The following is a 131,372-nucleotide window of genomic DNA, read 5'->3' as shown; positions in this document are numbered from 1 at the left end:
ATCTGCAATTAATATGCCACGGGAACACAGAGCAAATGCACTAATAGCACATAATTGGACCTAAACTACACCCTCAGCATGGCCGTGAGACTGAGCTCCGCTGTTTATGCTGCTTTTCAAATTAGCAAAGACGAGCAAATTAACATCCGTTTCCCCTTCACCCTGCTCCGAGGGGAGCTGAGGGGGAGACTCGGGGAGGGGGGATGCTTGGCAGGCACCCTAGTTGGAGCCTGTCCAGAGCCGGGCACCAGGCTGGCCTTTGGAGCTGTGGGCAAGATGAGGGTGTTGAAGGAGTGAAGAATCCAGAGCTTTCCACAAGTCCTGACACTGGGGCTTTGGCTGACCACCCCCCCACTAGGATGGCAGAGAGTCTGGTGACTAGGGCATGACTCACATGCAAGTGGCAACTATTTTGGGCCTGGGGCAGGATGGGTTCGGCTTTGGAAACTTGAGGCCCGGTGCTGGGATCTCTCGTCCTTATTCCTGAGGTGGCGGTCAAGTCCGGGGGCAGGTGGCAACCCTCCTCAGAAGGGCAGATACAAGCTCCTCCGCCCTCTCCGCACGCAGGCCTGACGGCCTTGTGTCTCCTCGGCCCCAGGGACGGCTTTCTGGAGCCTCCTCTGCCCGTGCTTGTCTCCTTCAGCTGCAAGGTGCCCTGCTCGGGCCTGTTGGCAGCCAGCCGGAGCTTCTGTCCTAACACGTAGCATCCCCGGCCCAGCTGGTGCCCCGCAGAGCCTCCACCTTCTCCACCCCCCACCATGCGTCTGGGGCTCCCCGTCCTCATCCTTGGCCGCCCCATCTGCTTCTTTCTTCTTTGCAGCTCCCAGGTCTTGCCCCCGGGACACAGGAATGGACTGAGCCTGTGGCCTGCGGTTCAGGTAGTCTTCCCTTGCCCGTCTATGCGGGCTCCTAGCTGGGCCTGTGCAGCTGGGGGTCCAGGGTGGGAGCAGGATTAGCAGACTCCCCAGCTGGCCCCCTCCCCTCCCCTCCAGGCCGCTAGGGTGCCCCTGCCCCCCAGGGCCTGGGCGGAGGGCGAGGGAGGCCCTTCTCACTCCAGCGCCTTCCTGAAATTTGCTTGCCTGCCTTTCCCAGGCTGTGCCAGGCCTCCTGCCTGCCTCCTGCTGAGCCAGCCACGGCAGGGCTCATTGAGAATTCTTGGGTCCTCTGTGCGGTTGGTCCATGGGTTGGTGTCGGGGAGACTGTCTGCCTCTGACAGTCGGCTTCCCCATTTGCATCCCCTAAATCAATGCCTTCAGATGCTGGAAGGCCAGCGCAGCAACTGAGGCCCGCAGGGGAGAGGAGAAAGGGCTTCCTGCTGCCCCTTGAGGCCCAGGGGTAACTGGAAACAAGAGGCCCCAGGGAGGGCACAAAGGGGCGGGAGCAGAAGTCCCTCCCTAGGCCTCCCCTGGTCCTTCCTGCCTGCTGAATAGAGAAGGGGGCAGCACCAGCCCTGTGGCTTGCTGTGATATTCTGGGCCCTGAAGATGCCTAGGGCTCTGACCCAGGGCCAGTCCTGACCATCCATCCACCATACCAGGAGCTCCCAGAGCTGGAAGAGGTATTGGACAGGACGGAGATCAGCCAAGCAGTTCTCCCGTCTGGATGCCCCTCTGACTTTTCCTGGTCTTGCAGAAACTTTCACCATCAGAGCAGTTTCTGGGAGCTAGTGATGCTGTGGGTAAGAGCTTCAGCTTTAGGGCCAGACGGATCTAGGTTTGAATCCTGGCTCTACCACTGAGCTTTGTGACCTTGGGGCAAATTACTTTATCTTTCTCAGCCCCAGCGTCCTCCTCTGTAAAAGCAGGATAATCATGGTATTCATTGCGCGTGATTGCTGCTAGCATTGAAATCAGATAATGCACAGAATGCTTCGTGCACAGCAAACACTCACTATGTGAGTCATGCTTGTTATTTCTTGATTTCTGGGGGTGATTAATCCCCGCTACACAGATGAGGAAGGAGGGGAAAAAGGTATCCCTGAGCATTTAAATGAGCTGGAGGCTTGAAAGAGCCAGAATTTCTGAAATCTGGCTCTTGATTTTTATTGTCATTTGCTGGTCCAGGAAAAAACACAAAAAGGCCAGAGGAACCTCTGCTAATTCTATGCTGCATGGTCTTGGCAAGTCACTCAACCTCTCTGAACTCCTGCTTCCCATCAGTTAAATAAAAACCCCTATGAGGGAGATTGTTGTGAGTCCCAAATGCATCAGATGCCCTTGAGAAAGGAAGTATGCTAAACAGATGCAAAATCTAAAGGGCTGCGTGAAAGTAGTCATTATAACCATCATTAACTCCTTAGACATCTCAAGTACATTCATACACATCATCAGCACCATCATCATCATCGTGGGAGCAGTTACCACTAACTGAGCATCTAATATGTGTCTCAGACTGAGCTAAACCCTTTATATGCATTCTCTCACTTGATCCTCACAATAATCTAAAGGAGGCATGGGACTTCCTTGGCGGTCCAGTGGTTAAGACTCCGAGCTTCCATTGCAGGGGGCATGGGTTTGATCCCTGGTCAGGGAACTAAGATCCTGCATGCTGCATGTCGTGGCCAAAAAAAAAAAAAAAAATCTAAAGGAGGTTGATGATGATGACGATGTTGATGATGACCATTTTACAGATGAGGAAACTGAAGCTCAGAGTATCTAGGTTGTCTGGTCCTTTCTGCTAGTAATCGGAACCCAGGTATATCTGAAGTAAGACCGTGTGAGTAAGACAACCTTCCCATTTTTTTTAACCACTTTATTCTACAACCTCCCCCGTAATTCTAGGAAATATGTTGGAGCTACGGATAGAACCCAAGTTTGGTGCTGTTTCCACTGTGCCCAAACAGTGGCCGTGTTTCCTCTGGGCAGTTTCTGCCCTCGCCTTTCCTTCTTCCCTGGAAACCCAGTGTAGTCCTTTCCATCAGCGTGTTGTATGCAGACAGGGCACATCATATTTGGCTTGTGTGCCCTTAGAGGGACCACATTTGCCCATATGTGGTGTGTGTGTATAGTGCATTGGATGTATGATTGGTGCTGCAGAATAAAATAGCCACCCCCTCCTCTCCACGGCGTAGAAGTGAGTGGCACGCGTGCCTCCCCTGGCAGCCCATCCAAAGAGAGGAGAAAAGGCTGTGTGTTACCTTTGGGAGTGAGGATAAGCAGGAAAGCTCAATCCCTGTCCCTGTTGGGGGTGCAAAAGTGAGCTGCCTGGCTTCTGTGTCAAGGTGAGTTTTCCTTCCCTGGAAAATTTCACCAGCCAGAGATAGCCGATGCTTCATGTGTGGGAATTCCTGGTTCCTTTGCAAATGGAGAGCTATAGAAAGCTTTGGAGAGAGTCTAACCCAAACCCACGTGCCCCAACCTGACTCCCTGGAGACCACAGGAATGCCCCTTCCTAAGTCAGGGTTTCTGCCACTGCCAGAGAGACGTAAAGCCCCGAGCCATGGACAGAAATGAATAATGATAACAGCTGATGTCGTGCGTTGGTTTTTCTATCCCTCTCATCTACCCAGGGAGGCGGGCACTGACTTATCTCCATTTTACAGATGGAGATACAGAGATTGGAGAGGTGGAGAACCTTACCCAGGGCCACAGAGGGAGAAACCAGTACAACTGGCAAAAATACAAAAAGGCTCACTGCCTCACTCTTTGTAAAAGCAAAAGACTTGAAACAACCCATAGTTAGGGGACTGATGAAATAAACTCCAGTGTGTCCGCAGGAAGGAAAACTCTCTACTCACAACACCATTTTTTTTTTTTTTTTTAAATTTTACTTTTGGCTGCATTGGGTCTTTGTTGCTGCGCACAGGCTTTCTCTAGTTGCGGCAAGCGGGGCTACTTTTCGTTGTGGTGCGCGGGCTTCTCATCATGGTGGCTTCTCTTGTTGCAGAGCACGGGCTCTAGGCTTAGTGGGCTTCAGTAGTTGTGGCTCACGGGCTTAGTTGTTCCGTGGCATGTGGGATCTTCCCGGACCAGGGCTCGAACCTGCATTGGTAGGGGGACTCTGCATTGGCAGGCGGACTCTTAACCACTGTGCCACCAGGGAAGCCCCTCTACTCACAACACTTCTGACACCAAATGTGTGGGTTTTCCACACCAAACAATTCTCTGATTCTCTATGGACATCAACTGGGTGTCCTACAAATTAACTTAATCTACTAATTACCTAGAGTTAGGGCAGACCCCACGGGTTAGGGCTCAGCCGCACCTGCCCCTACTTCTTTTGCAAATCGCAGGCAGTGGGTCCCCAGGTTACCCACACTTCTGTCTGACCTGGCTGTGACCCCCCCCCCTTCAGTTTCAATAATTTGATATAATGACCCACAGAACTCGGGGAAACACCCGACTTACCTTTCCCAGTTTATTATAAAGGATATCATAAAGGATCCAAATGAACAGCTAGATGAAAATGTACCTCGATCAAGATCTGGAAAGGTCCCGAGTACAGGAGCTGCATTCTGTCCCTGTGCAGTTGGGGTGCACCACTCTCTCAGCAAGTGGATATGTTCACTGGCCCAGAAGTTCGCCGAATCCTGTATGTAGTTCAGGGATTTTTATGGAGGCTCCATTATGTAGGCATGATTGATTATTAACTCAATCTCCAGCCCCCTTCTTCTCCCTGAGGTTGGGGCAGAGTGGGGCTGAAATTTCCAAGCTTCTAATCATGGCTTGGTCTTTCTGGTGACTGGCCCTCATCCTGAAACTATCCAGGAGCCCACCAAGAGTCACCTCGTTAGAACAAAAGATGTTCCTATCACCCAGGAAATTCCAAGGGATTTAGGAGCTCTGTGCTAGGATCCGGGGACAAAGGCCAAATTGGATTTCTTATTATATTACAATATTATGCCACATGAGGGAGTACTATGCATCTATGAAAAGGAATGAAGACTCTGTATACTGAGATGGAACCATCTCCAGCATATTTTACTAAGTGAAAAAAAATCAAGATGCAGAACATCTGGTGCAATATGCTGCTTTTTTTTTTTTTTTTTTTGTCCGCACTGCATGGTATGGGGGATATTAGTTCACTGACCAGGGATCGAACCCATGCCCCCTGCAGTGGAAGTGCAGTCTTAATCGCTGGGCCACCGGGGAAGTCCCGTGATAGGCTGCTTTTTAATCTAAGAAAGGGAGAGACATATTTAAATATTCACTTGCATTAAAAAAAAAATCCCACAATAGAAGGATAAACCAAAAAAGACACAATGGTCATCTTCAAGGGGAGGAGGGGACAGGAGGGAAGAGACAGGAATGGAACTAGACTTCTCTGAGCATCTTGCTTTCTAGATTTGACTTCGGACCCATGCAAATATTTAATATAATCATATAAGATTAAATGGAGGGACTTCCCTGGTGGCGCAATGCAGGGGACATGGGTTTGAGCCCTGGTCCGGGAAGATCCCACAGGCCGCGGAGCAACTAAGCCCGTGCGCCACAACTACTGAGCCTGCGCTCTAGAGCCCGCGAGCCACAACTACTGAGCCCACGTGCCACAACTACTAGAGTGCCACACGCCTGGAGCCCGTGCTCCACAACAAGAGAAGCCACTGCGCTAAGAAGCCTGCGCAATGCAATGAACAGTAGCCCCCGCTCGCTGCAACTAGAGAAAGCCCGTGCACAGCAATGAAGACCCAAGGTAGCCAAAAATAAATTTAAAAAAAAAAAGATTAAATGGAAATATTATAAAAGGGAAGGAAGTGGACAGATATAGGTTTCGCCCAGGTCTGTCCCACCAGAGTTGCTGCTCTTAAGCCCACATCGTCTTGTCCCTCATTAATTATCCCTTCTGGCCAGGCCACCAGAAGGCAGCGATGGGGCCAGACCTCCTGGCTTCCAGGGCCTCGGGGAACCCTGGTGGTGGTGCTGGGGCTGTGGTTTCAGTCCTTCAGGGAACCTGTAATCTGTAGCTCTCATCAAGACTCTCACAACCTTCTCCCGCGCAGCCCTGAAGTGGGTTTGCCCCCAAGAACATCATTAGGAGAGCGGCCACAGCGATGGTTTACCTGCCTCCAGCTGGGGTTCCGCAAACACTGGCCGAACAGCACATGCTGTGTTAATAGTAATAACCCGCCCACCAGAGAAGGACTCAGCCTTCTGGCAAAGAGCCTTCCTGCATGAACCTTCATTTCATCCGTTTCTACTCTGGACTTGGGAATGAACAACCCGGTGAGGAACCCCAGCCTGGATGAGGAACGCCTCCCAGGGCCTCGGACAGCTGGAGGGTCTGACGTGGAGGGGCAGGCTGGCTCCAAGTTGTGGGATCCCGCGCAGGGCTTTTTTTTTTTTTTTTTTTTGTGCATCTTGGGCGTAATTTCCTGTAGGGGCGAAGGCATCGTGTGGGCTCAGACATGAAATTGAATCCCAGGTGTCCTTCTTCCTAGCAATGAGCTGAGCAAATTTTACATTTTTCTCATCTGGAACCATAAAAGTACCTTCTGGAAAGGGTTGTTGGAGGCATAAGTGATATGTCACTTCCAGGTAAAAAGCTTAGGCTATTGTTATTAGCAAAAGCCATTTCAAAAGATGCAGCACCATGGAAATTCTGTGTCCTCTCTACTTACTGCACAGACGGGCTGACTATACGTTCAAAAGATCAAGTCTTCCTTGCCTGGCTGACAAGGCCACCTGCTCAACCTCCCAGTTGCCGCCTAAGGATGGGCCTGGGTGGTGCCTCATTTCCCCCGCTCCAGGGCTCCCAGAGCTGCTGCTGAGTCAGCAGCTGGCTTGGCTCAGGCAAGGACCCTCTCTGCTACCCATAGCCTCAGCTTGGATCGATCCCCATCTCAGGGCCATTTTGAGGATTAACTAATCCATCACGTGGAGACCTCTGAAAAGTGCCAATATGGCTGAGGCTATTGTCAGGCCAACCAAAGACTGAGTTCACTGGTTTCCCTGGCTTCCAACGCGCTCAAGCTGAGCCTTGCAGCTGGACTAACTGTCCTGTGGGCAATATCTCAGCGTGTGCAGGATGCACTGAGCTCTGGGGCCGCCTGCCTGCCCACCTGCCGCTGGACCTGCTTAGATCTATCTCTCTGTTTCTCTAAGAGACAGAGTGGGTGAGAAGATAAAGGGATCAGGATTCCAGACACCAAAGAGCTTTAGTTTGTGTTGCTTATAGAACTGAATACATTTTCCCTCTTGGCATCAGCCTATTGACTCAAAACATAGTTCTGAGATTATGCCTTTCTGATTTTATGTTTTGTAAATCTCCAAGGTCCCTGGAAACCTACAGGCTATGTTTTTTACTCTCTGAGATGTGATCTGCATAATAATAATAAAAAACTAACAAAGCAATTCATTTAGTTCATCACCGAGTGTTTATTGAGGACCTACTCTATGTTCAGCAGTACACAGGAGCTCGACGGAAAAGAATAAACTACCATAGGTTTAGACCTATCGTATATTAGTCTCTAGGAGGCACTTTAATTGCGTCATCTCATTTAATTCTCACAACTCTAGGAAATAGGTATCATTATCCCATTTCACAGGTGAGGAAAGAGATTCAGAAGGTTCTGTAACTTGTCCAAGGTCATTCGTAGTAGCAGAAGCCAGAATTCCCATCCAGTGCTGTCTGACTGTACCATCTGGGTCCTTCCCACTAGAATAGTGTGGAGAAGAAGCGGACACACGTGGAGTAGTCAATCAACAGCACAAAGTAGCAGGTTATGAAGCCTGGATTGTTGGGTTAAGAGCATGTGGGTTTGGGGAGCGAGGGCCTGATAGTCCAGCGGACTTCCTGGAGGAGGCAGCCCAGAAAGTGCACTGGTAGGACCTGAGGCTCAGGGCAAAGGTTGGGGATGGTGTGCCATGTGATGCTGCCCCTGGGAAGGAATGAACTTGAACTCAGAGAGTGGTGAGACAGTGGGCCCTGAGGTCAGCTGGGTGGGGCCCAGGCATGAGGGGTGGGAAGCCCAGCAGAGCTGTCTGGGCCTGATGAGGTGGCAGCAGGGAGCCACTGGGAACCAGGAAGGCCCGGAAGCAATAGCAACACCCGGAGAGGATGACTCTGCAGTGCTGGCGAGGAGTGGGGGGCATGGCTTGGAGATGGCAGGGGCTAGGCAGGTGCTGGGGGGAGGGGTCTACCCAAGGGAGTCTAGTCCTCTTGGACCCAGGGGCGGGATGGGCAGGGGGATGAGATGTGGAGTCTTCAGGCTTTGGTGGAGGATGACTTTGAGGGACAAAGGACAGGGAAGAGCATATTCCATCGCAGATTGCTTTGAAACTCCCTCCAAGGTCACATCACACCTCTGTTCACTGCTGTCCAAGGTCTTCCTGTGGCCTGTAGGATTAGGTCCAAATCCCTCATCCTGACATTTAAGGCACCTCACAATGGCTTTGATCTACCTTTTTGGGCTCTTCACCCACTACTCTCCTAAATAAGTCCTCTGCTCTCCACAAACTGAGTGACTCATTCTCCTCCCAGCCTCCCAGGCTGCCTGCCCACCTTCCTTCACCCCATCCCAAGCTGGTCTCCACAAAGCCCACCAGCCGGCCAGACCGTCTCAGCAAACAGGGCCAGGACGATCACTGTGCGGTGAATCATCTTTAATAGCTCTTCCAGCAGTCTTGAATAATTAACATTTTATCGTTGTTTAACTTTTGCTGTGGGTGTCTCCTTAATGCCAGCCCTATCCTTGAGGGCTGATCTTTTTGCACTATTTGTTTCAACTAGGGAAGTCATTTCGCCTTAGTTTCCTTCTCTGCAAAATGAAGCCAATAAAGTCGGCTCATAGGGCATGGTGCCTGGCACTCAGGAGACCATCCATGACTGTTCTGGTCCTTTCCTCTAGTGTGAGGCGCCCCCAGGGGTCGCGGGGAGGTAGGGACCCCAGGACAGGAAGAAAAGAGGAGGACCCAAGAGCCCTGAAGGGACCCTTCTTCATCCATTTGGATTTCTGCATTTCTAAGGGACCGTTAGCATCACACTAAGATCTAGAAAGGGCCACCTGCACAACCCGCCTTTAAAAAGCCACAAACGGATTTCTTCAGCAAATGGAGGAATCCTGAGTTACAAATTCAAGACGGACTTGGGACAAGCAAGCTCCCTCCCAGCGCTGGAACCACTGCAGCACGTGCTGCGCAGCCCTGGACTGTTTACAAAGCGCGTTTCGCTAACCTCGTCTCCTTGAATACCTTTCACGACCCCGCAAGCTCCCTCTCATCACCGCCACTTGGCAGAAGAGGGCACCGAGGTTCTGGGAGGCGACGTGACTTGCTCGAAGTGGCGCAGGGTGTTGGCGCTCAGCGGCCCTGGGCTGCCCCCTCCAGCGGGGTCTGCACTCCTTGGGGTGGGGTTGGGAAGGGGAGAAAGGGGAGGCACGGGCCCCAGGGTAGCTCTCGCTCGGCTCCGGGGCCTGTGAGCGCGCGTGGGGATGAGGAGTTGATGCCCTCGGCTGCGGCAGCCGACAGGGGGGGTGCAGCCCCCGGGGCCTCTCCCAGCCTCTCTGGAGCGCAACCCCCGACGCGGCCCCGCGGGCGCACGCTCCAGGCCCCGCCGGCGGGTTCGGAGGCCCGCGCGCCCCGCCCCCACCCCACGCCCCGCGCGCCCCGCCCCCACCCCACGCCCCGCGCGCTCCCCGGGGCGCCGCGCGCGCGCGCCTCGCCGTCGCTCCCCTCCCCGCCCCTCCCGCCGCCACCCCGCCCCCGGCCGGGTACCCTCGCCGGACCCGAGAGAGAGCGCCGCCGCCATCTTAGTTGCTGCTGCTGCCTCCAGCGAAGCGCTGCCTGCGCCGAGGGGAGGGCGCGCGCGGCCCAGCGTCACGGCGGCGGCGCCTCCTCGGACCCCGGTGCTCGCCGCGGCGCCAAGCAGCCGGCCCCGGGCCGCGAGAGCCCCGCTCGGCGCCCCGCGCGCGTCCCTGCCGCTCCCGCCTCGGGCGGGCCGCGGCGCCGGGAGCCGGAGCGATGCTGCGCCGCCCTGCTCCCGCGCTGGCCCCGGCCGCCTGGCTGCTGCTGGCCGGGCTGCTGTGCGGCGGCGGGGTCTGGGCCGCGCGAGGTAAGCGTCGGGGCCGGGTCGGGACGCGGGGGCTGAGCGCCGGGAGCCGGGTCGGGACGCGGGGTTCGGGGCCCGGCGCGCGGCTCTGGGTCGGGGCGCAAGAGGCTGTGGGCGCGCGCTGCAGGCGCCGGGGGGAAGCTGGCCGCCCCCATCGCACCCGCGCCGGGTTGGTGGCTGCGCGGATCTGGGCGGACGTGCAGAAGGGCCGAAGCGTCGGTCAGTCTTCCTCGGCAGCGCCCGCAGGCTGGGGCGGCATCCCTGGGGTGAGATACCGGGTACGTGTGTTGTGTGCCGAGATGTGCATCAGGCCGGGGGTGCACGCACAATTTTTGGTGTGCGCTTACATAAGAGCCCACTCCTCCGCGTCCTTTTCCCAGATCCCGATTATCTGCTGCTGCTCTACCGCGGACGCGGCGTCTTCGCCCTTTTCCGCCTCCTTCCAGGGTCTTTTAAGCGTCTGTTTTCGAACGAGCCGAGGCTGAAACTTCTGGCTCCCCTCCCACCTTTCACCCAGAGGTGAAATTGTGATGAGGTTTACGACCGTCGTCTCACCCGGTGTCAGAAATCTTCCTCTCCTCCACCCCCGACGCCTTGGTGCAGTTTTTCTGACAGTAATTTAGGTCGTGCAGAAACGAGAAACCCCTCTTCGATTCCTTAGGGCCGAAATTATTTTATGGTTACTTGGCAAAAACATATTTCTTAGTGAATCGATTGTTTTGTTGTTGTTTTAACCTTCAACCGCTTAACCTTTTCAGCGTTACACGCTCTCTGATATTGACTGATCTTGCCAACGAAAAGCTTACGCATTGCAGATATATGCTTCCGAGTGGATCTTGGAATCATAAACATTTTCCTCGGCCTTGGAGCAAAGTAATCTAGGTGTAGTCTATAGAGTACTTGGATCTATCCTTCTGATTTTTTAAATCAAAAAATTTGAGAGAGGGAGGGTTGATGGAAGGCCAAATGAAATGGTCATATTTCAATTTAGCAAAGCTTTTTAAAAAATTACCATTTTCTCTTTCTGGGCATGACATATCAAGAGAAGTATGGTGTTCACAAATGAAAGGGCAGGAGAGGCAAGTGCATCTTTTGTTGTATGTTCCTTTCTTCACATCCAGGATGATAAACTTTGAATACTTCTTTCATTTATTTCATTTCTAACATTCTTTCGACTCTGTCAAATTCAGGTCTCAGTCACTAAGTATCTAATTGCTCTCAGTTTGATTTTACATCAAGGTAAGTTTGGAATGTTCTTTCCAGATGTGGGATGGAGGTTTGTAAGTCTAATATATCCAAGAAAAAATGTCAAAGTTTGCTTCTCTTGGGGAAAACCCACACAGCTTAAAAATATGTGCTTGGATTGGGTATTTTGGGAACAGTTCAAGTATATTTAGTTTAGTCAGTGATAATATTTCTTGTTAAAATCCACATTTTCTTAAGTTTGTCCATTCACCTACATTTGGTGTTCATTATTGAATTAGCAAATGGGCTAATTAATTAGCCCATTAGCATTACTGAAGATTTCAGCTATCAAATGTCTTCATTATGGCGGACTAACAGAAATCTTATGTGAAAGACGTGTTGAGGGCTTGAGTCCTTTGTAATTTGCTAACTTTCTCTAAGCTTTTCTTGGTGCATTTATAATGCTTAAGAATCTTAGTCTTCCAAATAAAAACACATTTTAAACATCAGTTATTCTATTGCATTTGTTGTTTTTTTTCCAGCTTGCAGGTTAGAAAACATCTCATGAATGTTCCATGAAATGCTAATAAAACGATTTCATTTTGAGATGTTACAAATAAATTTTGTATTTAAATAGGCAGTTTGTGGAGACACTTTCTGTGGGCTAATTGTAAAAGATGATCGTTTCAACTAATACCTGAATTTTTAATCCTGCAAGACAGTGTGACATTAGTAACTGCTGTTCATTCATACTGTAGCTACCTCTAAAAATAATGGGGGAAAGATAACGTATAAACAAGGAGAGAATGTGAGGTTTTGTAATATAAATTCCATTTTGACTATTAATTCGTTGTTTTATGGAGAACCCTAAATTTCACTTTAATTGTAGCTGTAGTTCTCAAAAAAAATCAAGTAAACTAAAATATTAGGAGAAATTTCCTTGGCATGCCCTATACTTCCTTCCTTCTCTCCAGTCCGCCAGTGATCAGGAAGTAGAAAACTGAAATAGAGAAAATAGAAAGCTTATATGAATATTAAATAAAAATAACTGCAATCTTGTAATGCATTTCAAAACCAAATAAATAACATTCATTGTTACTTTTCTGTTTGCACACAAACCTCTCAGTGGAGCCTCTCCTCACCATCCTGGTTGAAATTTCATCTCTCTGAACCCCTGAATCCTCCCTCCCCTGCTTCACTTTTTCTTTTCTCCATAGCACTTACCCCATTCACCCTCTGTTATTTACTTATTCTGTTTATTGCCTGTCTCCCCTCACTGGAACATATGCCCCAAAGTGGAAGGGTATTTTGGTCTGTGTTGTTCACATATGTATCCGCACACAGTAGGCACTCAGTGTTTTGTGAATGAATGTATAACTGTGTTCCAGTTTAGGCAGCATAGTGCTTTTACATCCTGATTTTTACCTGACAGATAAGTGTTACGTACTGAGAAAAGCATCACAGACGGAGTATAAAGGAACTTGAATTCTACAACACGGATATAAGACTTCATTAGTAGATAATTTTTCAAGGATTCATTATGTTGGTTGCAGCATTGGAGTATTAGATCATAAAAGTCTGTATCAGCCTTTGATGGCTGTAGCTCTGTGGCTACCACTTGGAGTTCATTTTTCAAAAAAACTGTAATTCTCAGCTTTTTGGGAAAGCTTAATTTTTTACCTTGTTTTTCACAAGCAACTTTGAGGAAAGATAATTTTATTGTAGACCTAAATATTACACTTAATTTAACATTTTTATTGCTGAAAGTAAATTTATTTCACGAGACCTATAACTGCTAAAGAAATAATAAAATATTAATAATCCTGAATGTATTCCGATTTAAGAGCTGTGACTCGATTAACTGGAGCCCTCAGTTAACTGGAATCCAGCTTTTGGCTGCATACTACTTTCAGGAAAGAGAGCATAAAACCAAACAGTTTCCTAGAAATTCTTTTTAAAAAGGAAGTTTTAGGCATTCATATAATACATTATCTGGGTCAGTACTATTTGATTTTTGAGCCAAAAAAAGCAGTTAATTAAGTTTTAGGTATGAGGAATATGACCAATAAATGAATTTTTTATGAAATATGATAACAGTATTTTTGTATTGGAATTAGAAAATGCTATAATTCCATGATACCAGTTTTAGGACTTGGTTAAGCTTACTAAACCAATTCTTAACGTTTAAAATGAGGAACCTGAAGGATATTAAATATTTAAGACATGAAAGAAAAGGATTGAATTATTTTCGTTACTGCTTTCTAAGATAGAAAAATGTAATTTTTTGGATAGAGTTTTCACTTATAAGAGTTGAAACAAAATAGGAGATTTGGTTATTCTGAAAATCATCGAGTCTTATTTCTCACCCCTTCTGATTAATTGAGGTTTTAGATCATTACGTTCTTAAAAATATACTTCGGTCATGATTTGGTAAGAGCAGGGGTACTTAAGAAATTTATCTTTTATAATTGAAATTTAAGATATTGATTTGTGATATTAGATTTTAGTAGAGCTATTCTATCTCCAGAATGTAGATTCAAAGTTGGTGGAAATGATTTATGCAGTGTCATGTTCTTGCGCTGTTTAAAAAACCCCGAACCCTCAGAAGTGACATTTTGACACCAGTAGAGGCTATGCAAAGGCCAGAGTTAGGAACCTTCAGACTATGACAGTCCTGCCCTGCCCGCATGTCAGCCTGATGCAAGGTGCCCATTTTTCCATAGAGTCACCACCACCTAGGAGTTGGGGCACAGCATCCAGTTGTCCCCTGTTTGATAGGTCCTTTCTTCCCTATGTTTTAGAGAGATTTTTGTTCATTTTCTCATTTAGCTGTAGGATGATATTAGATTAAAAACTTCCACAAGATCTGTTGCTAAGGCTTTTTTATTTTTAAAGTTCTAGGCAAAGATTCAATTACTTCAAAGTCATGGAATTTAGAACGTCTTAAAAACCAATAAGATATATCTGAAAGTTAACCTCCTTCTATTCCAGAACCCCAGTGAGAAGTATGCGGTGGCATGGTAGAGGAAGAAGCGTGTGTTTCTTTTTTACCTTTGGTCGGACATGAATTTTTTTTTTCCTGGAATTTTTCTTTGCAGCAGTTACGTCTGAATTTTATTTTATTTTTTATAATTTTTGGCTGCGTTGGGTCTTCGTTGCTGCATGTGGGCTTTCTCTAGTTGCAGGGAGGGGGGTACTCTTCGTTGCGGTGCGCAGGCTTGTCATTGCGGTGGCTTGTCTTGTTGCAGAGCACGGGCTCTAGGCACGCGGGCTTCAGTAGTTGTGGCTTGCGGGCTCTAGAGCACAGGCTCAGTAGTCGTGGCGCACAGGCTTAGTTGCTCCGCAGCATGTGCGATCTTCCCGGACCAGGGCTCGAACCCGTGTCCCCTGCATTGGCAGGTGGTTTCTTAATCACCGCGCCACCAGGGAAGCCCACGAATATGTTTTGAACCGGTCTCATTCTCTCGTGACAAGAACTGTTCTATCAAGTCTGCTACTCTTCAAGTCTACCTTGATCTGTACTTTCTGGAACTTATTGTTTTAGGGCAAAAGAAGACTTTCCTGCATCCACTCTTTTTTAATTTGAAAAACAGGTTTATTGAAATATAATTCACATACCATAAAATTCACCCTTTTAAAGTATGCAGTTCAGTGATTTTAGTATATTCACGAAGTTGTGCAACCATCCCCAGTATCTAATTGCAGCACATTTTCATCACCCCCAAAAGAAATCCCATATCCCTTAGCAATCACTCCAAATTCCCCTTTTTCCCATTCCCCCCTGGCAGCCATGAATCTACTTTCTATCTCTGTGGATTTGCCTGTTCTGGACATTTCATGTCAGTGGAATCATAATATGTGGCCTTTGTGACTAGCTTCTTTCAATTAGCATGATGTTTTCAGGATCTATCCTTATTGTAGTGGGTATCAGTGCTTTATTCCATCTTATGGCTGAATAATATTTGCTATAGACTGAATGTTTGTCTCCCTCCAAAATTCATATGTTGAAACCTAATCCCCAATGTGATGGTATTTTGAGGTCGGGCTTTGGGGAAGTGATTAGATCATGAGGGTGGAGCCCTCACGAATGGGATCAGTGCCCCTGTGCAAGAGGCCCCAGAGAGCTCCCTCGCCTCTTCTGCCACCGGCGGATACAATGGGAAGATGGCTATGAACCAGGAAATGGGCACTCACCAGACACTGCATCTGCTGGCACCTTGATCTTGGGTTTCCCAGCCTCCAGGACTGTGAGAAATAAATTTCTGTTGTTTATAAGCCACCCAGTCTATGGTATTTTGTTATAGAGCCCAGAGAGACTAAGACAATATTCCATACTATGTGGATAAACCACGTTTTATTTATATATCCATTCATCAGTTGATGGACATTTGGGTTGTTTTCCACTTCGTGGCTACTATGAATAATGCTGCTGTGAACATGCATGTGCAGTTCTCTTGGACATATATTTGTGTGGACATACATTTTCAGTTCTCTTGGGTGTATAACTGGAGTGGAATTGCTGAGTCTTATAACTCTATGTTTAACATTTTGAGGAGGTACCAAACTGTTTTCCAGAGTAGCTGCACCATTCTACATTCACTCTTGACCTCCATAATCACTCCCAGGAGCATCTTTTTAATTAGATACATATTTCACAGTTGTCTAAGTGTTTTCTTATGACAGTTTTAAGTTGCTGATTTTTTTTCCTGCTCTCGGGATAAATTGGCATTTCATCCAACCATCTCCTTCCTTCACCCCCATCTCCCGTATGATTTCTACCCAGGACCTTAGACTTTGAGTTGAAAGGAGCTTTGAAAGGTCTGTCCTCTGCACTTAAGTAGCCTTCCCTGTAAAAGAGACGTTTCTTCACACGTCCCTGACAATTGATCATTCAGCCTGGGCACTTGCTAGCTCACAAAGAAACCGTTTTCTTCAAAACATTGTTTGGGACTTCAGTCAGCTTTCCTTAGGACTAAATCTTATCAATCCCTCAAACCTTTGCAGGCACCCAGCCATGTAGCTCTTTGTTTTTGTCACCTCTCACTTGAAGAAAGGCTGAGAGCATCTGTGGCCAAGCATCCATCCCCCAGGCCCTGATTTCTGCCTGTGGTCTGAGGAATGAGCTAGTATAATGCTGCAGACCCAGTGATTGGGGGACACCCTAGTCACAGCAGAGTAAATATCTAGGGCTTAACTTTATGAAAGGAATTGTAAGAAACACTAGAATTCTTAAACTATGACTAGTTTAGAAAATGACATTTCTTCATTCATTACATTTTTGTTAATACTAATTGGCTAAAAAGTACTTTGTTAAAGTAAATTAGTTTGTCTGGTCCTTTGATTTATTCTTTAATTAAACTGTTTGTTATTTACCCAATCTTCAATTCATAGTATAAAACACTTAGAAATGTCTTTAGATTGAAAGTGGATTTTAAAACAGGAAAAATGAATGTCATCTTTAATACCTGCTTAAAGTATAGTGAAGACATATTTATTCTGAGCTCTTCCTAAATCTTAAAAGTATTAATACAGTACTTTCATTTTAAGGACCACCAAGAAAAAAAAAAATTGAAGGTCATAAACTCAAATTGTACATAGTGTAAAACTTGAGAATGATTTGTATGAGGTTGTCTAATAAGTGGCTTTTAAAGAGCAAAATTTATTCCATCTGAAATGCAGAATCCAGTCACATTTAATTTTGTGCGTCTCAGACGTAGTTAATGATGAATACTGATAGGACCAGCTGCATAGTCAAAGTGTGGGGCTCCTTTGTTCAAAAATTATTAGGAATTTCAAGATGGCAGCAGAGCATTAAACCAAGCATGGGGCCCGGCACGCCCAGGAAGCTGGTCCTGAGTATTGATAGACTTAATGTGGCCAGAGTATTAATAGAATGTGGGCCTGACCATGAGATTTTAGCCAGAGCCCTTGGTCCTCTGGGCACCTCTCAGATGAAGCAGCTGAGGCCCAGCCCTCCTCAGCGGCACTTCCCCGCTGATGCACCCCCTCCTGCCACCGGAAGACTTATTCACTGGTGGCCTCGGGGTGGAGACTGCACCCTCTGCTCTGTCCCCCAGCACCTGGTGAAGGACAGCGCATACTCAGTTCACAATAGACAGTGCAAGCACATGGGAGGTAGAGGCTAATTGAGGAACGGGGTAGCTTTTGATTTGGGGGATTAAAGCCTTTCTGTCAAGCAGATTATATTTACCTTTAAAAAGCCTTGACTAATTCATGCCAGTTTCCTATTACTCATGGAATTAGTAACAAGGATAATGGAAATAATTAAAATTCTTGGGTAATCCCTAATCTTTTTTTTTTTTTTGCCATGCGTTTCACGTGTTTATCAGAGTAGCTAGTAAGTAGCAAAATGCACTGGCTTGAATTTAATTTTCTCCCCAGGCCGCTCTCACTTTGGGCCACAGTCATGAAGAACGGTGGTGGGAGGACTGAAAGGTAGGCAGCAGCCATTCTCAGCCTTTGAGCACCTCATGTGCTAGTGCTGTGTTAATGGTAGGGTCGCTTGATAATCCCTCAGCCTGAATTATAAAGCCCCAAGTTGGCAACGTTTCTGATCTTGCTTCTGAGTTGTTTGTAAATATCCATTAATATCTGCACATGATTCCTGAATACAACACTTTCATTTGGCAGGGGTTTTAAAAGGTCCATGCCCAAGTGTACGAAGCCTTCTCTTGCTTAATTAAGGGAAGCAACTTGTATCTTAGAAACATTCAAAGCCTAGAATGGAAAATGAATTAAATGCTTTTTTTTTTTTAGAAATTCACGTTCTTTTATTTATTTATTTATTTTATTTATTTATGACTGTGTTGAGTCTTCGTTTCTGTGCGAGGGCTTTCTCTAGTTGCGGCAAGTGGGGACCACTCTTCATCGCGGTGCGCGGGCCTCTCACCATCGCGGCCTCTCTTGTTGCGGAGCACAGGCTCCAGACGCGCAGGCTCAGCAATTGTGGCTCACGGGCCCAGTTGCTCCGCGGCATGTGGGATCTTCCCAGACCAGGGCTCGAACCCGTGTCCCCTGCATTGGCAGGCAGATTCTCAACCACTGCGCCACCAGGGAAGCCCCGAATTAAATGCTTTTTGATATGAAATCTGACGTTTTAAAACCTTTTCTAATTGGAGGAAGATGTACCAGTGGGGTAATTTAATAACATAGCCTCTCCCCCAATGGTGACTTCAGTTAATAATAACTGCAACATTAATACTTGTTTGATGAAATGTTTTAGAAAGGTCATAAGTGCCAGTAATTAATATATATTTGCTTATTCAGTTAATAAAGTTTACTGACCCTATTTTTTTCTAGAATTAGTCCTTTCTGAGTATTGAAAGGTTTGATATATTTATCACTACTTTTAAAAGGTAATGCATAAGGCAAGTATGTCTTCACTGCATTTTTTTCTTTTCTATTAAAATGGTGTATGCTTATGTGGTTTTCAGTGCTGATGGACAGAGTGAACCAGGGGCGATGAGACAGCAAACATGGGCCGCTCAGGCCAGGCTTCGGTTGTTTAAGCCTGAAGGGAGAAGGCTAAAAGGGTTTCCTGAAGTTTCTGTTTTATCTAGAAACTCATCTCAGGGGTATAGGAGAGCCGATGGGGATTTGGAGCAGAAGCTTTGCCTTGGAATAGAGCAGTCCTGACTGTACCTGCTTATCTTTTGGGAACCCAAGTACAGGTAAACCGAGGCAAGCTGGTGCAGTGGGCGGTGGTGGAACCCTGGCACCTGAGGAAACCCCCCAGTGGCGGCTAACAAAAGTCAGTCTGTGTCTGGTTCTGGTCAGATTGAAATCTTGTCTCCTGAAATGCTCAGGCACATTTTATTTCTCTGAGCTCAGGTTGCCTGGGTCAGGGGAACTCAGCCCAGGTGAGACTACCCCAGCTCTGTGCTGTCTTATAGTGCCTGTTCTTCAGCTGCCTTAACCTGGCTTTGTCTTGATGTATTGTTTCCTGGGACCCATTTCTGATTCCCAGATGACCTGAAAAGGCGATTCATATCACTCTATTAGGAATTCAGATTGGAACTCAAGTTATATTTTCCCCTGGAATTCAGATTGGAATTAGGAATTCAGACTGGAATTCAAGTTATATTTTCCCCTGGAAACATTGTTACAAACTGCTTAAAGCTCCAAAAGTGATGGTCAGAAACCAGTTTACCCATTACGAGTTGAAAGTCAGGCAAATTTGCAGTAAAACACAGCCCACACACAGCATTATAATATGAATCATTATATAAACCAACGAAATGCTGGTTCCCGTTTCGTGGTAAGTAGGTCTTCGAGTAGTAGAGCAGCTTCAAAGAATGTGTGAGGCGTGTTGGCTTAGGCCTGGAATGAAGAGGAGCCTCCAGGAAGAGAAAGGTCGAGGACTAGGAGCCCGATGATCTGAGGGGCCCAACGGAGGGAGTGAGGCCTGTTCATTGCGATCCCAAAAAAGAAAGAGGCAGCGGAAGAGAGGAGACCCGGGCCAGCAAGCCCCCTGGTGCCCAGGTGGCAGCACTGCCTGGGGTGGCCGGGGTGGAGGAGAGGCAGGGGTGTAGCAGGCCCTCAGCAGGCGGAGTGTCAGCCACGCCGGGAACTGCCTGTACGTGCAGGTCACCCCTTCAAGAGAATACTCACTGATGTGCATCGTTTAAACGAATGACTTAACGGTCCGATGTACTGAATGTTTTTCATCAAAGAAAATTTTACTTAAGAATTGCTATTTAAAACCTTTCCGGGGCTTCCCTGGTGGCGCAGTGGTTAAGAATCCGCCTGCCAGTGCAGGGGACACGGGTTCGAGCCCTGGTCTGGGAAGATCCCACATGCCGCGGAGCAACTCAGCCCCTGTGCCACAACTACTGAGCCTGCGCTCTAGAGCCTGCAAGCCGCAACTACTGAGCCCGCGTGCCACAACTACTGAAGCCTGTGCGCCTAGAGCCTGTGCTCTGCAACAAGAGAAGCCACTGCAGTGAGCAGCCAGTGCACCGCAACAAAGAGTAGCCCCCGCTCGCCGCAACTAGAGAAAGCTTGCACGCAGCAGCGAAGACCCAATGCAGCCATAAATGAATGAATGAATGAATGAATGGAATTGTAATGGTTGGGTTCCTTTGAAAAAAAAAAATAAAACCTTTCCTTGGGGGACGTCCCTGGTGGTCCAGTGGTTAAGACTCCACACTCCCAGTGCAGGGGGCCCATGGTTCGATCCCTGGTCAGGGAACTAGATCCCACATGCATGCTGCAGCTAAGACCCAGTGCAGCCAAATAAATAAGTATTTTTAAGAAGTAAATAAAACCTTTCCTTGCGACTTCCCTGGCGTTCCAGTGGTTAGGACTCCGTGCTTCCACTGCCGGGGGTACAGGTTCGATCCCTGGTTGGGGAATTAAGATCCCGCGTGTTATGCAGTGTGGCCAAAAAATAAATAAATAAATAAATAAAACCTTTCCTTGAATTTTTCAAGTCCCTGAATCTATATGAATTAAATTTATACCTTTGTAGAATTATTTTACTAAAGCAAATGTAAAAAAATGTATTTGACATAACCCCCCAAATTCTCAATTGGATTTGTAGGTGTCATTTACTAGAGGTCATCCTTTCTAAATAATGGTGACATGGTGATTTCTAACAGTAATGATAAAGGATCAGTTGTAGGCTTCCTCTTCAAACTGTTATATAGGATACGTTGATTGCTAAGGCAGTGTTTCCCTAAGGATGTTACATGGATAGGTGTTATTTGGTAAAAGGTGTCTGTTGGTCACCTAAGTTTGGGAAATGCTGTTAAACAGGTTTCATTACTGTAGGACTTCTCAGAACCTTTAGCGTAGTCGTGTGTGTTGAAGAATCACTGTGCAGGGGTATAATCAGCATTTATCCAGGTAAGTTGACCGTGGACTCTGCCCGGAGCGTGTTGTGGCCCTGGCGTTCCATAGAACACACTTCGGGAGATGCTACTTCAGGTTGTCCCCCCACCCACTGTAATACAATTTAGTGCGAAAAAGAAAAAGTTAAAGTGACCGAAAATACTGCCTTTGAGATCCTTAGTCTTAACACTTTTGTACATATCTCTAGTTTTTTTTCCCCCTTGTAAAAATTTATCTACGTAGCCAAGGTTTTAAACAAAATGAGTTTATTTTATTCAGAGTGTTTCATAACTCTCTCAGTGTCATTCATTAAACATTTGTCCTAGGTATGGTGGGTATAATAATCCATTAGAAGGATATAGTGGGATCTATTTAACTAGTCCTTTAGGAGTTTCAGGCTGTGTAGACTCAGGACCCCTGTGCTCTCAGAAATTACTGAGGACCTCAAAGAGCTTGTGTTTATGTGGGTTTTATCTATCAAAATTACTCTATTAGAAATTAAACTGAGAACCTATTAAAATATTTAATTATTAATTTAAAATAGCAGTAATAACTCATTAGATGGTAACGACATATTTTTGACTAAAAATAACAACATATTCCAAAACAAAAAACAATTTAGTAAGAAGACTGGCATTGCTTTACATTTTTGTTATCTCTTAATGTGGGCTGAAGAGAAGGCAGTGGGATTCTTTTTTTTTTTTTGGTGGGGGCTGTGTTCAGTCTTCGTTGCTGTGCACGGGCTTTTCTGTAATTGTGGCGAGCGGGGACTACTCTTCATTGTGCTGCACGGGCTTCTCATTGCGGTGGCTTCTCTTGTTGCAGAGCACCCGATCTAGGCGCCCGGGCTTCAGTAGTTGCAGCACGTGGGCTCAGTAGTTGTGGCTCGCGGGCTGTAGAGCGCAGGCTCAGTAGTTGTGGTGCACGGGCTTAGTTGCTCCGTGGCATGTGGGATCTTCTTGGACCAGGGATTGAACCCGTGTCCCCTGCATTGGCAGGCGGATTCTTAACCACAGGCAGTGGGGTTCTGCATTCAACCTGTTGCTGCCTGATGATTGGTTGAAGTAGGTGAAGAAAATCTGGCCTCACAAAGACACGTAGCTGGAAAAGGGAGGCTTGGGGACCCTCCCCCCCGCCCCCCCCCCACCCCAAGAGTCTTCAGACCACATTCTGATAACTGCTGCTCTAGGGCAGTGGTTGATGTCAATGTCAAAATACAGTTGGGGAATATGTCAGCAGTATTTTGCTTCTAAATAATATTTGAAGCAACAAAGCAAAGCTTGCAAATGATGTACTTTAAAAAAGAGAGTAATTAGAGTTAATTCACTTATTCCTATAATCCTGTCTCTTATTTACATTGTCACTTGCTTTCTTGAGTGTGGAAGATGGGATTGGAGTTACAGCCCTCATTATAGACCTGGATTTGCCTATTGTGTGCGGCACATTCCGCAGCCAGCGAGGGACTCTTATAAGTGGGCAGTCAGGATTGAATCAGCATCTTGTGTGCTTGTGGATTATTACATTGGTTTTCTTTTTAATTTCACTGTAGAACACATTTTTAATGAGGGAGAAGGCAAGAATAGGTGACAAAGTATAAGTAGATGTTAAAATCAGATTTATTTGGGCTTTTTCTTTGGTAGTGTACAATTACTCATTAGTATTTTCTGTAGGATGAGATCTGGGAAAAAATTGTCTTTTTAAAAAAGATGCAATACTTAAAGAGATTACTATCTTTGTTTTTCCTCACATGATGGCCCTTTTGAGACCTTTAAATGGCTGATTTTATTGTAAAAATGTTTTTTATAACTACAGCAATAGAAGAAGTCTGATTTATTTTCCTGAAAAATCTTTTGGTGTTTTCTCAGAATCTGGAGTAAGTTGTGCATGGGCATGTACGTGTCCTGTTTGTCTTGGTGGGGAATGGTTGGTTGGTTGTTTCTGCATTTCCCTTGGTGACCAGTGAGCTAGTTCTCAGCTAGACTACATTCCATAAATTCGGTTTCCTCTTGAGAGGTCGTCTCCCCTTTTATGATAAAGTCCTTTACTTTTAAAATCTGGCAGTTTGTCTTCCCACTTAAATAATGCCTGGTTACTTGAATATCATTGCATTAGAACGTTAAGTACTTTTAAACCACTAAATTTAAAAAAATCTCCTAATCTATCTTAAAAAATCAGTTTCTGCATTAATATGGCTAGAATTCTAGAAAGGAAGGTATTTTAGAAATCTAATTTCATTTAGTTTAATCAACCCATTTCACCATAGAGGAAACGAGTGAAGTTGTTATTGTTGTTATCAGTATGATATTTTTATAGCTCAGAATATGAAAAGTAGGAAACATAGTGGAGGCCAGCCAAGAGTATCTTTAACCCTGTTTCTCTCTATAATAAATAATATTCAGAAAGCATAAATTTGGGTGATTTGTTATGAACCTTTCATGTGCAGTTGAGTCAGGGTAGATGATAAAATTGGAGTAGAGTTTTAAAAATTCTGAAGAAAGGGTACATTGTATTGACAAAGTTACACTTCTAAATTTTGTATCACTTTTTTATGCGAATATCTCAGAAATCTGCACAGTGTGCTGGAATCAGTCTTGGATTTGACAAGAGCTTTAGAAATGATCTCGTGCAGCTTTGGATGTGATCCTCTGTCTGAGCACTGATGTCAGTTGACCAGTCCCCGCGGGAATTCATCTAATCGGGGAACTCCTTCCATTTTGGAGGGCAGCCTTCCGTGTCAGAAAGACCTTGGTATTGGTTCTGCCTCTGGATCCCCACAGAATAAGTGCTGGCGCCCTAGGAGTGTCGTGGAATGGCGAAGAACATGGACTCTCTAGCCAACTACTGGGGTTCACATCCCAGCTCTGCTATTCCCGTGCTGGGTGCCCACCAACAGGCTCCTTAATCTCTGTGTGCCTGAGTTTCTTCCTCTGTAAAAGGCAGATAATAGTACCTAAACTCAGGCACACAGAGATAAGGAGCCTGTTGGTGTTTATATGTTTAACCCTTATGTATTTAACCCTATAAGATTAAACAGATTTTGCCAGTGTTTAGAACACTAGAGTATACTTTATGTGTTTGCTGTTTTATTAATTCAAATCCATAGAACTCTCCCCTCCCTTTTTAAAATTTGAGGTGAAATTCCCATAGCATAAAATGAACATAGCATTTTTAAAAAATTATTATTTATTTATTTTTATTTATTTATTTGGCTGTGTTGGGTCTTTGTTTCTGTGCGAGGGCTTCCTCTAGTTGCAGCAAGCGGGGGCCACTCTTCATTGCGGTGCGCGGGCCTCTCACTATCGTGGCCTCTCTTATTGCAGAGCACAGGCTCCAGACGCGCAGGCTCAGTAGTTGTGGCTCACGGGCCTAGTTGCTCCGCGGCATGTGGGATCTTCCCAGACCAGGGCTTGAACCCGTGTCCCCTGCATTAGCAGGCAGATTCTCAACCACTGCACCACCAGGGAAGCCCCCTGAACATAGCATTTTTAAAAATTAATAAACTTTTTTGGTTATATTTTAATGGACTCAAAGAGAATGTATGACAAGTGTGCCATGTGGAGAGTTAACAGTGGCCTTGCAGATAAGCCTAGAGGTTTTTGTCACCCTGAACTCCAACCTGAATAGCATTTGATATAAAATAAATGAAGTCAGCCTTCTTCAGTATTGACCCAACCTAAGTGATTATTATTACTGCATCTCATTAGCCTTCAATTCAGCCAGAAAGTCTCTTCTGCCTGAATGTTTGAGTCTGGAACCCTTCTCTTTTAGCCTTAACTCACATCCTGAATGTATCTCTATTCATTGTCTGCTCCAGAGCTTCTTGAACTTTCGTTGTTCACAGTACCTTGGGTGCCTCAGTAATCTTTTCACAGAGCCTTCAAGCTAAAAGAAATGCCCAGCAATTCTGTTTAATTAACTCCTTAGGTCCAAACAGCTTAATATGTATATCCTAACATCTTAATATTTATATCCTAATAACTTAGTAGCTGTTTTAAAAAACACAAAGAAATTGAAAGAAAAAATAATATAATAATAATTTTAATTCATCTTAAAATAATCACAGGAACTTACTCATGGGATATGTGCTCCTGTTGAGCACAGCAACGACTTCTCAAAGCTTGAAGTAAGATCGGACATGGATGCCTTCTTTTCTAGTCTGTGTTGATTTTCACAGGCCACTTTCTTGGGTCACAGCAACTGCTAAAAACTCAGCCTTGCAAAGCTGTGACACCATAAAAAGGAATGCATTGCAATCTAATGTTGAGCTGTGAACTACCTCGAACTAGCAGTTTGTCTGGTACCTGACAGACTCAAAGTATCACTTGTTTCCTTCAAATTTAAAATATCCTATGTCTCCCCTGTACGTTTGCAGGGATGCCTTGGTGCATAAGTTTAGGGAACATGGATCTACTTAGAAGCACAGAATTAATTAAATGCTAAGATGCTTCGAGAATCCACTGCATTCAAAAAAATAATAATAAAAATTAATAAACTATATTTTTTAGAACAGTTTTAGGTTCATAGCAAAATTGAATGGAAAGTACAGAGAGTTTCCTTATACCCCAGTCCCCATACATGTACAACCTCCCCCATTATTAATATCCTGCACCGTAGGGTATGTTTATTTCAATTGAGGAACATTGACACAGTGTCAATGTCCATAGTTTAAGGTTCACTCTTAGTGTTGTGCATTCTGTGGTTTTTGACAAATGTATAATGACATGTATCTACCATTGTAGTATCATACAAAGTAATTTCACTGCCCTAAATCTTCTGTGCTCATCTGTTCATCCCTCCATCCCCATGAACTCCTAGTGACCACTGATCCTTTTACTGTCTCTGTAGTTTTGCTTTGTTTTTTAAGAGAAAGTTTTTATTTATTTATTTATTTATTTGCGCTGCATCTTAGTTGAGGCACGTGGGCTCCTTAGTTGCGGCTCACCAGCTCCTTAGTTGCAGCACGCGAACTCTTAATTGCAGCGTGCATGTGGGATGTAATTCCCCGACCAGGGATCGAACCCGTGCCTCCCACAGTGGAAGCTCAGAGCCCTAACCACTGGACCGCCAGGGAAGTCCCATCCTTAGTTTTGCTTTTTCCAGAATGTCCTATAGCTGGAATTGTACAGCATGTAGCCTTTTCAGATTGGCTTCTGTCACTCAGTAATGCATTTAAGTTTCCTCCATGTCTTTTCATGGCTTGAGAGCTCATTTCTGTTTAGTGCTGAGTAATATTCCATTGTCTGGATGCACCACAGTTTATCCATTCACCTACTGAAGCACATCTTGGTTACTTCCAAGTTTTGGGCAATTATGGATAAAGCCGCTATAAACATCCGTGTGCAGGTTTTTGTGTGGACCTAAGTTTTCCACTCATTTGGGTAAATACCAAGGAGCACGATTGCTGGATCACATGATAAGCATATGTTTAGTTTTATAAGAAACTGCCAAACTGTCTTCCAGAGTGTCTGTACCATTTTGCATTCCCTCCGGCAGTGAATGACAGTTTCTGTTGTTTTACATTCTTGCCCGCATTTGGTGTTACCAGTGTTCTGGAATTTGGCCATTCTCATAGGTGTGTGGTGCTATCATGGTTGTTTTAATTTGCAATTCCTTAATGACATATGATGTTGAACATCTTTTCATTACTTTCTTTCCGTCTGTATATCTTTATTGATGAGGTGTATGTTCACATCTTTTGCCCATTTAAAAAATTGTATTGTTTGTTTTCTTATTGTTGAGTTTTAAGAGTTTTTTTGGTGTGTTTCGGATAACAGTCCTTTATCAGACGTGTCTTTGCAAATATTTTCTTTTAATTAGTGTTAACAGTATATCTTTCTCCATCCCTTTACTTTTTTCTTTTTTTTTTTAAGCATCCAAAATCTTTTTAATAACAAGGTAGGATCTGGGGTTAGTTCTTGTAGCCATGGCTGGCCCGTCGGCCTCTGGCGCGCTCGAACTTGCGGCCCTTGGAGCATACGTAGGGTTTGGTGTGGCTGTGCGGGGTTCCTGCGTGTACACCTCTCGACCGTTGCGAGGACCGGAGAGGAGGACAGTGCCACAGCCCTTGGGGGAGTCCAGGGCCAGCTGGTCGAAGGTGAGGATCTTGCCCCCGGCCTTGAGGATGAGGCTCTGGGCGCAGCTGCTCGCTGGAAGAGAACACGCCTTCGGTTTGGGCTCCTCTTGGACATGCACGTCATTGGTTATGGTCCCCACCGCCACAGCTGTCTTGCTTTCCCGGCCAGGAAGCTTCATCTTCCGAATCATCTGGGAAGGGGACAGAGGTGGCCGGTTGGTGTGGCTCATGACCAACCTCTTCAGTACAACTTGATTGAAGGTGAAGTTGGTTCGTCTGGCCAGAAACCTGTACAGCTTGACCGACAGCTTTAAGTAGATGTCCTGGCTCTTGGGCTCCTTGCGTCGAACGTTTCGGTCCTTGTTGTGGTGGATGTCAACGCCCATGATGGCGCCTCCTCCTTGGCCAGGTCCGGAAAGCATCCCTTTACTTTTGATCTATATGTGTCTTTATATGTAAAGTGGGTTTCTTGTAGAAAACACATAGTTGAGTTTTTTTTTTTTTTCTAATCTGACAATCTCTTTTAATTGGTATATTTAGACCTTTGATGTTTAAGGCGATTGTTGATATAGTTGGTTTAATATCTATCATATTTGTTACTGTTTGCTGTTTGTTGCACTTGGTCTTTGTTCCTCTTTATGTTTTCCATGTTTTTTTGCCTTTTTTGTGGTGTTAATGAGTATTTTATATGACTCCATTTTCTCTCTTTTCTTAGCATATCAATTATTCTTCTTTTTCTTACTTTTTTTCATGATTGCCCTAGAGTTTCCACTGGACATTTACAACTAATCTAAGTCCACTTTCAGATAACACTATTACTGCTTCACAGGTAGGGCAAGTACCTTTTAATGACAAAATATTCCTGATTCTTCCCTCCTATCCCTTGTATCATTGTTGTCATTGAGTCAGTTATATACATAAGCCTTCAAGAACATATATATGCACATAAGTATACATTATCAAGTACATTGTTGCTGTTACTATTTTGAACAAACTTATCTGTTAGATCAATTAAGAATAAGAAAAAATAAAAATAAGAAAAATATTTTATCCTCACTTAGTCATACTCCAGTGCTCTTCTTTATGGAGATCTGAGTTTCTTTTTTTTTTTTTTTTAAATGGGATAATACCATGTATGCTTTTTTTTTTTTAATTAATTAATTTATTTTTGGCTGTGTTGGGTCCTCGTTTCTGTGCGAGGGCTTTCTCCAGTTGTGGCGAGTGGGGGCCACTCTTCATCTTGGTGCGCGGGCCTCTCACTGTCGCGGCCTCTCCCGTTGCGGAGCACAGGCTCCAGACGCGCAGGCTCAGCAGTTGTGGCTCATGGGCTTAGTTGCTCCGCGGTATGTGGGATCCTCCCAGACCAGGGCTTGAACCCGTGTCCCCTGCATTGGCAGGCAGATTCTTAACCACCGTGCCACCAGGGAAGCCCCCTAGATCTGAGTTTCTGACATGATTTTCCTTCTTACTGGCAACAGATTCCCTCAATTTTTGTTTGTCTGAGAAAGTCTTTAATTCTTCAATTTTGAAGGATAATTTTGCAGGATACAGAATTCTAGGCTTGCATTTTTTTTTTCTCAACACTTTAAATATTTCACTTTGGTCTATTCTTGCTTGTATGGATTCTGAGAAGTCAGATGTAATTCTTATATTTGCTCCTTGGTAGGTAAGGTATTTTTCCTCACTCTGGCTTCTTTCAAGATTTTTTCTTTAACTTTCATTTTCTGCAGTTTGAATATGATATGCCTAGGTGTAGTTTTTGTTTGTTTGTTTTGCATTTATCCTGGTAGGTGTTCTCTGACCTTCTTAGATCTGTGGTTTGGTGTCTGACATTCATTTGAGGGCAGTTCTTTCATTGTTGCTTCACTCTGTTCCTTCCTTCTCCTTCAGGTATCCCCATTTATGCATATGTTATACCTCTTGTAGTTGTAGAGGTTCCCACAGTTCTTGGATTTTCTGTTCTGGGTTTTTTGTTTTGTTTTGTTTTGTTTTTCAGTCTCTTCTCTCTTTGCTTTTCAGTTTTGGGAGTTTCTGTTGTCATATCCTCATGGTCAAAGAGTGTTTCCTCAGCTGTGTTCAGTCTCCTAATGAGCCCATCAGAGGCATTCTTCAGTTCTGTTAGAGTTCTTGATCTCTAGCGTTTCTTTTTTATTCTTTCTTAGAACTTTCATCTGTTTACATTATCCCTCTGTTCCTGCATGTTAGTTTTTCCATTAAAGCTCTTACCATATTAATCATAGTTTTGTTTTTTTTTTAATTCCTGGTCTGATAATTCCTACTTTCCTACCATATGTGATTCTGGTTCTGATACTTGTTCAGTCTCTTAAAAGTGTGTTTTTGCTTTTTGGTATGCCTTGTAATTTTTTTTTTTTTTTTTGCCTTGTGGCTTGTGGGATCTTAGTTCCCCAACCAGGGATTGAACCCAGGCCATGGCAATGAAAGCACTGAGTCCTAACCACTGGACTGCCAGGGATCCCCTGCCTTGTAATTTTTTGTTGCAAGGTGGACATGATGTACTGGGTGGAAGGAGCTGTGGTAAAGCGGCCTTCAGTGATACAGCAGTAAAGCTGTGGGAGAGGCAGTGTTCTAGAGTCCTGTGATTAGGTCCTGGTCTTTCAGTGAACCTGTGCCCTTGGTCTGTGAACTTCACCAGGGCTTCTCAGGCCCCCTCCCATCCTTAAGTGGGACAGGATAGCTAGAGTGGGCTGGATTTGTGTATTTCCCTTCCCCCAAGTAGGTTAGGCTCTGATACAACCCCAGCAGGTTAGTTAGGCGCTGGTTAAATAGCTAACCTGTTGAGAAGAACAGAATGCTCTGGCTTATTTCAGAATGGTTCCTTTTCCCTTCCCCCTGCTGGAGGCACAAGGGGACTTTTACCCTGATATTCACTGTAAGGACCTGGCAGGGCTCCTGGAGGTAAAACAAAAGTGTGGGGAACCCCGGATGACTGGGTCCCCCTGGAGGTTTTAGCCCTCAGAGTTGTCCATGGTAGCCTCCAGCAATTCATCAGTTTACAGTTTGCATTTTTCTCCCCTGGCACTGGTTTCCTGGAGGATTCTGCCCATGGGTTTCTGCTCTGGTAAGTTGTGATTCTCTGTGTAGTTCTGCTGTCTGTCTCTGCCATTTTGGGGGCAGCAGTTTGCCCTGGGACCTCACTTCTCTGATGGATCTAAGAAGAGTTGTTGATGTTTCAGTTCAGCTTTTCCCTTGTTAGCACGGAGTGATGACTTTTTTTTTTTAATATATTAAAATTTTTTTTAATTTTATTTATTTTTGGCTGCATTGGGTCGTCGTTGCTGCGCGTGGGCTTTCTCCAGTTGCGGCGAGCGGGGGCTACTCTTTGTTGCGGTACGTGGGCTTCTCATTGCGGCGCCTTCTCTTGTTGCAGAGCACGGGCTCTAGGTGCGTGGGCTTCAGTAGTTGTGGCATATGGGCTCAGTAGTTGTGGCACATGGGCTCAGTAGTTGTGGCGCACAGGCTCTAGCGCGCAGGCTCAGTAGTTGTGGCGTACGGGCTTAGTTGCTCCACGGCATGTGGGATCTTCCCGGACCAGGGCTCGAACCCGTATCCCTTGCATTGGCAGGCAGATTCTTAACCACTGCGCCACCAGGGAAGCCGCAGAGTGGTGACTTCTAAGCTCCTTACATGCTGGACCAGAAACTGCGAATTCTCAACGTAACATTTTAAAGCGTGTAGGTAATTCAGTGGCATATGTGTATTCACAGTGTTGTGTAGTCACCACCTCTGGGTCGTTCCAAAACATTTCATCGCCCCAAAGGAAACCTTATATCCTTTAAACAGTCACTCCCCACTCACCTCTCCCCCCAGTCCCTGGCAGCCGCTCCTCTGCTTTCTGTCTCTATGGATTTAATTATTCTGAATATTTCATGAGACCTTTTATTATGACTTCTTACACTTAACGTAATGTTTTTGAGGTTCATCCCCATTGCAGCATGTATCAGTACTCCATTCCTTTTTATGGGTGAATAATATTCCATCGTATGTATATACCACATTTTGTTTATCCATTCATCTGTTGATGGACATTTTGGATTGTTTCCACCTGTTAGCTGTTATGAATAACACTGTTATGAATAGGCACACATGGGTAATTGTTTGAGTACCTGTTTTAAATTCTTAGGGGTTTATACCTGGGAGTGGGATTATTGGGTCATATGGTAGTTTTGTTTAGTTTATTGAGGAACCACCAAACAGTGGCTGAACCATCTTGCATCCCTGCCCACAAGGGGAGTTACCATCCCCTCCCCTCCCGACACCAACTTTTTATAAAATACCAACTTGTTCTTCATGTGATGTATTTCCAAAATCTCTCTGCCAGCCTGCCTGGTTTCTTTGTCCTTGGGTGCTCCATGGTGTAGACACCACCTTTCAGACAGGGCAGAAGGTTTAATAGAGTTCCACACACAGGAGCAGAGTTGGGGTGGCGTGTAGCTAGTACCCCTTGTCCAAGCTTCTCAGCTGCCCCCTCACACCGACTTTATTAACCTGAACCCCAGGACCCCCCACTTTGGTGCTGAACCCTAACCGGATGCTCTGCACTGGTGCAGGTGTTCACATTCGTCTTCATTACATTTCTTCTTGCTGCACGTGACCCGCCTCTCCATGCTGTCAGGTAATTTTGAATCCTGACTCCACAGGTTCTATCTGTCCATTCTAGCTTCTTGTGATTTTCAACTTTGATATAAAGGATGAAGAGCACCAACCAAGAATGAGCCTTTGAAAGATTACCAGAGTCTGGTCCAGGTTTCCTGGGTGCATTATTCAGTGACCGTTTGGGATGGCCATTGTAAATCCACCCACTTTTATTTCCATTCAGTTTCCACCTTGCCACTCAAAAGGAAATGAGGAGAGGCCTCGTCAAATGCCTTTTCAAGGTTTAATACACTATTGCTAGAGTTTCAAATGGGTCTTGGTAAGTAAAGTTTTTATCAAGGCGCTTTGGAAATTGAAGCCGATGTTATTTTTCCAGCTTTCCTGCGACTTTCCTAATAACCCTCTCAGACGAGAAAATGTTTAATACCTTGTTCTTGTGAATAATGTCACCAGCTCTTTGTGATTTTTCTTTCCTTCTCTAAAGGCACAGAAACCAATCTAGAATTTTTTCCATGGTCAGTGTCAGACTCACTGAAGCATAGCTAAAAATGTCCATCTTCTGCCCATTCTTGAACCAGGTGTCATCTTTCACAGATTCCTTAAATATCAACCATAGTATGGGAATTCCCTGGCGGGCCAGTGGTTAGGACTCTGTGCTTCCACTGCAGGGGGCCTGGGTTTGATCCCTGGTTGGGGAACTAGGATCCCACAAGCCGTGTGGCACGGCCAAAAATTAAAAAAAAAAAAAAAAAAAAAGGTCAGCCATAGTGTAGGTTCGAAATTCTTCCCCCCCACCGGCCCCCCCCGCAATTCTATCTATAAGTTTTCTCACTGTCCTGCGGTTTGAAACACCCAGAATAACTTAGGGGAATTATGTCCTTGTCGTCTTCCTTCATGTCTTCCCCAGTCTTGGACTTTAACTGTCTCATCATTATATTGATTCTGCTCTTCTTTTTTTTTTTTTTTTTTTTTTTTTAGTATTTATTACGCTGCGCCAGGTCTTAGCCATGGCACTCGGGATCTTTTAGTTGTGGCACGTGGGATCTAGTTCCCTGACCAGGGCTCAAACCTGGGCCCCCTGCATTGGGAGCGCAGAGGCTTAACCAACCACTGGACCACCAGGGAAGTCCCGATTCTGCTCTTCTTCACGTAAATGTGCTTCTTGAGAGACTTGGTGGCAAAATAAGATTGAGCTGTTTCATTTTCTGTGTTGATCACAAAACCTTTACATTTGTTTTAAATATGGTAAGGATTCTATGGAAAAGCATTTATCTTGTTATCATTGGTATTGTAGGAATGTAAGTTAATAAAGGAGCAAAACATCGGGGAGCAAGGACAGGATTTTTATATTTTTGCTGTCAGCTATCACGGGTTTTTTAGGCAATTCTAGTCAACTTAATGACAGTACTTTGGGTAGCAGCTGTTAAGAATGTTGTATTGATAGTGAATGTCAGAAGGTCTTGAACACTGTGTGGCCTTTTCTGAACTATATATGATAAAGTTTTCCATTGTATATGAAGGTCAGGAGACTAAAAAAACACACAGAACTTGGAAATTGCCACCGGACTATTATGTTACGATTCAGGACAGCGCCCTGTCCTATTTTAATTCAAGACAAATGTGATAACGATAAAGAAGAAGGAAAAGGGCAAACCTGGCCTGTATTTTCTGGTAACATAGCAAAAAAAGGAAATTTAAGGAAATCATGACAGGTGCTTTTTTGCATAACTAGATTTCTGATTGACTTGCGTTGTAAGCGTTAATTGAAAAATGGATGTGTACACATCACCAACTTGAAATGCTCTAACAGTGGTTTGGCAGTAGATTTGTTCCTGTCATGCTATATATTTAATTCTGTAGGAAACTGCATAAAAATATATGTACTCTGAATAACTTCCATGCACTTAAGATATGAACTGAGAGGTGTTAAAGGGCTCCGTTCCAAAAATATTTTCCTCCACCAGCTGGCAGGGCGCCTGCGTTTCTTACCTTAGTTTCTACTTTTGTATTAAATCATTGAAGTCCTTGGCACAGGATTTCAGTGTGGGTATCTTGTCATTATCCTTCATTTGCACCCAACTCAAATTAGTTTCTCAGACTAGCAGGCCAGTCCTAGCAGGATTGTGAGGAAGTGGAAAGTTGGAGCAGGTAAGTTTAGATTTGGTACAAATGAAGAGGTCAGGAAAATCTGGAAGCACACACTGACGGGGGTGGCTGGGGGGTGGGGAGGGAGGCAGGTCTGTATGTTGGTAACCCTGCGTGTGCAGAAAGGCAGTGGAGTGACCTGAAGATAAAGTTCACAATTTTGCATGGCATCGCCTGTGAAAAATGCTGTCTATTACATCTCAGCGAATTAAGTCATGCATGAGATGCTTTTGCTTAAGGAGGGCTCTTGTGCTAAGACAAAACCAGTGGCCATAGGTGGTACCAGTTGTAAGTATCCTAGAAGAGCGAATCCGAAGACAGGTGCCTCCCCAAATAGCTCTCTGGGGGTGGGGATGGGTTGGGGTAGAGGTGCATACAGAGGGCAGGAAAGCATTTAAGGGAGCAAAAGTGGAAATTGCCCAGTTTCTCTTAAAGAGAACTCTCCAAAGGCCTCTGTTCATGAGCCTCGCATGATACGTTCGTTCATTGTTGGGGATTGCAGCAGAATCTCCCGGAGACCGTCCCGTTCCAAACCTGCCCAGCCCCAGGTCAGTCTGACTGGCTCAGATTCCAGGGTGCAGCCCAGGAGACAAGGTCTGGAAGATGTGGCCCGCACCCTGGTTATGGAGCACTGCTGTGGTGCATGAAGTCAGTGTATTCCTTGCCCTCTGTGGTTTGAGCTCCCCTCCTCTGTTAGGATACAAATTTTAAGAAGTTTCTCCAGTTTCCCACCTCTTCTGCCCGTCACAAAGCCGCGTTCTGAGATATCTCAATAATCATGCACGAATAGCCACCACCAGAGGGAACAGAGCATGAGAAAAGCTCATAGGGCCCCCTGAACCTAACCCGAGCACCCACCACGCTGGTCAGAGAAGATCCCCAGGTTCCCTGGGGATGTCGGCCTGCAGACGGCCCACCGGTTGGGGTATTGTGGGACTCGGGCCAGGTGCCTGCCGCAGCTGAGGGCAGGGCTCCCCGCACAAGGGGCTGCGGACTATTCATGACCAGGACCCTGGCGGAATCCTGTGAGCCCAGAGCACTTCCGCCTGGACCCCTCCCAACGCAAACACTGAGGGAGACCCCTGACCTCCCAGAAGTTTGAGGACTGTCTGCCCTGTGCATCTCGCCCGTCACCTGGAACTTCTGGAGGAGTCGGGCAAGAGCTTTTGCCGTTGGAAATGGTGTTGCAGCTGAACGTGAGGCTCCCACGCTGGAGTGGCTGCCGCGTCACGTTTGTGACATTCAAGAGAGGCTCTCAGCACGTGGGATAGTTGTCCATGAAGCTCAGGAGACAACAGTGGAACACAGGCATTACAGTTAGACCTGCGGGTTCTGTTTTAGGTTGGTACCTGGCCTGTTCATGTGATGGGGTAAATCTCAATATTGAGTAAAACAGAATTTGATTAGAAAAGTAATTGATTTCACTTCTTGTTAGGGAAGTGTTTTCATTTGCTTACTAGAAAATCTGTGAATGTGATATTGTTACTTTGGAGCGTTAAATCCAACTTACTATGGAAATCGGAGTGCTAGAAGAGTGAGATAATGGGCAACTGAAGGGTAGGTAGCCTCATATTTATTTATTTATTTATTTGGCCGTGCCGTGTGGCATGTGGGATCTTATTAGTTCCCCGACCAGGGATCGAACCTGTGCTCCCTGCATTGGAAGCGCGGAGTCTTAACCACTGGACCACCAGGGAAGTCCCTAGGTAGCCTATTTAAATGTTAAAAAAAATATTTGTTGGAGGCTGCTTTAAAATATTCACATTTTCCTGATAATTGTGAGTAAAATATGCTAAATACCTCCCTTAATGGCTTCGGATCGGTTATTATACGGTGTTGTGGATGGTACATGTAGGTCTTTGTGGACCCATCTAGAGAGCAGACCTGGAACTTGTTTAAAGAAGGATATCCTTTTTCTATTGCCTATCCATCCATCTGCCCATCTGCCCATCTGCCCATCCACCCACCCACCCAGTTTCCTTTTCATCTTTCTCATAACAGTGAAGTAAGAATGTTTAATTATGTAACCTCCTGACTAGTGTAACACATATGCTCTTCTATAAAATTAATTAGGGGAACAAGATGGAAGCAGCCCTCTTGGAAGTTGTTTTTTTTTTATTATTCTCAATAAAAGCGTAAGGCTTCTGTCTTTATCACTTGGGCTTTTCACCATTATTCAAAGCGTGCTCTATCATTTCAGCTTCAAATTAACTTCTTTATTACTTTCAGCCTGTCTGTGTCACTAGCCTTTACTTTCTTTAAAAATGTGGCAAGTGTCTTTCCTAATTTGTATTTCTTCCTTGGCTCTCTCCTGGGGTCATGTGGGGAAGTCTCCATGAACTATTAAGATATTGCTGCTGAAGACTGTGAAATACAATTTGAGAACCACAGCATAAAAGAAATGTAGTTTTACAGTTTGATTTCCAGTTACATCGAGGTGCTAGGTGAAGATGCCAGGTTTCTGAGTGTCAGCTAATAGAGATTTCACTGTGTTTGGGAACAGTGATTCTTACCAGAACTGGTGTCAGCAGGCGTATGAAGCCCCTAAAACCTCCCGCCACGTGCCACGTGTGTTTTTGCATTTTTACCTTGGGAGGGGGTTCGTGGCTTTCATTAGATTCTCAGAAGAGTCCATGATCTGAAAAGGTCCTGAACGTTGTTTTAGGAGGACCTGCCTCTTTACTAACAGACCTTCAGTTATTTGTCTCTTAGGTGTGTGGGGATGCTATGTTTAAGCCAGACTTAATATCAGAAATTCCACTTGGCTTTTTTTTAATCCTAATTTTTTAAAAGCACATTTGAGATCATCACACCCTGATTGCTCAAAAACAGCACTGTGACTGTTGCTGTCTCCTGCCCCATTGTGTAGTTACATCTTTTAGGAAATCAGTCTCACTGGTGAGTAAAATTGAGCATATACAGTGCCCGGCACATAGTCAGTGCTCAGGAAATATGTGTTGTATTTGATGTTGAATCTACAAAACTAGATATATTCAAGCCAGTAGAATTTTCCAGGTCAAAACAGAAACAAATTGAAATATATCGATGAAAAAAAATTTTAATGACAGTCTCAATAAACATCAACAAATACAAAATAAAATTCCTCTGTACAACATCAGCAAATCAAATCCAACAGTATATCAATACAAAAAATAATTATACACCATGACCAAATGGGATTTACTCTGTGTGCACAACGCTGTTTCAGCATTAAAAAATCAGTAATCCACCATATCAACAGGTTAAAAAAAAATCATGATCATATAAATCAATGCAGAAATAGCATTTAACAAAATCCAACACTCATTCATGGTAAAAACTCCAGCAAGTTAGGAATAGAGGGGAACTCTCTCAACCTGATAACATCTACAATAAAACCTACTTAATAAACATACTTAATGGTGAAACAAAAATTGGGAGGTTGTGGAAACCATTAAAGCTTTATTATTTAAGGATGATCAATGGTTTAAAGTTTTTTTCTTTCATAGCAGTCAAATTCATGATGAAACATCACAGACAGACAGATGTATTGAGTTAAATTATTTGATATACCAAAACAGATTAGTATGAATCCTGACTGGATATTTGATGATATTAAGTAATTACTGTGAATTTTTAGGTGATAGTGCCATTATGGTTGGTTTCCAAAAGAGTCATCTTTTAGAGATTATGTTGAAGTATTGAGGGGTGAAGTTATACGATGTCTGGGATATGTGTCAAAATATTTGAAATTGGTGATAGGAATGGGGGTGTATAAATCAAATGAGATTGGCCCTTTGTTGATAACTGTAGTGGCTGAATCATGGTTCCGTGGGGCTCATTATTCTAGTCTGTCTACTTTTATATCTTACATAATATAAAAAGATAAAATTACATGATATAGAACTTGTTTGGTCTCACCCATTAGGATGGCTACTATTAAAAACCAGAAAGTAACAAGTGTTGGTGAGTATGTGGAGAAATTGGAACCTGTGCACTGCTGGTGGGAATGTAAAATAATGCAGCCACTATGGAAAACAGGATGGCAGTTCCTCAAAAAATTAAAAATAGAATTACTGTATGATCCATCAATCCCACTTCCGGGTATGTAGCAAAAAGAATTGAAAGCAGGGTCTCGATACATGTACACATATGTTCATGACAGCATTATTCACAGTAGCCAAAAGATGGTAGCAACCCAAGTGTCCATTGATGGATGAATGGATAAACAAAATGTGGTATATACATACAGTGGAATATTATTCAGCCTTAAAAAGGAAGGGAATTCTGGGCTTCCCTGATGGCGCAGTGGTTGAGAATCTGCCTGCCAATGCAGGGGACACGGGTTCGAGCCCTGGTCTGGGAAGATCCCACATGCTGCGGAGCAACTAGGCCCGTGAGCCACAACTACTGAGCCTGCGCGACTGGAGCCTGTGCTCCACAACAAGAGAGGCCGCGATAGTGAGAGGCCCACACACCGTGATGAAGAGTGGCCCCCGGTTGCCGCAACTAGAGAAAGCCCTCGCACAGAAACGAAGACCCAACACAGCCAAAAATAAATAAATAAATAAATAAAATTTAAAAAAAAAAAAAGGGAATTCTGACACATGCTATAACATCAGTGAACCTCGAGGACATTATGCTGATTGATGTAAATCAGTCATAAAAGGACAAATACCCTTTTATGTGAGATCCCTAGAGTAGTCAAATTCATAAGAGACAGAAAGTCGACTTTTATTTGCCGGGGGCTGGAATGAGGACGATGGAGAATCATTGTTTAATGGGGACAGAGTTCCAGTTTTGCAGGATGAAAACGGTTCTGGAGATGAATGTACTTAATGCCATAGAGCGGTACACTTAAAAAGGTTAAGATGGTAAATTTTAAGTTGTGTATTTTACAACAATTAAAAAAATTTGGAATTTGGAGGAATAAATAGAAGACTCCCTTTAAGCCTGGAAAAGTTGGAATTGTAGAAAATGTGATTTTGCTCCCTATGAATTCTTTTTCAGCATGTACTTAAAACTTATCAACCATAACATAAGCTCTACAGGGGGCAGGGAGTGTTGTCTTCGCTATTATTTCCTCAGCACTTAGAAGACTACCTGGGGCTCAATAAAGATGGATGGATGGGATGATGGATGGGTGGATGGATGGTGCATAGCTGGATGATGGATGGATGGACTGTGGATGGATGGATGGACGGTGGATGGATGATGGATGGACGGTGGATGGATGGATGATGGATGGATGGATGGTGGATGGATGAACGATGGATGGATGGACGGTGGATGGATGGATGGACGGTGGATGGATGGATGATGGATGAATGGACGGTGGATGGATGGATGATGGATGAATGGATGGTGGATGGATGAACGATGGATGGATGATGGATGGACGGTGGATGGATGGATGATGGATGAATGGATGGTGGATGGATGAACGATGGATGGATGATGGATGGGTGGACGGTGGACAGGTGGGTGATGGATGGATGGACAATGGATGATGGATGGATGGACTGTGGATAGAAGGAAGGGAAAAGAAAGAAGCGCCTTTTGCTGGATTCTCCCCAGCCTGTTGTCTGTCCTTAACTCTCAGTCCAGTATGGGAACAGCTGTCCCATCAACCGTGTGCTATGGAAGCCTAGACACCAAACCACAGTCTTGGGTCAGCCCCTTCAGCCATTTACTGTTTCTTATCTTGTCCTGACATCTTTTACTGATTTCTCTGATTCCATTCTTGCCCCTTCCTGTCACCTCCACCCTGAGGCAGGTGGTCTTCCCTCAGGCGCCCCATCAGGTCTCTCCTTTGCTTCCATCTGCATTGGCTCCACCCATTCACATTGATGTAATACACATAAATTATAAAATTATAAAATACACAAATTATAAAAAATAATTCAGATTATTTTTGAAGTCCTCAAATGATTTTAATGTGGAAGACCCTGGTTTTCCTTAAGGTGGTGGATCTAAGTCAGTGGCTCTAGGGCAGCTGGGGAGGGCATTTGCATTTTGAACTTGGGAGAAGGGCACCCAGGCTCCTCCCTGTTCCACTCTTCCTTACTCTTTGGTCTCACCTAGTGACACGCATCCTGTTCCCTGACACGTGGAACTACGGGTACCACGGGCAGGTCACCAGCCTCCCCTCATAAAATGGCACCGCTTAACACGTAGGGCTGCATGTTCATGGTAGGTGAAATGTGAATAAACACAAGCAACGTTTCACTGTACCATTAAAAAGGTTGTTCATTTGCTTAATTTAAGGATTTATTTTACACTGAAATGTGATTTTATTTTAAAAATGAACTTCATATTGATGTAATACACAAATTATAAAAAATAATTCAAATTATTTTTGAAGTCCTCAAATGATTTTAATGTGGAAAACCTTGGTTTTCCTTAAGGTGGTGGGTCTAAGTCAGTGGCTCTAGGGCAGCTGGGGAGGGCGTTTGCCCCCAGTGGAGTCTTGGCAGAGTCTGGAGACATTTTTGGTTGTCACAGCTGGGGAGGTGCTACTGGCATCTAGTGGATAGAGGCCAGGGGTTCTGCTAACCACCCTGCAGTGCACAGGACGGGCCACACCTAAAAATTATCTGGCTCCAAATATCAGCGGCGCTGAGGTTGAGAAACCCTGATCTAAACAATATCTAATGCATATAGGTTTTTCCAGCACTCTGACATTAAATTTATTTGGGATTGTGATGAAGAGGCCCTTAAGACTGCTTACAGAATTTGTCTAGAGATTCTTTGGACATGTTCAGTTTTATTTATTTATTCAAAAAATATTTTATTGGAGTATAGTTGATTTACACTGTTGTGTTTCTGTTGTACAGCAAAGTAAATCAGTTATACATATATCCACTGTTTTAAAAATTCTTTTCCCACATAGGTCATTACAGAATATTGAGTAGAGTTCCCTGTGCTATACAGTAGGTCCTTATTAGTTATCTATTTTTTTAAAAAATTTTTTTTTAAAATTAATTAACTAATTAATTTGTTTATCTATTTATTTATTTTTGGCTGTGTTGGGTCTTCGTTTCTGCGCGAGGGCTTTCTCTGGTTGTGGCAAGCGGGGGCCACTCTTCATCGCGGTGCGCGGGCCTCTCACTATCGCGGCCTCTCTTGTTGCGGAGCACAGGCTCCAGACGCGCAGGCTCAGTAGTTGTGGCTCACGGGCCTAGTTGCTCCGCGGCATGTGGGATCTTCCCAGACCAGGGCTCGAACCCGTGTCCCCTGCATTGGCAGGCAGATTCTCAACCACTGCGCCACCAGGGAAGCCCCTAGTTATCTATTTTATATATAGTAGTGTGTATATGTCGATCCCAATCTTCCAACTTATTCCCCTCCCCCATTTTCCCCCTGGTAACCATAAGTTTGTTTTTACATCTGTGACTCTATTTCTGTTTTGTAAATAAGTTCATTTGTACCATTTTTTTAGATTCCGCATATAAGTGCTATCATGACATTTGTCTTTGTCTGACTTACTTCACTCAGTATGACAGTCTCTGGGTCCATCCATGTTGCTGTAAATGGCATTATTTCTTTCTTTTTTATGGCTGAGTAATATTCCATTGTATATATAACACCGCATCTTCTTTATTCATTCTTCTGTCAGTGGACATTTAGGCTGCTTCCATGTCCTGGCTATTGTAAATAGTGCTGCAGTGAACATTGGGGTGCATGTATCTTTTCAAATTATGGTTTTCTCCAGAGACTATTCAGTTTTAGAAAAAACTTAAGAGTAATACAAAATATATTTTACAAAGTCAGAGGAAACTAATGCTGTTTTAGCTAAAACCATTACCAGGAATGACCTCAGCTGAAAAGGAGAGCTGTGTATAAATTTCATGCAGTGTAACTTTGGTTGATTAAAAAGTTTCCTTTTTTGGTTAAAAAAAAAAAAGCCAGGTTATTTTTGGTTTGCTTTTTGTTTTACAATTAACAGTATCACTCTGTATAATGCTACTTCTCTCTTTTCTTTTGCCAAATAAAGAGGATAAAATTAGGCCAATGCAGGGTCTGAGGCTGTAGGGATTTCCTTTTGCTGTAGGTTGTATTGAGGAAGATGATGATAGGGAGGTCGTCATGGAAACACCTCCTGAGTCTCCTAAGCTCTGGTCTTTCTGCCCTCGCAGTTATTTCTAAAACATAGCTATTGCTTATGATTAACTTATCAACAGGTATTTGTTGAACGCCCGTGTATCAGGCATAGAGTGGGCCCTTCACTTACCTCATTTATAATCCTCCAAACAAGGTTATGGAAGGTGGTCTCATCCCCCACTTAGGATGAAGAAGTAGGCACAGAATGGTTAAATAATCTGCCCCTAGTTACAGAGGGAGTGAGAAACAGGATTTATTCATTAACTAAGTTCTTTCTGATCCCAAAGTTCCTGCCTTTTCTACCAGACCACATCGTTTATAGCTTTTAACAGCTTCTTACTGTCTAAAGAATCGAGAGAGCTCATTGGTGTAGCACAGAAGAGGGATGCTTCCCATGTTACCCTAAAATCACAGACCAAGCCCCCCTCCAGCTGCACCTCCTTATACGCTTAGAGCCATGCGTTCATCACAATCTTGCTAGCCCCAGAATGAGCCACATCTTTCTCTACCTTTCTACCTTGTATGTATTTTTTATAACTATTTTTAAATCGAAGTATAGTTAATTTACAATGTGGTGTTTCAGGTATACAGCAAAGTGATTCAGTTATACATACATATATATGTGTGTGTGTGTGTGTATATATATATATATATATATATATATGTTCTTTTTCAGATTCTTTTCCATTATAAGTTATTACAAGATATTGAATATAGTTCCCTGTGCTATATAGTAGGTCCTTGTTGTTTATCTATTTTATATATAGTAGTGTGTATCTATTAATCCCAAGCTCCTAATTTATCCCTCCCCTCTTTCCCCTTTGGTGTAACCCTAAGTTTGTTTTCTATGTCTGTGAGTCTATTTCTGTTTTATAAATAAGTTCATTTGAATAATTTTTTTAGATTCCACATATAAGCGATAGCATATACTTGTCTTTGTCTGACTTACTTCACTTAATATGATAATCTCTAGGTTCATCTATGTTGCTGCAAGTGGCATTATTTCATTCTTTTTTATGGCTGAGTAATATTCCATTGTATATATACACCACATCTTCTTTATCCATTCACATATCCATGGACATTTAGGTTGCTTCCATGTCTTGGCTATTGTAAATAGTGACCCTGTGAACATTGATATGCCTGTATCTTTTCGAATTATAGTTTTCTCCGGATATATGCCCAGGAGTGGGATTGCTGGATCATATGGCAACTCTCTTTTTAGCTCTTTAAGAAACGCTTATATGTATTCTTATTCAGTTTAAAATACTCCCTCACCGCTGAGAAACCTCACTTACCCTTTTAGGGATGTCCCTGGGGCTGTCTCCACTTGTACTTCTGGCAGTCCCTAGAGTTGACCTCAGATATTTCCAGCTCTCTTTCCAGACACGTAGAATGGCACTTCCTCACCCTGGGGAATTTGGGTGAGGCTGTGTGTGACTAGTTTTGGCCATGAATTAGGAGCAAAAGTGACTTGTGTCCCTTTTGGGTGGAAGGTTCAGCTCCCACTGGGAGACCCTCCAGAGCTCTCTCTTTCCCTCTGGCAAGGGGCGTGGCCACATTTGGGATGGTGGCTCCTTGGTCATCTTGGTCCCTGCTGATTGGTGAAGTTCCTGGCACACCTCATAACCCCTTAGTTGTAGCCGCATCATTTAGAATGTAGACGGTCTTTGACATGTTTGTGTTCTCCAGAGATTGTGCCTTGATTCCCCAAGAGCCCAGCACCTTGCCGTGTGCTTATGCATGGCAGGTGTTCAGGGAAGATCTCTTGGAACAAACTCCAAGTCAGTGGTGATGTGAAGCTGAAAGGACCTTTGATGTTAAGCTGCTTTGAAGAATCAGGGATGGTCTGATCTAAATAAGAGTATTCAACCGGGACAGTACTGAGAGAGTCCCGGAGAACGTATGCCTTTTTATATTTTGCTTTGGGCGCTATGAATATTTTATTACAGTTTTCGAGAAAAAAATCAGCTGGAGATTTTATACGCATATAATTTAAGACACTTTTTTATACATATCATCTTTAACAAAGGGCCTGCTAACTCAGATTACATTCTGCTCCTTTGGTAAGTAAAGAGCTAGATTTTTAATCAAAGCCCGGTAATTTGCAGCATGGAATTGGAGGCACCTGTCGCCACCTAGTGTCAGTGTTCCTTAATTGCAGATTGAGGTTAAACACTGAATCTGCAAACAAAACATGTAACAGCATCTAAGATATACCAGCAAAATGCCTATAATCCCTTATAACTAAGTCACCTGTCATTATTTATTATGATATCAACATTGGCCTGATATGACCAAGCTAAGTGTTCTGGAATGCGGAGTGGCAAACTGGATTGATGTCAAGGCCACTGCACACAGGCTTTGGAACCACCTTGCCTGAGTCTGTGATTTGTGTGTCCTGGGTAAGGGGCCATCCTGTCTTTAGTCCAGAGAGTTGGGATGTACTTAGGGAGATGAAAGTTTTATATTTCAAGTTAATCCTGAAATTGACTCTTATATTCTTTTCATTTTGATTTTTAAATTGGTGGCAATTTCTAATGATTAAAGTCTACCACAGCCACCGAAACTAGCCGTGTCCTAAAATGATAGGTGTGTTCCCCAGGTATAGCCTACATTTATAGGGTTGATTGCTAGCCTTGCTAATTTGATAGGGATGCATTGAATCTGTAGGCTGCCTTGGCTAGTAGAGTCATTTTGACAATATTGAATCCTCCAATCCAAGAACATGGTATGTCTCTCCATCTGTTTGTGTCATCTTCAATTTCTTTCATCAGTGTCTTTTAGTTTTCTGAGTACAGGTCTTTTGCCTCCTTAGGTAGGTTTATTCCTAGGTATTTTATTCTTTTTGATGCAGTGGTAAATGGGAGTGTTTCCCTAATTTCTCTTTCTGTTCTTTTGTTGTGAGTGTATAGAAATGCAACAGATTCCTGTGTATTAATTTTGTATCCAGCAACTTTACAAAATTCACTGATGAGCTCTAGTAGTTTTCTGGTAGTGTCTTCAGGATTTTCTATGTATAGTATCATGTCATCTGCAAACAGTGACAGTGTTACTTCTTTTCCAATTTGGATTCCTTTTATTTCTTTTTCTTCTTTGATTGCCGTGGCTAGAACTTCCAAAGCTATGTTGAATAGTAGTGGTGAGAGTGGACATACTTGTCTTGTTCCTGATCTTAGTGGAAATGCTTTCAGTTTTTCACCATTGAGTATGATGTTTGCTGTGGGTTTGTCATATATGGCCTTTATTATGTTGAGGTAGGTTCCCTCTGTGCCCACTTTCTGGAGAGTTTTTATCATAAATGGGTGTTGAATTTTATCAAAAGCTTTGTCTGCATCTATTGAGATGATCATATGGTTTAGCCTTTGCTATTCTGTGATTTTGGTTAATGCTATGCCATTCAAAATTTAGTTGGCTTTTTTATGATCTAGAATGTAATGAAATGAATTGGGTAAAGACTCTGAACATGGGTGACCTGCTCCTAGACTTATGGCCGGTAGTCTCATGTCTTTCTTTATGACTTTTTTTGGATGATTACAGAAACATCAGTCATTTGTTTCCATAAATGTTTTATAATGCCAATTGAACGTGATGAAATATTAAAAATATCATTTATTAAATATTTAAAAGCTCAGTCAATGGAACTGGCCAAATCTCTTCATTCTACTGTCAGCATAAGGAGCAATTTAGAAATTTTGAGTTATAAAATTAGAATAGTGGGGAAAAATAAAAGAATGGGGACTAAGTATTCAATTATTATTCCCCCTGAACCATTAGCCATTTTCAGCTGCAGGCCTTTCCATTAGGGTAGGCAGAAATGCATCACAGGTTTTCTGCAGTTTGCTTTGCCTAGTATTTTTTACTTTCCTACTGGGCTAAATAAAACCACTTAGTTTAAGTCTCAGGGGTTTTATGGACTCACATATTGGAATAGTCTTCTTCAGTTTTATTTGCTGTGCTTATAATTTTATTAATAAAATCTTAAACATGAAAATAAATTGGAATTGAATACTGCCGTTAATAGTACATTATCAATAGTGAATTGAACTAATAGCCTCTGTGTTTCAAAATGAGAGATTAGTGACAAACGATGGAGGTTTTGGAGTACTTTCTTTGATGGTCTTTTTTTTTTTTTTTCCCACAACTCACACACACACACACACACACACACTGTATTTTATTTTTACAAGAGATAAATAAACTGACACCAAGCATTGAAAATAGATGACCACAACAAAAGCAACAGTGATTGCAATTACCAAACACGAAACACACTCGTACTATGTCATAATATTGACATTCAGTCCAGTAATCCTCCACTGTAACAGCTCCTTTACTTTTGGAGTACCTTCTTTAAAATGGCCTGTTTATCTGTATGAGGTCTGTAACTCCAGCCTCTCTCGTAGGATAGTTTACCAAGACCTGGAGAGGACGGGGACTTTCAGCAGTTAGGGAAAACATTCAGCCTGATTGCAAAGCGAGGCTCTTTTCTGTGCTCGCTGGAGCCCTCTCAGCTCAAAGGCTGCAGCCAGCTGTGCGGCCCACGCAGAGCACTGTGCCAGTTAACTTGCCGCTGGCCTGGGCGGTATTTCTGGAGGAGAAGGGCAGGTGTACCACAACCAGCTGAACTCTCTCCACCAAATCTCTTGTCCCGGGAGCAGCTCTTGTGAGGGGAGATGTTTTCCAGAGGCACTATAAACTTTTGGCCTTTGTGACCTGGATTTGGGCTCGGCTTACTTTCCAGGCAGACCCCTCGGTATTTTGATGTATGCGATGCCTCCGGATTCTTGTCTCCTTTGCTTACAACATCCACCTTCCAGAAACAAAAAATAAAAAACATCTTCCCAACTAAAACACCAAATCGTACCTTTTTTTTTTTTTTAAATCCTCAGCACCAAAACTTTCTTCTCTATGAGAGAATTTATAAACCAGGGCACTGATTTTATTTGTACTCTACATGGGGTTCCTTATATACTCACTTACCAACTAGTTCCTGAGGAGTGAGATGTTATTGCGGCCCGAGGTACTGGGAATTAGCAGAGAACAAAGGTCACGCCCTCCCGGAATCTCTGGTTTTGTACGGGTATGTGTGCAGGAGAAGTAACAACAACACAAACCCTTTGTGGCATCTGACACTGTCCTGAGCATTTTACATATGACTGGTTTGATCACACAGGAACCTACCAGGTGGGTACTGTTGCTGTCCCCAGTTTACGGATGAGGAAACTGAGGCCGAGGGAAGCCAGGTAATCTGCTCCACGTCCCAGGCTGACTGCCCGTGGTCAGGAGGAGTAGCAGAGAAAAGAAGAAGGAAGTGGGGGGCTAGAGGGCAGAGCAGCAGATGCAGTTATAATTGGTGGAGGCAACATTTGAACAGAGGCCTGAAGCGAGGGACCTTGTCAGGGCATTTGAGAGGTCAAAGCTGTTTTAATTATATTAAGATATGACTTGCCTTTTCCTCGTTTTCTCACGAGTGCGCAGCGGAGTTCTCTAGAGGCTGCATGACGCGTAATAAGCAGCCTATTGGCTGCAGGAGCGGCAGTGAGAACCCAGCTATCTTCTACTAAGCCAGAAGGTGAAAGGGTTTGCAAAACTATAAAACATTGCCAGTCTTCTTAGTAAACTCTGTTTTAAAAAATACAGTTATTTTCATTAAAATATTATTTATGATAACTTACAATGGGTTTTTTTTTTTAATGACTTAATAAACACTAACATTTTTCTTGGTTTTAACTTCCAGCACAGTAAATACTGATAGATAGATGGGCCCCACCTAAGCCAAAGCCGTTTGAGGTCCTCAGTACCTTTGGTGTAGACAGGTTCTGAGAGCACAGGCTTTGAGCCACCCCCGTGTGAGAAGCGGTCCCCCGGCCACCGTGGGAAGGAAGAGTCAGTGCAGGAGGCAAGGATACTTGGCTTTTGTAGTAAATCTAAGTGGGCAGCAGAGAGGATGAGAAATGGCTGCGTCTGGGTTCATTTTGTGGGTGTGGATTTTTAAAGAATGTGGAAAAACACCCGTAACATAAAATTTCCCATTATAACCATTTTTAAGTGTGCAAGTCAGTAATGTTGAGTTTGTTCTTTCATACTGTTGTGCAACCAACCCCTGGAACTCTTTTCATCTTGCAAAACCGAAACTCTATACCCTTTAACCAACTCCCCGTGGGTCTGGGTTTACTTTGAAGATGAAGGCAGAAGGATTTGCTCTTGGTTTGGATGCAGCATGTGTAAAATGCCTGGTGGATGCGTCATTAAGTAGAGAGATGGTAGCTTTTTTCCCCCCTTGCAGACATAGGCCTGCACACGCCTCCTTGTTTGGAATCTCACCTGTGAGTGCACTGGTCCTCCAGTAGGTCGCGAGGGAGTTAAGTGCAGGTGAGGCTCAGGTGCTTCTGACCCGCACCTTCTCCCATCATCACACAACAGCGAAAAAAGTAGTATCGCATCATGGTCACATTGTATTAAAGATGGTTAAACATTTAAATTTATTTTCGGTTACTTCTGGGTTGACTTAAACTTACGGAAGAGAATCTGGGTAGTTCATTCAAGAAATAGGCACCAACTACGTGGAAATAAAGTTTCATAACATTCCTTTTAATCAGATCAGCTTCAGGAGTCGTTCCGTGGTTAATTACACATCCTGAGGTTATAATGTGAACATTCAGAAGGTGAAAGTAAAAGGAAAATGGAAAGGTTCCAACTGTGAGATGAGCCCAAAACAGGCTGGTGGAGATAGGAACCCGGGGAGGGGCTTGGTGGCCACAACCAGGGAAAGTCGCAGCACAGACCCCCCTGGGGGCAAAGCCTGGGGCAGAACGAAATGGACAGAAACTACATATTCATTTTCTCAGGTAAGCGGACTGCCAGAGCAGATGTCTTACCTTAAAAACAAAAGTAACAGTGCTAGTGCGTAACTGAGTAGGAAAAACACCGCTTCTCCAATTATCCACCCCAGCCCTGTGGGTTGTGGGGTGTCCCTGGTTCAGAAAAGAGGAAATTGAGATCAGGAGAGGTCAGTTATATGCTCTAGGTCACACAGCAAATAACAGAGGAGAGCTGGACTCTGAGTCCAGGCTGGCCCGATCCCAAAGGGGTTTTTTTGGCTGCGCTGGGTCTTCGTTGCTGTGCGCGGGCTTTCTCTAGTTGTGGCGAGCAGGGGTTACTCTTCGTTGCGGTGCACGGGCTTCTCATTGCGGTGGCTTCTCTTGTTGCGGAGCACGGGCTCTAGGCACGCGGGGGCTTCAGTAGTTGTAGCACGTGGGCTCAGTAGTTGTGGCTCGCGGGCTCTGGAGCGCAGGCTCAGTAGTTGTGGTGCACGGGCTTAGTTGCTCCACAGCATGTGGGATCTTCCCGGAGCAGGGCTCGAACCCGTGTTTCCTGCATTGGCACGTGGATTCTTAACCACTGTGCCACCAGGGAAATCCCGAAAGGGGTTTTTTTCTTGAACACTGTGTTTTCAGTCAAGTTTTTCAGAAATTTTGCATTTCGTTTTCTTTTAATACCTCATATTTGTAATTTTATATTCATAAGTCTTGTTTCACCTCTTTTATGTTTTTGTTTGTAATGCTAATTTTAAATAAATAATGTATTATTATTGTCATAAAGAAATAACATTTTAAAATTGAAGTATAGTTGATTTACAATATTAGTTTCAGGTGTATAACATAGTGGTTCAGTATTTTTTAGATTATACTCCTTTAAAGTTATTACCTAGGGACTTCCCTGATGGCACAGTGGTTAAAAGTCTGCCTGCCAATGCAGGGGACACGGGTTCGAGCCCTGGTCCGGGAAGATCCCATATGCTGCGGAGCAACTAAGCCCGTGTGCCACAACTACTGAGCCTGTGCTCTAGAGCCTGTGAGCCACAACTGCTGAGCCCGTGCTCCACAACAAGAGAAGCCACCGCAGTGAGAAGCCCATGCACCGCAACGAAGAATAGCCCCTGCTTGCCACAATTAGAGAAAGCCTGCACGCAGCAACGAAGACCCCAAAGCAGCCAAAAATAAATAAATACATTTTAAAAAATTAGAAAAATAAAGTTATTACCTAATAATGGCTATATTTCTCTGTGCTGTACAATATATTCTTGTTGCGTATCTATTTTATACGTAGTAGTTTGTCTTTAAAAAAAATTTTTTTTGAAGTATGGTTGATTTACAATGTGTTAGTTTCTGGTATACAGCAAAGTGATTCTGTCTTTTTATATATATAAAAAATATATGTATATATATATATTCTTTTATATATATATTCTTTATATATTGGGTTGGCCAAAAAGTTCATTCGGGTTTTTCCATAACATCTCACAGAAAAATCCATACAAACTTTTTGTCCAACCAAATATATATTCTTTCTCAGATTCTTTTCCATTATAGTTTATTAGAAGATACTGAATATAGTTGCCCTGTGCTATGCAGTAGGACCTTGTTTAGTTTTTATCTCTTAATCCAAGAAACAACACATTTTATTTGTAACTTTTCTAAGAGAGGCTGAAAACAGAGGTAGTAAGATATGATACCGTCCATAACCATCAGTCTTTTTTCTTTCTTTCAATTTCTAGAGCAATTTATTTCTTATTTTTGGTTGCTTCATGGCCTCAGATAATTTCTACATCACTTTAGAATTTAGGATTTCATCCCATTTGGGCGTTGATACCAAACTTTGCCACAAAAAAAATAGCAGCGTGGCCTTCCAAACTCATGAGAGTTTTATTGTTTTAATAATGGATGTGTGTCTTCAAAAGCAGTTGAGTTGAAAATAATAATTCTAGCCTGGCCTTTGTCCTTTCTCCTTTTTCTGTTTTTGAACACAGTCAACAAGCACAAGCCATGGCTGGAGCCCACGTATCACGGCTTAGTTACGGAGAGTGACAGCACCGTGCTCCTTGACCCGCCCCTGATCGCCCTGGACAAAGATGCACCTCTGCGCTTTGCAGGTACCGGCGTGTCTTTGTTCACTCCCCATGAGTTTGGGCTTGTGGGAAGCATTTCACACGTCCCCTTTGGGTTGTTTCTGAGCCTTTCTGAAAATGTCTTGATAGCTAAGGGTTGTGTGTGGCCCCCACGTACCATTTTTTTTTCCTTTTAATTTTAAGAGTTGGGGGTACCTGACCCCCCCTAAAAGCCTGTACTTGTTGAAAAGCAAAATATTTAATTGCATCACTGCGTTCCTTGTCTGGATGTAACCAGAGAGAGAGCATCGAGACCAGTGCATCTCAAACTTTAGCATTCATGCAGAGCACAGGGATCATGTTAAAATGCAACCTTAAAAAAAAAAAAATGCAAGCTTAGATACAGTGGGTCTGGGAGGACCTGGGATTCTGCCTTTCTCACCTGTTCCCTGGTGCTACTGGTCCATGCACAGCGAGGATCTAGGTAATTATGGCTCACAATTTTCCTTGCACTGCCTAGGTTTCAGTTACCTGAAAAGACTTATTTAAAGACATTGAGCAATCTTTTATAAATAAATTCTTTTGGCTTAGATTTTACTTTCAGTAAATTTTTAACTTGAGTTACTTCATAAGATTGTCAGCTAAGTGTTTATAGGGACAAATCTCTAGGGTTGCTTTGGAGATTTGCTGCTTTGCTAACATTCAGTAGCACTTTGCAAATCAGAACTGTCCTTGCTTTACGTTGGGGCCATAGTAACTTCCTTAACTTGTGGAGGAACGGGCTGCTTCACCCTTTCTTTGCCTCATAGTCAGAATTGACATCGTGAAGTTAATTTTTAAAGAGCAGTTTCAGCATGATGTTTTTCCAGAACAAAATTTCTGTTTGTTCTGTTTGCCTCGGGACAAATGAGAAAAATTCAGTAGCTCGTGTAGATCATTCCATACCTTAAATTTAGTATGGTAAATGGCGGCAGTGAATGCGAGGCTGCCTCTGAAAAGCTATTTAAAAAATGAGTTTGTTCTTCTTTCTGTTCAAGTGCCACATCCCATTTCCAGGAAAGTGACCCGAGAAGCAGCTTATGGTATTGGAGTCAGTGGCAGAGACAGACCTTTACAGTTAGTTTTACTTGTTTATTGGTTTTTAGACAGAAGTCCAGTTAGATGGATGGCAGAGGAAGCGCTCTGTGCTAGGCGTACAGTATCTGTCTGGTAGCCAAGGGGATTTTTTTGTTTGTTTGTTCCTCCCCGCCCCCAATTTAAAATCATTTTTAGCATTACCTAGTGGTTTCCTCTGTGCATAGCTAGATTTTTGAGTGTTTGCATATACATATATACACACACTTTGCATGCAACACCTTTGGTTATTATATGCAGTTCCTCCTTATGGGTGTGACATTTCAGTGCCTTGTAAATAAACTTAATAGGGTTATCTAGCTCATGTTTCTGAGGGGACTTGTACATCTCTGACATCTCATGCATTCTGAGAAGTGATTGCAGTCAGGAGTTCTGTATTTACTCCCCCAGGCCTCTCTTTATGAATTCTCATCTGTGTCCAGTCCTGTTGCTGGTGGAGCTCTGTCCCATAACATCACTCGTGATACATAACACTTAATAAAGCATTTCGTGTCCCAGGCACTGTTGTAAGTGCTTTACAAATACGCATTTGTGTTTAATCCACAACAACCTTTTGAGGTAAGTATGCTTCCTGCCACCCCTGTTTTAAAAAGAGGAAGCCGAGGCACAGAGCAGCTAACTTACCTGCTCTGGGTCACACAGCTAGTGTATGGCAGAGGCCAGATTCCAACCCAGGCAGGATGGCTCTTCACTATGATGCTGTATATGGCACCACAGGAAGGTACAAAGGAAGGGAAGTAGGAAATGAAATGTACATTGAATACTAACTTTGAAGTCATATTAATAAAGTTACTTATTTTTTCTTGTTGGATTTAATTTTATTGGGTCATTTTTCAAAACTTAATGTATTATTGTGAATGAAATAATACTTATAAAGTTTTATGTTTTTAGAGATTCTCAGGTATTTTTTTATTGATGTGCCAAAGTTATATATTGGGATTTTAAAAAACTATATAGAGAAGCACTTTAGAGCCAAGTATAGTGGTAACTTGATTGTATTTGCCATATTGGACAGAAAAAGTATTTTCCTTCTGGAGATTTTCACAGGGGAGCACAGTTGCTCTTACATTCTTTTTTAAAAAATACAATTCATGTACCATAATGTATACAGCTTTTAAAGTATACAGTTCACTGGTTTTTAATATATTCATAAGCTTGTCCAACCATCAGCCACGGTCTAGTTCCACAACATTTCATCTCCCCAAAAAGAAACCCTTGCACCTGCTACCAATCACTCCCCTTGGCAACCACTAGTCTACTACTTGTTTATGGATTTGCCTATTCTGGATATTTCATATAAATACAACATGTGGCTTTTTGTGACTAGCGTCTTTCACTTAGCATGATGATTTGAAGGTTCACCCGTGTTGTGGCATGTCCTTCATTCCTTTTTATTGCCAAATAACATTTCGATGTACGGATGGACCACATTTCATTCATTCATCCATCAGTAATGGGCATCAGAATTGTTTCCACTTTGTGGTGATTGTGAATAATGCTGCTGTGAACATTCGTGTACGAGTTTCTGTGTGGACGTCAGTTTTCAGTTTTCTTGGTTATACACCCAGGGGTGGAATTGATGCTCATCTACTCTTCTATGAGGACCATGAAGCATGGTCCTCATCCTACCAAAGTGAGTAGCTGCACAGCCCAGGGAAGGGAACACCTGTCTCCTTCCCTCTTCTGTTGCCATGGTACCCATCCAACTACCCATCAAGCTGCTATACAGAACACTGCCCCCACGAGGCTGTAGCGGACGGGTACGTAGGAAAACAAACCCTAGAGCCAGCAGCCTGTGCTTGAATCCTGGCTCTGAAACTTACTGGCTGTGTGGCTTTCGGCAAATTACGTAACACCTCTGCGCCTCACTTTTCATCACTTGTAAAATGAGGATAATATCACATACCTTACAGGGTTTGGGGAATATTAACTTATTTATGTATAAATATGAAGAGCTTAAAACAATGCCTGCTATGTAGTAGGTGCTGTGTACAGTGTTTGCTGCTGCTGTTATGAATCTTTTAAAAATAGTTCTTTACTTAACATTCTGTGAGAACTGTTTTTCCATCTTTCTCTAATAGTCTTCATAGTGTTCCATTTTCTCACTGATTTCTTAAATAACTTTTGGGTAAAGCAGAGGCTAGGTCTGGAGCCTTATTTTGATCTTAGGTTGGTTTTGGTGGTGACGTTGAGTTTATTTTGACATCATGATGATGGTGGTGGTGGAGGCAGCGGGCACATCTGACATTTACTGAGCTCTTCGGTGTGGCCGAGGGTGTTCTCAGGGCTCTGCACAGTTACTTTGTCTGATTCTTTCCAGCAATCTCATGCGGTGGGTACTCTCATGCCCCCATTTTCCATATGAAGAAACGGAGACTCAGAGCATGTCTGTCAGCAGCATGACTACCATATTCTCCATTTAATCCCCGGTCCCTAGACCAGCACCTGGGACTAGTTGACGCTTCCATAAATATTTGTAGAAGGAAAGAGTGAGTTTGCCCAAGATCACACAGCTCACAAACAGCCACGCTGCCTTCGAGCTAGGCGGTCTGACTGCAGCGTGATTCTTAGTTCCACCGGGTCAGCTCTCATGATATTGACTTTACAATGTTGTAAACATTCTGGTCCACAATCTCATCCCATCACAGGACCCGTGTGTGGGTAACCACTGGAGATTACTCGTGCAGCCTCCGAAATAAATACCTGTGTAATGTGGGAAGCCTGGTTACCAAAGTGTGTTGTAAATTGTCACTCATCAGACATTCATGTGGAGCGCACAGGGTCTGGCCCACATTGTTTTCTTGGGGGCCCACATTGTTTTCTTGGGGGAGAATAAAGTCTTGGTATTTGTCATGTATCTTAGGAAATCGAAACGACTCAATTCCTGATTTAGCCCCTTTTCCTTAATCTGCTGAAAGCCTGAGTAGAGGTGAGGGTAAGAACATGTATTGTACGTTTTATATATTTAATGGGGAGTTAAAAGCTGGGACCACTTCACAGGCCACGTTGTTGCTCTTTTGACGGTTACCCCTTCTTCACTGCCTGTATCAGAAGCTGAACACCCTGCACCCCCCACCCCCCTTTTTGAAGCTCTTCCCTTTAGTAGGTGGTTCCAGAAGCATTCTTTTTCCTGCCCTCCCGGACTGAGTACAGACATTCTACAAGATTAGTTAAAACAATTATGATACGAATGGAATTCAAAAGAAATTTCAGGGCAAGAACGGGAACTTTTGTTGATATTAGAACCAACTCAGATCTGTGCTACTTTTCTCCATAGGGCTTCACTACCACACATCTCTGCCCAGTTTTGCTTTTTCAGCATGTGCAACTGGGCTGGCATTGTGTTTGCAGCAATGAGTTGGATGTATTAGGTTAAGCCACATGAAAATGCCATTTTTGTATGTTGAAAATGTCAAAATATTTGAAAAAATGGAATGTCAGAAATTTTATGTGATTCAACCTAGCTTAAGGCAATAATCAGTTGAGTAGCAGTTTTAAATAGGTAAGGATCCGGATGTCAGGACAGAAACTTCCTATTAACAGTTACTGACTAGAGTGAACTCATGTTGGATGCATTTGCCTCCAGGAAAGGTTTGAGATCAATAATCATTAAATATGAGGTAGCTTTGCTAAGTCTTCCAGAGAATGCAAAAAAGCATTTCTCAAAACACTGATCATCTAGGTGGGAAGGCAAAACCAGCATTGTCAGAGAGTTAAGCAGGGTTGCCAGGATGTTTATAGTTCAGTGTCAGGTGAGAGAGGCAGCGCGGTGTGGACTGGAGTTCATGAAAAGGCAAGGTGATGGGGGTTAAAAAAGGAAAGGGGGGCTTCCCCGGTGGCGCAGTGGTTGAGAATCTGCCTGCCAATGCAGGGGACACGGGTTCGAGCCCTGGTCTGGGAGGATCCCACATGCCGCGGAGCAGCTGGGCCCGTGCGCCACAACTACTGAGCCTGCGCATCTGGAGCCTGTGCTCTGCAACGAGAGAGGCCGCGATAGTGAGAGGCCCGCGCACCGCGATGAAGAGTGGCCCCCGCTCGCCGCAACTAGAGAAAGCCCTCGCACAGAAACGAAGACCCAACACAGCCAAAAATAAATAAATAAATTTAAAAAAAAAAAAGTAAAGGAGGTGATTTCCAAAGGCAGGCTTGAGCTCCTGTCAAGGATGGGAAGGAGGTCCATGGGCAGTGAAGGGCGGAGGGGAGGCTGGGGCGGAGGTGGGAGCTGGCAGGGCTTCCAAAGAGGTGGGTGAGTAGTTAGCTCGTGTGGCTTGTGGAGGAGCAGGGGGTTGGAAGTGAGCTCAGGGCTGCACAGTTTCTGTTGTTAAGCTGAATGGATGGGGTGTTACCTTGCACGTGGTTTTCTAATCAAGTTTCTGTCCTGACATCCGGATCCTGACTTATTTAAAACAGCTACTCAGCTGATTACTGCCTTATACTAGGCTGAATCACATAAAATTTCTGACATTCCATTTTTTCAAATATTTTGACATTTTCAACATACAAAAATGGCATTTTCGTGTGGCTTAACCTAATACATTCATCCAGATGGTGCTGGGGCCCATCCGTTGAGTGCAGGTTCCCCTGTTCTACTCTTGCCTGTGTGAGTCTGTACTTGCAGGAGCACAGTTTAGAAATCTGTAACCAGCCCGTGAGGTTTGGAAACCACAGATGGGCCAGTCTCTCAAGCTCACACTGCAGCCCATCTGCATTGGAGCCACCTGGCAGCGCTTGTTAGATTACTGGGCTCTGCCCCAGAGCTGCTGAGTCAGAAGCTCTGGGAATGGGGCTTGGCAGACTACATTTTCAACGAGCTTCTCAGGCAGTTCTTGGCGCACTGAAATTTGAGAGCCATTGCGGTAGTCTGAAGAGCTTGGAGGACATAACCCTTGCGTGTATGCTTTTTGTACTTTTAAGGTATCTTGAAAAACTGTTCTGATTAGAGCCACACGTGAGCTTGTTCTAGAAACTAGCCTGGACCAGTAAGCAAGGAAGTCAAAAGTCGCCATAAATAAGAGTCAGCCTGGATGTCCAGCTGGTGGGTGTGGAGAGACGCCAAGGAGAGAGAAGTGGGTTAGGGAGGAGAGTTGGATTAGCAGAGACATTGTAGTGGACACTTGCTGCTCAGGAAATGTCCATTTTCCCTTAACAGCCCCTGGTCTCTTTCCTGTTGGGTCCAGATTGGTGGGTCTACAACCCTTTACCCTGCTTTCCCCAGCCAGGCACATGCATGACCCTAGCAGGGCTGACCAGATGCTCCCTCTTGGAATGTGAATATCAAGCAGAGGGACAAAGGCGCTGATACCAGGTGTGGTCACATTCATTCCTGTCCAGACCATTTTGCTCTGGGACTGTTGTGGCTCCTCTTTGCTGGTCTCTCAAGCTGCCTTGGTTTCTGACAGTGTCCTAAGTCCCTTTCTCTGGCCTGCAGTCAATTCCATGAGTTCCCAGTGGCTCTTCAGTGAAGGCCCTTTCTCTGAGTTAGCTGGAATGGATATCTGTTGCCACCAGAGGACCCAAGTGGGTTGTTTTTTTTTTTTTTCCCCACGTCACGGCTTGTGGGATCTTAGTTCCCTGCCCAGGGACCAAACCTGTTTTCCCCTGCAGTGAAAGCGTGGAGTCCTAACCACTGGACCGCCAGGGACTTCCCCGAGCCGTAAGTGTTGGAGCTGGCGCCCATGATCTCCATTAGCAGTGTGGTGTGAGGGCAGGACGGCACCAGAGCTAGTGAGGCCACAGGAGAGGCTCTAGAGACACCCCTCTCATTTGGGGAAGAGTTTGAGACCAAATTCAGATTTGGAAGAAGACGGAGAAAGAATGCCAGGCCAGCCAGAAACCAAAGGGACAGAAGAGAAAACACTGTCAGCCAAGAACCTGGATGCAGCTGGGTAGCGAGAAGTCATATCTCTACTTTGCTGGGTTCATCCGTTGTTATATTTTTATGTTTTGCTTTTTAAAAATTCTTTTGACTATTTTAGATGATCTTAAGGGAATGAAGAGTGGAGAGAGACAGGGGAGGGTTTGGTCCATTCTGAGGCCATCATAGCTAGAGGGGTCATCCAGGAAACCTGGTGGGGCATTTCAGATATGACGGGAGCAGGGTTGTAGGTCGATTTATCTAGTGGAGCAATGGTGCGTGGTCTGGATTGAGTGGGAAGGAACAGGACAGAAAGAAAACAGAACACGAGAGGTGATTTTGAGGGGTCCTTCTTTGCTGAGGTTGGGAGAAGGCTGAGTCTGGGAGAGCAGCCTGAGGATGCAAAGGGCAGAGGTGCACTTTCTGTGTCATCACCATGGTGCAGCTCCACCTGATACATGCGGCTCCTGCGTAACCACATGTATGTAACGGTCATATGTGTGTCACTAGGAGAACTGTACACACAAGTGTGAGGGAGAGGGGAGAAGAATGAATCAACGACCACTTGAAAGTTTAGAAAGATCAGCTCCCAGGAGAATTATTGACAGAAATTGGTCCCTGGTTTGGAGGAGGAAAATGATAAACTGAATGAGAGGCAGTAGGATACTCCCTATGAAAATATCCAAGGGATTATTGTTCATTTTGTTGGCTGTGTAATGTGACTGTAGTTATGTTAAAGAGAAAGGTCTTTATCTGCATCCAGTGAATTTTGTATGGATGAAAGAGATTAATGTGGGGCTTTAAAATCCTCCAGCAAACAAACAAGCGAGAAGTTTGCTTGGAATAAACAGGCCAAACACCTTTTTCGTGAATCTTTTCCTCTTTTCTCTGTGCCTCAGTTCCCTAAAGGGCACCATCAGCTGAAAACCCGGACGTTCCTCCCAACCCTTTCACTCTCTCTGCCCAGTGGGTTGGAAAGTCCTGTCGATCCTCCTAAAATCCCTTAAATATTTCCTGCTGACACCGCCTTAGTCTAGCCCTCATCAGATCTCATCTGAAATACTGCGGTCGCTTTACCTCATTCACCCGCCCCTCGCCTGCTCCAGTCGGATCCGTCTTCCTCATTAGAATCGGGGTCCCCGGTTGGACGAGTAGATGGACCCCGAGAAGTGCGTGTACTGGCCAGTCTGCAGACGATGGCTTAGAAGACCCAGCAGAGACACGGAGGCCACGCAGGTGGTACGGAAAGCCCGGGTCTGCCCGGGGTGAACTTCGTGCTGCCCCTGCTGCGTCGAGCTGCCAGCCGGCGAGATGGTTCTTAAGTCATTCCAGGCGAAAGGACGCAGTTGACCTAGCTGTGTAATGAGCACCGTGGGTCTGAGGCACCAGATCCTAATGACGTAGCCCATTTGAGTAGTGACTTAGGTACAATCGGTGGGGTATGTGGGGAAGATAACACACGTACGTTTTTGCTGTTCTCATTGTAAATAGATCCTGTCTTCTAGAGAGCAGCCTGGAAATACATGAGTTTCAAAATAACGTCTCTTCTTAGATTTGATAATCATCCGTTTGAGGTGTTATTCCGTAACAAATTGTAGTAGAGGTACATGTTCAAAGCTGAAGTACAAACTCCCATTCCTCCCTCCAGACCTTCCTTCCGTGGTTTCTCCCATGTCGGCTGAAGGCAACTTCATCCTTTGCAGTTTCTCACTCAGAATCCCTCGGCCTTGGCCTTACTTTCAAAACCCACCTGACCACTTCCCACCGTCCCATGTCCTCCCTGGTCTGTCCTTCAGCATCTCTGCCTGGGTCACTCCAGTATCCACCTCTGCCCTCTGACAGACTTATTTTCAGCACAGCAGTCAAATGGATTCTTTCAGACTATGAACCATATTTATTTATTTCTCTGCTCAAAACTCTCCAGTCATGCCCTCCTCCCTTGGGGGAGAAGCTGCAATTGTGTAGTAACTGCCGTAGCTTCAAGTTGCTTGTCTGTATCTCACCTCATCTTTTGTCCTCCCCTGTGCTCGGCCACTGAGCAGCACACGCCTCCTTGTTCCTGAGCCGGGCCAGGCCCAGGTCTGCCTCAGGACCTTTGCACTCGCTGTTCCCTCTGTGTGGAACTCTTCCCCAGATGAGCATGTGGTTTGCTCCCTTAGTTTCCTCTGGTTTCTACTCTGACGTTACCTTATCAATGCAGCCTTCCCCGGACACCTGAAGTACAGACTGGAAACACCCCAGTGCCTTCCTACCCTCGAGGTCCTCCCTCCCCCTCCTCCTAGCCTGATAGCCCCAAGGAGTGACTGAGGGAGTTTCAGCTTTTGGCAAACAGTTCCACTCTCCTCGTAATCTCAGAAACAGTCTCAAGGACATTGCCTGAATGATGAGTGTCGTTAAACTCTTACTCAGCAATGCACCAAGTGGGCGGCATCACCCAGGTCAGACGCTTCATCCCAGGGTCTTAAATCTCACTTGCCGACGCAGCTGCCTTGTCGAGAAAGCACATGCTGTCACGGTGAGTGATGTGAGACGGCCTCACCATTTTCTCTTCAGAACAGCAAACTCCAAGTCAAAAACCGAGACGTTACCTCTGAATTAAAGCAGGGCAACTTGATTTATCTTAACATGTACTGTGCTGTATTGGTATGCACCCAAAAAGTGTGAATGTAATCTAGTGACTGAGCATTCTGGAAAACAGTTGGACACAGCTGGTACCCAGCAGTTCTGCTCATGGTGGATTCTAGAGCAGTGGTCAGCCAGCCTTTCTGTAAAAAGCTGGTAGTGAGAGTTTGAGGCTTTGCAGCCCGCAGGGTCTCTTCGGCAGTGACCCAACTGTGCCACTATCGGGGGAGGGGAAAGCGGCCCTAGACAAGACATTAGCAGGTCTGTGTCCTGATAAAACATCACTTATGGACACTGAAGTTTGAATTTCATGTAAGTTTCTTGTGTCATGAAGTGATAACACAGAAGCCATTTTCAGCTCGCAGGCCGTTCAAAATCATGCCCTGGCTGGACTTGACCTGCGGGTTTGCCCCCACCACTCTGAGCAGCGCTGGCCTGTCGAGCTTGCGATGGTGGTGGAATGCCCTGTCCATGTCCCCATTCAGTGGTTACTAGTCACGCGTGGCTGTTGAGCCCTTGAAATGCAGCCACTGCGACCGAGGAACTGAATTTTTAATATCACGCACTAAAATATGAATTTTAGTTCAATTTTTAGCAGCCCCATGTGGCTAGGGGCTCCTGTACCGGGCAGCACAGATCTGGAGAGAGCCTGCGTATGTGCCCAGGAGGCAGGACAGAAGGACCCACCGTAGCCTTGTTCATACACAGCAAAACACTGGAGTTACGGTGTGTTCACACAATGGGAAATAATTACAGTGACAGCAAACGTTCACGGGGCGCTTTCTTTGTGCCGGGCAATGTTTTAAGCGCTTATGTTTTAACTCATTGGGTTCTCCCTGTGCGTGCTCTTGAGAGTGAATGAACTATGTGACTGCATATGCCAACAAGGACGAAGGCATCTCAGACACACACGGTTGGAACAGGTCGAGTGAAAAAGCAAGTCACAAAAATTGCACACCGTATGATGGCCATGTTTTGAAACTCAAAAATAAACAACACTGTTGAGGGATATGCAAATATGTGGTAAAACCATTAAAAAAAAAAAAAAAAAAAGGCAGGGAATTGAGGCTGTGTAACCTCTGGGGGGAGGGACGGTTTCCCCAGCGAGGCCACGCTGAGTCCGGGGAGAGGGACTCCTGATCTTCTCGTGTCTGTTCTGTAGGGGTCGTAGGGTGAGGTGAGCAGCATTTATATTGACTTGGGAGAACAGCTGTTTTCACGAAATAAAAGCCGTGATTGTTGTGGCATCGCTGCAGTTAGTACGGAATCTGGTTTCAGTTCGCATTTAAGTGTATGTTCCATTGGAAGAGGGCTTTGTATTTGTTGCCTTGGTTGGGTACTTTAGGTGAGAACACATTATTATTCAGCTCAAGAACAAAGGGTTAAAATAAAACCCTTTCCTCCAACTGTTTTGTTAAATCTAACGACGAGTTGAATGTTACCAGAATCTAGCCACTGAGAACTTAGCTTGAAAATGAAAATCCGAAAACTGTAAAATAACAAGTAGACTTACTTAGAAACCGTTATCATCAAAGCAGTCATGATGAGAAAAATCCTCATGACACCTGAGGGTGTGAAGAGACTTGATAGCAGTATTTCATCACTAGGCTAGTGTAATCTGTGGTAAGTTGGATTCATAGAGATGTTTTGTTACTGAAGATGCAGTTTTGCTAAAGCTGGCTACTGAATTTGTTGTTAAATTATGTCAACCTTTTCTATGTAATATGTGCATCTTTGACTATTTTTTTCCTTATTGTTTCGGCTTCCTTCTTTCCTGTGTTACTGACATGGGTTTATCTTTTCTCCCTTTAGAGAGTTTTGAGGTGACAGTCACCAAAGAAGGTGATAAAGGGTTCTTTCTATGCCTCTTATGAACATTAACCCACTAACTTTGTTTATAAAATTGGGAATCAGCCCTTAAACAGAAGAAATGTCATGTTCTCTTACCCCTATTTATTCTCCTACTTTGTTTCTATTTTTAAGTATATTGATGGAAATTGTATGTAACCAAACCCTTGGTTAGAAATATCTGGAAATCAGACATCCATTTGAACTCTATGGATAATCCTGTTCCTTTTTTTAAAATTGGATTTAAGAGATTCACTTTGTAACCATTTTCTACTAGTTGTAATTTTGGAAGAGTTCAGTTTTATTTTTATGTGAAATATACTCTCTGAAGTTTTATACATACATCAAAGTATTTATATGTATTCTCCCATAGACCAGAATGGAAACCTAGATTTTAACTCCTAATTAAGCTTGTAGACCAACTTGGAGGTGCTTACGTTCCCAGGCAGGCTTCTTTTTCAGGTCTGATAGGATAAAGTCCGAAACAAAGGCAAGTCTAGCAAATCCCTCCCGAGAATGGAAACTGTATCTTAATCGTAGCTGATAGCTGTTGAAATGGATGCCTGAAAAGTTGGTATTTCTACCTTTTTCTCATTCAGTAATTTGTTTTGATTCCCTAATTTTAGCCAGGCTCATTGCACAGGAAGACTTGTTTCTTCGATACATATATTTTTTTTTTTTGACAGACTTTCTGTAATAATGGTGCTGAACCTATGCCTCACGCTTCTTCCTCTCTCAACACTTAACTGTGCCTTCTACCTCCTCTCTGGTCCAAATCAAAATAGCTGCCCAGCCCTGCCAGGTAGCTGGGCAGTTTCTCCGTGTTATCAGGCCTTGGCTGTTTGCTAATGAAACTACTTTGCCCTGGAGCTCTCTTAAGTACTCCTGTGAAATGCCTGTCTATATTGTTTCTCTTTCTCTCTTTTGTATTCCTGCATGAATGGATGCAAAGTTTAAACAAGTTGCTTGGAAAGCCAGAACATGCTTCTTTTTACTAAAGCCCCGGAACTTACCCCCCGTCCAAGCACAAGTGCCCTTGCTTTGTTCACAGACCCCCTAAACCCCTGGCTGCCAAATTGTTGTTGTTTATTTTCTTTGGGGGAGGAGGGGAGTGTGCCCTGGGTTTGTGTGGCGGAAATTCTAACCCATGCTGTTTTGACTCCCTAGGTGAGATTTGTGGATTTAAAATTCATGGGCAGAATGTCCCCTTTGATGCAGTAGTGGTGGATAAATCCACTGGCGAGGGAATCATTCGCTCAAAAGAGAAACTGGACTGTGAACTCCAGAAAGACTACACATTCACCATCCAGGCCTACGACTGCGGCAAGGGGCCCGATGGGGCCAACGTGAAAAAGTCTCATAAGTAAGTGAGCTGGACAAAGAGTGTGTGTGTGTAAGGAAAGTGGTGACAGTTGCCGCTGCCCCAAGACTTCTTGTTTTTGAAACATGAGGCAGAGGCTAGTTTCCAGTTGTCCCCAGTGAGATTGTAAGCTCTTTGAGGGCAGGTATCCTGTTTACCCTTGTGTATGGCTCCCAGCAAGTGCCTGGCACATAGTAGGTGTTGAATAAATGACCAAATGAGTAATTTTATCCCACCAGATACTCTAGTAAAGAAACTAGGGCCTTACATTGAAAATTCAAAAAGCCTACTTTTTCCCAGAGGAAGATATTTTGTTGTTACGTGTATCTTTTTTTTTCTGTAAATTTAAAGGGCATGAAACGCTTTTGAGCTGGTGGAAGAAAGCTGACTTCTGCACCCCATCCTGGGTGTGTTCACATCGTTCCTGCCAGTTGAGAACTACTGGTGTAACGGAGAAGATTGAACAAGACTTGGATTTAGCCTTTTTCTAGTCTTTTCTCCGCCACTTAACTAGCCCTTCGACATTAGGCAAATTTAATTTTGTCGTGTCTCAGTTTCTCCTTAGTGTGTTGGCTAAGGAAGGAGGATACGTAGGTGAGGTGAGGTCACGTAACCCATTGTGAGGGTCAGGACGGATGGGTAGCATTGGGGTGTGGAGGGCCTTGGTGAACAGTGCGAGTGCTGCATGCCAGTGAATCATGCCTCATCCTGTTTACAAAATGTGATATTATCATTCTCCTTGAAAAAGACCTCATTTCAGTCAGGGACCTTGTCTGATTCAGAAACATGCCCTGGTCAGTAGCACATGAGACTGACAGTTTTCTGTTTGTAGCCTGGTCTGATGATGCCCTAGTTTTCTTGTGCCCAGGCTGGGGAGATGGAACATGGAACCGGGAAGGGCAAGTAGAGGTCCTTCATTTGTTGGGTCAGCAGTGGATGCTATCCCAGCAGTGGGTTCCTGATGGTCTCTATTCCTTAGAAGCAGGGCAGAACTTGTTTTAATGCTCATCATTTCCCATCTTCTATCTGTACTTCTTAACCCTTCTTCCTAATTTTTTTCTGGATTTTGCAACAAAATATTTTTAACTATTTGATTGGAGAGCAAACAGATGTCTGATCTAGTTTTATCTCCCTTCTGCCAGCCCTGCCACACATTGTCAAGAAAATCCCAAGTCTCTTATTTCCTATTACTGCCTTTTTACCAGCTCTCTCACTCGCTAGGACTTGGAAGAATCAACCAGATTCCTATTTTAACTTTAAAAGTTAAAGGAAATTTAAGAATAGGGCGGAATTTTATTCTTGGGGTAAAAAAACAAGCAAAACACACAGCCTTTCCCCTCCCCCCTTCTTCCAGAGCAACTGTCCATATTCAGGTGAATGACGTGAACGAATATGCACCTGTGTTCAAGGAGAAGTCCTACAAAGCCACGGTGGTAGAGGGGAAGCAGTATGACAGCGTCCTGAGGGTGGAGGCGGCGGACGCAGACTGCTCGCCCCAGTTCAGCCAGATTTGCAGCTATGAAATTGTCACCCCGGATGTGCCATTTGCTGTCGACAAAGATGGTGAGCGCCCAGGAGCGTTCTTTCCTCACTGCGGGGGAGATGGGGTAGGCAGCCCCTCTATGCCAGTCGGCTTCGAACCCAAACTTTGTCTGCACTTTGGTGAAACTCACAGTTACTCCGTTCAGGCTGCCCTAACAAAATACCATAAACTTGGGGAGCCAAACAGCGGACACTTAACTTTTCACAGTTCTGGAGGCTGAGAAGTCCAAGATCAAGGTGCCGAACGTCAGTGAGGACCTGCTTCTTGCTGTGTCCTCTCGTGGCAGAGAGAAAGCTCTAGTCTCTTTCTCTTGTAAGGACGCTAGGCCCGTCATGAGGGCTCCACCCTCATGACCTCGTCTAAACCTCACCACCTCCCAGAGGCCCCACCTCCTACTACCATCACATTGAGAGTCAAGAGTGCAACATAAGAATCTGGGGGGACACACACATTCAGTCCATAGCAAGACCTAACTTGGTGTGTCTGTCTCACATTTAAGTTTTTTTGTTTTTTAATTAAAGTGTAGTTGATTTACAGTGTTGTGTTAGTTTCAGGCGTACTGCAAAGTGATTCAGTTTTTTATATATATATATATATATATTTTTTTTTTAGATTCTTTTCCCTTATATGTTATTACAAAATATTGACTATAGTTCCCTGTGCTATACAGTAGGTCTTTGTTGGTTATCTATTTTTTTTTAAACTTTTTTTTTTGAATTAATTTATTTATTTTTGGCTACGTTGGGTCTTTGTAGTTGCGCACAGGCTTTCTCTAGTTGCGGTGAGCAGGGGCTACTCTTCGTTGCGGTGCGCGGCCTTCTCGTTGCAGTGGCTTCTCTTGTTGTGGAGCACGGGCTCTAGGCGCACGGGCTTCAGTAGTTGTGGCACGTGGGCTCAGTGGTTGTGGCTCATGGGCTCTAGAGCGCAGGCTCAGTAGTTGTGGCGCACGGGCTTAGTTGCTCCGTGGCACGTGGGATGTTCCCGGACCAGGGCTTGAACCCTTCCCCCCTGCGCTGGCAGGCTGATTCTTAACCACTGCGCCACCAGGGAGGCCCTATTTTATATATAGTAGTATGTGTATGTTTATCCCAATCTCCTAATTTATTTCCCCCCCTTCCCCTTTGGTAACCATAAGTTTGTTTTCTATGTCTATGGGTCTATTTCTGTTTTGTATGTAAGCTCATTTGTATAATTTTTTTTAAACATTCCACATTTAAGGGATATCATGATGTTTGTCTTTCTCTGTCTGGCTTACTTCGCTTAGTATGATAACTGCTAGGTCCATCCATGCTGCTGCAAATGGCATTATTTCATTCTTTTTTATGGCTGAATAATATTCCATTGTACACATATACCACATCTTTATCCATTCATCTGTCGATGGACGTTTAGGTTGCTTCCATGTCCTGGCTATTGTAAACAGTGTTGCAATGAACATTGGGGTGCACTGTATCGTTTTGAATTGTGGTTTTCTCCAGATATATGCCTAGGAGTGGGATTGCTGGATCATATGGTAGCTCTATTTTTAGTTTTTTAAGGACCCTCCATACTGTTCTTCATAGTGGCTGCACCAATTTACATTCCCAGCAACAGTGTAGGAGGGTTCCCTTTTCTCCACACCCTCTCCAGCATTTATTATTTGTAGACTTTTTGATGATGGCCATTCTGACTGGTGTGAGGTGATACCTCATTGTAGTTTTGATTTGCATTTCTCTAATAATTAGCGATGTTAAGCATCTTTTCATGCATGTACCTTTTGGCCATCTATATCTGGAGAAATGTCTATTTAGGTCACGTTTAAGTTTTTACTCTGTCCCCTGAAAGCCTCTTTTCTGGCACCAAATCTTGTGTTCTCTTATAGGGTGATCCTCTTTTTCCTTTCCCACCAAAATCTAATAAAAATCCCCCACCTAAGGTGTTTTTATTTTTTTATCTCCCTACCTTTCAGTCAGCGTGCGTCTGAATGAGACTGCCTCTTGGTCAGTTTCGTTTTCTGTTCTCCATCAGATTTGACTTTTCTGCCTCGTCTTGAAGATGAAGGTTGATACCTTGCTGCCAGACACCCCGCCATCCTTAGTAATTGACTAGAATTAACTTATTCTGGAGCACAGCTTCTTTATTAGGTTATGGCTTCTTGATGATGCCATGGTGTCTCCATTGTTAATGCATAGTCCAGAATCTTCGATGAAATGATGGACATTGCAAACACTTTGCAGACATTTGCACTCATGTTCAAAAAGCAGGCTTCTGTTCTACTGGCTGAGGGTAGGAAATCTCTCTCTAACAAAGTAAATCTTTTAGCAAGAAGTATTTAATGCAGCTCCATCTTGTATTTTTATAAATTTATTTATTTGTTTTTATTTTTGGCTGTGTTGGGTCTCCGTTGCTGTGCGCGGGCTTTCTCTAGTTGCGGCGAGCAGGGGCTACTCTTCATTGCGGTGCGCGGGTTTCTCATTGCAGTGGCTTCTCTTGTTGCGGAGCATGGGCTCTAGGTGCACAGGCTTCGGTAGTTGTGGCACGTGGGCGTTAGAGCGCCGGCTTAGTAGTTGTGGCGCACGGGCTTAGTTGCTCCGCGGCACGTGGGATCTTCCCGGACCAGGGCTCGAACCTGTGTCCCCTGCATCGGCAGGTGGATTCTTAACCACTGTGCCACCAGGGAAGCCCTCCATCTTGTATTTAATATTTGAAATACTTGAATTATTTTGTCTCTTTTATTCTCTTACATGTTAACTCTTAAATCTTAAATATAAAACCAAATACAACTATAAGAATAAATGGAGGCTGAATTCTGTAGACTCATTCCTCTGCTTAAACAATCCTTCAAGGTGGATTTAGTGTGTGTTCAAGCTCAGGAAAGCATGAATGTTAATTATCTCAAGCATCAGTTTATTTCTATGTCAGTGTTTCCAGGGCTGAAAGCATGTGCATTTTGTGTTTCAGCACAGGACGACAGAAGTCAAAAACAGTGGGCTTGAAAATAATCGGGAAAATATATATATATATCTGAATCACTTTGCTGTACACCTGAAACTGACACAATCAACTATACGTCAATTTAAAAAAAAAAGAAGAGAGTAGCAGAATGGGTTTGGGTTCTCACTGTTGTTTTTCCTCTTGGCAGGTTATATAAAAAACACAGAGAAGCTGAGCTACAGGAAAGCACAGCAGTACAAGCTGACAGTCACGGCCTACGACTGCGGGAAGAAGAGGGCAACAGAAGATGTTTTGGTGAAGATCAGCATCAAGCCCACCTGCACCCCTGGGTGGCAAGGTGAGCCTCACTGTCTCTCTGCTGCTGTCACACCAGCTCTGAAAACTTGTTCACCACGGAGACCTAACAGGAGTTTTCTTCCCCCCTGCCGCCCGTGTGTGGGCCCACACAGGATGGAACAACAGGGTCGAGTACGAGCCTGGCACCGGTGCTTTGGCGCTCTTCCCAAATGTCCACCTGGAGACATGTGACGAATCGGTGGCCTCAGTACAGGTGACGGTGGAGCTGGAGACCAGCCACATAGGGAAGGGCTGTGACCGCGACACCTACTCCGAGAAGTCCCTTCACCGGCTCTGTGGTAAGGAGGCGAGAGAGGGACCCTGAACCCCCTAGAAGTCTGTTCAGAAGTGTGTGTGTGTGGTGTGTGTGTGTGTCTGTGCATTTTAAGAACCACTGATTTGAAGCAAGTATTTCTCTAACGTGCATTGAGAATCATCAAAATAGGCATTCTGTAAGTGGAGTGAGCTTTAAATGAAATGAGACGTTTATGTAAGGACTGAAGGAAAAAAAAAGCTATAGGTAATGCAATAGCTTTTGGCAAACGTGAAGTAGAAAATGAAAACTAAGGAAACCTGCATCGAATTTATAGTCTTTATGTCCCACAAACAAGGTGTGGAGCAGCTGAGAGACAGAATGATCGCAAACCTGACCCAAGGCTAGTTCTCCATCTTCACCGTCAGTTTGGATATTTTTCTGGTTTGTCTGGATGAGGTAAAGGTGAGGTATGGATGCCTCTCGGGGAAAATGCTGAGGAGGAATGTTCCACTTGGCCGGTGGTAAAGCACCAGTAACTTCAGTGGCCTCTTGATGCTTGGAAGGGCCTTTTGTAGGGAGCATTTTCCAGTACTCATCTGTCTTTTCACTAAGTGATAACGACAGTTAGATTTAGGCAACCAGTTTTCTTTCATAATTGGAAATTGTCATATGAAGAATAAGCAAAAGGGAAAAAGTATATTCTCTGCTGGCTCGTCCTGATTCTGAATCCAAATATTCATAATCATGTACCTAAATGTATGTAAGTAAAGAGGTCTGGAATATTTTCTATTTTATACTATGTAAGTATAGTGTAAAAAACGTACTTTCTCATAATGCCATTATTTTTTATGGTATTAAATGAACATTCTCTCAGCAGAACAGTTTGAAGGTAGAAAGAATTTTCTATTTGAGTGCTTACTGTACGCTAGGTCCTTCCACATGTGTTATTTCATTTAATCTTCCCATCAGGCCTACAAAGGTGGTAGCATTGGCCTCGTCTTTACAGAAGAATTAGTGGAGACCGAGGGAGGCTGAGTCGCTTGCCCAAGGTCACACTTTTAGGAAGTGGCCGAGCTGGGATTTGGACCAAGATCATATGATACTCAAAAGACCAGGCTGTCCCAGCCAAGTCATGCTGCCGCTAGGAATAGAGAAGTCAAGGGCCCAGTGGCTGTGAAAGGTTGCAAAATCCTCTGTGGATGAATTTAAAAGAAAATCGAGCCTGGCAATGTGTAACAAAAGTTGTGAAAATGTTTCATGTTCTTTGGCTTAGTATCCCATTTCTAGGAATTTATCCTAAGGGAATAATCATGGAGACACACTGAAGTCCTCATCAAGGCAGGGTTTGTCACAGAGAAAAAATAGGGACAACTCCGTGTGCACAGGACAGATCAGTTAAATATATCACAGCACAAATTCTATACAATGAAATGCTATTCAGACATTTTAAATTATGCTGTAAAGAATATTACTGGAATATGTACATAGCAGGACTCCCATTTTTATAATATATTCATATTATACATATTTTATAACATATATTCATACATATTATACATGTTTTAATAATATGTGTACATTCATAAAGAAAGGACTGGAAGTGTTTATACCCAAATGTTAATAGTGGATATATTGGGGTGGGATCACAAGTAATGCTTCTTTTTTTTTCTCTTTTCTTTATTTTTTTATTGAAGTATAGTTGCTGTACAACATAGTGATTCACAGTTTTTAAAGGTTATACTCCTCTTTTTTTCTTCCTTTAAAAAAAAATCCATAGTTATTACTTATGAATCTTTTTAATAATAAAAACCCTTATTTTTGAGGAGAAGTGAACTGGAACTAGCAAACTGTATAACCATTAAGATAAAAGCGGTGCCTTACTACGTGCACCCCAGTGTTCATAGCAGCTCTGTTTACAATAACCAAGACATGGAAGTCACCTAAGTGTCCATTGACAGATGAATGGGTAAAGAAGATATGTATATATATGTGTGTGTATATATGTATACACACACGCACACACACACACACACACACACACACACACAGTGGAATATTACTCAGCCATAAAAAAGAATGAGATATTGCCATTTGCAGTAACATGGGTGGACCTAGAGATTGTCATATTAAGTGAAGTAAGTCAGACAAAGACACATATCATATGCTATCACTTATATGTGGAATCTAAAAAAAAATTATACAAATGAACTTATTTATAAAACAGAAATAGACTCACAGACATAGAAAACAAACTTATGGTTACCAAAGGGGGGGAGGGAGAGATAAATTAGGACTTTGGGATAAATATATACACACTACCCTATATAAAATAGATAAACAAGGACCTACTGTATAGCACAGGGAACTATACTCAATATCTTGTACTAACCTATAACAGAAGAGAATGTAAAAAAAAAGAATACATGTATTTATATATGTATGTATAACTGAATCACGTTGCTGTACACCTGAAACTAACACAACATTGTAAATCAACTCTAGTTCAATTACAAAAACAAACAAACAAACAAAGACAGTACCTTAGTGTGGCTTTGAGATGCTTATCCCTTTTGAGTTCGTCGCATGATGCCTAGTGAGCGTCTCCATGTTGCTTAGGCGCTGCGTCTGGCACAGCTGAGCTGCTCCCTTCCCCCGGCGGCTCCTCGAACTGGACCATCGGCCTCCCCACTGACAATGGCCACGACAGCGACCAGGTCTTCGAGTTCAATGGCACTCAAGGGGTGAGGGTCCCAGATGGCGTCGTTTCCATCAACCCCAAGGAGCCTTTTACGATCTCTGTGTGGATGAGGCACGGGCCGTTTGGCAGGAAGAAGGAGACGGTCCTTTGCAGCTCAGACAAAACAGGTGGGTGAGGTTCGCTGTAAGGGGCGCCCGCTGCAGTGGTGCCTGGAGGTGGGCACCTTATTCTAACCCTAAAGGCTCCCACACGCTCTTGGTGACACACGTTGTTCTGTGCTCAAGACACTGCGCTGGTCTCTGGGTGTTTGTTAGCTTTACTCAGTGGATTGGGCCCCTCTTCTCAGTAAAGGCCAAGCGTATTTTTTCCTAAACCCTGCCTTGGCCCACCATGGAGAGTTCATCCATGCTGATAAAAACTGTGTCTTCAAGATCCATTAAAGAAATAGCTTTTATTTCTCCTTTGGGTCTTAAGTCGGCAGTTTACTAGTAGAATTACTCTTCGCAGATATGAACCGACACCATTATTCACTCTATGTCCACGGCTGCCGGCTTATTTTCCTCCTCCGTCAGGATCCTTCAGAAGAGAAGAAATACAAACCTGCAGAATTCCACTGGAAGTTGAATCAGGTGAGCGCATGGAAAACTCACTGCTATGGATGTTTTTCAGAGAGTTTAAATGGGCATTGCGACCGTGAACAGGACCGGCTGTTTATGGGCAGGGTTTATTTAAGATTTTATGATTTCTGTGTCTGGGGGTAATAGGACAGCAAATTTAATCCACTGAACTCCCTTTTACTGAAAGCCTAAGTTTGTTTTTTTACATGTACGTGTTTTATACATAAAATACTAATACAGGCATACCTCATTTTATTGCACTTCACAGATATTGCAGGTTTTTTTTGTTTTTTTTTTTTTAATTTATTTTATTTATGGCTGTGTTGGGTCTTCGTTTCTGTGCGAGGGCCTTCTCCAGTTGTGGCAAGCGGGGGCCACTCTTCATCGCGGTGCGCGGGCCTCTCGCTATCGCGGCCTCTCTTGTTGCGGAGCACAGGCTCCAGACGCGCAGGCTCAGCAATTGTGGCTCACGGGCCCAGCCGCTCCGCGGCATGTGGGATCTTCCCAGACCAGGGCTCGAACCCGTGTCCCCTGCATTGGCAGGCGGATTCTCAACCACTGCGCCACCAGGGAAGCCCGATATTGCAGTTTTTATAAATTGAAGGCTTGTGGCAACCCTGCATTGTCAGATAATGTTAGCATTTTTTAGCAGTATTTTTTTTTCTTTTTTTTTTTTTCACACACACACACTGTATTTTATTTTTACAAGAGAGCAGTATTTTTTAATTAAGGTAGGCACACTTATTTTTTAGACATAATGCAGTTGCACACTTAATAGACCACAGTATAGTGTAAACATAAATTTATATGCACTGGGAAACCAAAATAAATTCGTAAGACTCGCTTTATTGTGATACTCGATTTATTGGTGTGGTCTGGAACCAAACCTGTGATATCTCCAAGGTGTGCCTGTATAAAGAAATGATATGTTTTAAATCCTCAATATCGTGTTATAACTTATTGAGATAAGCAGTACTTGCTTAAAAATTGGGATTGAGGTCCTTGTATTTGTTTATTATTTAAGGCCTTGGCTCCCCAGTTGTGCCAAGGACCCTGGGTGCCTCAGCAAATTCGGGGGTGTGATGGGATATTTTAAATATTCAAGGAACCGGCAATCTTGACATCTTTCAGACATCACATGAACTATTAGCTCGTGGGAATTTATAGTTTCAACATTAGAGCACATTATACTTCTTGTGATGATGTCATATCTTTGCAAAGCTGATTTCCTAACAGTTGCTGTGATAAAAATCAAGTGTCATGTGCAGAGATTCAGTGTGTTACAGGAAATGAGGAGATGCTGTAAACTGAGAAAGCCTTTTCATTAAAATCACAGCAGGTCGTTTCCTCTTGTGATTTAGAGTTGGGACAAGAAGGAAACCTGAGCTTAATTTATTTGCCTCATGGAGTTTGTGGATAAGAGCTGACATAGTGTTATATGTGCCTGTAGTTGGTAAAATATAACATTGTCTGAAACAGTTGCAAGATAGATAGATACATAAGAGCACATATGAGAAAGGAAAAAAGTATGTGATGGTGGAAAGATGAAGTGACTGTCCAGTTGGCAGTGTTCATCTCTTACTGTTGTAATTTTTATTTACATAGATCATTTCTTTCTCGGAAACTTTTGTCATCAGTTTTTTCAAGAAACTAAGAAAGGTATCATCCAGAAAAAAATTTTGCAATGTAGGTAGACATTTTAGGTATAGTTCTGTTTTAGTAACCACAGTCTACATTCATATATTCAGTTTCTTCTGATTACATGTTTTAGAAACTTTATCGTGGAAAATTTCACACATAGGTAAAAGTGGACAGATGAGTGTAAGGAACAACTCCACACACTCTGGCTTCAGTAATTATCAGCTCTTGGTCAACCTTGTTTCATTGTTACCTCCACTATTAATAATTTTTTGTTCAAATTGTCTCATAGATGTTTTCGTGTTTACAAATTTGTTTGTTTGAATCAGGATCCAAATAAGGGGCCATACGCTGGGATTGGCTGATAGACCTTTTGAGTTTATTTTAATCTGTAGATTTTCCTCTTCTCTCTTGGAATTTCTTTGGTGACAAAACACGCTCCTGTCTCTTCCTTATACCCTGTAAATTGGGACAGGGCTCTAAAGGCTTGATCAGAGTGGGGTTTGTATATTTCTGATCTGTTTAAGCTCCGTCGGGTTGTTTCTCTTTGTGATTTAAGCAGCCGTCAGTGGTCAGTGTCACCACCCTTGTGGCACTTGATTTCTGGTCACTTGGGTCGTAGGAAGTGTGTTCTCAGGAAGGGCTCATGGGAACAGTTAATTCCTGAGTTCTTACATGTTGTTTTAATAGTTTGTCTGTGGCCTTTATACTGAAGGTCACTTTGGCTGGATATAACATCTCTGGCTCCGATGTAAGATTTCCAAGAACAGAAAATCTGTTTCTCCGTTGAGTTCTGATGTAAAATGTTGCTGTTAAAACCTGACAACAACCTGACTTTCTTTCCTTTATAAAACACTCAGTCTTTTTGTTTGGATGACCATGGGATGTGTTTTTTTTTCTTTTTCCTTCTTTTTTTTAAGGTCATTTAATTTTACGAATATGTCTTGGTTGTTTTAGGTCTGTTTTCCCAAATATGTGGTATGCCTTTTAGTATCTACTTTCAGACATTTTGGTATTTCAGGAAAGTTTTTGTTATAGTTTTTAGTATTCTCTTCTATTGCTTTGGTTTTCCTCTCTGGGGCTCCTCTTATCTTTTGTTGATATTCTTTACCCGTTTTCTGTATCTTTCCCTTTTGTTTAAATCATTCCTGTGCTTTGTCACCTCATTTCTGAGTTGCTCTAATTACAAACTATGTTCTTCTGTTTTGTCATTTTCCTCATGTCTTTTAGCGTGTTTTGAAATAACAGATTATCATTTTCATCTCTTTGGTTAGGTATGTCTTTCAGGTATGGTTTCGTTCTCTGAAGGGAGGTTATTCCCTTTGGTTGTCTTTTTTTTTTTCTTTTAAAAACTTTTTGGGATTGAGTCGTGATCATTTTTCCCTCCTCAGTTTTACATGAAATTAGCTTTCCTACACTTTGAAAAGCATGACTTTTTTTTTTTTTTTTCCCTAGCTTTAAGGTTTGATCTGTCCCTTCTGTTGTTTTCAATAAAGTATTTTTTTAAAAATGTGGCTTCACACGCTCTGGTATCACCTGGATCAGAAGCCCTGTTGCTTCCCTCCACCCGCCTTGTTTCAGCATTCGTGTAGTCACTTAGTCACCAGTATTGTCGTGGGTGTTGTCTGTGGTTTGGGGTTTTGCTACCCTAATCACCGTGTTTTCAAGGAAATTAAAAAATTATACTAATTCTCCTACTCTCTTCTCAGAATATGCTCATGGTATTTCCCAAGAAACCTGTACTATTTTAAAAACTGGGGGTGTAATATAAATTACTTTCTGAAGCAGCATATATTACAGAACTTGTTTTAAATAAAGAAACTAAAATTAAGATCTTATCTGTCTCAAAAGTGAGTTACTGTGCAATTTGTTTATTTAGAAATCTGTGATTATACACACATACATTATGCATATATAATAAACATATATACAATATGAGAGATTTTAATTGTTTCCTCAGACTTATCAAGAGCAGCTGCTTTTCTTTTGGGGGTAATCTTTGGTAATTTCTTCATTTATTTTGATGTTTCTGGTCTGTTTTAGCTCTTGATTTCTCCTTGGTTCAGTTTCTTAGAATTTAAAGGTAAATTGGGCAAGCTTTTTATTTATTTATTTATTTATTTATTTATTTATTTATTTATTAATTATTTCTAAATATTTATTTTTGGCTGCATCAGGTCTTAGTTGTGGCACGCGGGCTATTCTTTGCGGCACATGGGCTTCTCTCTAGTTGTGACGCAGGGGCTTCTCTCTAGTTGCGGTGCGCGGGCTCAGTAGTTGTGGTGTGCGGGCCTAGTTGCCCTGCTGCATGTGGGATCTTAGTTCCCCAACCAGGGATCAAACTCATGTCCCCTGCATTGGAAGGCAGATTTCTTAACCACTGGACCACACAGGGAAGTCCCTGGGCAGGCTTTTTAAAAATACAGTTTTAGAAATTTCATCCCATAGCGTCTCCTTCTCTGCCTGTCCCTGTTCTTGCATGTATGCCTCTTCCTCTAAAGCCAGAAATCAGGGAATGCCAGACCAGCCAGGCCTTGGAGACCGCAGACTAGCACCCCACGTGACAACAGGGGAGATATTGGGGAGCTGCTCCTTCATGATAGGAGAGGAGCTCAGTTGAATTTGGCCATCTGAGCTGTATGTTCGTATTTATTTAGACCAGCACCTTTGAACCGAAAAAGAAAACACATGTGCTGTAGTGGGCCTCGTTCAGAAACTGGAGGCATTTTTCATTTTTTTTAAAAAATGTATTTATTTATTTATTTATTTTTGGCTCTGTTGGGTCTTTGTTGCTGCACACGGGCTTTCTCTAGTTGCGGCAAGCAGGGGCTACTCTTCGTTGTGGTGCGTGGGCTCTCACTGCAGTGGCTTCTCTTGTTGCAGAGCACGGGCTCTAGGTGCGCGGGCTTCAGTAGTTGCAGCACGTGGGCTCAGGAGTTGTGGCTCGCGGGCTTAGTTGCTCCGTGGCATGTGGGATCTTTCCAGACCAGGACTCAAACCCGTGGCCCCTGCATTGGCAGGTGGATTCTTAACCACTGCGCCACCAGGGAAGTGCCACATTTTTCATTCTGATCCAGAAAAGGAATGGCCAGCCCCCTGGGTGGTGTCCATCCTGCCGATACTAGAATTTCCTGGTGTCATGCTCTTGGCAGAAGGGAATCGGGCAGCTACCTGTCTGGGGTCCTGTCACATGACAAATGAGTAGCGCCCCCAAGTCTGAAGTGTCCTAGAGATGGTAGTGTCACCTTGACCTTTTGGGGTGAGATGCAGTGGGATGAGACGTATTTTGTTGCTGTCATTTTAAGTCTTTTCCTTTTTAGGAAGACAGAGGTTCATTCTGGGTGACTTGTTCTCGTGTCCAGTTGTGTCGCTCTCATGGCTGAGTCTTTGGGTGAGAGGGAAGGTGGACGTTTCACACTTAACCACCCACCCCCTTGGCCTCGTAGGTCTGTGACGAGGAATGGCATCACTATGTCCTCAACGTGGAAATCCCCAACGTGACTCTTTATGTGGACGGCGTCTCTCACGAGCCCTTCTCTGTGACTGAAGACTACCCGCTTCATGCATCCAAGATCGAAACCCAGCTCATGGTTGGAGCTTGCTGGCAAGGTAACGGTCATCGGCACCCCGTCCCCTCCAGGCTTTGAGAATTCAGTGCTTCTTCTCTGCTCCGTTGGTGGAAACAGGCTGCTCTCAGCGTCTCACATCCCTTACTGTCCTCTCCTTTCTCTTTTCGTTTCTTTGCCCGGTGTAGCCTTTCTGGGGGGGGCACGGCTGCTGCCAGGCTCCAGGAGGGCTCTATTTACGATGCTTGATGAAGGTGTTAAAGGATGGGAACTCCTTTCCCGGGGGTCCAGGAGGAGGTATGCAGAGGGAGAGTGCCATTGAGGGCCTTGTTTATAAATTATTTATAAATTAACCTGTTCGTTGGAAAGTTTACAAAAACAGAGAGGCAACCATCAGGCACAGACATGTGAGTTGCTTCGGCCAGGAGGGCTCGTCAGAGTGATTAGCACTTGATAACCTGGCGGGAGCGCCTTCAGTGAGGATTGGGGGAGAGTCCGTGGGCGTCTCTGCTGGAAGACCAGCACGGGATGTGATGACAGCCACCAGCGAGATGATACCTTTTATTCTTGTTTTCTGAGTGGCAGGCTGTGTGCCAGTGGCTTCACATGCATTATCTCATTAATCCTAATAATATATTTGCAGGGCAGAAGCTCTTTTTATCCCTATTTCATAGCTGAAAAACCGGGGCTCAGAGAAGTAGTGAGCTGTGTTACCAGCTGGTTACGTGGTGCTAGGATTTGAACCGCTGGAGCCAGTGCACTCAGGCCCAGCGTTCTGACCCACCAAACCAGGGGTGCTAACCTTTTCTGTGCCACAGAGTCCTTTGGTGGTCTGTGAAGCCTATGGACCTTTCTCAGGATAATTTTTTCTTAGTCCGTAAAACAAAATAAAATACATAGGATTTCAAAGGCGACCAATTAAACTGAAATACAGTTATCAAAGTACTAAAAGGATAAACTTGTAAAGTAGTAACACCTGTGCCGCTTTATTAACTCATGAAGATCAGGCACCTCCATTAACTGCCAAGAGTCAGAGCAGGAGGGGCTTTGTAACCATGCTGTGTGTCTACAACAGAGCAGCTGGTAGGACATGGTATCTCTTGGCACAGTCATAGTTTCTTCTAATATTCCTGTGATTTGTAGCTGACGTTTATAACCAAGGGGAAAACTAAATTTTAGAAGTTAGTAAAAATTAAGCATGTGATTTTTCCCAGACCCATTGGTCTGCCCTCAAGGTTCATGGGCCCCCCCCTCCAACTTTGCCCCTGGCTGTGTTGTCACTTCAGGGTGTCATCATCACTACATGTACCTGCTAAATAGGCCTTCTTTTTCCTTCCCTTTGGAAACATTGTACCTTGAGTTAGGTTAGAAATTTATGAAAGAGCCTAACTGCCACGACAGTTTTGCTGCTTTTAGGAGAATTTGAATTTCATAATTTTCCTGCAGATCCTTTCAGGTGAAAAAGAATAAGACAGTATTTCACGGTGAACTTCTTCAGCAAATTCCCAGGTTTATTACTGGTGACAATCCATCTGTGAGAAAGTAGAACATGAGACCAAGGAATGAGGAATAAATTACTAGAAAGTTTTTAGTTGTTACCCTTAAAATTTCAGGAAGTTTTTAGTTGTTACTCTTAAAAATTTAGTTCAAACTTCCTTCCCAAATTAAACAATAATTTCTGAGTAATGATTTTAAAAATAAGAATAAGAATACAAGGGATTTCCCTGGATGTCCAGTGGTTAAGACTCCGCACTTCCACTGCAGGGGGCGCGGGTTTGACCCCTGGTCAGGGAACTAAGTAAGATCCCACATGCTGCACGGCGTGGCCAAAAAAAACAAAGAATAAGAACACAAGTGTGGGGACTTCCCTGGTGGCGCAGTGGTTAAGAATCTGCCTGCCAGTGCAGGGGACACGGGTTCAAGCCCTGGTCCGGGAAGATCCCACATGCTGCAGAGCAACTAAGCCCGTGCGCCACAACTACTGAGCCTGCGCTCTAGAGCCCGCGAGCCACAATGAGGTCTGCGCGCCTAGAGCCTGTGCTCCGCAACAAGAGAAGCCACCGCAATGAGAAGCCCGCGCACCGCAAGGAAGAGTAGCCCCCGCTCGCCACAACTAAAGAAAGCCCACGCTCAGCAACGATAAATAAATAAATAAATAAATAAATAAATAAATAAATAAATAAATAAATAGGCATGATATTTACATATTAAAAAAAAAAAAGAAAGAATACAAGTGTGAACCTAAATGTTATTTTGTATTCTGGGAACTTTGTTACATGGGTTAAAAATACCACCCGCCCCCCCACCCCATCCCACCCTGCCTTCCTCTTCATGTCACGGTGTCTCTGCCATCAGATGGCAATCACTTTTCATCCTTTCTCATCTCTTTCTACCTCAGCCCTCAGCATCCTCAGCCAGAAGAATCTGCCTAAATTTCCAAACCAAACACAAGTTTTAAAAATTTTAGTTAATGGGGGAAGAAGATCTCCTTTCTTCCCTTCAGGGGATTTGAAGTCCCTTTCCCTTCAAGTTCATTGTGCGGGGCCTGGGCTGGAGGCCCGCCTCGTGGGATTAACGGAAATGTCAGTTGTAACTGTGTGCTAGGGGGACGTAGGAGCTGTGTGCGCTCCGGGGCTCACCTGTGCACACCTGGCCTCGTCCCCATGTGGCCACAGCAGGAAAGGCGGTGAGGCCTGCACCGTGGGGTGGGGCGGGGAGAGGGAAGCCGTGCACCCACCGCGTGGTCTGGAGAGTGGAAATTCTGTCCTCCGTCGCTGGGCGGGTGCCTCGACCCAGAATGCTGGTCGGGAACCACAGCCGCCGTCCCCAGGCCTGGCACCGATTATGTTTCTCTGGGTGAGTTCCTTAACCTCTGACTCTCCCTTTCTGTTCAGAGAAACTGGTTAAAAATGCCTTCTTGGGGCTTCCCTGGTGGCGCAGTGGTTGAGAATCTGCCTGCCAATGCAGGGGACACGGGTTCGAGCCCTGGTCTGGGAAGATCCCACATGCCGCGGAGCGACTAAGCCCGTGAGCCACAATTGCTGAGCCTGCGCGTCTGGAGCCTGTGCTCCACAACGGGAGAGGCCACGATAGTGAGAGGCCCGCGCACCGCGATGAAGAGTGGTCCCCGCTTGCCGCAACTAGAGAAAGCCCTCACACAGAAACAAAGACCCAACACAGCCATAAATAAATAAATAAATAAATAAATAAATAAATAAATAAATAAATAAATAAAATTAAAAAAAAAAAATGCCTTCTTTCCTCTGTCACTTGGAAGTCAAAGTCTAAACCGATGTGAGCTCCTTTTGAGCTTTCAAAAAAGACATACATGTTCACTACATACCAGGCTTTGGACGCTGACACGTGTCTTCCCCGTTAAAAAGGCCGGCGCTGTGGTCCAGGGTGGGTGCCTTTCACACCAGGTACGTCTCTGCCGTCAGCGCCAGCTGCCACCTCGCAGTGTCCTGCCTGGACAGGTTGAGGAGATCAGTGAATTCAGGGCACAGCTTTTACTCATCTCATTGTGAATCCAACCTGTGTTTTGGCAAGGAGGCTGCGGGAAGGTGGAATAAAAGAATGGAAAGAGATAAACAACAAGGTCCTACTGTATAGCACAGGGAACTACAATGTATTCAATATCATGTGATAAACCATAATGGAAAAGAATATGAAAAAGAATATATATGTATAATTGAATCGCTTTGCTGTAAAATTAACACAATATTGTAAATCAACTATACTTAAATAAAATAAATTAAAAAAAAAAAAAAGAATGGAAAGAAGCACGGGGGTGGTAAATATCCCTTTGGGAAAAGGTGACCAAGTACAGGTTTCATCCAGGTGTGGAGTGTGTCCCCAAGAGGGATGGGAGGGGAATTTTTCTCTTTGTGTTTGTGTTTGGTAGCTTTTCAAAACTAATTTTCAAGGTCCAATTTGAAGAGCCTAACCTCTTGGTCCTTTTCTATTGTCTGTCTTGCTTTTCTACAGAGTATTCAGGAGTTGAAAATGACAATGAAACTGAGCCTGTGCCTATGGCCTCTGCAGGTTGCTGGACTTTCTTGCCTACGGTTCACTATTGTGTTTCATTTAAAGTCGAGACATCAATTCATTGTGCATTTCGCATGAGACGCCCAAGTTGCATTTTGGTCCCAGACACTATTTGAGCTGCTGCTTTGCCTTATGCTACCCCACTGCATCATGGGATTTCCCTTTTCTGCCCATTCTGATCCCAGTTGAAGTGAGAGCAAATGACTCATTAATGCAGTGTACTAATGGGAATTTTTTTTTTTCCTCATCAAATTTTACCCCATCCCACTGCGTGAGGCGCCCCGCTGAAATCTCACAGGCAAAGTTTGCTTGGGAGGCCACCTCCTGCTTCTCGTGTGTCTGAAACAGGAGACAGGAAAAGGCTCGTGTCTAGATATTCTGTCCTGACTGATAATAAGTTTTAAATAATGTTTCTTAGAAATCTCGATATCCCTAGTGACGATTTAGTGTCTAACGTCTCTTATCCGGAGTGAGGCATGCTACTGACAATTGGTCTCTCCTCCTTCTTCAGTGTAAGAACAGGGTTTAGTACCTCCTGGTTTTGGCTCTTTGTTACAGTCTGTCAAGGGCCACCTTCTGGCTTTTTCTTGTAACATCTTCACTCTTCCCAGTTGTCCTCAGTAGTAGGAGACAGGCACACTGGGACTCAACAAAATAGCCGTGTAGGCGGCCTTGATACTAGGCTTTGTGCAGGGTGGGATTTTAGCATTCCTTTTATCTTTCTACTCCTGCCTGTGTACATTCATCCCCGAGTTTGTATGTATTCCCTGAGTATGCTCAGTTAGAAAAAGCAACCCAGGGGAATTACCTGGCAGTCCAGTGGTTAGGACTTGGCGCTTTCAGTGCAGGGACAGGGGTTTGATCCCTGGTCGCGGCGCAGCCAAAAAAAAAAAAAAAAAAAGAAAAGAAAAAAAAAAAACCCAGCGCCTGATCCAGCTGATTGAGAAGGCAGTGGTTGAAGAGGCTGGCGCTGGTAGGACATCACTTGTGAACCATGATGACGGGTGCAGCGAGGGCCACCCTTACCAGGAAGTGGCCACATGTGTGGGGACACTCACGGGACCTCTTGGCTTCTGGGCTTCGGGGGAGGGACCCCCAGCTCCTCTCTTCTCCGGGCCACATGCATGATCATAAACCATTTAATTTCCTCATTGTGCTTCCATGTCGATTGCAAGGCTAACAGGATCTGGTAGGAACTAACCCGCATGTCCACCCGTCAGGCTGCCACCACCGATAACATCGCATTGAAAAGTGAAGCAGGAGGCCCTGGGCTGCACTCACAACTTCTGCTTTTCCACCCCCGTGTTCTGCAGGTGGTGACCTGCACATGACTCAGTTTTTCCGAGGTAATCTGGCTGGCCTGACGATCCGTTCCGGGAAACTCGCAGATAAGAAAGTGATTGACTGTCTGTATACCTGCAAAGAGGGGCTAGACCTGCACGTCCCCGAAGACAGCGGCAGCGGTGTCAAGGTAACACCAGCGCCCACCTGCACGGCACCCACGACTTCCTCAAGCACAAGTGCGGAGGCTGTTGGCATAAGGATTGATCGGTGATTGGTCCTGAGCTGCTTTTACTCACAGCATCTCCGACACCACACGCATCGGGTGTCTTTCTCACACCAATTCTCCAGCTCCTGGACCCCAACTCCCCAGGCGTCCTGTAATCCAGTTCAGTCCTGACACTAACTGGGCACCAGGCCCCAGTGCCCCCCACATGCCTGCTCCTCTGGTGCCAGCTGCAAGGATCTGGGCCTCCGGTACCCACACTTGGCTGAAAAAAGTCGAGGGTTCCTAACAATCCCTTGCCCTTTTCAGGTTCAATAATTTGCTAGAACTGCTCAGAAAACAGTTCACGTACTATTACTGGTTTATTATGAAGGATACAACTCAGGAACGAGCAGGTGGAAGAGAGGCACAGGACCAGGAGTGGAGGAGGGTGCACGGGCCTTCCACGCCCCCTCCAGGTGCACCACCCTCCCGGCACCTCGCTGTGTCCACCAGCCCAGAAGCTCTCCAGACCCTGTTGTTTAGAAGTTTTTGTGGAGGGTCTGTTATGTAGGTATGATTGATCAAATCGTTGACGACTGTTGATTAATTAACTCAATCTCCAGTCTCTCTCCCCTCCTCCAGGGTTTAGAGGTGAGGCTGAAGGTCCAATGTAATCATGTGGTTGGTTTCTTTGGCAACCAGCCTGCATCCAAGAGTCACCTCATTAAGGTAAATTCTGGGGTGGCTGAAAGGGGCTTATTAGGAATAAAAAAAGATGCCGCCATCCCTCAGGAAATTCCAAAAGTTCTAGGAGCTCTATGCCAGAAACCAGGGACAAAGACCAAATATATATGTCCTATTATATCACAGATCTGTCTGTGCCTTAGATATTTACCATCATATAATAGGGTCACGGTCACTGGAATTACGTGAGCTTTTCTTCTCCAAGTCACCAATCCAAATCAATCCCAAGCTAATGCTCTTTGTCGAAGTGTTCGTGGTTTCAGCTTCTTGCAGTTAGAACCTTATTCTGTTCCTGTCTCTCTGTTTTGGTGCCATTTCAGATCCAAGCCAACCCCAGTCAGTCAGTGTTGACCTTGGAGGGAGAGGATGTAGGGGAGTTGGATAAGGCCATGCAGCACATTTCCTACCTGAATTCACGACAGTTCCCCACACCCGGGATCCGAAGACTCAAAATCACCAGCGTGGTCAAGTATGTGCTGACTTTTAACAATAAACCTGTCTGCTCAGTGACCCTTGAGAAGAAAATGTGTGTATTTAGGTTTTTAAGTCAACGCAGCCTCCCTTCTGTAAGGAAAGGTGATCCGTCCCTCGTTACCAGAAAGTTTGAGTGATGTGTGGAAGCACATTCTGGGAGTGGCCGGCGTCTTGTCCCCTAGGTGGTCGTGGAATCCTGTGGTCCACCTCCGAGCGCCTTTGTCTGTGTGGCTTGAGAAGCCGCCTCTTAAAGCCCTGACCCTTCCGTCCCCTTCCTTGTTGGCAGGTGTTTTAACGAGGCCACCTGCCTCTCAGTCCCCCCGCTGGACGGCTACGTGATGGTTTTGCAGCCGGAAGAGCCCAAGATCAGTCTGAGTGGCATCCACCACTTTGCTCGGGCAGCTTCCGAATTTGAAAGTTCGGAGGGGGTCTTCCTTTTCCCCGAGCTTCGGATCATTAGCACCATCACGAGAGAGGTGGAGCCCGAAGGAGAAGGGGACGAGGACCCCACAGGTAACAGCCTAGACCGGTCGCCCAAATGTGGGCGGCTGAAACCCCACTGCCGCTACTTATTTCTTGGCCCTTTTCCTCTGTGATTTTGTAGACTTGAACGTTTTAGTGCTGTTCTTGGGTCTGCTTCTGGAATCTGACCCGTGGGCTAGAGCGCATTATGGTCTTTGGAAACCCACCCGGAGGGTCCTTTCATCTGTTTTCCAGCTTGACGTCAGAATCTGGGATGGCTCTTGTGGGTTGGGAGGATGGAGACGAGGGCAGGGGTTGCTGCTGTAGGGGTGCTCCTGCTGGCTGGCCCCCCACTCTCGGGCCTTCCTGGTGGCCAGTCCTCCTAGACACATAAAGCACCCCCCTTTCTTGAAAATGACTGTCCCGTACCGCCGTCCGTGGTCCCTGAAAGGCCTCTGTGAGTTTGAGGAGGAGCAGACGGGCCGTCGCTGTGAGCACCTCCCTGGGCTCCACAGCCTCTGCTATTTCCCGTTGGGCCGCTTTTGCAGTTCAAGAGTCACTGGTGTCGGAGGAGATTGTCCACGACCTAGACACCTGCGAGGTCACGGTGGAGGGAGAGGAACTGAACCGAGAGCAGGAGAGCCTAGAAGTGGATGCGGCCCGCCTGCAGCAGAAGGGCATCGAAGTGAGCAGCTCTGACCTGGGCGTGGTCTTCACAGGTGAGAGGCCAGTCCCCAGACCGGGAGAGTGAAGGCTCAGAGCTCAGCACCCACCTCCTCCCAGCTCAGCAGCTGGAGAGAGTCCTGGAGGAGGTGGGAAAGGATGAGCGGTGGCCACACACCTTCTCCCAGACGGGAAGGGAAGCACAGCTCTGCCTGGTGTCCCGTCCTCATAACGGGTAGAAGCTTGGGCACGTGTGCCACCTGCCCCTCAGCAGCGGACGACGCCCCCGCAGTTGGCAAGCCAGACGCGCGGCCGGGTGGCTCTGGGGCCCGCCTGCAGCCTGCCTTTGCCCTCGGCCCGTGTCCCTAAGCTCAGCCGCCGCTGTCTTCCCCGCAGGTGTCGACACCATGGCCAGCTACGAGGAGGTCTTGCACCTCCTGCGCTACCGGAACTGGCACGCCAGGTCCTTGCTTGACCGGAAGTTCAAGCTCGTGTGCTCCGAGCTGAATGGTCGCTACGTCAGCAACGAGTTCCAGGTGGAGGTGGGTGCCGGGCTGTGCCGAGCAGGGCCGGCAGCGTGGTCACCGGGCGCCTCGCTCACGGCCCTGATGTTGGCAGATGCCGATTTTTAGAGCACTCGTGGTGGCAGCTGTTTGGGTTCATCCTGGGGTGGGTCGCCTTTCCCAGCCGGGGGGCTGCTCCCCGTTAGACCTGCAGAGGTTTGGGGGGACAGGTTATACACGGGCTGGGCTGGGGCACAGCACGGTGCCCCCCTTCACAGGCTGCCTTAGCCCGAGAGTCGGAGGGGCCTCTGGAGGGAGGTGGTCAGGACCGAGTGGCGGTCCGTGCCTCGGGCTGAGGGGCAAGGTTGTTTCTCGAGATTTGACACTGCTTTCGCTGGGGGAGCCGGGGCTTCTTTGCAGATGGCTGGCCCTGCCGTGAGTAGATCCTTGGCCCAGGGCGAGGGTTGCCGCCAGCTCCGGCAGGGCTGCTCTCCGCTGAACGTGGTCGTGGGGACTCAGGCCGCAGGGGCCAGAGGGCACTCGTCCTGCTCGGACACCTTTCGTATCACTCAGAGCTTCTGTGCCCTGGAGAAATGGACCCAAAGTTACTCTCAGCAATTGAACGCTTCCGTTGTGACCCCGTAGCAGCAGAATTAAACTCACAGGGCTGAAGAGCCCATGAGTGTTTTCTTTGAGCCAAAGGGTAGCAGATTGGAAAGGAAATAAAGGCTCTGATTTGTGCTCTCTGTCACGTGGCTGTAGTTTTGGGAAAAGAGGGGCACTGTCGTGCGCCCGGGCTTCTCGAACCACCCGTGGTGAAGGGCCGGCGGTGGTGCTGTGTCTTCTCCTCCAGTCTGTGGTGGATGAATTATTTTATTAGACACAATAAAAGTGAGTTATTCCAACAGCAGGATGTTCTTGGCTGTGTGACAGCATCACATGGTTACGGCAGCCTCCTCGGCTGCCTCTGTTCTTCTCTCCGCCCACCAGCACCGGTCCAGGGCCCACTTCGGTGGTGCTGGTCAAGTGCATGTCCATTCCACGCGCGGACACGTCCGGGCTGCCCTTGTGTCTCCGCTGCAGGTGAACGTCATCCACACGGCCAACCCCGTGGAGCACGCCAGCCACATGGCCGCGCAGCCGCAGTTCGTCCACCCCGAGCACCGCTCCTTCATTGACCTCTCAGGTCACAACCTGGCCAACCCCCACCCGTTCGCAGGTAGGCCTGGGACGCCCCTCCCCGCCTCCTGCCGTGAGCTCAGCGCCCCCTTCCCCCACCGCCGCTCAGAACAGCCACCGGCCGGCCTGGCTGTTACTCCACGTCACACGAGGAAACCGGAGCACGGACGGGGCAGCGAGGGGCCGAACCCAGACTTGAACCCGTGCTGAGCCTTTTCTTGGAGCGAGCAGTGGAGGCCGAGGGCACACGGCGGGCCGGGCCGGGTCTCGTCATCACAGCCGTCCTGTCTCCTCTTCCCCGCAGTCGTCCCCAGCACCGCAACCGTCGTCATCGTGGTGTGCGTCAGCTTCCTGGTTTTCATGATCGTCCTGGGAGTGTTCCGGATCCGGGCCGCTCACCAGAGAACCATGCGGGACCAGGACGGCGGCAAAGAGAACGAGATGGATTGGGACGACTCTGCCCTGACCATCACCGTGAACCCCATGGAGGTAGGCGAGGGCGGTGGCGCCCCGACTGAGAACCCCGCAGGCCAGGGCCCCAGGGAGGCTCAACTCACCCTCACGCTCACGTGCTTTGCGTGGTCCGCACCGTGACCCTGCGTGGGTAAACTGAGGCCTGGGGGGGGCCTGCTTTAGGGTCGTGGTCCCGCTGTGGGTGGCGACCGGAGCTCTGTTTCCCTTCATCTTTGGTGAGGAGCCTAGTCAGCCCCTCTTGCTGGGTCGTGGGATGTGGCCTCCGGTGGGTGGACGAAGCCTGGGTCACAGGCTGGGGCGGGGGGAGGGGGCTGGCTTCAGCGCCTGGTCGGGCCGTCTCTTTGTCAGACGTATGAGGACCAGCACAGCAGTGAGGAGGAGGAGGAGGAGGAGGAGAGCGAGGACGGGGACGAGGAGGATGACATCACCAGCGCCGAGTCGGAGAGCAGCGAGGAGGAGGAGGGGGAGCACGGGGACCAGCAGACTGCGAACAGGCAGCAGCAGCTCGAGTGGGACGACTCCACCCTCAGCTACTGAGCCGCGGCCGCGCCCTCCGCCGCCTTCTTTCTGCTTCAGGAGACTCTGCTGTCATCTCTGTGCCCGCCCCGAGGGTCCACGATGTACAAAGTCATTCTGGCCAGTAGGTCTGCAGACCCTCCCGGTCGCCGATCTCTGCCTGCGCTTGGTGTATAGGACCATAGGCTCCCCCTTGCCCCCTCCCGTCGTCCGCCCTGCTCGCTCTTAAGTTATGTGTGAGCTGACGCTCGCTCTGCGGCTGATGTCGACTCCAGAAAAGCCACAGTGACTGGACTCCTTGACAGAGGGTTAGAGTTGCTCGCTCCTACCTGGTAATCCTCTTCTTTTTTTTTTTTTAAAAGTTTTTATTTTTTCCAAACTAGTGCATGTATAAAATGGCAGAATGGGGTTAACATGTAGATGATGAACTGACTTTTTAATATTTTGTAAATAAATTGGGATTCCTCGTGTCTTTTGTGCTAGCATAATCCGGGGCTGGATGCAAAGTGGAGTGGAGACACTGAGCGTGGGAGGGGAGGGACCAAGACCCATTCCCCGCCCCCCCCCCACCCCAAGATGAGGAGAAAGGAGCACGACATTGCTCTGCTGCCCGGCAGGAGGGGACCGGATCAGGGACCCCTCCTTGGAGGCTGGAAACGGCCAGGTCTTTTCTTTGGGATTCTACCCATTGAGGGCTGCGGGGAGCTGGGGTCCCTGGCCATGTTTGCTCCCTTCTCCAAGGACCGGCAGCTCCTCATGCAGGAACCTGGACTCAGGTGCAGCCGTGGGGTCCATACTGAATAGATGCAGGTTTCCTTGCTGGTGAGAGCATGTTTCGATCACGTGGATGGTGCACACCCTCTGACCACTTGGTCTGGAGACAGCAACAGGCCTGGGGGCTCTGTACTCAGAACCTGGCTGAAATGACGCCCAGTGGCCTGAAGGCAAGTGCTCGATTCCCCGAGCACCTGCGCCCCTCCTCCCCAGAGCCCCCGGGGGTGAAACCCATGTCCAGTAGGTGGTGAAGGGAGAGAACCGCAGTCAGGAGCGAAAACCCCTACAGCACGTGGTTTTTAATTTACATGTAAATTTTTAGATTTCTAAAACTGGGGGAAAATAATTTTGAACACTGTTCTGTGATCGTAAGCGCTAGTCTCGAGGACACTGCCAGCTGTCCTGTGTCGTGTGTGGCCACCCCTCCGTGTACTGTCACTGTCGCTGCTCTGTTTGGACCGTGGATAGACGCTAACGCGTAGACGGGACGCTCCGCGCTGTCTGTATCCGCCGTGGTATCACTTTTCAGATGTGTATATTGATGATAGGTCAGAAAGTGTATACATACAATAAAGTCTGTTCTAACTCCAGTGGGAGAGTGGGTTGTTTTTGGTCTCGTTTTCATCTTAATCCTGCATTCTCTTGTTTCTTTCTGAGCCAAGAACATAACATACCAAGGCTTTTATTTCTTTTAATCTGTTTTTACCTCTCATTTCAAGGTTTCAGACTGTTGAACCTACATCAGTTACGCTGAACTCACCTTCCCCATACAGAAACATCAAATGATTTAAAAAAAATAGAAAATACTCTTCTTGTCAGGCACACAGGCCGTGCACCCAACCAGCTATTGCTGTGTATATGCAGTGTGCTGCCCACACCAGGAAGCACAGACTCGTTCAAATAAATAACAAGTAGACATACACTCGGCTTTTCCTATTTCCAAACAGGTGGGTGGGTCTGATGAATTCAGCACTTAGTTGGGAACCAGAGTCTGGTCAGTGGGGCTCTGTGGGTGGCACGGATTGCTATGGGCAGTGCCTCCCGGCCACCTCTCGCGAACCAAGAAACAAGAGTTGGCACCTGGGCTCTTCTGGAAGCCGTGCACCTGGGCTGCTGAGAGGGCAGCTACTTCTGGCTCTGCTGAGCCGTGCAAAGCCTTTGAGAGGTAAGTGGTGTCGCCCCTGTGAGTCCCGAGTCGGCTGCTAATACATGAAGCTCGCCTGTGGGCTTCCAGAAGCCCAGATTCTTAGCCCCACCTCCAGAGTTGGCTCCAGAAGGCTGAGGGAGGCCCGGGAACCTGCATTTCTTGAACTCCTCAGATGCACCTAAGGCCGAGCCCGAATCATTTCAAGCTAAGTACCGTCGGAGGAAAAGATGCCACCACACCCTTAACTCTCACGCTTCTGCTGCCTGGGTACCGGGAGCAGGTTCTCAAAGGTGAGCGTTCTGGAGAGGAGATCAGGTCCTTCTCGACCTAAAACTTGCTTTAGAAGGAGGGAGGTTACATATAATTGCACAAAGTACTCGCACCTGCTTGCGTCTTGAACCATGACCAGGATGAGCTAAATCAAGCTCAGACCTTTTTAAAGTGTCTCGAGGACCAGCGTGCGCTATACGTGATGGGCGCTGGGGCCTTTCTCCCGAGCCATAGAGGTTCAGTAAAGTAGTTGGGCTATTTTTTTTCTCACCCGCAAACAAAATCGCTTTACAGCAGAGATGAGAGAATTCCCGTACCCAGGAGTCGCTTTAAAAGTGGAAAGCAATCATCCCTGAATCTAGAGGGTACCCAGGCCTCCTCTGGGGGCTGCCCAGAACTCAGCCAATGGAGGGCACGCAGGTGGAGGGGGTGAACAGGCGTGGGTGCCCTGTCTGGACAGCAGGCACCGGGTCACTGCCAGGCACCAAGGCCGGTGCAGCATGGCGGGAGCCTGGGGAGAAGGCAGCTCCCGCACGGGAGAATTGTCTCTGCCGGCTCCAGACCCCCCCAGCTGAAAGACTTGAGGTCACAGATCCTCGGCGAGATGCGGCCTCGAGGTGCCGGGCTCACAGTGTCTTCCCATCAAAGCCCAGGGCTCGGATGGGGAAGCGGGAGGACGGTGCCCCTCCCCACATGAGGGTGCATTTCCATGTATGGCTGTTTAGTTCCCGCAACATTTCAAGTCATAAATAAATAACCAGTGTAAACAAAAGGCAGTTGTGTAGGTTCTTTCCCAAGGATGCCGTCCAGCCTTTCAGGCCCCGGAGGGTGGCCGAGGGTGCCCGGCTCCCAAGACTGACAGCTCGGTTGTCTCCAGGCCCGGGGCTTGCACGGGCTGCTATTGCCTGTTGTCTTTGGACACGTTGTGGGCCAGCCAGTTGACTTTGGTCTTCCAGCTCTCCCGGAGGGCTTCGTTAAACTTCACCCGGAAGTGCTTCAGGGCCTCCTCCTCCGTCTTCCCCAACGCCAGAGAATCCTGAGGCAAGATCGAAGCAATGGGCGTCCCACGGAGGGGCCTGGGCCCTGCTCAGCAGGGAGCCCCGTCTCCCTGCACCTCCGCCCTCTCTGGGCAGGTAACGCTCCCTCCTAAGAGAACTGCACCAAGGGAGCCAGGAGGGCGCCACCCACACTTCCCCTGGGAAGAGCTCTTCGTTCCCACCCCAACCAAGGCGGGCCCCCGCCCCGCCCCGCCCCGCCCCATCCTCAAAATAAGATGCCAACTCAAGCCGGGAGGTCTTGGCCCTGAAGGCAGGTGGCCTGGCCTTCTCCACTGGAAGCTGGCAGGAGGAAGAAGGGAGAGAGCAGCTTCTTCCCAGGAACTCGGGGGCCATGGCCCACCCCCCTCACTCCCCGCCCCAGCATCTTATAAACTGAAAAGACGCAGGAAGGAAAGACAGTTTTTAACCATGGAGGGAACCCTCTTGTACAAGTGGAAACACCCGCAGCCTGCGGAGGACGGGAGGGTGGGCCAGAGCCGGTGGCTTCCCGCCAGACCCGGGTCCCAGGCCGGTGTGAGCACACGCGAGTCAGGAGGGCCCTGTGGGTCCACCACGCTCGGGGGTTGCGGGCGGGCTGCCTCGAGGAGTCTGGGGCTCCCTGGTCTCCTGCCTGGCGGGGCCCTGCCCTGGCGTTTACCTTGAGGTACTGGATGTCTTTGGAGCAGCTGAGCTCAGGCAGGCCTGCCGCCCGCATCAGGGCAAAGAGGTGGAGAAAGAGCAGCCCGTGGCGCCGCAGGATGGTGTAGGCCCTTTCACAGTAGCCCCGGAACCTGCAGTGGGAGGTCAGGGAGGGGGCCCTGGGTCCTCCCGTCCGCCCGCACCCCAGCCAGCCGGCCAGCCCGCCCTCACCCTGGAAGGAGCCGTGCCCACAAAGCCCCAGCGTCCTCTGACTGACCGCCCCCAGTGCACCCCGCCTGGGGCCCCCCAGCACCAAGGGGCATCTCGGGGGTCTGAGGCACCCTCACCTTTCAAATTTCTCACTATTATTTGTCTTCCCCTGCTGGATCACGTGGACAAAGTCATAGGTGAGGATGAACGGGACTCGCTCACGGTTGATTCCAAACTTGGTCTTGAAATTCCCCAGAAAGTGGCCGAAATCAATGTGGAACAGCTGAGGGGAGGGAAGAGCAAAGACCCAAAAGGAGTCAAAAAGGAGGGTGCCTCACCCAGAGGAGCCTGGGGAGGGAGAGGGAGCTGGAAGGGCTTGGATAGGGGGCTCCGCCAGCAGCCGTGTGCAGAGCAGAACGGCCAGCGGGCCAGCACCGGGCGGCAGGCACCATGCTCATGGCAGCCCCACACCACCCCTACCTGCCCGTTCTCTCGGATCATGATGTTGTCGCTGTGCCGATCGCCGATGCCCAGCACGTATGTGGCCACACAGTAGCCAGCGCAGGAGAGGGTGAACTCCTCAATGGCTCGATCCAGGGCCTCCCTGGGGGGTAGGGATGGAAACCACAGCCACACCATTTAGCAGCTCCTTCTACCAAGGGGTGGGGTCTATGTCCCCTGCCCTTGACTCTGGCCTTGTGACTTGCTTGGACCAACAGAACATGGAGGAAGTGATGCTGGGCTCCTTCCAGAGCCTGGGCCTTAAGACACCTTGCAGTTCCTGAACCTTCCCTACTGCCATGGAAGGAAGCTGAGGCTAGAATGAGAGGCCACATGGAGAGAAGCCCCAGACGTGCAACCCTCCAGGCCCAGTCAAACTACCAGATGAGAGCAGTTGCATGAGTGATTAAAGCAGAAGAACCGCTCAGCTGAGCCAGCTCAAGTTGCAGATTTGTGATTTAGGCCCCTAAGTTCGGGGTGGTTGTTATGCGGCAATAACTAACATACATGTGGGAACAGGGACCTGACCCACTCCCCCACCACCCCACCCCACAGCATCTATGGGATGGTCCTCGGCTGAGCCAAGAAGCCACAGAGACTGTCAAAGACCCTCCTCCTTGCCTTTGATTCCCAAGGTCTGCCTCTTGGGAAGGAGAGGGCGTCTGTCCCTTGGGCCCGAAACCTACCCAGGGTTCTTGGACTTGAGCCAGTTGAGCAGAGCATCCTTGTTGAAGGCAGCCGTGGCCACCATGTTGCTCTTGTTCAGCTGGATGTTGGCGATGGTGTCTGAGTGAAGCACCACCTCGATGAGGCCTGTGTGGTCCCCGGTGGAGAGGCAGCCATAAGGGGTCATCCTAGCCAGGTGGGAGGAGGGGCAGGTGGACACAGTGGTCAAGGGCTGTCCCAGGGGCTTCTTGACCCCGAGGAGCTTAACCCAAAAAGGCTGCAGGAGATGCTACTCAAGTTGCTGAAAAGAGGAGGCAGGTACTGGGGGCGAGCCCTTGACTCCCAGGGCTCCAGGGAAGGTTCCTTGGAGAGGTCACACCAGCACCCGAGATGCAGAGAGGAAGAGTCGGCACCTTGGCTGAACTCATGTTTGCTCAGAGAGAAAAATCCAGGTGGCTCGGAAGAAGATGGGGCAGGAAGCCAGGGATGCTTGAGGCAAAGGGACCAATGGAGGGAGACAGTGCAAAGGGCCAGGGCTGGCCTTCTCCATCCTCATCCTGCGGCCCTATCGCCTCCCTGACCCCGAGTTTCAAACTGGTCCCTGCTCTTCTTAGAAGAGCCAGTCTTTTTTCCAGCTGAGGTGGTAACGTCAGCTTTGACAGGGGACCCCTCCAACGGGGTACAGTCCTAGGCCTGGTGCAGGCACAAGTGGATGATGGGAGGGCCTCTCACCTCAGGTCCAAGCCCTCCTGCTTCCACAGAACGTCCATCAGCTGGATCATCTGCAGGGTCAGCATGTCCTGGCGGAGGTCTGCGCAGCCGCCCCCGGGGAGGAAAGGCACGAGTTTCTGGTGGGTTCTCCAATCCCAGCCATGCCCAGGCCCCAGAGTCCCAAGACTCTGTCTTTTCATCAGCTCACCCTCCAGGAGACCCGCCCCCGACCCCCACCGCAAGGTGTGCCCGCCGAGGGTAGTATGGCAGGGCGAGGGGAAGCCAAGGCCTCAGCGGGTCCCTCCCCGGGGCCCGGCCTGCTCACCATCCCCGTTCTTAAAGATGATGCCCACGGTGCCATCGCTGCCCGCCTCCTCATTGCTGTACATGACCCACAGGGGCTTCATCTTGGAGTCCATGAAGGTGCACTGCTCCACGCTGCCGGACCAGAGAGCGGTCAGCAGCGGGCCCTCCTCAGGGCCTGGGGGGGGGTGGGGAGGAGGTGGGGAGGCCCCGCCTGGGGCCTGGGGCTCACCAGACTTCAGCCAGCAGGGTGCTGGGGTCGAGCGGGGACTGCAGGTGGGAGAGGGCCTCCAGGTAGGTCTCCTGGCGCATGCACAGGTGCATCAGCTCCTTGGTCTGCGGCTTGGTGGTCTTCTGGGAGCTCACTTTGACGACGTCGTTCAGGGCCTTCAGTTTGCTCAGTGCTTCCCCCTGGCCAGGAGGATGGGAGGGCAGCGTGGGCAGGCCGGGAGGGGCAGGCTCCGAGCCTCGGCCTGGCCCACGCGGTTCTACAGGGGCCCGGGCAACTCTGCCCCAGAGCAGAGCCCAGGCAGGGGCGCGGGGGCCCCGCGCCTCACCTGCTTCATCAGCACCTTCATGTGATGGGTGCTGCCCCTGCAGTAGGCCTCCATGATGAGGCCGAAGCGCAGGGCCACCGAGGGCACGTGCATCTCGGAGCTGGAGGGAGGAAGAAGGGGCTGAGCCTCGCCTCGCCTCGCCAGGCGGGGCCACACAGCCCCTCCCAGCCCGGCAGGACCCAGCCACCGAGGACACCCGGGCTGGCCGGCGGGAAACGCGAGGCCCGCAGGCAAGAGGCCCCTCCTCCCCATGGCCTTCCAGGTGAGTCCAGCTACCGCAGGTGCCAGAAGAGGAAGTGGCCGATCTTGCGATTGGCCAGGGCCCGGTCCAGCAGGAATTTGGTCAGCTCGCAGTCGAGGTAGGACTCGTACTTGAGCACCTGCACCAGCTGCAGCAGGTACTGGAAAAGCTCGTCGTCCCTGCAGAGAAGGGAGGCTGGCTGGGGCCCGGAGCTTCACGGCTCGGGAGAGGGTCTGCAGCTGGCGAGGGGGCAGGGTAGGTGCGGGAGGCCAGCCTCACCTGAGCACGCCCCCAGGAGAGGTCCCCAGCCAGCGCCTAGACCCGGGCCACTGGGGCAAAGCCGCCCTCTGAAGATGAGGAAGCCCGCGGGACTCACGTCAGTTTCCGCAGGGACTTGATGGCAAAGGAGCCCACGTGGCGGTCAGGGAAGCTGAAGTCCAGCAGCTCCAGGGCGCTCAGGACGGGCAGCTCGGGCCAGGAGCACAGCAGGTAGAGCATCTGGGGGGTGCTGGTGGTCAGGGCAGGGGGCGCAGGCTGCGGTCTGGCTCCAGACTCTGCCCCCTCCCCCGGCCCCGGCCCCGCCGCCCACCTGGGCCACGTCCTCGTGCTTGTTCCACTTGGTGACCAGCAGCAACCGGGCCAGCGCCTCGGGGAAGTGCTCCTGGATCTCGTGCCGCATCTTCCACACCAGGTCCTTCTCGTGCTCGTATAGCTCCCCGGACCCCCGGCGCTCCAGGATCTCCCGCAGCTGCAGCTGCTGAGGGGCACAGGTGGAGGTGGGGGGGGGCGGTGAGGGCTGCAGCCAGGTCCACGCCCCACCGCCCACGGCCCCCAGCTCACCTCCTCCTCCGTGAAGCGCCCGTGCTCCCCATGCCGCCCCAGCTCTAGGATCTGCAAGAGCGACCCTGCTGTCAGCGGCAACCCCGGGGCCTGGGCCAGCCTGGCGGGGGGGGCCCCCGGGGCGGGTGTCAACACCTCGGCACTGCCGACCTTGTGCGCCAGTGACCCTCAGTGCTGGGGACTCTCCCGCGTGCTGCAGGGCGTTTAGCAGCACCCCTGACCTCCACCCATGAGATGCCAGGCGCATCTCTCCCACTAGTCGTGACAACCAAAAACGTCTTTGGACATTGCCCAAAGTCCCCTGGGGGGCAAAGCGGCCCCTGGTTGAGAATCGCTGCTCTAGGACACATGAGGATTCCAGAGAGTCCAGGAAGCCCCCAAGCGTGTGTGGGCACCCAGCCCCCAGCCCCGGGCAACTCACGGGGTGCAGGGACCATGTCCTGGGGAGCCCCAGAGGCAGGGTCAGGACAGTTAACCTTTAGCTTCGAGGTTTCTGGGCAGGGTGGGTCCTGGACCCCAAATGGCGAGGGCCCCCTCACTGACCTTGTCCAGTGCAGGGTAGTATACAGGGTGGGGGGCCACCTCAGGGAGAAAGATGACCAGGGCGGCCGCGCTCTCAGTGTTGGGGTTACTCCGCACGGTCCCACAGGGGTTCAGTAGCTCCCCTTTCTCGTCTGGATACAAGGACAGACGGAGTTGCAAGGGGAATGTCATCACGTGTGGGACCCACCTCCCCAACCCCCCGGCCTCTGCCTCTCCCTCTTGGCCTGGGCCAACCTGGGACGGAGGGCCACATGTAGAGGCAGCGCTCGCCGGTCTTGAGCTGGTCCTTGTAATCAAACAGCATGAGGTTGGCCCAGGCGATGGGGCAGTCCTGGGAGAGAAACCGGGCAGGTCACAGCCAGCCGCCAGAAAGCCTCCGTTTGCTCTTCTGCAGGATGGGCCCAGCCAGACCACGCTTCCCACCCTCGCCCAGACTCCCTTTGAAGCAGCTGGCAGAGTCAGTCACCCCTCGGCTCCCTTCTGCTCCTGGACGCATCCCCCTCTCGGCTTCTTGAGAAAGCCTCAAACAAACCACATAGGCCCCAGGGAGCTGGCCCAGCTCAGCTACGAGTGAGTCAGGGTGGCTCGGTGGTCAGTCACATCCTGGGCCCAGTGACTCAGTGCTCGACCACCACTCTGTCTCCAACTGGCTGCTGACTCAGGCCACCCTGCTCCCTGCAAGGACACTGCATTTGTCCTTCCAGAGCAGGGAGCTCCCTCCGGGTTCCCGCAAGGACCAAAGGCCCAGGCCCAGATATTCCGAGTCACCGTGCTCATAAGCCCAGGAACCCAGCACCATCACGTGGCAGGCAGGGGTGGTGGCCAGCGTGTGTGTGTGTGTGTGTGTGTGTGTTGTGTGTGTGCGTGCGCGCGGTGTGGAGAGGCTGGGGTTCACAGGCCCTCCTGGACCCCATCCCCAGGCTGTGTGCCAGCTGGGATGCTGGGAACGGGATGAGCAGTGGCCCCGGGGCTGCGGGACGGGACTGGGCCCATCACGGAGTGCCTCCCGACCGGCCCCACCCACCGCCTTCTTGGACTTCTTCTTGGTGGAGCGAGCCTTCTTGGCCTTCTCGATCACGGCGTAGAGCGCAAAGCAGAGGCGGGCCATGCGCGGCAGGTCGCAGACGTTGATGTCGAACTCCAGCCGCTGCTTCCACACAGGCTCCGAGCACACGCTCACCTCCGAGCTGGACACCGTCTTGCACAGCGTCTCGTTGCCGTGGAAGAGGCCGGCCTGCACCACCAGCTGGGGAAGGCGCGGTGCGGGTGGCAGGCGGCGGAGGCCCAGCCTCCCTCTCCCGCCTGGGTGTCCCTCCCACCTAAGGCTCGAATCTCCTCCTGAAAGGTCCTCATTTCACGCGGGTCTGAACCCTCCCCCACCAGGTGCTTGAAGGTGGTCTGGAAAAGGGAGGGCTGGCTGCCTGAGGGGGAGGAGTGGCCCTGGGGGGCAGGGGAGGGCGGCGTGGGCTGTGCTCCCCACTGACTGCGGGACCCCAGGGCGTGTCGGTTTCCTGCTCTGGGCCTCAGCTTCCCCATCGGGGCTCGGGAACTCCAGGGGTCCTTCTAGCTCAAGCACCCAAGGGTGCCCCCACTGCTCAGAATGGTGTGAGCCCCTGTCGGCAGGGAAGGACTTAATGCCGCCTGCACATCTCGCCCTGCCTCTTCATCGCCCGGCCAGAAAGCTGCCCCATCCACCCCTCCAGGATTCATCCACGGGAGCCCACGCCTGCCCTGCTTGTGAAATCACCCCAACCAAAAAGTGCTCCCCAAAGAGCCCCAACCTCCTTGGACCCGGGTTTCCTGTCCTGCAAATGGGACGAGAAAACCTGCACCTCACAGGGCTGTCCTGAGGCCAGAGGAGGTGGGCATGTGAACGACCCAGAGGTGGGCTTGGCCCCAGCCCAGCTGGAGTGGCTTCCCTTCTGCGCCTGTCACCTCCCAGGCTCTGCGGTTCCTCTATCCCTGGGCTGGGCCTGGCGCCACTACCTCCACCAAAGTCAATACCCAGAACTCGCTGGGCCCGGTTTCTCCGAATTGTCCTCTCTGGCCGGCCGGCCGGCCCGCTCCCCTCCCCCCTTCCTGTTTTGAAGCAGCTCACAACCACCCCCGGCAGGGATGCTGGGTAATGTGGTCGGGTCGGGTGGCTTTCGTGTGACCCCCCCCCCCCTTCTTCCTCCGCCACCCCTCCAGGCCACAGCCACCGTGTTTGTGTAAAAAACACACACTCCCCGGGCCCTTCCCGGCCCAGGAGCCCCTACCTTCATCCGCTCATCGGCATTCACTTTGCTGCCCTGGATCAGCTCGATGCAGAAAGGCTGCTCTAGGGACCACAGGGACACCGAGGCGGGCTGGGCGGGGCGGAGGGGAGAAGCGGGGGCATTAAAGCAGAGGAATTCAGGGGAGGCTTGCGCTCCCAGCCGCTGTCAGGGCGCGTGGCCACCGCGGCGGCAAGGGTGTTGCAGGTTTCTGGCAGGGCTCAGGTTCCTGCCCGCAACGCCATCCTTTACCAGAAAACCTGCCGCGCGGGCGCCCCAGGGGGCGCAAGACCCCCGAGCGCTGCAGGGCATGGAGTTCTGCCTACAGCACGGGAGACAGGAGGGGCAGGCGGCCCGAGCGCCAGGCCTGGAGGCTGCCCCGGGAGTACAGACAGGAGTCCACCCCAGCCCAGAGGCCCAACTCTCAACCCCGAGCAACCAAAAGGCATGAGACAAGGGGCCCCTGGACCTATGGCTGGTCCAGGGCGATGCCCAATAGGCTCCAGGGCTGGACCACAGGTGGGAAGGAGGGCTGCAGGGCAGGGTAAGCGCAAGGCACCGGCTCACCTTCTTCAGAGGAATGGGGGGCGGTTTGGCGCGCGGCTTTTGGACTTGGGGGGCGGGGTTGCTCTGCTCGTCCCGCATGGCGAGGATGGAAGAGGAGTGCACCATGGTCAGGTGGGGGGTCAGCCCGCTGTGCAGGCAGCTGCAGATGTACTGAGATGGGGGGCGGGGTGAGCGGCTCCACGGTTCCCTGGACGACCGGCTACCCAGGGATGACCCATGTTGACCCCTGCCCACGCCAGGCTTTCTGGGGCCTCTCCTGCTGGCCCTTCCTGCCCCCGCCCACCTCCCTGTGCTCACGGGGAGAGCCAGCCCAGCAAGGGGGCACTCTCACCGTGACCCCCAAGGTCTGGCTTGTCGGGGTCGAGAGGGGCCGAGGACCAGCTCCCCCCACCCCGCCAGGCCCCAGGCCAGGACTGCAGGGAACCCAGGAACCCCTCCCGGACCCCAGCCCTCACCTGGAACTGGCAGAGGGGGTAGCTGCCGTACAGGTACTCGTGCTTCCCGTTCACCTGCAGCGCGTAGTCCTCGGGCTGCTCCACCAGCGGCTGCCGGAACACCGTGGCCTTCTTCCGGAGCGCGCAGGCCATCAGTGCCAGGGGCACATCCTTGGTGGACACCTGGAAGGTGAAGCTCTCCTAGGGGGAGGAGGGAGGGTCAGCCCTCCACGCCTGCGAAGAGCCCACGGGGTTCTGGGGCACAGGGGGTGGGCTGGCCCATCTGCAAGTATTAGGCGCCCCCTGGCCCCCCGAACATGGGCTCCACGACGGCAGGCTCTGATGACGGCACGTGGCCGACACCAGGAAATACCGGTTGGATGCATGAGCGGACCAAGGACCAAAGCCTCTTGGTCACTCTGCCTTGTGGAACTCGCCTGGTGGGACGTTCGGCCAAGCCCCTCGTATGCAATGGACACCCTACAAATACCACCCGATGTTGCTGGGAGGAGGATGAACTGGGGAGGCTGGTGGGTGACCGGGAGTCTCACAGGGGAAGTGTCCCCCGTGGACACGGCAGCCTGCATGCAGCACACGGGCCGGCGTGAGCCACCGCTCACCTCGCTGCCCTCGAACTTGACGTTGACGAGCAGGGCCCGGTTGGGGACGCGCAGGGTGCCCGGCCCCCAGCTCCGCGCCGAGGGCTCCAGCTGCAGGGGGAAGCTGTACTGCAGCCAGGCCTCCCAGCCCAGCTGCTGCCGGTGCGCGGCCACCTCCTCGCAGAACTGGCGCATCTTGGCTCGGAAGTCATTCACCTCCGGGTCTTGCAAGGAGTCGAACTCGTGGAGGCCTGAGGGGCAGGGCAGCCTGGTGAGCGTGGGGTTCGGGGGCGGGGGCGGGGGCGGGGGCGGGGCGGGGCGGGACGGGGCGGGGCGGGGGGCAGGCCCAGCGGAGGTAGGACGGCCTGGCCCCAGCAGGGCACCTTTGCCGATGAGCAGGCTGATCTGCGAGTTGATGAGCTTCTTCACGCGGTCACCCTCGCGGGCCACCAGGCGCAGGACGGGCAGGAAGGGCTGGATGTCGCACAGCCGCCTCTGCTCGTCCTCCAGCTCCTGCTGCTCCGCGGTCTGGTTGACGCAGGTGAACACGTAGGCCTCGGGGTCGCTGAGCATGTGGAAGAGCGGCTCATACTGGGCTCGGTGCCACAACACCTGGGAGGGAAAGTGGCCGCTCAGCGCCTCCCCTAAGGTGGGCGGGGCCACAGGGAGCCGGGAGGCGGGTGGAGGCTGGTCTCACGACCCTGACAAGGGGGCAAAGGCAAGATCCCAGGACCACTACGCTCTCCATCCCTTGAGCCTTGACCACAGGGTCACCGGGAGTCTCCGTCCCTGCCCTTCTATGAAGGGGGCCAGGTAGGTGCTAAATCTGGAGCGGAGCGGTGGGTCCTACGGTCTCCCCTGTAGGCTACCCTGAGAGATGGCCAGCCAGACTTGACCTCCAGGCACCCAGCTAATCGTTCCTGGTTCATCACCCTGATCTTTAAATGGTGGCAAGTAATTCAGAAAAGTTTCACACACCGAGGGGGCCGTAAACGCCTCTGCGGGCTGTGTCCAGGGTGTGGCCTCGGGGTGAGGAGTCCCCAGGGATCATAGGAGCGCCACTGGGGCGCCAAGTTTTAGTGCGAAGGTGCTCACCGCTGAGTCACAGAGAAGATGGAAAAGGAGAGAACAGCTCTATTTTTCTCCCACGGGGGATGGATAATTACGGTCCATCAATGCAAAGGGATAGCACAGGCATGTGACCCAGAATCTAAGGATACCTGTACCAATGCACACCGGGCTCCCAGATACAGCATTAAGTGGGAAAAGACCCCAAGCTGTAGAACAGCAGTTGTAATTCAAGCCCATTCCCATAAAAACGATGATAAACGTATTAACTACTGCAAGCTACAGTCTGCCAAGTTACTGGAAGACAGACACACCCATTCACTTACACACCGTCTATGGCTGCTTCAGCCCTACAATGGCAGAGTTGAGTAGTTGTGACAAACACCATACGACCAGCAAAGCCTAGCATATTAACTGTCTGGTCCCTGGTATAAATTAAAATATTAAGAAATTGAAACTGGGGACTTCCCTGACGGTCCAGTGGTTAACACTTTGCCTTCCGATGCAGGGGGTGGGTTCGATCCCTGGTCGGGGAACTAAGATCCCACATGCCTCTCGGCCAAAAAACCAAAAACATAAAAACAGAAGCAATACTGTAACAAATTCAACAAAGACTTTAAAAATGGTCCACATCAAAAAAAAAAAAAAAAAATCTTAAAAAAAAAAAAAGAAATTGAAATTGAACTGGGATATGAGGTGAGACTGCTGAGACCGAAGTGTTTTATATTTCTGTGGTATTTGGAATTTTAATAATATGCATGTAGAGCCCTGTAAGCAAAAAAAAAAAAAAGATTAAAATATTTACACAAGGTTAATAACATGAAAAGGATGTTATAATGTTAACTCAGAAAAAAGATATAAAAATTCATAATCAGAACTATCACAAAAAAACACTACATAGAAGAGAAAATAGGAAAACAGCCAAAGTGTTAACTGTGGTTGTCTCATATGGCTGGATCATGGGTGATTTTTTTCCTTCTACTTTTTCTTATTCTCCTAAATTTCAATGTGTCCATAGTACTTTTGAAATGGAAAAAAAAAGAAATTTCATTTTTAAAGAAACACCCAGGAAGGGAAGATTAGAAAACAAAACAAAACAAAACAAAACAAAACTCAAGGATGGTCCATTGCTTCTCTCCTTTTTTTTCTGCTCCCTAGTATAGCTTTTCAAATTCCAGGCTAAGGCCTTGTCCTCTGCCATGACCCATTAAATCCCACACTTTGCAAGTGGGATAAGCCCTTTGAAAGGTCACAAGACAAGATCTACCAAATACCATCCAGATATTTCATCCTTTGACTCAGTAATCCACGCTGAAAATTATTCAACAAAGTCAAAAACCATTTCCAAAGATGATGTTGACTATGACGACAGCTCTGAAGACAAAAGACCGGTAGAACTCTTAAGTGGCCGTGGATGGGGTGTGGTTTCAAACATGATGGCACGGTCACGGAGAGGATGAAAGGCCACCATGGGAACCAGCACCCTGACGCCTTCACAGGAATCTAGGGAGGGTAAACGTGCCATGATAAAGGCAGGAGCTGAATTTGGAAAGCTAGGTGGATTTCAACTGTGAGTTTTTAAACAATTCTTGGACATTATTTTTATCTTTTAATTTTTTTCTTTGGCCGCACCACGCTGCTTGTGGGATCTTAGTTCCCTGACCAGGGCTTGAACCTGGGCCCCGGGCAGTGAAAGCGTGGAGTCCTAACCACTGAACCGCCAGGGAATTCCCATATCGTTTTTTTTTTTAATTTACTTGTTTTATTATTTATTTTATTTTTTAAGATTCTTGGCTGTGTTGGGTCTTCGTTGCTACACGCGGGCTTTCTCTAGTTGCCACGAGTAGGGGCTACTCTTCGTTGCGGTGCACGGGCTTCTCATTGCGGTGGCTTCTCGTGTCGCGGAGCATGGGCTCTAGGCGTGCAGGCTTCAGTAGCTGTGGCTCGCGGGCTCTAGAGCACAGGCTCAGTAGTTGTGGCGCACGGGCTTAGTTGCTCCGCGGCATGTGGGATCTTCCTGGACCAGGGCTTGAACCCATGTCCCCTGCATTGGCAGGTGGATTCTTAACCACTGTGCCACCAGGGAAGCCCCCCCATATCTTTTAAAATTCATAGCTAAGGATCTCAAATCTGAGAGTTGCAAGAGTCCATCTGTCTGTTTCTCTGAGTTCCAAGTTCTGAGGATTAAGTTTTAAGGTCAAGATCGTACCTTCTTGATGGTGCTGAGGTTGGCATTTCGGGACACAGGGAAGTTCAGATAGACCCCCGTGGGCAGCAAGAAATCAACGGCCACGCTCTGATTCTCCTCCTTGGTCCAGAATTCCATGGGGCAGTCAACCCCGGGGGGCATCCTGCTCTTTTAATTCTCGGATACCAATCGTCCTGCAAAGGAAGCAAAGGCAAAGTGAGGCCCTAAGGTGTGCTGGGTGAGTCCTTTAATAGGACCCTTTGGAAAACGGGATGTCAGGACTTTTGTCAGCAGGAAGCTTGGGATGGAGTCCCAGCCGGGAGGTGGCTTGTGGCTCCTGCTGCCCCAGGTCACTGTCTAGGCTGAGCTGCAGGCACTCTGTCTGCATCCTTCACGGCAGTGCCCCCAGTTTAAAACACCAACAAACCCATGCCAAATCATTTTTTCTCAGGAACACACACACGTGGGAGACCTCACCATGGCCACCAGCCGGCAAAGATGGAAAATGGCAGGATCACTGGGCAGACAACCCCAGACTGGAGAGGGATCGAAGGCTGAAGTTCTTTGAAACTTTTTGACCAGAAACCAAATGGCTTTAAAATGGCTTTAGCCATCAAACAAGCTGTTGAAATATCTCAGCCATACCAAACCCACTGCCCGGTAAGTAACAAAATGTTACAGACACAGTAAGAGGTCTTTGAGTCTCTCTCCCACTCAGGGTTACCACCACCTGGATTCTGGTTGTTTATAGTTTCCATGCATGTTTTTATCCTTTTATTATACTAAAATGTATCCACAAACAATTCCTAATATTTTTCTATGCTTTAAAGCATTGTATGATTAGTGAGTCTTCTGCGACTTGTTTTTGCCACTCAACGCTGCAATCTAGATTTATCCATGCTGATACATGTAGCTCTACTTCATTCGTTTTAACTCTTGGGAGATATTTCACTGTGTAAATAAACCACAATTTATTTACCCCTTCTCTTGTTAAGGAACCTCAAGGTTTGTGTCTACTCATTTTGGTTATTACAAATGATGCTACAATGTATATTCTTGCACACATCTCCTTGTGTACAAGTGAGAGTCTTGGTGAACACTGTCTAAGAGAAATATAATGTGAGCCACATGTGTAATGTCAAAGTTACCAGTAGCCACATTTTGAAAAAGTAAAAAGACACAGATAAAATTAAGTTAGTAATCTATTTTATTTAACTCAATATATCCGAACTGTGGTCATTTCAATGTTATCGGTACAGAAAAATTACTAACAAGATATTTTACATTTTTTTGGTGTTAAGTCTTTGAAATCTGGTGTGTATTTTACACTTACAGGACAATTCGGACGCTAGGTTTTCATCAGAAGTATTTCATCTTATGTAGATTTCATACAATTAACAGGCTAAAAAAGTAGGTTCACAGACTCAAGTTGTTCCAAATATACTTAAAAGTTTTCCAATAACCAAATCGAGTGTGAATTCTTACGTTTAAATGAATTAAAATTAAATAAAATGTTTTAAAATCCCATTCCTCAATCATACTGTCCACATTTCAAGTGCTCAAGAAATACATGTGGCTGGTGGCTGCCATACTGGCAGTGCAGGTAGAGGGTACATGCCTAAGAGTGGAATTGTCAGATCATAAGTATAACCTACGACAGGTATAACCACATCATTAACTTTTTTTTTTTTTAAATATATTTATTTATTTATTTATTTTTGGCTGTGTTGGGTCTTCGTTTCTGTGTGAGGGCTTTCTCCAGTTGCGGCGAGCGGGGGCCACTCTTCATCGCGGTGTGCGGGCCTCTCACTGTCGCGGCCTCTCTTGTTGCGGAGCACAGGCTCCAGACGCGCAGGCTCAGTAGTTGTGGCTCACGGGCTTAGTTGCTCCGCGGCATGTGGGATCTTCCCAGACCAGGGCTCGAACCCGTGTCCCCTGCATTGGCAGGCGGATTCTTAACCACTGCGCCACCAGGGAAGCCCCATCCTTAACTTTTTAATCTCCGTATCTTTGCCAGCACTTGGTACTGTCAAATTTACTCATTTCTGCCAATCTGGTGGGCGCGAAATGCTCTCGTTTTAATTGGCATTTCTCTGATTATCCATAAAATGTTTACCTTCTGCAAATATCCAGCTTATAAACTTTGCCCATTTTTTCTGTGGGGTTGCCTTTTCCTTACTGCTTTGCAGGGTTTCTTACATTCTCTAGATTCAGTTCTTTTGTTGCTTGAGTGAGTTGGCAATATCTGATTCGAGTCATCTTTTCGCTTTGTTTATGTGTCTTTTTAAGGAGCAGAAGTTTTGAATGTTGATGTAGTCAAATCTTTTTCCTTCATGTTTTATCATTTTTATTCTTTAGACAAATACTTCCTTACCCTAGGGTCACATCCTCCGAGATTTAGATGACTTTTAAAAATAGTTGAAAGGAAGTGTTTAGTTTGAGAGAGATGTTCTTCTGGTGGCTCTGCCAGCTGGCCCCAGGCCTCACCCTTGGTTAGATGCAGAAGCTGCTCTGAGCAGCAGGACAGCATGTCACCCTGTGCTACCATGTTACCACTGTTGGGATCCACTTCCTCTGATTGTAAAAGCACATCCTACTTTGGGTTCCTCTTTCTGAGAACGGCCAGGCCAAAGGCTTTTTTTTTGACTCAAAATGTGGAGGACAGTCAGGAATTCTGGAAAATCCATTTACAATGCTTTGGCCAAGCTCAGGAAGGCATCTTTGGCCACTTGGTCCTGAGGCTAAGATGAGCTCATGCAGCAGGAACTCCCCAGGACTCTAGCCAAAGGGATGGATGGGGCTACCTCGGCGCTGTGGAAATGAAGCCTTCCACTACACTCATCCATCTGGGATGCAGGGAAACACTTTGATATTAAAAACTCATTCCTAAAAGAGGAAGACTCAGGATAGTGTGGGCAGGACAGAATCAAATGCCAGAGAGGGGACAGGAGAAAGATGGGAACTCTTTCCCTCTTTGTGGGCCCAGGACCCAGGATGCAGCTGCTAACAAGCCCCAACTCTCCATGAAGCCCAGACCTGTCGCTCTCAGTAGGTATGGGACACAGATGTCAGCTAATCCCGAGGCTTTAGAACTGCTCCAAGAATGTGGATTGGTACAACCACTTTGGAAAACCGTTTAGCAGTATCTACTAAAGGTGAACACATATGCCCTACGACCCAGCAATTAATTCCACTTCTAGGGATACACTCACCAGAAATGCCAGCACATGTGCGCCAGAAGCATACAAGAGTATAGCATCGCTATTCATAATAGTCCCCAGACGGAAACTTCCCAAGTGCTCATCAGCAGGAGAATGGAAAAATAAACTGTGGTTTCCTCTCCCGATGGAATGTTATATATTAGCAGTGAGAGTGGATGATCTATCAATTCAACAATATAAATGAATCTCACACATATAAAGCTGAGCGAAAGACGTCAGGCACAAAAGAGTATGTGCTCGGGCTTCCCTGGTGGCACAGTGGTTGAGAATCTGCCTGCCAATGCAGGGAACACGGGTTCGAGCCCTGGTCTGGGAAGATCCCACATGCCTCGGAGCAACTAGGCCCGTGGGCCACAACTACTGAGCCTGCGCGTCCGGAGCTTGTGCTCCGCAACAAGAGAGGCCGCGACAGTGAGAGGCCCGCACACCGCGATGAAGAGTGGCCCCCGCTCGCCGCAACTAGAGAAAGCCCACGCACAGAAACGAAAACCCAACACAGCCAAAAATAAATAAATAAATTAAATTAAAAATTAAAAAAAGAAACAATTCTTAAAAAAAAAAAAAAAAAAAAAAGAGTCTGTGCTCAAGATCCCATTTATATCGAGAACATGCACCGGTGGAACTAGTCTATGTTGGCAGAAGAAGAGATGGGGGTTACCTCGGGTGGAAGGCAGTTTACCCTGGGGGAAAGCGGCACCCGGACGCTGGTAACTTTCGGTTTCTTGATCTGGGAACTGGGGACCTTCCACAAACTCATTCCACCCTCAGTCCAAGTGGCTCAGATGGGTTGACTTCTCTCCTGGCTCCCGGAGTGGCCTGAGACCCAGGCCCAGCCTATCAGAGCCCTGCATTTCCCCTGGCCACGGGGACTGGGTTGGAAGCAGGAACGGGACGTAGCCCCAGCCAATTGTCGTACCTCTCTGGCTACAGTGATTCTAGGATGGGCATGTGACTATCAAGTCAATCCCATGGGTTTTGACATCTGGACTTCTTTGGGGACTTTTTCCTGGGAGAACAGAAAAGATAGAAAATCTACCAAGAGCTGCTGGTGACCACCCGCTGCTCTGAGGGGTGGAACCTGAGAAAGGACCAACGTGGAGGAAAGCAGAGCTCAGTGTGGAAAGTGAAGCAGGGTCCTGAGGACAGCCTTTGATTCCCTGGATCCAGCCATGCCTGAAGCTACACTTTACCCCTAGAATTTTCAGTTCTATCAGCCAAAAAATCCGCCCCACCCCCGCCTTTTTGCTGTTAACTTAGAGCAGTTTGAGTTGGATTTTCTGTCACTTGCAGCTGAAAGTATTTATTTCCATTAATAGAGCAGCACATTCCATTTTTGGAAGCTTCTAGTGTTTAGAAATTTCTTCCCTTGGACACTGGCCCACCTCTAAGAGCCAGCCCCGTCCTTTGTGCTGCCACCTAGAGGCACATGGAGTTGTTATCTGATGGTTCTTCTGCTGGATGGTGGCCCCAGCACCTCTGGTCTCCCTACAGAGTAGATTTAGACTCTTTTGCCAAAGTTTGGCACTCCAAGAAAACAAGATGCTCCAGATGGGGCCTGGCAGGCCAATTGTAGAAGAATGTTCTAGTCACCAAACTCCCATTTGTTTGGCCTAAAAGTGTATCAGGCTCCCCTCCCCCGCCTCCCCTTCCCACCGAAAGTTCTTTGGTGGCCACATCACCAAGTTTGCTGGCTGCCAACCCTCCAGATATTTCTCACAGTAAGCCAGGATCTCCCAGTCTGTACAGGAACACTAACTTCCTGAATCTAAACGCAGGGACTCACAATTATTCTTGGTAATTTCATCTCACGGAAATAATCAGCACTCATGTATTATTGGATTTGACATTTTGTATATATCACTCAGTCTGAGATATTTTAGTTTATTCGACTAGTATTTATTAAGTGCCAGGAATCGTGCGAGGCGCTGGGAACACAGTGGTGAATGAGACAAAGGGTCCCTCCCCAGAAGGCGCTTACACACCAGTAGGGGAGACACAGTAGACAAGAAGGATGTTCCCGCGTTATATCAATGCGGTGAAGGACAGAGTGTCTAGTGATGATGCGATGGAGGACAGCAGGAGGGGCTACTGCATACAGCGAGGCCGAGAAAGGCCCCTCTGAGGGGAGGACACTGGGGCAGAGGGCCAGCGTGAGCCATCACGTCCTGAGCCGACGGAAGGCGGGCCCTTGCCGCTGGAGCGTAGGGGAGGGTGGGGGATGAGATGGGCTGAGGAGGTCAGCAGGGACCAGTCCTGCAGAGCCTTTGCAGGGGAAGCACCTGGCTTTCACTCTAGGAGCGATGCAGTGAGTGCACAGCCCTAGAGCGTTTTAGGAAAGGGAGCCACCGGATCCTATTTGCATCTGAAATGATGCTGGAGGGTTGCAAGCATGCAGGCGAGAATGTAGGGCAGCTCGTGCCACAGATGACTGTGGCTTGATCCTGGAGGAGGAGATGGAACTGGAAAGGGAGGGAATCAAGGTGTATCTACGAGCTGGTGGCGGGGTGGGCGGTGCGGGGGTGGGGAGGTCAGATGGGGGACAGTGAGGGAAGGAACAAGGATGACAGGCAGGTTTGGGCTTGGGAGACTGCATGGCTGGTGGATATTTACTGAGATGGGAAAGTATAAGGGAGAAAGATTTGCGGGGAATCGAAACAGCAAGAGCTCCATTTCAGACATACTGAATCTGAGCTGCTTACTGAACATCCCAGTGGAGAGAGCCAAGGGGCAACGTCCCAGTTTGGAGCCCAGGGGAGAGGTCTTTGGGGTCACAGAGATATCATTTGGGATCAGTAGATTGCACACAGATGTGGAGCCATGGGGCCAGGAAGGTAAGTAAGGGTCACGACCACCCTCAAGGCACTAAAGTGGGATGGACCAAAGAAGAACCATGAACAATCCTTCTCACTCTGTCTCCAGAATCTTGAGAGAGGCTTTCTCTGTCCGTCCACATCTGAATCGTTAATAAAATAGTAAAGAAGACTGGGCAAGAAGGAGCTCGCTTCCTTTCACCTTCCCACTTCCGGCCCCCACAATCCACAGAACAGCTGCGCGGCAGCAGTCATCCTGGCTGAGGGGGGGGTGGGTCTCTGTCACCAGCCCTCTGTGAGCTGTTCCTAGACATTCCCAGGTAGATGCACCTTCTCTGGCCTGAGGTTGAAGAACAGTTTCTCAGCTGTGAAGGTCTGAGGGGTCTGACCTCCTGAGTCCTGAGCGGCCGGCAGAGGAGTTTCTCTAAAGATTTCGATAAAAGGACATCTGCCACCACCATCCTTCCCCACTGGCAGCAGGGAACGCCTCAGGGGGCCCTAAGTTATTTCTAAGGGAAAAGGGCAAGCAAGGGATGTAGAATCCCAGATGCAGAATCCTGCAAATGCTTCTTCGGGACTAGGAGTGACCTTGCAGCCTATATAGTCCCCCTGGGCTGGCAGACCAGCTGGCTGATGGCTTGTCCCAAGCTCAGGACTGCCGAAGGATCCCTTTCATTCCTGTTGAAACTCCACCACTTTGGGGCTCTGGGCTGGCGTCTCCCGAGTCTGTTAGACTTCTGCCTCTTCCCAGTGGCCGTCACAAATGTGGCTGACGCACTGACCGGGAGATACTGCCCAGCCTTTGTCAATGTAAAGACAGGCTTTTTGGCGCCTGGGGAGCAATCACATGCCCTGGGGAACAGCCTCCCAAGCGAACACATGAGTCGCTCTCAGCAGGGGACAGGCAGTGGGAAAAGAAGGGAAGTTGTGTCTTGCTTGTCTGAGCGATAAACCTCCTCCTCCCTGAGGGGTGCCCTGGGCGAAACGTGCCCTGTACCTTCGGATGTTATTCTAAAGCAAGAGTCCAGAGGTCCCCCTGGACGGCTCCTATGAACCTGTATAGAGAGAGATGTTCATGTCCTTAACCTGAGGACAAAACATCTGTCCAACGCCTGGATTTCAGAGCCCAAAGTTACAACCTAGTTAGCCCAAGGGAAGGAGCCTCAGTCACAGAAAGTTGTAGAAGGTAGTTACACACACCGTCTAAGTATCTACCATCCACCCAGGCTGGGAGGATGCGAGACCAGCAGCCACGTGACAAGGAGCAGGGGGCCCCAGGGGCCGGCCTTCCACATCACGCTGAAAAGAGCAGAGTTCACGCTGGGCCTCTTGACCCGGGTTTATTTTCAGGACTTCTCAGCCTCAAAAAGTCCTTCTAATCAAGTGTTGTTTCCAGCCAGTCTCCCACGGAGAATGAAATGGACTTTTCCTGTTGCCCAACTTAGGTGGAAAGTGAGAGCAAGTGAGCGCTTCAGAAGCAGAGTGGAAGATGCTTTACCTGGAGGGCCCACCACCTGGTGAATCTCCTGGATGTTTACCCCGGAGGAGCTTTCCAGAAACCACCACCCTGCTCTGGCTGCCAGGAGATCCTTCAACCACCACATCCTCCTAGAGACCCTCAGGAAAAAGAATGAGGGGCCCCTCCTTGACCCAGAAGGCTGAAGGTCCCAAGTCCTATTCATTCATTCACTCGCTCATTCACTCATTCAGCAAATATTTATTTGATCGCCTTCTAAGTGTCCATCAGGGAATGGGACAGGCACCATCCCTGCTCTTACTGAGTTTTTAGTCTAACAGGAAAAGACCAAAAAAAAAAAAAAGAGAGAAAAGAAACAACTGAATAAACAAGATGACTTCAGAGAGTATAGGATTAGAATGTGATAAAACGGGTTTGCAGGGAGCACTCCTTTGGATGGCAGGTCAGATAAGCGTCCTCAGGTGAGATATTGCAAATGAGGCCCAAATGACGAGAAGGATCCAGCAAAGATCTATGAAATAGGATTCCAGGCAGCTGGAACGGGAAGTGCAAAGGCCCTGAGGCAGAAGACCAGGTAATGGGAGTCACAGCAGAAGGGAGACTGGGGAGAGACAATGTGGCTGATCCTGCATGGCCTTGGAGCCTCGGTGAGGAGCCAGGCTTTGTCACCACTGCAGTGGGAAGTCACTGGGGGTTTTAAGCACGGGACGGAGACGGCCTGGTTTTACGCTTTACGAAGAAGACTGCTTTGCTTTGGCTGCTGTGAGGAAAATGGAAGGAAGGGAGGCAAGAATGGAGCGGGGAAAGCAATGAGGCCAGGGCCCCAGGTCAGAGCTGGCAGAGCAGATGAATGAGGGAAGGCGTTGGGCCCTACAGGCCACAAAACACCCCAATCCTCTGCTCTTAAGGAGCTGAGGAGCAGGCATCCCAGCAGCCCAACCTTGAAGCCTGCGTCCTTCACCTCTTGAAAAGAATGAGGCCATAGGCCAGAGGGAACTGCATGGCCCAGGGCCCTCAACAGGTACAGTTTTAGGATAGATGTGCTATTCTTCCAAGATACAAATGCTTTCTTTTCTTTTGTTGTTTTTGTTTTAGTCCAGGCAAGCAGGACATCCTGAAGACCATCCCAGGAAGAGGAAGGATGGGCTTGTCTGGAGGGCTGTCTGACACCCCAGCTCCTGCCACCTGGAGAAAAAGAGGTCAGAGGGGTGAAGGATGGGATTGGACAAAATAACAAAGTCATGTGACACCATGCAGAAGAAGGCATCCCAATGTCTGCCTGGAAGGTAAGCTGAGGACACGAACTACCTTTCTCCCTGGTTTCCTAGTCTACCCACTTCTGCCTCCTTCACTTCTTTTTTTTTTTTTTTCCTTCTCCTTCTTCTTTTATTTTTTCACTCTCTCCCATTTTAAATGTGTCTCCTTTGAGTCCATATTATTCAATAGAACAGTAACTTCTAATTTGAATATTTTAAAAAGGAAATATTCAGTGGGGGAAAACCAAGACAGACATCAGAGAAACAGAGGTGTAGGTCTTTGGAAATTCTGTTCTATATGGGAGAAAAAGAAAAAAGAGAGACTGACTCCTGCTACTGCCATCAGAAAAAAAAATAAGCCAACTACCCTACAAAAAGTTCTATCCCAATGATCTCCTATGATGCTCAGTTCATGGTGTACCCAGGGGGGCCTTGGGCCTGCAACCATGCAGGGTCCCCCAGTACTACACAGCAAAATCAAGAGAAAGATCCATGGTCTCATATCTGGTAATTTGGGGAATTTGGAAACTGTCTTAAGGAAGCAATTCAAAAGTGAAAAAGAAAAAGCTATATGCACAAAGATATTGATTGTGGTATTGTCTGTGAAACTCATAAATCAAAAATAATAAAGAAATGTCTAAGTAAATGATAACACAAACAACCAGAGTGAATGTAGTCATTAGAATGACACGGCACTGCAAATAGTCCCCACATTAAATGAAACCAATGATGCACATGTATTTATCATGGCAACATGTGTTTGTGGACAAAACATTTCAGAAAGCATAGAGAAAATGAAAACAGCTATATTATGGGTGGATGTGGCCATCATACTAATGACTTTTAAATTTTAATATCTGTGAAAGTTATGCAAGCACATAATGTTAAAAATTAATTAAAACTAAAATGCTTGCAGCAAAAAATTAGCAGTCCCTTGACCTCCATATCCAAACAAACCACCCCCAATTTCAGTTGTATATTTTGGTATTTAACTCTGCATTTCTAAATAATAGGTTTATACTGATATTTCTTGATCTTCAACTTTTAACTTCTTACCTGAGCAGATTTTTCCTGCACATACACACATGCATGGACCCTCTCCCCCATTTCCTGGATATAGTTATGTGATCACTTTTTGTTAATCAAACTTTAGTGCTTCCATTATTATAACTATGTAAATATTGTTCAAAGCTAGGCCACATACTATACTATGGTTTCCTTTCTTGTTCAACTTTTTGTTACTCCTACAGTTGCCTTGGTTTTAATTTTCTTTGTTTTCTATGTGTGAATATGTAATTCTTCCTCAAACTCTCTAACAGAACTATAAAATCCTCATAATACAGCAAATATGTCAGATAATCCATCAGCTCCATTTTTTTCTTAGAGATTCCTCCTGGGGCCCTCAGCCATCTTGCTCCAAACTGGGCTAGTTGCTCTCTAGACCAGCTGCACAACTGTGATATTGGAACTTCTCTTCACTATCATTATGGGAATTCCCTTCACCTTCTCTCCACCAGTCAGGGTTCTTGGTTGCAAGTAAAGAAGCTGACTCTCACTGATTAAGCAGGGAAGGAGCTGACAGGTTGTCTGACATATTTGCTGCATTGTGAGGGGTTTAGTAGTTCTGTTGGAGAGTTTGAGGAAGAATTAGTGATTAGTATATTGAAAACAAAGCAAATAAAAATATGAGGCAACTATCAACTCCAGGAAAAGCAAAAAGTTGAACAAGAAAGGAAATATAACTGTAGTCCACTATGCGGACTCCATGATACAGAATCATGTCTGATGGCAAAATTGCTGGTATTGCCACTGAGTACTGGGTGCTACTTTGTACCCCTGCCACTTCTGTGCCAAGAACTCAACCTTGCAGCCCATCCCCGCTATCACCACCATAACCATGGAAACAACACACGTTTCATCCCTCTCTTCTCTGTCAAAATATAACATAGGTACATTTCGTCAGTGGAGCCCACATCACAGGTGCTGGCTGCAGGGGAGGCTTGGAAGAGAGTATTTTTCAGTTCCCATGGTGGGGTAGGTGTTTTTCTCCCTCCCCATTCCCAAGGCTCAAAGTAAGACAACAGCTGAAATATAGAAAGTCATTTGGTGGCTGAGCCAAATGAGAAACAAGAGACAACTGCATATTGTACCACTTGTTCCTCTTTCTTGGTTTACTCTCTCATTTTAGTAGAGCACATCCTCTAGAAGCTTCCTTGAAAAGGGATACAAAGGGTGGGGGTGTGTGTGTGAAGTTTTTGAAAAATGACATGTCTGAAAAATGTCTTCATCCTATTATTTTGCTTGAATGATGATTACAGAATTCTGGGTTGGGAATTAATTTCCCTCAGAAATTTGAAAGAGTTGCTCCACTGTCTTGTAGCTTCTGGTGTTGATTTTGTAAAGTCCAATGCCATTCTGTTCTCTGATCTTCTGTATGTGGCCCCTTTTCCCTGCGCTGGCCTTTAGTAACTTCTATCTCTGGACTTTTGGAAGTTCATGTTGATGTCCCGTAGAACATCTTTTACTTTGATGTAGTGTATCTTTTAAAAAATATATATTTATTTATTTTTATTTTTGGCTGCATTGGGTCTTCATTGAGGCACGCAGAATCTTTTTGTTGCGGTGCGCGGGCTCTTCGTTGTGGTGCATGGGCTTCTCTCTAGTTGTAGCGTGTGGGTTTTCTCTCTCTAGTTGTGGTGCGTGGGCTCCAGAGCGCGTGGGCTCTGTAGTTGCGGCACGCGGGCACTCTAGTTGAAGCACACGGGCTCAGTAGTTGTGGTGCATGTGCTTAGTTGCCCCGCGGCATGTGGGATCTTAGTTCCCTGACCAGGGATTGAACCCACGTCCCCTGCATTGGAAGGCAGATTCCTTACCACTGGACCAGCGGGGAAGTCCCTGATGTAGTGTATCTTTTTTTTTTTTTTTTGTAGTGTATCTTATTATTCGTTGGGCTGAGTGCTACACAGAGATTCTTAATGCAAACTCTTGAGTTCTAGATTTTTTTTTTCCCTGGAGTTTAATAACTTTTCCTTCTCCATTTCTCTCCCTTGAGCTCCTATGAGACGGATACTGGGCCTCCCAAACTGCTCTAATTTTCTTATCTTCTCTTTCTTATTTTCCGTCCCTCAAGTCTTTTTGTCTTACTTTCTAGAAATTCACTGTTCAATCTTCTAACTCTATTCTATTGAAATTTCTACTTCCACTGTCCTAGCTTTGATATCCAAGAGCTTATTATTGTTTTATAAATATGCCTTTTTTTAAAACAACCATGTTCATGACTTCTGGGTCTCTGTCTTTCACGTTAGAGGACTCATTTGGCGTGTGACGATACAGGCTGCCCATTCAAATTTAAGAGAGAGGCACTGAAAGGTGCTTGCGCAGGGCTGGTTGCTTGGTAGGTGTCGCTGAGAAGCAGCGTTTTTTCATATGAGGTTGGGTTCCTTAGAGAGAAGTTCAAGGCCCCTGCCTGGAGGATGGGTAGAAGCCAGGCTGCCATGTTCTGGGAACCAGCTAGGAGAGGGTCTGTCTATTCAGCATGCAAACTTTCACTGAATCTTCCTGTTCTCAATACAGAGCCTCCCCTGCCCTCTGCTGCTCTGGTTCAATACTGCCTGCAGGAAACCAGCCATCTTCTGCGGGTGGAGGAGGGAGCTGCCCGGCTGTGTGGCCTGAGAGAGGGGTCTGTGGCTCTAACACACACTTTAAACCAATATTCCTGCTCCAGCCCCGCTCCCCGCCCCCATCGTTGGGAACACTCTGTGGCCCCCATTCTTTAGCCTTTGGTGGGTCGTCTGTACAAGCCAGCTTGCTTCCCTCACAGCCAGGACATTCAACATTCTAAGCTTTGCTTTTCTTTCACCCACCTGCTTCCCATCTTTCAAAAGTTTTGCTCATATCCCTCCCCCTCTATCATCATTTTCTGTTTTCTTAAGGATTTATACCTTTTTATTCCTCTACTCTCATTTTAGTGGGCTTCTGAAACAGAGCAGAGATAAACACATGCATTCAGTTACGTTTTTGTGGAAGTTCATGATAGTATTTACCAAGAAATAAAAATCAAGTTTCCAAAGATACACACACAGAAGACTCTCCGGGGAGGATACTCCAACAAGGAAACAATGGTTCTTTCGGGAGGTGGGGGGTAGGATTATAGAAGAGTGATGCTTGTAATTTTTTTGTATTTTGTAAACTTTCGACAGTAAATGGGTATTCTTTACAAATCAAAAAGTAGGAGGGTTAAAAATCATTATTTAAAGGCATCTTCTGAAACACAAATCAAGGTAGTGTAAACAGGTGTGTAGCAGAAAAAGAAACTCTAATTCCTCTACACAGGTCTACATAATCCATGGTTTTCGCCTATGTGCCAGAGAGTCCTGGGGTTCCACAGAAGCACCCCAAGGCCTTCAGAGGGTGGCAGGAGTAGGACAGGTGCTCAGTGGGAAGAGTTCTGGGCCAGTCTCTACTTGTACCACAGTGGCACTCTTTTAATCTGCTTTATAGGTTAAAATTCTGCTTAATACTTTGATCTTTTTAAAGAGGTCCACACTAACAAAGAAGTTTGGAAAGTACCGATGAAGACCTAGAAAAAATGAGGTGGGGTTGGGGGAAAGCCTCCAAGGATGACATCATGTAACCTCGTGCCCTACCTGAACCATCAGAAATGACAGTAGCTGCTCGAGCATCCGTATAAGGAAGATGGTGCTGTGCACCCACAGGATACATATGTACCCACACGGCTTGCAAATGGGACCAATCTGCACACTTGCTAATCATACCCAGCTACCCCCAGATACCAAAGGCAGGTGTTCAGCCAAGGCTCGGTCAGTGTCAGTCTCTGACCTCAATTTCTTTGCACAATGAAGGGACTACATTCAGCTTCCAAGCTAATGTCCCAGAAGTTCCAAGGAGCATACTCTTACTGATACAGTGACTGCCAACTCTCTAGAGAAACAGAATGTCCCCACTTAAGGACTCCTTGAGAAGCAATATCAAGTTATGAAAATCCAATCCACTTCCTTCGGAAGAAGGTTTTGATTTTTCTCTCACCAAATAGGTCAGCCCAGCTCCATCATGAACACAGCAAGTCAAATACCAAATGCTGCAGTTTAATAATGGGCTCCAGGGCTCCTCGGAGCACAGCCACCCCTCCCTTCCCAGGTAGCAGCAACCCCCTCTTGGGAAGCTGGCTGGGGTCTAGTTCACATCCCCCTTCATCGGCTCTGAGCACAAATTTGGGTCACTCTCTTCCTTTTAGCATTCTAGTCCTAAAGAGAAGTTCTCCTTTGGCTAGATAGTCAGAGAGGGTGGATTCCATTCAAATTCTTAACCTATCTACAAAATAACATCTCTTCTTCCCCCACACGCTTGTTTCCTTCGCCCAACCTACCTCTCTGGAATGGTCCAAGAAAGACCAGCAGCAAAGGCCCCTCTGCCTGGCAGATTAAAGATGCTTTGGGATCAATGAGCATCATTCCGCCCTTGCCTGACTCTGAGCTCCTTATGTGTCTGAAAAAAAAAGAAAAGAAAAGAAAAAGAAAGAGAAAGAAAGAAATCTTTAAAAAGAGAAAGTCTCAGAAAACTTCTGTGCATTCTCTTAGAGGACTTTAGCTCAAAAGCAACTGTTTCACCAAGGTTTCCTTTTTGCAAACCAGTCACATTGTGCTTGATGGGCCTTTTTCACCATCTGTGTCAATGCCACCCCCAGCTCCCTTTGGTGGTACTGAAGCAAACCACAGGAACATTTCCAGTGCCCGAAGCAGGAATTCATATACATACAGATGACTCAGATCATTTTTAGAGTTGTTTGTTGTTTTGTTTGGTTTTTGAAAGCAAAGTAAGTGATCTGAGACAAGCCTGGGTTCAAGTTCCATTCAATGGCTGCAAAAAGCGGGTCTGTGAACTTGAGGTCCCCATTCAAGACCCAAATTGCATCACAAAGGAAGATTCATCCCTGCTTGCTGGAGATGAAAAGGAAGGGTGTGTGGGGAGGGGTCGCCCCACTCACTGCATCTGTGGTGCTTCTTTCCCTACTGTGGGCGGCTCCTGGAAATAATCTGACCCCAGAGACAGAAAGACACCTGAGTTCCGGGAGCCCAGGCGGCTGGGTTCCAGCAGCAGGACCTGGCCCCCCACACTTCCCCCCAGCTACCTGCACAGCAGGATTCTCCTGCCTGGAACCCACTGGGCTCCTGAAGAGCAGGAAACCTAAACCACTGGTTTCTCCATGAGACAAAAAGCCCAGTCCTAGGAAGCCGTTGGAAAAGGTGCCATTCCAAGAAGACATTTCCCAAGGTCCAAGCTGGAATTCTCCCGGCTGCCAGCCTAATCCCTGGAAGGATACCCCGTGGACCCTGCTGCAGGAGCCCAGGAACATGGGCTTGGATGGTCCCTCCATTTAGCATCCAGGTGAGGATGGCAAGGCACTTCCCAAGGCACTGTCACCAGAGAAACGGGAGGTCAGCGACAAGAGCTAAGAAAGAAATAACTTCCATTCTGACCAAGGGAGTTAATTAACAAGAGGACAAAAAACAACAGCTCAGTCACAGGGAAATGAGACAGGATCGTAGAGAAAGCACTTTCGAAACGAGGAGAGACGAAGCAAAAAGAGTGACGGAGCCGAGAGAATGAAAGGTTAGAGAAAAATTAGTCCTTAGGAAGTCAGGTCAGGAAATAGGGAGCCGGGACAGAATTCACAAGAGGGGGCCAGGGAGGACGTCTTTTGCTCTGGCCCTCACGCTGGGCGGGACCTCAGGAGCTGGGTCTACCGCCCTCTAGCCCTCTGGGTTCAAGGGCAAAGCTTTGGGAGGCAACGCTAGGAATGGCCAGAGCGCAGGATGCTCGGTCCCGAATCGGGGGCAGGGGGAGGGGAGGGCGCGCGCGGCAACTGCTCGGTCCCTGACAAGTAAACAGCTTGCCCCGAACAGGCGCGCGTCCTCGTCCGGAGCCCGGCTGAGGGCCCTGCTCATTCCCATCTAGGGCGGTAGCGGGACACCCCGGATTCCCCCCCGGAGGCATAAAAGGGATGCAACGAGATCAGAAAAGGAGAGCATGAACCAGCCCACACCAGAGAATCACATCGCGAGAGCGGCCCGCTGCCTCGGCCTCCCCAACGGGGTCCGGGCCGCCCCGGGAACGCGCCTCCTCCCCCAGACCCCACGCGCCCCCGGGCCCCGGATCGCCCCAGGCGGACAAAGCCCGGCGCTGGGCGGGGCGGGGCGGGGCGGGGCGTGCGCGGTGTGGGGGGTGCACTGGGACCCCGCAGACGCCCGCACAGGTGGGCTCCGTACCGGGTGTCGGTGCCGGGGGCGGGGCCCGGTCTCCCTGGAGACGGTTGCCCAGGGGACGCGGCGGGCGGGTCCCGGAGCGACGGGAGGGCGCGAGCCTCTGGGCGGCGGCGCGGAGCCCGCGGGGGCCTGAGGGCAGGCCCGCGGCGCGGAGCGGGTGAGCGGGGCATCCGCTGAGGGGCGCGGTCCTGGGCGGGGCCCGGACAACGGGCCGACGCGGGCAGGGCCAGGGGGCGGGGCGTCCCCGGGGCTGGGGCGGGGCCAGCGGCGGCGCGGGCACCGTCGGCAAATTCTCACAGCCCCAGCCAGGCGAAGCTCTGGAGAGCAGGCGTCCGCTGCGCGCCTCGTGGACGCCGCTGCAAATCCTCCCGGACCCCCGCTGCTCCCTGCTGGCGGGTGGGGTTGCGCCTGGAGTCGGGAACCTCAGTCGCCGCTGGACCCCGGACGGCTTGCGCACGCTGGCCCTGGCCCCCCTTCTGCCTTGTAACCGGAGGATAGAAAATGCCACCTGCCAAGTGAGCCAGGGCCGGTCGTCCGCCAAACTGCTTTCCGCTCCCGGGTTCCCAGGGAATCACCAGAAAGGGCGGGGCAAGGGGCCAGTGTCACTTGTCGGGAGCCGGGGTCACCCGAGTAATTGGCCAGCCCTGGCTCTGTGCTCAAAGCCAGTGTGCGGGCCGTTCCCCAGCCGCTGGGCCTCCCTCTCCATCGGAGTTCCCCTCACATGTCGGATTTAGAAAATAAATGGGTTAACCCGGGACTTTCACGATACACCTATTCATTACAATGAACTATGTGTGCTGGCATAGCGTGCGTGCAATAGCGCGGTCATCCCCCTGCACTTTGCTCCAGTTTTTATCCAGGCATCACACTGTAAAGTGGGTATTGTTCTCCCTTGGGTTGTAAATGAAGCCGAAGCTCAGAGGGCAAGGAACTCACACACACACAGACACACACACGTCCGCACCCGATCCCACAGCCTCTTAGCAGCAGAGCTAGCTTGGAAGCACTTTGGACTGGTACCGGGCCCACACGCTTCTTGCCCTGCAACGTCCCAGGTCCCATCGAATGTTCTTTCGGGTCCACAGCCGTACTTCAATCTGTCACGGTGGAGCGCAAGAGGAGGAAGGGAGTGCGAGGTTCAGAGTGACCCCAGGGGGTCCCACCCGGGCGGGGCAGACGCGGGGCAGAACAAAGTGGCCTGAGGCACAGCCCTCGGTGGTCCCAACTGCTCCGCCCGTCTCCGCCTCCAGCGAGGGTTCCAGGTGAGGCGCCCAAGGCAGGGCCCGCCCATCCGAGCCCAAAGAGCCTCCCTCCGCCCCAGCGTCGCCTAGAGCCTGCGAAGAGGGCAGGAGAAAAACTCGGCCAGGAGCTCCCGGGAACGTGGAAGAAGCCTGGGATGCGCAGACCAGGCGGCCCGGCCGTGGGAGGTCCCGGGACCCTCGATGAGCTCTGCGTCGCCAACCCCAGCACCCCTGTCAGGGCCGGGGTTCCGGGCGCCCCGGCCACCTCGAGGAGAAGAGAGAGGGGGTTCAGGATGGGAGGATCCCCCTCCGTATCCCGTCCCCGGATGTCACACACAGACACACCCACAAAAACATACACTAGCATGCACGTTCACACACACACGCACTCGGGCAGTTACGTAAATTGACACAATGACGCACAAAGTCACACACTCCCGCACAAGTACTCAGACACAGAGACCGAAGACACACACACACACACTCTATGTAAACACACAATGACACAGACGCCGAGACCACAGACACAGACCCACTCTTGCGCATTCACACTCAACCTTACTCTCTACCCGCACAGCGCAGCGGGCTGTGCACTTTGCCGACCATCTCTGGAGAAGGCGGAGCCTGGCCACTGGGTGGGAACCGCCCCGCACCCAACCCAGGTCTCCATCGGCTGGCTTCCTCCACCTCCACCTTCGCTCCTGGGGACGCAGGCGGCTCGAACCCGGACTCAGCCCGGGTAGGGAGGGGAACCTCGGGGTCGGGGGGTGGGGCAGGACCGCCCTTGACCCACAGGAAGGGGGTTTCCCAGGATGAAAAATAAGCCTCAGGGTCACAGCTGGACCTTGGATGGGCAGACAGAGGCTGGGAGGGGTTCTCTGACTGCCATCCTGACTGGGGAGGGGTCGTATCTCTAACAACCCCCAACCAGGAAGGGATAATGACCCCTCAGGGCCAGGCCACCAAAGAGATTTTCCAAGGGGCAGACAGGCTTTGGCTGTTCCCATCTCCGTAGGTGGGTGCCCTTCTCCCCAGGCCCCCTACCCTGCAGACTTCCTTTCTCTCCAGCCTGGGTCTGGTTGAAAGTCAAGCTCAAAGACAAGGTCCCCATTAGCAATGTTCAAATTGGGGTATTATTCTCCTCTGGAGCCAAGAGAAAAACCCAAGATTCTTTGAAATGGCAAAAGCCACAGAAGTCATCCTGCGTGTATTCACAGATGTAGTGGAACTGCACTGACAAATTCCCAAAAGATACATAATGTAATCAGTTGTTTGGGAGAGAATTAAGTGAATTAATACAGACACATGGAAAGTCTCTAGAACAGTGCCGGGTGTGTATACTAACCACTGAGAAGTGTTTGCTCTCACAGATGGGAAAGACACAAAGAGATGCAGCAACCTGGCAGAGAGGGAAGAAAAATCAAAGTCTCCTGATCTCCTCGTTCCAAGCTAAGGGATCTTAAGTCCTTTCTGAAATACTAGTGAGGGTATAAAGAAATTAGTTTAGTGGATAAATAAATTAGTTTCACCATTGTTAGAAAGAATAGGGAAATTAGATCCCCAGTCCTCTACGAGCGACTGCCAGAAGGAGTGGATCCTCTTTATAAGCTCCCGAGCTTGCGGCAAGAAATCCGAAGAGCCTCTGCTCGCACCCATGAGAACCCTTGGTACATTCAGCAGACCTGTAAGAGGGAAGTTGATCTGCTCCATGAGGCACTCCTTCTTCTCCCCATCCCGACACTTCCGCGTGAGCTCGCTGTGATGAAATGTCTGCTTCTCTCTGCTGCCCACCGATATCCCAGCCTCCAACCTTCCTGGAATTCTGCTTGGCTCTTCGTATTCAAACCTGGCACTCAGCATTGCAGGGGGTCAGAATATGTCAACCCTAAATACGCCACTTTGGCATATTGATTATTTTGAATGAAAAGGAGCTGATAAACAGCCAGTGCACAAAGGACACTCTGAACCTTCTTTATCCCCTAAAAGCAGGAAGTAAATCTCCCATGTGAAAGGGATCTTCCCTGTTCCGGGAGGAAGAAGGCATCCCTAACCACCAGAGACAGGGAGTTTAGGGCCAAGGAGGCTGTGTAAACAAACCTGGTTAACTTTTTTTTTTTTTTTTTTTAAAGAAATTTATTTATTTTTGGCTGCGTTGGGTCTTCGTTGCTGCTCTCAGGGCTTTCTCTAGTTGCGGCGAGCGGGGGCTACTCTTCCTTGTGGTGCGCGGGCTTCTCATTGTGGTGGCTTCTCTTGTTGCGGAGCACGGGCTCTAGGCACATGGGCTTCAGTAGTTGTGGCTCACGGGTTCTAGAGCGCAGGCTCAGTAGTTGTGGCACACGGGCTCAGTTGCTCCGCGGCGTGTGGGATCTTCCTGGACCAGGGATCGAACCCGTGTCCCCTCCATTGGCAGGCGGATTCTTAACCATTGCGCCACCAGGGAAGTCCCAAACCTTGTTAACTTCTTCACCATCTTACTACCCCTAGCCCAAACCCCTTGTCTTTTCAATTCTTCACAAATTGTTTGTCTAAAAGATACAAAAGCTTTCTGCTCTGGTGACTTCTTTGAGTCTCATATCTTTGGGGGGCTTCCATACATATGTATGTGTTTAAATTTGTTATTCTTCTGTTACTCTGTCTTTTTATTATGGGGCAGGTGTGGGAAGGTCTCAGGGGAGAACTTAGAAGGGTAGAAGGAAAATCATTTTTCTTTCTCTATAGCATTTTTAGGTGTGGTCAGGTAAGAAAGCTGAGTAGGGACAAGACTAAAAAGGCTACAGTTGAAAAAAAAAAAAAGATGAAACTAACAACAACCAAAAGAACAAACAGTTAAATGTTTGTTTTAAGTTCTATTGGGAAAAACAGGAAGACTCTGAAAAATAATCCTCCTCAAAGGCGGAAGACAGTTACCACAGTTATTCACATAATTCCCCTGTCCTTTTGTTCCCTTGATCTTTTTACTCTCAAGGCACAAGGATGAGGGAACCTAATTACAGGAGTGTCTGGCTCCTGCTTGCCTGCCATCTTTACGTATTTTCATTAATCTTTGAGACTCTCACCCCCAGGTAACTCAAAAAGTGGCTCATCTGTAGTTAAAAAGCAAAGTTAATTAGAATCTGGAGCTTCCTTCTTTCTTTTGCCAATTCCCCAAGCTTAGACCAAAAAAGTCTGTCTGAACTGAGGCTTCCAGAGTTTGTGATCTGGGGGTGGGGGAGGGGAGGCACAGATTTAAAAAGTGATGCTCAAGTCTGCAATGCAACATGTCAACCCAAAAGCACGCGTGGTTGCAGGGAATCTCCCCAGGAAAGGAAGGAGCACCAGCCCTGGAGTTAGATCTGCCTTCGGATGACTGTCCTGATCTCTCCAGAGCCATATCCTCCCCTGTAAAAGAAGAGCCACCAGACATCGCCGACTTGGCCAGTAGAGGTAAGGAGCAATGGGACAGCACAGGTAGGGGGCTTCTAGCCGGACCTCGCGGTGGGGCACCTGGTTATATCCTGCATTCCACCACGGTTTCCTGTGAGTCTTAGGTTTTCAATTCTAGCATGTGATCCTTGTGGGAGGACATGATGTCTTAAGACTTTTTAATACATTTTAGAGAAGAAAAGCTACTCCTCTGTTTCTGGAAAAGGTCAATTGTGAATTTTTATTCTGAGAAAATTAGAGTAAGGGGATAAAAAGGGTGCCTGGAACATCAGGGGACTGTGTGAATCACACATCAAAGCTCACGAAAGATACCCCGGGGGACTCGGGAAACTGACCTTCTTCTCCTTGTGAAAACCTCTAGATGTGTTTGAGAAGCCGTTGAGGGTAAGGAAATTCAACTAAGGGCTAGGAAATTTTTAAAAGTTGGGTCCAAACTTGAAGAAGGTAAAAAGAATGAATCTGGCAATATTAGACTAAACATATTTACTGAGCTGCAGCTTAAAGATCATTTAGTTAAGACGGGGGCAGGGGGCTTGTGTAAGTCACACAATCAGATCCACAGCAGTCAGTACCTGGGAGATACCAAAGTGCACAGCACCTAGTGGCAGGGCAGGAATAAAGATGCAGACGTAGAGAATGGACTTGAGGACACGGGGTGGCGGGGGGGGGGAAGGGGAAGCTGGGATGAAGTGAGAGAGTAGCATGGACATATATACACTACCAAATGTAAAATAGATGGCTAGTGGGAAGCAGCAGCATACACAGGGAGATCAGCTCTGTGCTCTGCGAGGACCTAGAGGGGTGGGATAGGGAGGGTGGGAGGGAGGCTCAAGACGGAGGGGATATGGGGATATATGAATACATATAGCTGATTCACTTTGTTGTACAGCAGAAATTAACACAACATTGTAAAGCATTTATACTCCAATAAAGATGTGAAAAAAAAAAAAAAAGTGGGCAGCAGCAGAGGGAATGGCAGCTAACATGTTCTGGCCCATACAACATGGCAGTCATCATGCTAAATGTTTTTACATTTATCATGAAGGCTTTAAAACATGGTGGCCAATTCTCATAGAAAAGGCATCTATGTCTCCTCCCCTTAAATCTGGGTGGGCTTTTGACTTCCTTGACTAAGAGAGTATAGCAGGAGTAGTGCTAAGTGACTTGAGAGTTTAGGTCATAAAAGGTCATACAGCTTCCACTTTGGTTTGGAACCAAGCACCAATGCTTGTTGTTGGAGTTCTGGCATCAAGAAAGTGTGACCCAGAGCCGCCATGCTGTGAGGAAGCCCAAGCCAGAAAAAGAAGCCAGTGTAGGCACTCAGGTTGACAGTCCCATCTGAGCCCAGCCTTTGAGTCATCCCTGCCCAGGCAACTAGACAAGTGAAGAAACTTCCAGGTGATTCCAGCAACCCCCCCAACCCGATGTTCAAGTAATCCGCAGCCCTTTGAGAGTCTTCCCTGCTGACCCCAGACACCACAGAACACAGCCAAGCTGTCCTGTCCAGCCCTGTCTGAGTTCCTGGCCCACGGAATCCATGCCCATAATAAAAACACTTGTTACCTGGTATCTCTAAGTTTGGTGTGGTTTGTGCAGCAGTACATACCTGGGACTTTATCTTATCAAATCATCAAAACAACCCCACAAGGTAGGTATTACCATCATCTCCTTAAGGAAACTGAGGCCCAAGACTTACCCAAAAAGTTACACAATAAGTGGCTGAGCAGGGATCAGAGCCCACATCTACCAACAACTAAAACTGCTTCTAACAATGAATCATCCACCTCCTGTAGGGCACAAGAGTCGATTTTTTTGTGCATGATATATGCTCATTTTATCATGACCCAGTCCTGCCCCTCAAGACAATCTTACGGACCACTTGGAAAAGGAGGGGTCTCCGGAGACTCTGTTAGATGATGTGACCAGGTGCCCTGGTGGGAAATGGTCAAAACCACCGGGATGAGTCCTGGGCCTGTTCTAGTCAATACCCTTCTTGACGACGGGAATGAAAGGAAATTCAAAAACTGGCTCACCCATTCGATAGAAATGCAAACAGAATTCACAAATACCTGGAGAAAGAATCTGTAAAAATTATTCTAACAGAAGTGGGTAAATCTGGTAGAACCAAGTTCAAGGCTATAGATAATTACATGTCAAGCTCCCTAATTACAAATACAGAGTAGGGGGAGAGGGAAGAGGCCTCAATAGAGCATGGAGCCCAGAGAACTCAGAGCTGACCCAAAGCTCATTCAGAGGCAGCACCGTAAGCCCTTCATGAACGAGCCCGCTGGGTCCTGGATCTCATAAGGACCATTCTCTATATGAAACTATATCCAGGTACTTGCCTTTCCTGGTAGTCACACCTTTGTGCAGCTCCCCCACCCACATTATAGCAGGGTTGTGACCAAAAGAATATGGCAGAGTGATGCCAGGTCACCTTCTAGATTAGGTTATAAAAGACCGTGGGGCTTCGGTCTTGGGCAATCTTTGTCTCTTTCTCTCATCTATTTTTCTCTTTCTCTCATCTATTTTTCTCTTTCATCTATTTTTCTCTTTCTCTCATCTTTAACTCTGGGCTAAGCCAGCAGCCATGTTGTAAGGACACTCAAGCTGCCCTATGAAGAAGCCCACATGGCAAGGAACTGACACATCAAAACCTTGGCAGGTACCTCCAGCCACATACACCTGCAGCCCCAGCTGCTCCCAGATTCTGACCCAAAGAAACCGAGATGGTAAGTGTTTGTTGTTTAAGCTAAGTTTTGGGATAACTTGTTACCTAGCAATAGATAACTAATACACTAATGGCTGCCGTGTTCCTTGCTGTGTGGCCCAGCACCTGCTCCAGGCTTAGTATAGCAGAGGCTCTGTCCAATGCCTGCGACTGAATAAACAGTCAGTACAAACAACTCCTCCACTGTAATTATGAGTCAGACACGTTCCTAAAGAATCAGCAACAGGCCGAGTGAAAGAAGCCAGCCACAGAAGACCACATCCTGTATGATTCCATGAGTATGAAATGCCCAGAACAGGCAAGTCCATAGAAACAGAAAGTAGACCAGTGGTTGCCTAGGGCAGGGGGGGTTGGGGAGAACTGGGGAGTGACTGCTAGTGAGTACAAGGTTTCTTTTTTGAGTGATGAACACGTTCTAAAATAGATTATGGTGATGGTTGCACAATTCTGTGAGTATATTAAGAAACCACTGAATTGTGAATTTTATGGCATGTGAATTATATCTCAATAAAGCTTGTTGTCTTAGAAAAGGGGGAGAGGAGGGCTTCCTTGGTGGTGCAGTGGTTAAGAATCCACCTGCCCACGCAGGGGACATGGGTTCGAGCCCTGGTCCGGGAAGATCCCACATGCCGCGGAGCAACTAAGCCCGTGCACCACAACTACTGAGCCTGCGCTCCAGAGCCCGCGAGCCACAACTACTGAGCCTGTGCGCTATAACTACTGAAGCCCCCGCACCTAGAGCCCATGCTCCGCAACAAGAGAAGCCACCACAATGAGAAGCCCGCGCACCGCAAGGAAGAGTAGCCCCCGCTCACCGCAACCAGAGAAAGCCCGCGCGCAGCAACGAAGACCCAACTCAGCCAAAAATAAATAAATACATACATAAATAATAAATAATTTTTTAAAAAAAAGAAAAAGGGGAGAGGAAACCAGGCGAGGTCACTGTCCAAAATGGGAAGTGGCACCAAGGGAGGCTGGTTCCCCACAGGACTAGGAAAAGCCTTGGGATTCTCAAAAGTGGAGGGCCCCCTCCCCCATGCCTGGAGCAGAGCACATGCTAAGGTCTCAGGGAGGCGAACCAATGCCTCGGGCACCATGGGGTGGGGTGGTCTGCGCCAGCCCACCTACTCAGTGAAAGGGGGTCTGTGTGCTCATCATACAGGGTCTCAAGCCGCCTGGAGCCCAACATGCAAGGCCTGGACATGTCCCTGACTTCCCATCCCCCAGAGACCATTCCACCCACCCATGGTCGACACCCAGCTCTCCTGGGCTGGCTTTTCCACCTGCCCAAGCCAGGGCCCTTCACGCAGAAGAGGGGGGGCCACAAACCCACAGGCTGCAACTGTCCCAAAGGACAGGCGGGCTCCGCAAATGAGCCGATCCTACAGGGGAGTCACCCAATGATGCAGGAAAGCTGGTCCTGGCTGAAAGCCCCCTGAAGGAGCAGTGAATTTAGGGCAAAGAAAAGGACTTGAACGACACAGAGCACACTTGTACATCGTATCTAAGAGGTGGTCAAGACTGGAAACAGAAACAGCTTCAAAGCAGACTTTGAACAAGTGTGTCTCACAGAGGCCTTGGGGTGGTCAGAATCTTCCGTCTCTCTCTGGCCTCTGAGGTTGGTTTCGGAGTCAAGAGTCTCACAATGTGAAGAAGCCAGCGGTCGGACCCAAAGAGCTCTTCACTGCACCCTCCCAGAGTCAAGGGTGAGCCTGGGGGCCCGGGGAACCTAATGAAAGTAGACACACAAATGCTCTCCTAAGAACATTTTCTGGGGAGAAGGTCTGAGATTTTTCAGCGGATTTTCCTTTCTTTTCTTTTCTTTTTTTAAGTTGCAGCATGCGGGATCTTTAGTTGCGGCATGTGAACTCTTTAGTTGCAGCATGCGAGATCTAGTTCCCTGACCAGGGATCGAACCCGGGCCCCCTGCATTGGGAGCACGGAGCCTTAGCCACTGGACCACCAGGGAAGCCCCAGCAGATTTTCAAAAGGATTTAAAATCTGAAAAAGGTTAGAAACCATTGAGTGGTGGATTTCTAGGGCAGGTGGATGATAGATTTTTTTTTCTTCCTTTGGCAAATCTGTATTTTTAACAAACTTTTCATAACTAGCTTGTATTGATTCTGTACAATTAAATCTATATAGTATACACACACACACTTATAAAACATATAGCACATATATTAAAAACATGCGCATGCATGATCTAGGAAAATCACAGCCTATGACACCTGGAAGATGTAGACCACCCCAATCTCAAGACCCCCAAGAAATTAATATCTTTTAAAGCTACAAACTCGACTTCCTCTCTTCTCTCCTGATCCCAAACAAGTCACACACACACACACACATTCAGGGTGGCAATGGAGATGGGTGCCCCTCATAAGGGTCTCAGCTACTTGGCAGTTTACTCCATTCTCCTGGGTACCCCCTTCCCAGGCTCAGCCTCCAGCCTCCTTCTCCACCCAGCCATGGGCTTACATGTCCTTCTCTCCTGTTGTCATGAAACCCTAGATCTGCAGACAACCTGTAAGCCTTGGGGATGACACAGAACTCTGAACGTCTCATTCCATCAGCCATCACCTGGTCCGTCTCTCCTTGGCAGGTGGCCCCGTGCCTCCTCCTTCCACTCCCAGGTCTCCAGGCTGCTCCTGCCCTGGGAGCCTCTGGGATAAGTTCAGAACAACAGCCTCTTCATCAGTCATCAGGCCCGTCTTTGGGGCTACAGCAAGCAGCTCCCATCACTGAGCGTCTACCACAATCAGGCACATTTTAGGTGCCTTATGTCCATTTTCGAATTTAATGATCACAAGTAGCCCTGAAGGCAGACCCTCTGTTTCACAAAGGATGAGGGTGGGGCTCAAGGAGGTTACGCTGCACAGCTAGTGATGGGAGAGGCAGATGTGAACCAGGTTGACCCCAGAGCCCTGCTCTTACCAGTGTACCACACTGCCTTTCCTGGGTCAGTGCAAAGGAACCAGACTGGGGCCACTTGGTCAAGAAGACACCTGAGTCCCGATGCCCTGACTGTGTCACCCATTAGCTTGAGGACCCTTAGGTGGACTTCCCACAAAAGGTTCAAGAGTTGGGGAAAGGAAGCAGTTGAGATTTCAGAGGCCAGGCCCTGCTTCCTCTGTACAGAGGGGGAGAATGGGCGCCACCTGGGCAGGCTGGGGCCAAGCTGGGTACCGGAAGCTGCATCCTCCTGGCACTTCTCTGTAGAGGAACAGATCCCAGGAAGACACTCCACCAGAGGAGACAAAGGACCAGCAAGAAGAGAAAGGCTGCCTGGACCCCAGCTCCTCCGCACAGCCAATGCACTCCCAGAGACCTCAGCCCTCCTCCCACCTGGGATCCAGATTCCCCTGCCCCAAATAAATGCTTCCTCCTGGGAAATAGGTGGCCACATTTGGAGACAGTACAGGACAGGGGTTAGGAACAGGCTCTGCCACTTCCTAGGGCAATACCCAGGAAGTGCCTAGGTATTACCTAGGCACTTCCTGGGTCATACCTACGGAAGTTACTAAACCTTTCTGTGCCTCAGTTTCCCCTTCTGTAAAACAGAGATCGCAATAGTGCTTAAAAGAATAAATTAGTATTTTCAAAGTGCCCAGAACACTGCCTAGCAGAGTGGGGGGCTACAGAAGTGTCTGTGTTGTTATTATTATTAGACAAAGACAGAGCAAGTTAGAGCAATGAAGGTGGCAATTCAGAGCTGGCCAATAGCAAGGTTCATTAGTACAAATGCTGCTGATTGGATCTGCAGAAAAAGAAACTGGTGTGAAAGGCCTCCCTTCTAGAGCTTGCTGTGCTCGTCTCAGAGTGAGGGGCTGGTGTCGTTGAGATGGGAGTTCTAAGTCAAACCCCGCCCCTCGCCCAGGCTCTGTGATTCCGATGTCTTACCTGACCTCGCCCTAGCAGAATCAGGGGAACCATGCTCTGCATTTGCTCTTGAAGACATCCTGACCACTCATGCTGACCACTCGGGGTGCCAGGCTGCCAGGTCCTGGTCTCTGCAAGAGCTGGCTGTGATTGTGCCCAGATATACCCATGCCAGCTGTTCACCTTTGTAATGACACAACGTGGTAAGTGGATAAGTGGATGAAATCCGGGTGTGTAAAAAGAAAGAGTTGTTCCCATGAAGACGGAACTGACTGCTTTAGAAATAATAAAGACAAGTCACTAAAACAAAAGTTTCCGTTGAATGAGACTGAGCAAAGCAACTGTAAAAGATAGCGGAGAGGGACTTCCCTGGTGATCCAGTGGTTAAGACTCCACACGCCCAATACAGAGGGCCCAGGTTCGATCCCTGGTCAGAGAGCTAGATCCCGTGTGCCGCAACTAAGACCCGGTGCAGACAAATAGATAAATAAATATTAAAAAAAGGAGACAGAGATAGGGGAGAAGAATAAAAATTGACAAGGTCGATACGCCTTACGTAAGAATGATGAACCGATCAAACAAAAGCTCTTGGCCTTACATCAGTACATCAACGTACATCGATGTTTTAAGTTAAAATAAAATGCTTAGATTCGAGGTGTAGCATGTTAATTAGGTACGTAAACCAAAGTTGCAGTTACTCAACCAATGAATCACGTA

General features: G+C 47.5%; 2 protein-coding genes and 1 pseudogene across 7 annotated transcripts; 1 reads left to right on the top strand and 2 right to left on the bottom strand.

Moving 5' to 3' along the window:
* Positions 1-9,689: 9,689 nt before the first annotated feature.
* Positions 9,690-89,145, top strand: CLSTN1 (calsyntenin 1). Of its 4 annotated transcripts, XM_068538842.1 has the most exons (19): positions 9,690-9,986; positions 50,747-50,869; positions 62,247-62,276; positions 63,450-63,645; positions 64,997-65,205; positions 68,307-68,456; positions 68,569-68,754; positions 71,328-71,576; positions 71,917-72,038; positions 77,111-77,273; positions 81,218-81,274; positions 82,591-82,748; positions 83,831-83,979; positions 84,271-84,497; positions 84,995-85,165; positions 85,506-85,651; positions 86,696-86,831; positions 87,096-87,280; positions 87,614-89,145. In XM_068538842.1, exons 1-19 carry the CDS (start codon positions 9,896-9,898, stop codon positions 87,800-87,802), a joined length of 2,937 nt encoding a protein of 978 aa, XP_068394943.1. In that variant the 5' UTR covers positions 9,690-9,895; the 3' UTR covers positions 87,803-89,145. The 4 variants fall into 4 exon arrangements, with proteins under 4 accessions (XP_068394943.1, XP_068394942.1, XP_068394940.1 ...); XM_068538839.1 differs by lacking the exon at positions 62,247-62,276 and having other exon boundaries at positions 9,876-9,986; XM_068538840.1 differs by lacking the exon at positions 81,218-81,274 and having other exon boundaries at positions 9,876-9,986.
* On the bottom strand, positions 26,879-27,491 carry LOC137760832 (large ribosomal subunit protein eL18-like; annotated as a pseudogene).
* PIK3CD (phosphatidylinositol-4,5-bisphosphate 3-kinase catalytic subunit delta) lies at positions 89,139-119,537 on the bottom strand. 3 transcript variants are annotated; one of them, XM_068538835.1, is made up of 24 exons: positions 119,382-119,537; positions 117,482-117,600; positions 103,353-103,525; positions 100,459-100,687; positions 100,097-100,326; positions 99,498-99,677; positions 99,043-99,192; positions 98,479-98,568; positions 97,245-97,466; positions 96,455-96,551; positions 96,221-96,351; positions 95,678-95,728; positions 95,427-95,594; positions 95,214-95,335; positions 94,873-95,016; positions 94,597-94,696; positions 94,272-94,450; positions 94,062-94,174; positions 93,758-93,836; positions 93,046-93,213; positions 92,339-92,462; positions 91,996-92,141; positions 91,668-91,800; positions 89,139-91,008 (listed from the first exon to the last, which is right to left on the bottom strand). In XM_068538835.1, exons 3-24 carry the CDS (start codon positions 103,491-103,493, stop codon positions 90,871-90,873), a joined length of 3,135 nt encoding a protein of 1,044 aa, XP_068394936.1. In that variant the 5' UTR covers positions 103,494-103,525; positions 117,482-117,600; positions 119,382-119,537; the 3' UTR covers positions 89,139-90,870. The 3 variants fall into 3 exon arrangements, with proteins under 3 accessions (XP_068394936.1, XP_068394937.1, XP_068394938.1); XM_068538836.1 differs by having other exon boundaries at positions 95,427-95,591; XM_068538837.1 differs by lacking the exon at positions 95,678-95,728.
* Between the last annotated feature and the right edge of the window lie 11,835 nt (positions 119,538-131,372).

Source organism: Eschrichtius robustus, chromosome 3, assembly GCF_028021215.1.
Source record: "Eschrichtius robustus isolate mEscRob2 chromosome 3, mEscRob2.pri, whole genome shotgun sequence".
In the NCBI taxonomy this organism is placed as follows: domain Eukaryota; kingdom Metazoa; phylum Chordata; class Mammalia; order Artiodactyla; family Eschrichtiidae; genus Eschrichtius; species Eschrichtius robustus.
This window is presented reverse-complemented; position numbering and strand designations above follow the sequence as displayed.

Excerpts from the sequence above, each read along its gene's own strand:
- CLSTN1 (XM_068538842.1), top strand. The coding sequence starts at position 9,896 with ATGCTGCGCCGCCCTGCTCCCGCGCTGGCCCCGGCCGCCTGGCTGCTG. Across the intron at positions 65,206-68,306 it reads ATTTGCTGTCGACAAAGATG|GTTATATAAAAAACACAGAG; the intron begins GTGAGCGCCCAG and ends TCCTCTTGGCAG. Across the intron at positions 71,577-71,916 it reads TTGCAGCTCAGACAAAACAG|ATATGAACCGACACCATTAT; the intron begins GTGGGTGAGGTT and ends TACTCTTCGCAG.
- PIK3CD (XM_068538835.1), bottom strand. The coding sequence starts at position 103,493 with ATGCCCCCCGGGGTTGACTGCCCCATGGAATTCTGGACCAAGGAGGAG. Across the intron at positions 95,729-96,220 it reads ACTACCCTGCACTGGACAAG|ATCCTAGAGCTGGGGCGGCA; the intron begins GTCAGTGAGGGG and ends TCGCTCTTGCAG. Across the intron at positions 94,175-94,271 it reads ACCCTGCTGGCTGAAGTCTG|CGTGGAGCAGTGCACCTTCA; the intron begins GTGAGCCCCAGG and ends CTGGTCCGGCAG.